This window comes from Neopsephotus bourkii, unplaced genomic scaffold (assembly GCF_033783945.1).
Source record: "Neopsephotus bourkii isolate Nb327-2 ecotype Australia unplaced genomic scaffold, CSIRO-AGI_Nbou_v1 NB_414, whole genome shotgun sequence".
Classification (NCBI taxonomy): Eukaryota; Metazoa; Chordata; class Aves; order Psittaciformes; family Psittacidae; genus Neopsephotus; species Neopsephotus bourkii.
This window is the reverse complement of record NW_026900918.1, coordinates 2,318,131-2,462,309: the sequence shown is the minus strand read 5'-3', so window position 1 is coordinate 2,462,309 and position 144,179 is coordinate 2,318,131. Positions and strand designations below refer to the sequence as shown.

The window sequence follows — 144,179 nt, the reverse complement described above, 5'->3', positions numbered from 1 at the left end:
TGAGTTGATGCACTTTGTATCAGTCACCACAGGCTGTTCAAGCAAAATTTATGTAACAGACACAAAAAATGAAACATGAGCATATGGGTTTTTTTTAACCCACCCTATGTGGGCATCCCACATAGAAACATGGAAATCTTTGCTTATTTATTAGCTATGTGGTGAGAAATGCTCTTTTCATTTTTCTGTTTGGCTGGAATTTTTTGCTTCCAGACTCTTCCTGTCGTCCTTCAGCTGCTTAAGTATAGTCAAAAGAGTTAATATCTTTGCATCCTTTTAATATAGTGAAGTAATCTGGATCCTTGGGTAGAGCTAAAACTAGGTTTCTTTCTTTGGATTCTGATTGAAATTCTCTTCCATCTGAGACCATCAATAACAGCGAGTTCCTGCTGGGAATCCCAGCTCAAACGCACACCAGACATGCTGAGCTTTATGCTTACACAGAGGTGTGCTCAAAGCAAACATTATGCTATATTTAAGAAAAGCGTGTGTGTGTGTGCCTGTATATATGAATAAATATAGAGATATCCTGAGCTTGTCAGCATCGTTATTAAATGTTCGCTTAGCGTCTTACTCTAATTGTCATTTGGATGCTGGAAATAAAAGCACGGCAAAAAAAAAAGTAAAAAAAGGATCCTCTGCCAAGAATGATAACAAACAAATCATAATGGTTTCTCCATTAATGGGGGGAAAAAAAAAAAAAAGAAAAGAGAAAATGTTAAATTTTGGGCAGAAAAATTATGTTTCATTTAGCTGTCAGTCTTCTGTTGGAGAAGCACAGCACTTTATGTTACAGACAGGTAAACAAACTTGCCTTAATTGCTAAAACAAAGGTGGGGAGGGGCATACTGTCAATGTTTTTCTGGGGATTTCATTTACGAGGCCACAAAACTGTAAGTCCTGATGGGGATGCGCTCCCTGATTGTATTGTCTGGGAGATCTAAGTGGAAAAGAACAAGCCAGAAAGGACTATGCAGCACAACTCAACCATTCAGGAACCCAGTTTTGGCACCCGTATAAAGCTAAAACTCTTTGATTTCAACCAGAAATGAGCTTGCAAGTTTAGGTCAAATACGTTGTTCTGAACTGATTCGTTTGGGAGTTTTCTACACATGTAGTATGAGGAATCTTTCATGGGAAATTAGGTGACTAATCAGCCCATCAGAGGAAAAAATACCTGTCTACAATACTGATCGTCATAAGCGTATATTTACTCAAACTGTCATGTCATTCTCCTCCAAAACACCTTTTTCTCTCTCCACTCATTTTTCTCCTCACTATGTTCATTGTGTATGCATCAACTAGTGCTGTTTTCTGACGTTTCCACATCTTACTTGGTCGTTTCTTTTCAGTCATACTTGAAAAATTGAGACTGTGCTGCACAACATGTGCAGTGTCTCATCTGGTGTAAGCCTACCGGGCTCCATTTTTCAGTTTACACAGGTTGAGATGACTTTATTTGGTACTGATCCTACCTGCAGCAATTTGGACCAAACAGTAGGTGGTCCTGGAGTCTGATTTCTGCCTTGTGTGGAGAGGGATAAAATCAGAATCAGACCAAGAGAGCCTAGTATTAAAATATATATAACAGTGGGTTAGTTGTATTCCTTTGCTGTTGGTTACATTATTGGTTCTGTTGGTCTTGCCACTTCAAGCCATTCTTTCAAACATACATATATGAGTATATATATATGTGCATACATGCGTGAGATAGAATGTATGATCCTATATGCTGGGCTAAGTATTTCTGTCATAATGATGCAAATCTAGACCATTTCTACTAATCTAAAAGTAGTTACTTTTACCCTGGGATGAGAGAAAAGCAGATAATCAGTGTGTGGTAGCTATATGCTGTGCTGCAATGTAAAACTGTGGAGCTTAACTATACAATATCAAAGTGAAGAGCCCTGAAATCACTGCTGCAGTGCTGTTTATCTTGAATATCTTGTATATGGAGCACTAGGTATTATCAGCTCAGTATACTGTTTGGTGATTTTAAGAGTTCAGGTAACACCATTCTAAACATCTGAACTTCTTTTCAGTGAAGTTAAAGCTAACAGTGTATATGATGTATTTGCCATATGTCAGTGGCAGCTTCTGTGTTACACGCAGTCACCATTGTTCTGAATTGTGTATGTTTAACCAATGATGGTGTTAAAATGCTCTATAGTATGTGAAATATATTGATTACAAGTATGTAGGAGTTCAGTGATCTATTTAGTTTTTACTGTGCTGCTGTTTTGTAGGTATGTGTGTGTATGGGGGTATGGTTGTCTACAATGTACAATGAAACAATAATTAATCCTAAAGGAAATGGGCAGTTATGTAACCTGCCTTAATGCATTGGCATAATATTGTTTAAATCAAATAATCATCACGTCTGATCGCAAGCATTACCAAGGATTGCCCATAGGTCTGACTTTCTCACTTTTTGGCACTAAGGAGTTAAACTTGAAGTTACTTGGAGCTCACATGTTGATAAATAAAGAATAGAATGTTTGCCTGATCAACTGTCTTGAACATACAAGTTTGCAAAGACTTGGTTTCCAGAGTGATACAGATCAAATCACTTCTGTACACACACAGCTCCACCTGATGCCAGGAGCAGTTGTGATCATGCAGGCAAATGTGCTAAACTTCATATTCTGTGATACAATCAAGATAGATGAGTGCTGGTACGCTGGCTGTGGGGATGTACCTGGATGCTATGCAATACTTCATTTGTCCTGTGCTGGAACATAGCTGTAAAATCACAGGAAGAGTTTTGATCTCTGTTCCAGTCTATGTCGGACTGTAAAAATCCTTAATTATAAATTTCAGAGGCTAATCAGCCTAGGCTGGCTCGCACACATACAGCATTCTGCTTTCAGGAACCATGGCAGCTTTGATTAATAAAAAAGATACCACAATTTCCCACTGACTGGCAAGACCTAGTGCTCTGCTTAGGAAACTCTATATTCCCCACATGTAAGACCCCTCCACCATTTCCACAGCCAGGTCTAGATCTCCCTTCATGGTTTCTGTCTGAGATTATTTCAGATAATATCTTTCAAATGTGTCTTTCAGATAACACAGATGATTAAAAGGGTCCATCTTGTGTCTGGCTGTTTAGACAGAGTAGGCAGAGCATACCTGGCCTACCTGGCTTCACATCCTCTTCTGTTATCTTTGTGTAGTTAAAATACAACACCTTCCCACTCTTCTCCTTTGCCTCCAGTCAGTGCTCCTTATCTCAACCACTGTGTACACATTCCTTTAACTGCCAGCTGTGAGCAACACTGCTCAAAGTATTATAGGTCTGCTGTCCTCAGTAAATGTAGGTCCTTAAACCACAGGTCCTTAAAAGGTGTTAAGTACAGGGCTAAAAGATGGAGTCCCCCATACCTGGTGTCCCAGGATGGTTTATACCCACAATCTGAAGTTATGTACCCATTGTCCTCTTAGATAGGCTGATGATAGTTCAGATACAAACTTTCTCCCTCCAAATTAAAAACAGATTGGATGAGATGCCAGTGAGTATGTCCTAAAATGGAGATACGCTTAAGCTATTTTTCTGGCTGACATGACATGTACTAGTCTCTCCTTTCAGCGCTGGGTCCTACAAAAGCCAATTTCATCACGAGAGACTCCTTGAGTAGTTGAAGTCAGTTTTGTTGTGAAGCTGGGATCTTTAAAGCAGAATCTTGGCTTGTTAAATATATGTTAAATCTAAAAATACATGATTAAAAATATAACTTGAAAAAGAAAATGAAGAAATCCCCGGGCTTTCCAGGACAGTTGTTAACTTTTTGAGTGCCTCAGTCATGAGTAGCTTCAGGGTCATGCAGGTGATTAGGTGATCAGGTGATGTAGGTGATGCAGATGATAAGGGTGTTACTGCCACTGCCTCCTGACACAATTCAGTGGCTATGTACAGAAGCCTTCTTATTTCCTGTGAGCATTAATGCGTTTGAATGACTTTTCTCTGTTGTGGTGGGAAGAATGATTATATAACACCGATTATGGAGTTCCTTGTGTGTTGTGCCCACAAAGGTTCAGAAAGCTGCACCTTCTCTTTTCAGGATTCAGTGGTACTTTAATAAATGTTGCATAAAAAATGGCCACAGTTCTGTATAGCAAATGTGATTTTTTATGGCAAGAATGTGTATTTGGTGTAGAAAAAGACTAATACAAAATCCAGTTTCTTTGTGAAGTTTCTCCAGTGAAATATCTAATAAAGGTCTGGTATCTGTGTTTTTGGTTTATGGTTTCATTGCTACCTTCAAGACTTCACACGTAGAAGGGTTCTTAAACATAGTTGTGCAATATGGGTTGAAGTTGGATGTTAGACCCAGACTGTGGTATTGTGTTAGGAGTGTGCGTGAACTGCCCTGTGAGGGCATTGAAGTGAGGGTACTGTTTCCACCTCTTTACTGGGGTCCCCTTGAATGCCATAGGACATTGTGATACGTTTGTGTTGTCAGGGACACCACAGGTCTTGGCTGCCTGTTTTCCCAGCAGGGCTTTCCAGCCCCAGTTTTCCTCAAACACCAAAGTGTATGACCCAACCCTGCAGTCTGGGTGAGACCATGCTGCTCACAGTTGCTGTTGGTGGTGTCTTGCAAGAAGGAGGGGATTGGAAAGCAGGAACTATACCTCTGAAATGTTAGTCTGCTCCATTGCTCCCCTGGGTGTTCTCAGCATTGCTGCTTGTAGTTCACATCAGCGTGGTGAGGAGTGCCCACTGCTGCCAGTGCTGCTGGAGTGGAAGAGCCACTGCACCAAGCCTGGACCCAGGACATGCTATCTAGCAGGTGAGTTCCCTCCATCGTCTCCTGGTGCATCATGGGGACCCTGGGGACCTGTTCCTCAGAGGCAAACCTCCCCCAAGATCTCTGCACCCAGGAGCACAGTCAGCAAGACTGGGGTTCACAGCATGCTACAAAGGTGAAGTGTGGCACAGAATCAGAGTCACAAAATCACCTAGGTTGGAAAAGACCTTTAAGATCATCAAGTCCAATTGTTACCCGGGATTGCCAAGACCACCACTAAACCATGTCACTAAAGACCTCATCTGCGTGGGTTTTGAACACTTCCAGGGATGGTGACCACCACTTCCCTGGCAGCCTGTTCCAATGCCTGAGCAGTTTTGATAAAGGATTTTTTCTTAATATCCAGTCAGTCAGACACTAAAGCCTTTCAGCATGTTAACAGCTTGACATTTAAAGTTTGTGTTACTTTTTCTTCCTAGCAATAGCAGTGGTGTTGTTTTCCAGGACAGACCTCTTTTGCTCACCTCTCCTGCCAAGTGACAGGCAAACCCAGCCCCAGTGCTCTGCTCCTATGCTCTTCATGCTCTCTCCCTTAGCCCTGTTTGAAACCGAGGAGCCAGGCACAGGCTGACAGGGTTTGCAGAAGGTGCCATGAATGATGAGTAATTCCAAGGAGGCCTCTCTGTCGGTGACTTCCTATGGAAATCCACGAAGTGCACTTGTCTGCTCTTTAAAATGTCTCTCCTCTTCTTCCTGTGCCACATGGATAGGGTTGCTCAGCACACAGAATGCATTTTGCTCATTGCAAAAGGTGCTCTCTTTCTCCACTTTGTAAGTTGGTTTTTGTTGTTTTTTATTCTGAACTACTCCAATAAAAAGATAAGCAGACCAATTTATCCTGCTGTTGCAATAGCTGTTATATTCCAAATATTGCCTCTGTCTTAACTGTTAAAATAGTGGTCTGATGTTAACGTGAGAATGCAGCCAGCTGAGGTGTGGATAGCTCTAAGAAAGCACGTGTAACTCTAGATGAGAGAGGTATTTAATAAATGGTTCTGGTTCCAGGAAGTAATTATATATTAAACTACTGGATTTGAGAGGAGAAGATTAAAAAAAATAATGTTTTAAATATTTTCAGTTTGGTAAGATGGTTCAATTAAAATACAACTATTCTCTCAGAAGGTCAATTTTAAACAGATTTTAAGGCAAATAAGCAGTTTATGGGCATAGGCACAGTGTAAATGACAAATGGAACTTTCATATATTTGGACTAGTCTCTTTCTCCTTAGTGTCCTAGCTATGGTTTCTGTCATTATTAACTTATTTTTGGTTTTTTCACTCAGCAACTGTGGAATTTCTGAGAAAATAATAATTTCATTGTAAGTGTCTTGACTGAAATCAAGCAACTTAAATAGCTATTCTTAATCAGGTTTATATCTTCACACACAAAACAGTGATTTATATAATGAATTTTAATTTTACTTTCATTTTTTTCATTGTAACTTTTTTTGCTGTGTAAAGACAGGTTAATCCTTACAGATAACCGTTAAGACCTGATTTAGCAGCTAAGTGGAATGTCACATTAGACTTGTTATGTCTTTGCTGAACAGGAGGGTAAGGTATACAAGTGGGTCAACAAATATCTATTTTAACACCTATTCATGTAGATTGTTATTTAATCTTTTATTTTGTGAGGAAACAGCAAAAGCAATTTTTTATATGTGATTTTTTTTTTTCTTATTTAGGGTTTTTTCCATTTGTCTCCTGAAGATGATTAGAGTGAATTAACACACAGAAAATCAGCACTATGGCTAATAAAAAAAAGGTTGAAAAAAAATGGAGCTACATACGCTAGGTCCCAAAGAAAATCTGTATCAACAGCTTTGTTAATATCTTTGGAAAGTCATTTACAAAATGAAAAGTATTTTGATCTAGACTTCAGGATTTGAGTAGGTTTTTTTTTTTTTTTCTTTTGATTTTCAATTTCCCTTATACGTTTAGGACCAAAAAGCCCCCAAACCATTTATATATTTTTGCTCATATATAGAATCATATAATAGAGTTGGAAAGGACTTTAAAATCATTTAGTTCCAACCCCCCTGCCATGGGCAGGGACACCTCACACTCAACCATCTCACCCAAGGCTCTCTCCAGCCTGGCCTTGAACACTGCCAGGGATGGAGAATTCACAACTTCCCTGGGCAACCTATTCCAGTGCCACACCACCCTCACAGTAAAGAACTTCCTCCTTATATCTAATCTAAACTTCCCCATTATTCCTTGTTCTATCACTACAGTCGCTAATGAAGAGTCCTTCCCCAGCATCCTTATAGGCCCCGTTCAGATACTGGAAGGCTGCTATGAGGTTTCCATGCAGCCTTCTCTTCTCCAGGCTGAACAGCCCCAACTTTCTCAGCCTACCTTCATATGGAAGGTGCCCCAGTCCCCTGATCATCCTCGTGGCCCTCCTCCAGACTTGTTCCAACAGTTCCATGTCCTTTTTATGTTGAGGACACCAGAACTGTACACAATACTCCAAGTGAGGTCTCACGAGAGCAGAGGAGCAGGATCTCCTCCTTTGACTTGCTGGTCACATTCCTTTTGACGCAGCCCAAGATGCCTGACCACCACATGGCTTCCTGGGCTGTGAGTGCATGCTGAAGCTGGCTCATGATAAGTTTCTCATCTACCAACATCCTCCAGTTCTTCTCCGCAGGGCTGCTCTGAATTGACCAGTACCCCAAGTCCTTCTCTGCCCAGCCTGTAGCTGTGCCTGGGATTGCTCCGACCCAGGTGTAGGATCTTGCACTTGGCACGGTTAAACTTCATGAGGTTGGCATCAGCCCACCTCAAAAGCATGTCAAGGTCCCTCTGGATGGCATTCCTTCCCTCCAGCGTATCAACCGAACCACACAGCTTGGTGTCATTGGCAAACTTGCTGAGGGTGCACTCAATCCCACTGTCCATGTCACTGACAAAGATGCTGAACAAGACCGGTCCCAACACCGATCCCTGAGGGACACCACTCATAACTGGTCTCCAGCCAGGCATTGAGCCATTGATGCCAACTCTTTGAGTGTGGCCATCCAGCCAGTTCTTTATCCACTGAGTGGTCCATCTATCAAATTGATGTCTCTGCAATTTAGAGACAAGGATATCTTGTGGGACAGTGTCGAACACTTTGCACAAGTTCAGGTAGATGACGTCAACTGCTCTACCCATGTCTGTCAGTTCTGTAGCCTCATCTTAGAAGGCCACCAAATTGGTCAGGCAGGATTTCCACTTAGTGAAGCCATGCTGGCTGTCACCAAGCACCTTGTTGTTTTTCACGTGCCTTAGCATGCCTTCCAGGAGAATCTGCTCCAAGATTTTGCCAGGCACAGAGGTGAGACTGACTGGTCTGTAGTTCCCTGGGTCATCCATTTTCCCCTTCTTGAAAATGGGGTTATATTTCCCTTTTTCCAGTTGTCGGGAACTTCACGTGACTTCCATGATTTTTCAAATATGATGGCCAGTGGCTTAGCAACTTCATTCGCCAGCTCCTTCAGGACCCGGAGATGAATTTCATCAGGTCCCATGGACTTGTGCATGTTCAGGTTCTTAAGATGGTCTCGAACCAGTTCCTCTCCTACAGTGGGCCCAAGGTCTTCATTCTCACAGTCCCTGCATCTACATTCCATGACTTGGGTGTTGTGCTCAGAGCATTTGCCGGTGAACCCTGAGGCAAGGAAGTCATTCAGAACCTCAGCCTTCTCCAAATCCAGGGTAGCCAGTTCTCCTGATAACTTCTGGAGAGGGCCCATGTTGTCCCTAGTCTTATGAGTAGAAAAGGGAAGTCTTACTGCTTTACAAGTTTGGGGTTTTTTCAGTTTTGAAAAAGCTAATCATTGAACTGAACTGAATAAAAGAAAGTTTATTGATTTCTGCCAAGGAGATCCCACACATGAAAAAGTGAGTCATTTCAGTAATCTTCATTTACTTTACGCTTAGAGCTGGGAGCCTCTCCCATTTCAGCTTTTTATATTGTGTTTCAGTATGAAAGTGGAGATTGCTTTACATTACTAAATAGTAAATACAAGCTTTTATTTGGATCATTATCAGTCAACAAAGCCTCCATCTCTAAAATGGTGGAAGTGATACTCAGTTTTCATATAGTCATTAATAGCTAGCAGACCTGAAACTGGGGACAGCTGGAATAAAATCTCTTGTGAGAGAGGGAGAATTTGACTCTTGTGCTGGTGGAGAGGAATGCAGTTGTGGAGGCACAAACTGCAGGTGCTGATCAGCTGGAAAAGACCCAAACTTGGGGTTGAATTTCACAGGTCAGCTCTGAACAGGATGTCCTGGGTAGATGTGCTGTGGAAAAAGACATGTATTTTGGGGAGAGTCAATGGGAAAACGCAAAAATCTAAGAGGAGGACAACTGCATTTACCTGATAGGGGAGTTATTGCCTTAGGAGGCATCACATGGGAGGGACTGGCTTTGCTGCTTTGTAAAACGTACCAGTAAATGTTCCAGGTGTTTTGTTTCTCTGGGAAACACTAATGTAAATAGCCTGCCTGCTTGATCTTACAAATTCATCCCAGCCAATATGGCCTGAAAGACATACCTGAGCACCTTCACCTTCAAATAAGCATATTTGAGTCAGACCAAGCAATGGAAATAGAAAAATTTCTATTGAGTTAGACAGATAGGAGCTCCCAGGGCTTTGAGAGAGCCACAGCTCCACAACAGCATTTATAGACTAAAAGGAAAAGAGCATTAAAAAACTCTTGTGCTAGACTTAAGTAGTGCATGTGGTCCTTGCTCATTAACACCATGCAATGTATGCAGACATATTCTATTTCCTTCTTCTTGTGCTGTTTGCACAAGAAGCATCATCCTCATTAGCAAAACTATTGTTTGACCAAACAGTTTCCATTTCCTAAGTAGCCATCACATTTCTGAAACTCATAAACATCTTAAAAGAAAGCTTGTACGACTCGTAAAAGGAAGAATTGAAGAGCATGAGTTGGTATGTGTTTTAGATAGGTCAGGTGCTACATAGCCAGAATATATCCTACCTTGAAGTCTAAAAGCCTACTATTAGCAAGTTGTCTACATCATCTGGCTTTGCTTTTCTAGTAACAAAAGAAACCCTGAAACCCATTTCTCAGCTTGCATTCAGATCCAGGAGGAGTGTGCATTTTGCTACTGGGTGATACCTGAAACAATTGCTTATCCCCAAGTTTCCAAGCCCTTCCTGTACTGGTGCAGGTCTATCCTGCAGACAAGGCACTTGCTGCTGATAAGGGCACTGGCACCAACCAGGGTTTAGCACTTTTTCTAGTGCTGTACTCATCAACCTGGCAGTCATATGACCAGAGCCGTCAAAGATCTTGCAAAAGGTTTTTGAGGGTTAGTTTCTTGATAGCAAATCACCATTTATTTTCCTGCAGTAATGGGAAGATTTGCCCACTTTCATTAAAACACTTCACAGAAAATATGGGCAAACACTTTTTCTACTGTATCTTGTATCTGCTACCCCATAAAATTCACTTCTGCTCTTCCTCTAATTACAGCATTAAAATATAGAATGCATAGGAAGTTGTCAGAAACAAAGCACACCAGATGTACACCTATATGTCTTGTAGGTCATACAGAGTCACTGCAAGCTCACAGTGGCCAGTATATTTTAATAATTCCATTAGCATTGGATTTCTTCAATAACAGGTGTCTGGTTTTATATTTAATGGAAATTAATATGCTATTAGCATTGAATACAGCTACTGAAAGTTTGTAACCTATTCTCTGGCCTATTGAGAAATGTATATTTATCATCTGCCTATGTTTATCCTCTAATGACTGTTAGCACCAGCACTGAAACAAAGTGTAAATAGTGGAGCAATAAAATTAATTTGCTTTGGTGATCAAAAAAGCAAATCACAGTAGGGATCATGAAGAAAGCAATAACAACAATTATGTGTTCATGTAAGCAGCATCCGCTTCCTGAGTACTGAGTGCGTTTTGGTTAGCCAGATTGTGATAGACATAAAGAACACTCAGAGAAGCACAACAAGGGTGAGGAAAGTTATGGCTAACTTCCACCTCAGGAAAGACTAGGTCAGGACTCTTCAGTCTGGAGAAGAGGCTGATTGGAAGAGTTAGATAGAAAGCTATGAGACCATGGGTGGCATGGAAAAGGTGGACTGCAACTGGTGTCCCACAAGCAGAATGAAGCATCAGTTGAATCTTGTTGGGGGCGTGTTTGGAGCAAACAAAAGGAGGGGTTTTGCCTGCTGTGTACTTATATTGGGAAAGTTCTTGCTGCAAGATGCTGGTGTGGGTGTTGAATACTTTCATCAGCCCAAAGGGAGGCCAGGCAAGTCCATAAAAATTTGTTAAAGGTTGCTAAATGCATAGACAGTGGATTCATCTGAGGAAGTTTCTAAGCTGCGAATAGTTGGAGGCTCGTGAGTGCTTAGGAGGTGTTGTTTCATAACAGACAGGAAAACTTCTGAAGGTAAATAAAACATAACCTCTCACACAAATCAAAATTGGATAGCACCTGACTAGTGATGAATAGGAAAAAATTCAATTTATATTACACAGGTGTGAAGGTAAACTCTGTATAGCTCACTGTTGAGCACCCCACTGATTTGTTATCAGTCACAGAATAATTCAAGTTAATCTATTTCCATATTTAATCCTCCCTAATATCCTTTGCTAGACAGGATTATCAGATGCTGAAAACATTATCTTGAAGGAAAAGATCCTGCTATGCCTTCATTCATCTATTTATCAAATAGATGAATTTATCTGTTTATCAAATAGATTATTTATCAAATAGATGAATGAAGGCATAGCAGGATAGTACTGATTTTCAAAAGGCTGCCTGGTTATTCACCCAACCCACGTTTATGTAACAGGATTTTTGTGGACCAAAGATTTGCTCATTTAATTTACAGCAGAGTGGAAAACCAGGACTACTTTATTAGCTGAAGTCTCAGCTTGTCACACTGCCTAGTATCAAACCAATTTGCATGCCTTGTTTCCATAGTCTAATCTCAAACTGTCGTGTCTTCATGCTCCGTGTTCAGTGAAATAAGGACTGCAATAGCCTTTTCCAGACAAAACCCAAGCTTTCATATTGAATGCTTTGGGATGATTAACTATATAGGTACACAAAAAGGTAATCGCACCCATGACTCATGGAATTGCACAAAATAGCAGTGCTCCAATTGATCAAACCTTTTAGAGATGAATTTGTTGTCTGCTTGAATTACTGCATTACTAAAGCTTTAATATGATCTGATCAGGTGTTTTTTTCTTTAAAATATGAGGATTATTACTCTGTACGTCTGTTTGTGCAGACAACATACTCTGCAAGAAAATCAGGTAATCTGTACTCTCCTTACTGGAACAGTTAAATGTGCAAGCTAAACTTGGCTGAACCTTTTTTGTACATGTGCATAATTGGTTTGCATGTAACAAGGACGGGAGGGAGAACTTCTTTCAAAAAGCTGCTTGCAACATCTGACAGCACCACCATAAGCACAGGCTACATAATCTGAACAGTGGGATTTTAATATGTAGCAAAATCAAACCTGAAAGTGGGGGAATGGTATGGACAATTAGCTACCCCCTTTTTGAAATGCACTGAGGGAAACCTCGTGTATCTCATGGCTAGTGAAAATTGAGGAACTGTCACATCATTCATTGCCAGCTAGTGCTGTAAGTAAACTTGTTTGGTTTAGTGAGGATGAAGGTTCCTTGAAGAAGAGGAAGTATAGACCATCCAGTCAGGTGTTATGGAGTACTTAAGATACAGAAAATTTAGACTGGGGTTTGTTGGCAATAAATTAAGACCTGGTGTCCTAGGCTACTGCACCACTCTGTCCAGAGTAAAGCACATCAGGTAGTAAGTATCTCAGCTTTCTAAGGGTTATGGATTTATAAAATTTGACTGCAATTTAGCACGATGATGACAAGTTTGTGATTTAAAACCATAAATAGGAGCATATAAAAGCAAATGCAACCCCACCCTTCCTGGAGCCGCATTAAGAGGAGGCTGTTTTCTGGTAAAGGGAGTAAACAAAGCTGCTGCTGCTCTCAAATGTTTGTCATCTTCCCCCTCCTTTCACTTTAATAAAGCCTGAGTTCTAAATTAGAGCTTTCTAAAGGAATTGACAAAGAGAAATTTAAATCAACAATTTACATTAAGCTGCTTTTCAACTTTCAGGGCTGCTTTTTCTGTACATTGAAAGTACCAGTTGTGCAAAGGCTGCAGTTAACAAGGGTAGAGTGTGTTAATTTGCCTGTAATCATAATGTTTAACACAGTAGAGCTCTGAGAAGCATTTCCCCTGATGTTCTATTTGTGCAGCTAAGATTAGATTTTGGATCAAATAAATAAAACTTTTAGAGTAAAAAAAGAGTTTAATTTAAAGGACCAAATCTCATTTGTAAGAACTTGTATATGTTAGTAAATTATTCAGTAACCCTCCTGATACTTTTTTTTTCTTAATTTGTCCTTTTTCCAGTCTTTCAGAAAGAAGCTCTTGACCTTCTCAAAGAATTAAATAAACATTCTGGAGAATTACACTGACAATTTTGTAGTAACTTTCAGTCCTATAGCATTGTGCAGAGCAATAGCTAATTTGACTGTAATGTTTCTCTTTTCATATCAGACCAAATGCTTGGCCTGCTACTGATGTAAGGAGCTCTTTTTTTAACTCTTTCTTAGGCACTGTGACCAAAATCAAGACAAAAAACCTGATACCAGTGGTGTTTATTACCAACATCCTGCAGCTTCTATTGCAGCTGCATTGAATGAATTAGGCGAGTCAAAGGAAGTGGTTTAGTGGAACTTTCATGGGAGTGAAACATCAGTGGTAACTTCAGGTCTTGTGGGTCTTGAGGGACACAGTGCATGCTCAGAAACAGTTTATTAATAAATAGAAATGGGATTTATTTACAAGTATGGACATGTTTTCTCTTACTTCATAGAAAGTGGTAAATATTGTAATTTTAAAGATGCTGGGCTGCATCAAAAGAAGAGTGGCCAACGGGTGAGGGAGGTAATCCTGCTCCTCTGCTCCACTTTAGTGAGACCCCATATTCAGTACTATGTTCAGCTCTGGGACCATAGAGCAGCTTCCAGTACCTAAAGGGGGCCTACAGGAAAGCTGGTGTAGGACAAAGTAGTTGTAAGACAAAAGGGAATGGCTTTAAACCGAAAGAGGAGAGATTTAGATTACAGATTAGGGAAAACTTCTTTACAAAAAGAGCTGTAAATCACTGGGACAGGCTTCTCAGAGAAGCTGTGGCTGCCCCATCCCTGGCAGTGTTCAAGGCCAGCCTAGACAGGACTTAAAGCAACCTGGTCTAGTGGAAGGTGTCCCTTTCTCACTATTTGCTCCACTCCCTCAGTGCTTTCTTGACATTTATACCTCTACAAAGTGGGGGTAAGATACTGGTGCTTTAATTTGCTAGCACTTCACTTGTCAAAAGCATGAAGCCATGTGAATGGGAGTGTCTCTGTAGTTTGCAGGCAGGCAGGGATGACAGTGGTGGGAGGCTTGGGGTCCAGCAGGTGCCCAGCTGCCCATGAGCAAGCTGAAACAGTTTCTCCATCCACTGGGGAAGGCAACCTCTGTTGTATCATGTTGCAAAGGATTCCTTTTTAAACTACAATATGTGTAACAGTTTCTATACCTTTAACCTGTTCTTAAACAACAGCATTTTCCTTCTCTGACTGCTGTATCTAAGATGTGCTGAGATCCCTTTAATTGCATTTTTATGATAGATGGAGATGGCTCTTCTATTTCTTTGCTGCATGTCAAAGTTTGCCTTGAAAGCTGCAGATGGCTCTCCTGTAAGAGTAACGCCCCCTGATAGTTCCTAGGCATTTCAGGGTACAAGCATCTCTCCATAACACGTCTAGGTGCTTCTCTGTTGCATCTGTGTGTCCAGATGGCAGATAGAATACTTTAAAATACTGTCTTCAAGTTACATTAATTCTGTTGCTTTGAAGGTGATGACGTATGCAATTCTCAGTTTATCTGTATATGGATGAAAGAAGAATTTTCAGGAAATTCAGGAGAGACATCTGATTCTGAAATGAGCTCCTTCTTCAGACCAGACCTAGAACTTGGATAAATCTCAGCCTTTAAGGACCCTGTTCTTGGTTACTATATATCCATTTGGTCCCAATGCAGTTACTAAAGCAGCGTATGTGCTGTCTTTCCCCTGTGTTTAAGCCCTATTTGTGTTTAATCACACTGAATTCAGTCTCTGGGCAATCATCAAGAGCTCAAAATACTGCCACCTGGGCTGACGTCCAGGTCCCGTGCAAAGAATGTTGCACTGGTATTGAGGGTTTTCAGGAATTTTGCAATGGCTAATTGTGAACTAAGCTATCCAAAGGCACCTCCACTGGTCCTTCTGTTTTCGAACCTGAAGGATTTTTGACATTTTTTGGCAGGGAAGAAGACAAGAAAATATCCGCTTCCCCCATCCCCTCATTGACCAAAAATGTTCTTGGGATGCCTAAATAAACTGAAGTTTGGTAGGACTTAATGGATCTGGGTTGCATCAGTCTGTCATAATTCCTTTCACAGTGTTGCTCAAGGACCAAATCAGGTGAAAAGTGGCTGCTGGAAAACAAGCAATGAATGTGCAACATGGGCAGCTGTAAGGCTGGGGGGGGGACAATTTACCTTAGCCACTAGCCAAACATTCAAACGTGTTTATGTGGTACTTTGAACAATTCAAGACTTAAATCAAGAAGAGTGCTTTACAGTGACTTAGCAACCTATAAAATCCCACATTAAGAAGACAAACGCATGTAATGTGAGATGTGCTTGTTTTGTCCCAAAGTCCATAACTGTTGCTCTGCTAGTGCTCAGTGTATTGCTTCCAGTATCAGACACCATTAAGGATTGCATGACTTAATTTCTGAGTCTCTGCTGATTGATTCAGCTATGTTTTGGTCTAAAAGTTTTATTGCCATGAATTATAAAACACAGTAATTCTTACTGCAAAGGTGATCCATACAGTCTTGGAGCTGAATACTAAGGCATTAAATGGTGGGGTTTGCTTCCCCTTACAAGGGGTGATAGTGCAACCACAAATCACTCACCCCAGTGCAGATAACAAGGTCCTGTTGTGACTTGATTAATATAGATCCAGTTTGCATAGTTTTTCCTGAGGACTTGAAAAAGATCAGGTTTTGCTTATGTTTGTAAATTCTTGAGTGAATAGTGCAATTAAGCTTCAAGTGATATTTAAAAAATTAAATCAATATTTTAGTAGTACCTCTTCAGGATTCTTGACTTGTGTTAGGCAGAAAACAGTAAGCCTGGCTATAATAAGCACACATGCATACACATATACACGAGGCAATTTTTGTATTAAATAAGTTGCGATTTCTCTTGGGAGAGCATTCAGCACAAGCTTCCTGCTGTACAGCACTGTTCTCTCACTTGACCTGTAGCTGAATGTGTTCTACAAATCTACTGTATATAGCTTGAATATATTTTGCTTTATTTAATTCAGTAACCCGAAAACTGCCTTTGGATCATATGATCTTTCATTTTAGTCAGACTGTGAGGATCCTAGAAACAGGAAGTCTCTATGCAGAGCTGATATCAGCTAGATCATGTCTAATTAGCTCACACTCCTGGTAGTTAATACTTTCTTTAGCCAATGGATCCTTCTTTCCCTCAACTGTTCCAATTCTTCTACAAGACCTTTATGATTATCAAAACTAGTTAAATTCCTGTGAATGAAACTGAATCCTACCTCACTCATTCATAAGAAAAATGAAGCTGGGTTAATATGGTATCACCAAAATCACCTTTTTTTTTTTTTTAATTAGGTATCTTGTTCAAAAAACAATTAAAATTTCTTCATGGGTTTGGTCATACAGAATATGGTCCTTTTTGCTATTATCTCCTTGTCCAAACTTCCAGTTCTAGTCACTGTACTAATCTCTCTTCTGCATACTCTCCTGACACGCACTGAGTTTCTCTCTGACATTTCACTTAAGAGAAGCTTCTCACCTGACTTGATCTTATTTTTTTTTATTATTCAAAGAAAGCTTTAACCACTATGATCAGAAAATATCAAAATAATTTCAAAATGAAGACTCCTTTATTGTGCTTCTCAATGCTCTACTTACAACCTTGCTTTTAAGTTTGACCTTTTCTAATTTTGGTCTGAAGGAATAGTCTATTTGTACCCACAGATGGAGCTAACTATGGCTGTAGCACTGTTATTGCACCGTGCCATTTCTGTGTAGCTTAAAAAATTCAGGTAACTGGACATTTTCTTACCTCTGCAGAGCATAATTAACACTAAAGTATCAGCTGGACATTAATGACTTAAATTGTCGTTAATGAAATGAAAGATATTTTGCATAACCTTGGCTGGGGTGAACAGCATTAAAAAAGAAGGCAAACTCTGATATATGTTGCTTAATTTGTTTTTACAGGTTTGCTTGGGCTAAATTACTGCAATGGTGTGGTCAGCTTTCTTCACAAGGCCCACCATCACCAGCAGTGCCGAAAAGCCTTTCATGATGTGTATCTTTACAAGGCAAAGTTGGCGTTAAGCGAGTGTTCATGCAATGTACCATGAGTCTGGTGACTGTAATATGCTGATCGTGCTCATGGTTCAGCTTGTTGCAGGTTCTATCACCAAGACTGACTTTAAACATCAAAATGGGAAAAGTTATAGACAAAAATGTGATCTTGGAATATCCTTCTCATAGTTACTAGAAGGCCTACCTGGTGACTATGTTTCACAGCCAGCCAGCTTGTGGTGTCTCAGCATGGAGGTATGCAATGGAGCAGCCTGTGGAGGAGAGACCATAACCAGGGCAGCCTAGAGTGCTCCTAAGCCTCTGTGAAGACATGGTGGTTGAGTGGATGGATGGATGGATGGATGGATGGATGGATGGGTGGAAAGAACGGAACAAGGTTATTACTGCACTATAAACTGTACAAGCAAACACGAGTGTCATAGCTCGGGTGTTTATGTACCAGGAATTTATACAGAAGCTGGACTCCAGGGTTTTCCATGTCCAAATGCTTGGAATAGGAAGATTTGTTGGAAAAAGTGTGGGTGGGAAAGCAAGCCTCAAAGTGCCTTGCCATTAGTAATATTGACACTTCAGAGCCCCAAGTGTGTTGAGTTAGTCATGAGACCTACTTGCTGTGGAGTTAAATCTTGGAGGGAAGTGTGGGCTTGTATCTTCACCAGTTTCCTCCACCAGCAGCCTTCTTGCATCCTGCACCCTCAGGGCTCATAAGCACAGAACAAAAACCCTTCTGGTATGTTCCCCCTTCTGCACAGCGCTGTATTCTCTTCCCAGCATAAGTTCATGCAGACGGCAAGGACCAGAGACAGGAGTCCAGGCTGGGCTCAGCTGTGCTGGAGCATGTGTTGAAAAGCAGAACTAGTTGTCAGTGATGTGTTTATCCAAGAAAATTAACAACTTGAAGATCATGTAGTGGAGTTAGAGGGGAGATTTTTATTTTTTTTAAAACAGGTGAATTTAGCCCCGAGTCTAAAAATTGATGAGGAAAAGGGCAGGAAAAGTAAGTGACTCAGTATAATACATAGAAAAGAAGGCATGGGACTGGGTGTTGTAATTTCTAGTTCCTAACCTTGTGTTTGGTTGTCTGGTCAATTCTTCCCTCTGCTTCCATGTCTTGAATTTCATTAATCTGATTACTTCAGTGGGAACAAGGAGTAAGACCTTAAGGCTGGGATTTTTGAGGACAGTTAGGGAGTCGGCTGCTGATTTCCAGAACGATCTTATTGTTATTAATATCTATTGGAAAGTCAAGGTCTCAGTTACTTCTAAATAGTGGTTTATGGAATTTGAAGATCTTTTTTTCACCTCCCACTTGCACAGCAAGATTTCAGAAAATTATGTGGAGCCTGGTAGAGCAGTCAGTTGATTGCTGTTTGTGGGCCACTGCATGTAGCCATCGGGTTCCTTGACAGGTAAGTATGTATGTTTTTAGACAAAAAAAATTGAAAACTGAGTGACAGGTGGACCACAAAATCACAGTGTGACCTACGGGATCCACCTCTTGAATGCCTCAACATGTGTTATAAACTGAAAAATGACTCACTTAGGACCTACTGCCCCCTTGGATAGGGTAAGGGACAGCTTACGACTACATGGCAGCAAGGAAGGAATCATTTGTCCATCTTCATCAGTCTAACTGTCTGAGTTTCTACCTATGTCTGTTACAGAGGACTTACCAGTGTGAGTAGATCATGCAGGCATAATAGAGATTCCCCATTATTTTCCTGGTTATTCAAGTATTTATAGTGCAGCTCAGGAGATTAAGGCTGCCTGATGCAGCTGAGCTGGGAGTTGGATCAGCCTGAGGGTCTCACCATGGACTCTGAAGGAGCTCAGCAGGGAGAGTGAGCAAGAGGGTGTCTTGCAGAATGGCTAAGATATATGATGCAGCATATAATTTTTCTCACATCTTCATCCAGATGTTCAAGGATTCATGCATGCAGTTATCTTTGGGTACAGAGGAAAGCTCATGAACTTTCCACAGCCAGCTGCACTCTGCATGCAGGTCACATGCAAGTAAATGCACATGCTGCAAGTTTGGTATGCCGCTGTCTTTCAGACACATGAATGTCAGCATAAGGGGTGAGTATCAGAGACCCACAGCTGAAAACCTGATCATTAGCATGCAAAGGAGTTTCAGTATCATCAGTTCCCTGTGTTTCATCTTACCATAAATGGATCACTGATAAAACATTCCAAGTTACAGAGAAGAGCACAGCTCCTGTAATTGTAGGTGAAAAGATGTAAAGATGACATGGCAACACCACCAGCTACCATCCCACTGTAAGACACGGGAAGTGACAGGGAAACATTCATGTTGGCTCCACCAGAAGAGCCATCTCAGGATCTGGTTTGCCTCCAATGGATGCACGTGTGCACAGGCAAAATCTAAAACCACAGCTCCTGGTTCTGCTGGCAGGATGCTGGACCAGCAGCTGAGTTCCATCCCACAGTTTGGGTGGAGAGCTGAGAGCATGCCTTTCTAATGCAACTCTTTCATTGACTTTTGGATTTCACCAGTAAATTCTGTCCAGCATTGGGCAGAATGGCCTCACTACAAAAACACATACACGTGAAAGGTATTCATGTTTGCAGAACTGTAACTAAAAAGGTGACAGAGCTGACAGAGACACTACGCTTTTCAGAATTTGTGGAAAGCTCTTGTAACTTACAACTCTCATTGTGCCTACGGAAAATATGTTAACATCTAGCAGGAATATCTCTAAAGCCTTTCTATAGGGTAGGGATGCTAGTGGCAGAAGATAATGTTTAGTCCCAGGGAAAAAAAAAGAAAATCACCATTTCCAGATTTGCCCGTTTATTGTGAGCACTTTTTATAGGCTTTCCTGTGCAAAGAAGGACCTTGCTCCTCTAATTCTGTTTGGTTGACCAGTAAAACAAGCACACAAATACACATGCAGCCATCTGTCATTCCACCTGCATCTCTGATTAGAAAGATCTAACCATACACTTGCTCAAGTTACTTTCTGAATCCATCATGATTTGTAGTGTATCATGTTTCCTGTTAACAGCCTGTTTCAGGTCAGAGTGTAATCAAAAGCAGTTAATGCAATTACTCACAAATATGCTACAGATAATGCTCCAGATGCCTATACAGCACTGTTCTTCCTCACAGGTTCACAGGCCGTGTGTTTGTTTTCCTAATGTTGCCATTCATTGTGGTTAAACCAGGGGGGTCTATATAGGAGAAAAGTACAATTTCTTGTTCCTAACTCCCCACACTGAAAATTTCAAGTGTGACAGGCGGACCTCAAACCCATTTGCCTATTCTCTTTTCTATTCACTGATTGATAAAGAGTAAGAAGACAACAAGGGTGGAGGCTGCCATGGAAAATCATCATATTTGAAATATTATAAAACACTATAAGAGAAAAATAAAATTACAGAACTCATATATAGAATTAAACATGTGCTAAACATATTGATTTCTAAAATGAGTTTTATAATTATGGAGTAACTATTCAAAGGGACTGCAACTTTAGGCAGTGAAATCTGAAAGACTTTAAATACCTGTGAAATTCAAATTTCATTTGGAATCCAGACCTGTCTTTCTATTTTGTCTCAGCCACTGCCAAGTACTTTACAGTTCAAGAAAGGCTAGTGGAGCTGTAAACAAAGCCCAGATGCCTCTCACATTTCCTTTATTAGGCTGTAGTATGAAAATAACCACTGTTTCCACAGGACAGTATATGCATAATTGCAGTAGTGCCTCAAATCTCCTGCTTGTCTGCAGAACAGTTACACCATAAATTATCTTTCACCTGCAGTTGGGCTGGTTTAAGGGGCTGAAACCTACCTGAATTCACTCTGTGTCCTCTCAGATTATTTTTGTAAAGTGAGCATTGGCCTAGTGGGATGATCATTAAACTCATTAAATCTCTAAAGAAGGATTGACTACTGTAAGCTCAGTTTTAAAAGCTGCCTCAGATAGGTAGTGGGATATCTTTAGATCACCTTGTGAGCCTGTCAATCCTGCACACACATTAAAGTTCAACATTTCCCACTTGTACCAGCATGAAACAAAAATATCTCAGCTGAGCTGAGCAGTGTTGAAACTGTTTTACAGCCATGCAGCTGTGACTGAGTTCATTAGCAGTAGGTCAGGGCTGTCTCGTGTTCTCCTAAGCCTTTCCTGAAATGCAGGTTCAGCAGTGCTGGACCCTAGGCAAACAGCACTGACCTGCTCCAATTGATGTCTCTGACCACATTCTGCTTCCAGGGTCAGCTGCTGCTGTTGGGAGAGGGATATGGCATGATCTAGGCTCTCCTGAAGTTTGAGCAGGGCTTCAGCTGACCCATCTCCCTGCTTCCTGTGGAGATGGTTGCAGGAAAGGGGAGTCCATGTCCTTGGAAAGATGCAGTAGGGTTCATCCAGCATTTCTTTAGGAGTAGGCTGTTAGCAGATACAGGTAGCTGATGGTCAACTTCACTGCAAGCAGATGTATTTGTGCATATATGCGTATTTCAGGACATGAGTCCAAATCAAAAGGAGCGTGGTCAAGGGAGGTGATTCTCCCCCTCTGCTCCACTCTTGGAGATCCCACCTGCAGCACTGCATCCAGCTCTGGGGCCCCCAGCACAAGAGAGATGTGAAGCTGTTGGGGTGAGTCCAGAGGAGGCTACAAAGATAATCAGAGGTCTGGAGCATCTCTGCTACAGAGACAGGCTGAGAGAGTTGGTGTTGTTCAGCCTGGAGGAGAGAAGGCTCCAGGGAGACCTCAGAGCAGCTTTCAGTGCCTAAAGGTGCTGACAAGAAACCTGGAGAGGGACTTTTTACACGGGTATGTAAGCATAAGGTAAGGAAGAATGGCTTTAAACTGAAAGAGGGAAGATTTAGATTAGGTATTAGGAAGAAGTTCTTCCCTATGGGGATGGTGAGACAATGGCACAGGTTGCCCAGAGAAGTTGTGACTCCCCCATCCCTAGCACTGTCAAAGGCCAGGCTGGAGAGGGTTTTGTGCAACCTGATCTAGTGGAAGGTGTCCCTGCCTGTGGCAGGGGGTGGAACTGGTTGAGCTTTAAGGTCCCTTCAAACTGAAACCTTTCTGTAATTCTGTGAAATGAGCAGAAAGACAAGCTAGCCTGCATGTGCACCTTGCTGTTCATCCCCCATTTTTCTGAAGCTGAGTTTGCTGGCTCTTGCAGGGCAGTCATTTCTGTCATACAGATAGGTTCCGTGCAAAGCTAAGGCTGATCTTTGACTTGAGTCAGCATTGCTGTCCAATGAAAACGCAAAGAGGCTCGGTCATGTATGTATCAGCAGCCAGAGGAAAAGCTTTCTATACATCAGTTTTCATGAGCCCTGATGTTAAGCATTTGCATCTCAGCTGACAAGAGCCATGGTTTGATTTTTAGGTCTGCTCAGAAATATCACTGGTCAAATCATGGCAGAGTTGCAGGAGAGGATTTGGGACCCCTTACAGCTTGGAACCCTTTTCACACAACCCTGCTGTCCACCAAACCTTGGCTGTTCCACTGAGTGTGTGGCTTGCAGGGAATTTTGGAGACCCAGCCTTTAGATGAGTGGTATATCTATGAGGGAGGTCAGGAGCCAGGTCTTGAAGATATGATATGTAGGATAGTTGTCTGATACTGCAGGGGAAGCAGCTTCTGCGTAGGAGATTATTTCTCTACTGCACTGTACAGCCCATACAATGACCAGCAACCCTCAGGTCTTTCACCCTCAGTATGGTTTCTCCTGTCCAGCTTTGCCAAACATAGCATAACTCAGGTATGTACGTACTGTTCTCAGTTCAATTTCCTTGCGAGGTATGTGAGAGCTGATTTGCAAACGGATGGCACTATCATGAATGCACATCCTCATTGTTGGGGAAAGTGAAGACTAGGAAGAGCTGCAGCTTGGGTCCTCCTGAGTTACTGAATAATCAAGGCAAATCCCAACTTCTAGTCTTGGAAGCAGAAGATGTGAAATCTTTCATTCCTGGTACAGTTGGTCTCTATTCACAAAGCCATTTTAATAGTCATGGGTGTGTTGACCTGAGCCTTACTTTCATTTCAATGGCCTGAGGCTCCTGAATGTCCCCATGGGACCTGGCTGATGGGGTTTATGGATAAAGCCAGAATGGCCAGAGAAATTTCACAGCACAGCCTGACACTATCTTTAATGTCACACCAGTCTGCACAGATGTGCTGGTGCTTTGTGTCCAGCTCAGAGAGGATAAGGAGGACATATAGTAGTGCTTCTGGTCAGAGGAAGAGGAACTGAAGATACACAAGGTGAGCTGTTTGCAGTGATCTCTTATCAGTCTGTTCTGCTGTGCAGACTGCTCCATTTGCCCCTGAGTCACTGCCAAACACTGTCAGAAACCTCTGATCCTGATTTGCCACAGAAAAAAACCCAAGCTATTTGTTCTCTTGGCTCTGTAATGTACTTTGTGTTTGACCTAGAAAGTTCATATCTGGTGAAGAAAGACTCCTTCAGAGCCTCATATTTGGGGTTGTTTGCTGTGATAAAGTTACCAATCATACAGAAACTTGGAAAAAAACACCCACAAGTTGCAGAGATGAATCAGCAGAGCTCTTAATTGGTATCAGTTTACAGACCTTGCCTAGTGATCAAATAAATTCAAATCTCTTTCCCTGTATACTCGTGATTCATCTAGTTTCTCAGTAGGCAGTTTTGAAAAATTCGAAATTTAAAGTATTTATTGTGCCAGTTTTAAATGCATTCTCTATTTTATATTTGTAGTTTGATTTCAACAGCGCAAAGCTCTAAAAAAGCTTTGGATGTGGGTGCTCCCTAGTGGTGAAGTTTGCCTGCTGTAAAGCTGCAGGAATTTTGCTAACGGTTGTGCGATTTCATACCTTAATTGCTTTGAATTTAAGCCCCTCAGAAAGCCTGTTCGGGAGTATAAAGTCATTCACACATATCCCTGCTTGCAGGACTGCTCTTTCATGTAGCAGAGGGCCTTTATGATGTGAAAAATGTGCACAGAAGTAAAGAAAATCCTTTTTCTTTCCTAAGCTTTGTTTATTTCTGTCCTTAGCATTAACGTGCTGCATAACCTCTCCTAAATATGACGAGATAAGCAACCCTTGTTTCTTTTCTCATTCTGTATCAGGCACCAATGCAGTCAGACACATACACAGAAGCATGGAGAATAATCCTGCTTTCAAGTCCATCCCACGGGTCTATTTCCAGCAGAAAGTCTTGCAGTTCCCAGCTGGGTGGTTGCTCCCATGATGGACTTCATGTGTTTCTCCCCATAAAAATGCCAGACTGTGGTCAAATCACTGTCAAAAAGGACTTCAATGAATGCCAAACTAGCATTAGCCCGTGCCTCTCTCTTGGGCTGGACTTTACCAACTTGAGAAATATCTGAGAGAGGAGGAAACCACCCAGCTCTGAGTCCACTCTTGACTGCAGAATGGTTGTACACAGCCAAGTGCCACAGTTCCCTGGTGCAGCAGGAGCCAAGCACAGCCATGTTGCCCCTGAGCAACAGCAGTTATGCCCAAAAAAAGTCTTTCCTGCCCTCATCTGCTGCCAGCCATGGAATTACTCTGAGCCTGAGCTGGTGAACACAGCCTTGCAGACTGTATTTGCACTGGTAATCCTCACTGTGTCAATTTCCTCCAGCACAAACTCCCTAAAGCCTTTGGGCTTCCTGAGCATACTCTGGGATTTATGTCTACACAGGCAAGTGAAGGAGCAAAAGTAGCGGTTAGTGCCATCTATATACCTAGATCTGGTATCTTATAAGTACATGTATATAATATATATAAGCATATAAATCATGAATATACCTTTTAAATCACATCACTCTCAATCACTCAAGCCCAACACAATAGTGCTGGCTCAGGTTACTTATGTGAATGTTGCTGGGGCTATATTACAGTAAAGGGAGTACCACAGCACCACATACACAGAGGCAGTGGGATTCCTGTGCTTCAGGGATCCTGCCACTAATCCCAGTCCACTAAAGGACCATGCTGACTGTGATTGTTTAGAGAAAGAGGAATTGTTCCAGGACTTCAGAAGGATCCAGAGGATCATCCATTTTTGCAGAAGCAGAGCTGAGAATGGTAATGCTAGGACAGGAACAGTGATTAGGAATGCACTCAGTTCCTTTCACCTTTTCCCTGTGGGGTGACTTTCAGGTTCTGATTTAATCAAACAAAGTGATTACCAGATGCTTCTTTGATTGATGTTTATCAAACTTTTTGGCAGTAAATACCATTGCTTATCAGGGATTCTTATGGCTTCACATTTCTCCTTTTGAATCTTTTCCTGTCCTTTTTTCAATCAGGCAGGATATTATCTTCCTACCTTCAGTACCATGTTATCTCTTTCAGGAAGTTGAGACCTACCAGTAAACTGGCTGGAAGCAAATTGTAATCAATCTATGGAACCTGTAAAGGAAAATTTAATTTTCTAGTGCTTGCCCAATGTAAGCACATTACTAGACCTTACTTCCTGATGCAAGAAAGCCCAGTACAGAAGACGGCTCTGCCTTTTCTCCAAGTAATTCCCATGAGTTGGGTCAGCTTTCAAGAGCTGGTTCCCTGGAAGTTTCCAAAGCCCATAGGCAGGCAATGTGCATCCCAGATCCTTTGCTGCAGATAGGGAGTAGTTGCCCCAGTAAAAGTCAGGTAAATCGGCTGTGGCTGAAACTGCTGTCTCCTGAACTCTAGGTGTGCTAAGAGGTACTCAAGGTATCACTATCTTCATCAAGCACTGATACTGCTGCAGAGTTATTTGTTATGTGAAATGACAAGTATTTTCTCCTTTCTTTGGTCTAGAATACACACTCAACTAAGGGGTACAAGAGCCTCACAGCTCAGTTGTCCCTCCTGTTTGCTAGCTCTCTAGAAGTGCTATCATTTCTTATAGAAGAACTAAACAGGTGCAGCTTCCAGCATGACTTGCTGGGTAATGTTTCAGGGATCCTGAATCTCCAACACTATTTGCTGCCTCAGATCTCACTCCAGTGCTTCGGTCCTATGGGTACTAGGTGTGAGTCAGTTTGCTCAGTGACTTAAAGAGTGACTGGGAGTAATTTTGGAGGTGACTGCAAATGGGGAGTCTCTCGTTGCCATGTGATAGATGACTGGTGTAGGACCAAGTGGAGATGCCAGCCTCCATGCAATGATACTCATGGTCCAGCCCTCAGTGCAGGTTGATGAAGCAGAATGAGAATGTGGAGCCAAAATCCTGTCATCTCTTTCCTACGTTCATCTGTCTTCGGGCTGCGGGGTCCTGTGATAATCTGGGCAATCTTTAAAAGTCTCACTGAAGCAAAACCCACTGACTTCTATGAACGAAGTCACATATCTCCTTTGGATTGCATGGGGGAAACTTCTCTTTACAGATCCTGTTAAGTGAAAAAGGGCACACAACCATGCTTTGTAGCTTGTCCTTTACAGAGGGAGGGAAGAAGGGAGAGAGCGAGTGAGCAGCTGTGTGGTTCTGAGTTACCGTCTGGGCTTAAACCACGACATTCAGTAAATTGTGTGCTTATAGAAATCAGAAATTGCATAAATATGTATTATGAGTTATACCTTCAAAAATATAATTATAAATTAAATTATAAGATGTATAAAATATAATTTTATTCAGGCAGTCTGTGCAGGGGTAGTGGAAAACGTCTTCCCCAAAATGTTGTTTGAGCCTATGTGACCAAGGGTGCCTACTCTGCATATAGCATAGGGATACCATGAACAGAAAATGCTGTTCTCCCCATGGGCAGGCCTCAGGGAATGTGTACAGGTTTCTGACTGCAGGAGGCAAAAGCAGCATTGCAGACTGCCTGACCCAGGAGCAGAGAGTCCCTGCACTGGCAATTGACTATTACAACCGTTAGGGGGAAAGGGCACATTTTTGACATCGTAAAAGGCTTAAGGGTTTCAGTTTTGGCAGTTCCAGCTGATTTCTGACCCCTTCAAAACATGAAGAGACATCTGCTAGTGCATCTTTTAGGAGACAATTTTTTAACGTGTTCTTGCAGATTTGTTTTAAGTCTTATTTTATTTTGATGCATGAAAAAGAGAGATAATGGTACTGAGGAAATCCTCCTCTGTGATTTCTTCTTGTCAACCTTAATCACCTTACTTTAAGCACTCACAGGGTTGTAGGAAGGAGGCTGTGTATATGTGTGATTCAGGTTTTTCTGGGCACATCACAGATTAAGCAGAGAGAACTGTGGGAGAAAAACTGCAAGACAGTAGAAAAACATGTTCATATTAATTAATTCAGATTAATTTCAAGCATTTTTTAAATGAAAATTTCTACTTTTTCTTGGAGAGAGGAAAAAAAGTTAAGGAAAAAACCCTTCTCTTTTAAAAATATTATTCATCCTAGATGCAAGTTTTTACATTAAAAAAACAGGGAGAAGTAGGTATTTTCTATGAAGAATTTTAAAAAAGCAATTTCCATTAAAGTTTTGACAAACATTTCCACCAGTCCCTCATAAAAATAATGATCAGAGTATGTTTTACTGGTCACTAATGATGGCATCTCATAAGTACTTGTGAAGTGTTTACCAAGAAACAAAATAATTAAATTAATCACATTTTTCATATAGTTGGCATGCTTTAGGTACAAATTCTTCAACATAAAAGTAGATTGAATAGTAGCTATTTAATTATAGCTTTTTCTATTCTGAAAAATGTTATCAGGTAAGGTGGTGTTCATATGCCACCTATAATATCACCATATACCACTGGGCTAATATCAGGCAGCCCGGCCCATGCATCCTCATTCCAGCTGGGTACTCAAACCACTAGCTAGTACCAGGTGCTTTCTGACCTCCTTTCCTTCCCCATGAACCTTGCAGTGTTGACTTGCTGTGGGGTAGATGGGACCCTGGTGCTTTGTGTTGTGACTCATGCAGTGGAGGATGTGTGACCCTTCTGGAATAGACCAGCCCAGACTCTCTTCATTCAGATGCTGCTTCCTCCTTCCTTGGTGCTTGTTTCAGCAATCAGGATGCTGTGAAAAGTGTGGCTGATCTTCCAACCACCCTGCACATGGAGGTGAGGTAGCTGAATGTTGAGCGAATGCCTATTTGTAACACTTCTGTTCTATTCCCTGCCCTCTCTGCTGGTAAGGTGCCCCACAAGCATGGAAACTGGGGTTTAGTTTCCCAGAATTTGTTTTTTTTCCACTGTGTGGTAGATAAAACTCACTTTACAGCATTTCAGTCCCTGGCAGAAAGGGATGCTTTTGCTGCTTTGGGGGGATGCATCTGTGCTGTAGTTATGCTTGGGTAATCTGTGGTTGTGCTTCAGTCCATCAGAGCTGGCTGTTAATGGGGATGAAAGCCAATGTGACCTCTAAAGGTGAAAAGTCTTAATTTCCCAGTGATCTATGGGATGAAGAAATGACAAAACAGTAGCCTGAAAGCATGTAAAAGAAGGAAGGTGCTGAGCCGGCATTTCTATCCTTGGCTCCAACCCACCTGTTACCACGTCATAAAAAGAACAGGGCTGAGGCTCAGCAAAGCAGGCTCATGCTGGGTCTTTCTGGTGATGCAAGCAGTGAATGTGCTTTTCTGAGCTAAACACCCCAAACTGTGCCTGATCTGGAGCAAAGCCACCTGAACATGTTTCCAGAAGCAGAGGCTGGATTTACTTGCTACTGTTCTGGGGTGGCTGTGGTGTTGAGCCCCGCCATGATGAAGTCCTGGGTGCTGGCCTGCTACTGATGCAGCAAATACTTCCAGTTTGTTAACTGAAGTAGAGAACCAGCAAATTCTGTACAGAAGAGGGAATGCCTGACCGTTCATTCAGCAAAGCAGCTGGAGACGGCAGCTGCAACTAAACAATCTAAAACCCTGCAGTACCAAGTCTTAACCTGCTAACAAAGTCCTTGGACAGAAATTGGTTTTCTCCACAGATGCAGCTGTTTCACAGCACTCTCTGTGATGCTACAGCCCCTCTTCTCAAAGCCTCTGCCTACAGCTCCTTCAGACCCGTGGTGGCAGCCCAGGAGGAGGCAGCGGAGTGGGCTTCCCAGTGAAGCCGAATATAGGCGATGGGCACCTGGCTGCAGCAAAGATGCCTGCCACCGCTGTACCATGCCAGGGGCAGTGACAGCCCCATCATCAGACAGCATGGTGATGGACAGAGTAAATAAGATATTTTATGGTTGACTTTTCTTATTGCCACAGGATACGTCAGAACAGCTCAGTATCGAAGTCATTCAGGTGGCCTTTCATGCTTAAAGGAGCCTTCCTTTTCTTGTTTCAATATCTCTTCTCATGGAGTGCATACAGGGTGGTAGAATTGTAAAGAGGAAGAAAGATACCTCATTGAACTACTGAATTATGTGCAAAGTGTATTTTCCTCCTAGTCCAGCCTTATATCAATCTGCCATGTAGGTAGCAGAGATTCCTCCTGTACTTTGTTTTCAGGAAGATTTTGAGGGGAAAAGAAACTGTCTAGTGAATATTATTAGTTTATGCTCTTAAAACTCCAGATGTTGTCAAAGAGCAGAGAGCTGAAGCCATGTTTGCAAGATCAACATGGGATGAGTGGTGCAGCTCAATAAATTCTTATATTTATCATCCAAAGAACTAAAGACAGGTTGTAACAGTTCGCAGTCGGGAATTTCATGGGATAGGATGAATGACTTTTCCTGCCTCTGCAGCTTGGGGATCTGGAAAGCACCAGGGGATGTCACTTAACTGAAGAGCTCTTTGACTTCCGTTTTGCTTATCTCCCAGAAAATGTTGTGGTGTTTGCCCCCTTCCTTCTATTCTTTCCTCTTCACAGTTCTAGAGTTTCTTCCTTGAACAGAGCTTTGGAATGAAAGCAGAGGCTGCTCTCAGAGGGAGGTTAGAGGTTGACTTGGGAGGATGACATGGTTTTTCTGAGTAGGAGGAATTAGATATCAGATGAAATAGATGAGGTGTGACCTTGTGAAACCCAGCTACAAATGCCACAAACTCAGGCAGAATGCTACTATACTTACTGAATTTCTCCCCTCCCTTTGAGATAACATTGCTCCATTCTTTGAAAAATGATCTTTTATAAACACATTGCAGCAGAGATGAAGGGATGTTATGTTTGTTTTGCTAGAGAAATATTTGTTCTAGAAATAATGAAATTGAGGACACAAATATGTGCACAGACACTCTCAAAGTCTGAGTGTTGTAAAATGGAATGCAGTTCTACACTGACCTCTCTGGGTTGTTCTCAGTTTGATTTCACTGACAATGCTTTTGTCTTTGGGGAATACTGCACCAGAGCTTGTGACCAGAGGCTTGATAGGGCACCCCATCATATGTGTATGAATGCCTGCAGGACCACAGTCTATAGGAAGAGCATCTTTTGGTGATGATGTTTTTCACTGTGAAAATCAGTTCTTACAGCCTGACACATCTGCATGAGACATCATTGACATATTGCTGACTAAATTTCTAAGTGCTTGTATCTCTAAGTGGACTTTGATTTCTTATACTTATAAAGGTCATGAGGAAAGGTATAAGGGAAGGATGCACATGTGGAAGTGCTGGAGTGCTTGTTTCCAGTCAGGGCAGAAGAAAGTGAGATTTCTCTGATGGTATCCTACAGACAAAGCATGCAAGGAACTGAAGTATATATATGGAAAGCAGTGTCACAAGGTGAGATGCCATGCTTGGGAAAAGCTTTCTTTAGTCACTTTGATTTGAAGAGTGCCGGCTTTGTTATCCTGATCCAGGCACTGCATGCTTTTAATCAGCTCACATGTTTGCAGACGAGCTGACTATCTCCAGCTTCAGGCAAATGAGTTAAGTTCACATAAACCCCCAACTAAGGATTCAATATGGATGTACTCATGCTGTCCTCAAGCCTTGACTTTGGTGCATAGTCCACCAATGCCAGTCTACACCTAGCATTTCTCTGACAATGCTAACTGTGGTGCTTCTCTGCTAGCTTGTTCTCTAATTAAGAATGACAGAGACTTTCACAGACTGGATGAAGCACCTTTCCCTTGTAATAAATTTAAAATTCATAAACCTTTTTAGTAATTCCTTGTATTCCTGTTAAGAAAAAGTGTAAAAGTAGCTCCTCTGCTAGAATCTTTTACCCGTCTTCATTATATTACTATGAACACTGACCTGCAACTCACAGCTATGGTTTGTTGCTACAAGCCTGGGAGAAGCCAGGCATCTCCTGTTTGGGGTCCCACTGTGGCTAGAGGACAGCCCTTGGTAACCTGGGAGTGCTAAGGTTTAGAAGCTCACTGCAACATAGATGCCAGTATTTTTCTCTTAAGTTTACAAATCACTCTCAGAGGTAACCATGGTGCCAGAGTGATGACTATTTTGACTTCTTATGACAAGTTTACAAAATGTAATAAGGATCTGGCAGAACATCAGGTTGCTAATTGTGTCCTCAAGTTGTGTAACAACACTTCCTTGGCCAAACCCAGAATTTAAAAAAAAAACAACAAACTAAAACCAACAAACTGCAAAGGCAACTGGAAAATGAAGCTATGCAGAAAACTCTGAGGTTTTTTTTTTTCAAGGATATATATATAACCGTGGGTCCCAGCAAACTGGGAAAATTGTTTTGAAAACTTTGACATCTTGACATGTTTCTGCCAGTCTGATGGAGTGAAGGGGGATTCAATGCAGCATTGCCCTCTGGTTAGGAAGCACACTGAGTATTTGAGAGGTCTGGGGTCGTGCTCCAAACACTTATTATTATTTTAGGGCAATCTACTTTCTTGGTTTGTGCTTCTCACTGCTGCTTCTGTTCTGCATGGGTGTGCTCTCTCAGTTTTAATTCCTGCCCTATTCTCTCAGTCTTGGGATAGTGCCTGTGTTGCAGGAAAGTGGCTCTCAGCAGCTCTTGTCTGCTGTCTGCATTTGCCAAGGGTCACTTGTTCCCAGAGCTCACCACAGAGGGCAGAAGCCAAAGAGCTGTATATAGCCTCACAGTTTGGATTTTATTTTCTCTGGGTGGCCCACATTTGCAGAGAGGGTGCAGCAGCAGATACAGATTTTTTCCCTGGTCTGGACTCTGTTTTCTAGAGAAAGCAATAATGAATTATAGACATGTGCCACCTTACCAGATTTCTCTCTTGCCTTCAGACTGGAAGAGAGAGCAGAGAGGTTGTGCAGCTCTATCTGGCAGCACAAGGAGACTTGCAGTATACATCGAGGCATTAAGGACTAATACAGAGGTATTTTTATTTTTCTCAGCTCCTGATGGACAGCTATATTTATATAAATTTATATAAATTACTGTTTCTCCACAATTTTCTAGAATATGTCTCTCTTGGTGTACTGGTGAAGAGGCAGTTTTATTCTGACCATTTCTGCCACTAGACTACATCTGCCTTCATTAATGGATAACCAAATCAAACAAACCTCCAAACTTTAGTATAAGAGACTGCAGCAAACCATGTCAAAATCACACCAGTCTGCAAAGTTGACTGACTTTGCAGCTAACAGTCTTATAATGAATTAATAAGGAAGGTTTTTTGTTACCTTCAATGCACACAGGTTACAAGACATATAAGGAAGGGTTTTGTGTTTGTTTCTTTTTTCCTTGACAATGTTGAATTGATCTCTCATATGTGTACATTTTAATGGCTGTTGATTTGCTTCTGATGTACTGATTGCTTGCACTTTTGCTCACAGACGAGAATAAACGGTGCTTTTCTATATCGAGTACAGCAAAGGAATAAACAAATTAATCGTTCTGTAGGGCTTCATCTCTTTTCTAAGCCAGCAACTCAGGTAAGCAAAAAGATGTAATACCTCTTCTCTTCCTATTTCATTAGCTAGACTGCTGATTACTCTGTTTCCAGTTTTACCATATTTTGGGTTTGCTTATACTTGGATCTCTCTGAAAGGCATGTTCATTGATGAATTATTGTGTAAAAAGTGCTCTGAGTCCTCACTACAGCTGCTGTGTGAAGACTTACTGGCTTTCATTACTAAAGGAAGAAGCAACGTTTTGACTTGACATAATTTCATTTTTTTCAGCAAGATATAAAAATCATGATAGCATATACAGCTAAAAACTTAAAATAGGAAACAATTGCACATTTCATTTCAAACTTTCAAAAAAGAAATCTTTTGGAGTACTGTTTTAAAATAAATATATTGCTTTTAAAACTTCCTATTGGCTTTTCATTTTTTGAAGCAAAACAATACAATAATGATAATATTCTACTGTAATGATGTATCAAATTTAGTGTTGATTCAATCAATGAATAAACAGTTTGTCTGGAAAAAGTTTTTCAAGTTTCCTAAGCATTATTGCTTCCTAAAGACTGCCTATAACCTTCTGCCTCATCAAATAAAGTTTAATTGACCACTGCAGTAAGAAACTGGTTATTTTTTCTGTCTTCTCCTGCTGGTAGAAAATTCGGATATGCTTTGAATAGTGATGGTTTGCAGCTTGGACAAGCTAGTCAAAACTAAGAACAACAAAAAAGCTAAAGGAATAATTCACTCCAGCAAAACAGTTATGCAAAGGGGATTTATAAGCATGTGAAAATGGTTACAGGGAAATAGATGGGCTCATTGCTCTTAATTTCCTGTTTGATTTTTTGCATGTTTTATGAGCTGTCTCATGCTTTTATTCTTATTCCTAGATAATATTTTTGAGAATACCTCTAAGCAATGAGAAGCAATAGTAGGTCTTTATTTGTCACATTCAAAATTATTTGTAAGCGATTTCTTCAATAGAAATTATGTGCAGGCATGATTAGTACTCCTGATAAATAAGTGTCCAAAAAGGCCATTGAGAATCTTGGTCCTTAAAGTATTAATTAAATTACTGATAAATGTGTGTTTTGCATTATTGCCCCTTTCTAGGTACATTGCCTAGCAACTTTGTGTCATGAAGCAGATTTATAGACTTTTCAAGTTAGAAGAAATGTCTCTCTAAGGAGACAGGCATAACTGTAAATGAGTTTCCTGAGCTTTCATTATCTGCCCATGTGCTGTAGATGGACACCTTCACTACGGACAAGACTATGTTAAAGCACCTGATCCTGTTGAGTCTCATGATTGAGAGCAGCCAGGGGTGCTACTGTGAACATTACCCATGGGGGACGTGGTCTGCCTGTTCACAAACCTGCAATTATGGCACACAGACCAGGCACAGGTAGGGCCAACCTATCTCATTACTTCTGTGCCTCCACTTATTCCCTGAGAAAAAGAACCCGACACTTCTGAGGAGGGGGACCTGTGCCTGAAGCTCCAGCTTCCATAATATACTGATAAAATGCATCATATCAAACAGTTTACCAGATGAATATATTTTAATTGCAAAACTAAAAAATTACAATATTATATATATATACAGCATTACAGTGACTCCAACAAACCTGTATCTGCCAACAGATGTAGTAAGGGTGAGCCCCCTATAAGGGGGGACCAGTGCCCAGTGCCCTGTTCTGGGAGCTCTGCCCAACTCAGAGCATTATCATGGGAGATACCAGCTCCAGGTGGCAAGTGTACAGAAAGTTTCTCCCTGTATGGTTAACTTTATTAATCTTATTAAAGTCAAGTAAAGATTCAGCAGCTCCAAATTAGATGCAATGCAGTGGTATACTCTTAGTTTATGAGAAAACCCCTCTTTTCCTCACGGCTTTTTCTGTACTATTCTCTGGGAAGTGGAAAAAGTTGCTCTGAAAACATAAGGCATACTTGTATTTTTCTTTTACTCAACATTCTGCAACTACCTATTATCTCTCAAGTTGTTTTCATTGGGCTCAAATAATTTTCTGTATCAGCCTTCACACACAGTTAGAAAATATCTATGATTCCTTCCTAGCATAACTTGTAAATTTTTTTTAGGCAAATAAGAACAGATGAATATTATAGTCAAAACTTCTGTGACCAGCTGTGCAAAAAGCAGGAATCTCGTACATGTAACCAGCAAATATGTCCTATCAACTGTCAGCTTGGAGACTTTGGCCCTTGGTCAGAATGTGACCCGTGCATTAAAAAACAAGTAGGTAAAAAAAAAAAAAAAAGAGTAAATCCGTTTACAAGAACTTGCTTCGAAAGTTCCATTGTCACAATTAAAGTTGATTTTTTCGTATAAAGGATAAATCAAGCTGTAGAGTTTGCATTTTTATTTAAGCAGGAGAAAGTCACAGTATCTTTGGCTTATCCATAGCATTCTATATGTTCTAAAGGTAAGAAAAATAGGATGTAATCATCTACTAAAAAGAGTTAATCCATGAATCCTAACCAGCAGTGGCTAGAAATGCTCAGGCTGTGTGTCAGAATAGTAGTCAGGATCAATTTGAGGTTGCTTTTAAGAAATCCAGAGCATCATTCTTCCAGCCTTTTAAGCCTGCACAAAGCTGAAGGGGATGTGCTTAATATCTGTGGAATAAAACCCCAGGATGTTGTTGTTTGGGTTTTTTTCGTCTCGGGCTTGTGTCTGTTGACTGTTGGTATACTTAGAGGTGAGATGGCAGAGAGGGAGGAGGTGAAAAGTCAAGTTCAAATGGATTTGACCTAAAGAAACCATGTTCTGGCAAATGTAAGGTTCTAGAAAGTGGAGGGGAGTGCAGGTTGCATGGGGTGGTTATGTGGCTGGCTCTGAGCTTTGAGATCAACTGTGACAGCAGCTCTGTTTCTTGGTCAGATGCAGTATACGACACTCTGATTGTCCTGCTCAGCTTCCAAAATCCATTCTGTGCCTGAAAAACAGTCTTGAAAAACCTGTCTGATACCCTAAGTGTATCTTTACATACATATATAACTTTCTGATGCCCATGCAGGATAAGGAAAACGTGAATAATCTGTTCTAGGTGTGAGCATGAACCACCCTACGGGGTTCCTATCCTGAAACAGGGATTGAGAGTATGAGGGCAGAGCAGGGAGAAACAGTGAAAGTGGGAGACAGTGAGCTGCTAAAAGGGGAATTTTTTTTTTTTAATCAGTATCTTCCTAAATGGCTGAGTTTCTTACACACACATATGTAGAAGCATTGTTCATATTTGTTAACTTCAAATATTGGTGCAACAGATTTGCTGCTTCAAGAAAGAAAGGTGCTTTTGTGGACTGTGATCCATTTTTCCCTCTAACATATAAAGATAACTGCTTGTGATAAATATAAGCAACTGTCAAAATGACATGACTTCCAAGGTTAAGTGTGAAGATTAGTGTAAACAAGGTCCAATTGAGGGGGAGAGATGAAGAAGTGGAAGCTCACACAAATAATATAGTGTGTTATGGACCCCAAATGGAGTAAAAGTAATTGTTATCGTGAGCTCAAAAGCTTTCTCAGACGATCTGGTGTTGCTCCTTGCATTCTCTCTTCATAGTCACTTGGTTACTGATTTTTACTAAACATCTTCCTGCACTGTTTGAGTTCAGTAGTTCTCTACAGGAAGAGAAGTAACAGAAGTCTGCAAGGAACTGTGCCTTTCCAGTGGGAAAAAAATCTTAGAGGAGCAACTGTTCAGTCCCATGAAGAGAAGTCTCACACCAGTCCCTTAGAGTGAAAAATATATCTAAAGTGATTTGTCATTTATTCAGCATTTATTCAGCATTGTTATTCTGCATGGATGTTAGTGACTTTGGGAAAGAAAACCCAGTAAGCTTTAGATTTTGCTCCCATATCATGTTTGGTAACAGAAACTGTCAAGAAAACCATTTTTTTCTCCCAGTTCATCCAGTGCTCTTCAGACAAGAGGCCTCATGTGTGGGAGCCAAGCCAGATGGCTTGGAGATGGCACTACATGTCCCTGTCAGAGTATTTCTATTTCAACAGAGATGATAAAGAACATGAAAAATCTCCGTTAAGATCATTGCACACCATTTCCTGCTGTACCATTAAAACTGAGCACATAGGGACTGAACTTTAGATTCTTCCAGTGATATAGCCCAGGTTGTCAAGTGCTTCATCATGTGTGCTCTGTCAGGGGTAGTGGGGCTCTTGGATTCCAGATCACTGCCCCCCTTACCTGGGATGATGGCATGGTAGGATGTAACCCTAACCCTAACCCTTACCTGGGATGATGGCATGGTAGGATGTAAGGAAAAAAATAATTATTTCCTTTGGGACCCTGGTTTTGATAAAAGCTTCAGCAGCACTGAGGCATGTGACTGTGCCTGAGGGGGCACTCAGCTACAAAAACAGATCACACAAAGCACCCTGGTTTTATTTCTTCTGCCTTACAGTTTCGTGTCCGGACATTCCTGCAACCATCACAGTTTGGGGGTCAGGCCTGTACAGAGTCACTGGTGGATTCCCGCCCATGCTTCCCAGCTAAGCTCTGCAATGTAGTGGAAATTGATTGCAAGAACAAATTTCAGTGTGAAAATGGTAATGATAATCTTCATTGCATAATTGTTGCAGTATTAGGTAGTCAAATGATTAGACTTTGAGGCAAGAAAGGTCCAGATAATCTAGGTCTTGTATATTCCATACACAAATTCCAGGGGAAAGAAGCAGGGACAGAAGTCTGCTTAAGAATTTCATATGAATTAGTAGCAGCTTATGTTTACAGTTTCTTCTGTAACTAGAAATAATTCAAGTGCAGTCTCTAGCCTGGTATGTCAGTATGACCATGATAGATAGACAGAAGCATGTTCCAATAATATTTCTTTGCACAAATTCTTCATGTACAAACATATCCATAGAGTTTGTCTGAACATAAACTCGCACTGGTTTTGTTGAATTTCTGGTATTTCTTGTTTACTTCAATTTAAATATACCTCATTAGCCTTAAAATAGCTTTATCCTCATACTCTTTTGCTAATCCTAAAATTAAGCCTTCACATCTTCAAAGCAAGGCAAAACTGGCAGAACTGAAACATCCATTTCTCAAAGGAATAATCTATGCATAATACTGCCTCACTATTAATTCCTAAGACAAGTTCACACCTTTACTATGGAAAAAAAACAGACTATCCTTTTCTGTATTCAGACATGCTGAATCTTTGCACGGCTGATGCTGTTTCTCTGGTGCAGGTCGTTGTATTGCAAAAAAAATGGAATGTAATGGAGAAAATGACTGTGGGGACAACTCTGATGAAAGAAACTGTGGGAGGATAAAGACTGTATGTAACAGAAAGTATGAGAGCATCCCAGGTGTGCAGTTAATAGGCAGTGGGTAAGCCATCTTTTCTTATTTTTCATAAACCTGAAATTCTTACCTCACTAATTTACATAAAAACATAATCCCCAATTAGCATCTGAAACTATCACTTTAAAATACATAATCTCTCAAAAATAAGCAGAAATTGTATAAATGAAGCCAAACCTTCAGGCTAATACTTGCCCACTGCATCTGTCAGTCTTACTCTGCAGAGCTGGTAGACTAGACAAAGACTAGACTAGACAAACTTCCATCTCAGTTATGCTTAATGCCTCAGAAATTTTCAGGGCTTTGAGGGTGTTGCTTTTTTTGTCTATAATATATTTCACATGAAACCAACCACTACTTCTTCCAGACTACTAATTTAAGCAGTATAAAACCTAAACAAGGGATGCTTATCCCAGGTAGTCATGCATTTAACTGAATTTTGAACTCAGTGCACTCTGCTTAACATCAGTTATGGCAGAAATGGAGAGCTGCTTGCTCATTTTACTAGGCCATTCTCTGTTTAAGAGTGACTGTCTCATAATGATATTGGAATTACCTAGACGGCTAAGCACAGATGAAAAGTAGGAAAAATGGCTGCTACTGCAGCATTTTTCAGGTGAATTAGATGTCCTTGTAGAGGAACTTCTTTCAAAGCTATTACATAACACAGGCGTTAATGCCATTTCATTCAAACCTACAAAATCTTCAGTGCAGCTATATATCACAAAAAATTTCAAGTCTGTAAGTCTTCCTGCAATTGTTTTATCTGTGGTTATGTTTTTTGGTTAGATTTCACATTCTGGCAGGAGAGAGCCGAGGGGAAGTGCTTGGCAACTCGTTCAATGGAGGACAATGCACCACAGTTAAGCACAAAGAGACAAGGAAATCGTATCGTGTTCCTGCAAACCTGGAGGCTGTCAGCTTTCAGGTATTCTCAAGTAGCAACTCCTGGCTGAAAAACTATTTCCATAATTACAGTCCAAGTTGTGTGCTCAAGTCTGAGGCAGTAATTTGTGGTTTAGGACAAGATTTCTCAACTTTGTGAGGCCAGGACATTCTTCAAGTGATGTGTGGAAATGGGAAAAATTGAGCAGTCGCGTGGCTCTACTTACACCTTTAAGACTGTGTTTACTCACTGCACAGTCAACATGATTGATTTGGGCTTCTCTCTTGCTTCCTTATGGCTGTGGCTGTGTCTTTGTTTTGATTTGAGCCTTGCTCCTTCAGAATGCAGGATGTGAAAAAAAGCTCAACTAATGTGTGAAAACTGAACTGCTGATTTTTGCCGGGAGTGCTGTGCGTTTTTAGTATTACTGGAAGGGGAAAAACTGAAGAAAGGACACCCTAATCTGTTCCATGGAAACTGCAATTGGATTGGCCATGACACAGAATAGCAGGTTGGAAGGGATCTCAAGGATCATTTGGTCACTCTTCCTGGCAAAGGCATGGTCTAGACAAAAGGTCCCAGCGTCATGTCCAGCCAAACCTTTAAAGTGTCCAGTGTTAGGGAATTCGCCACTTCCTTGGGGAGATTACTCAAAGCCACTTTGTTTTTATTGTGAAACATGTAGGTTTTATAAGTAATGGTGAAAAATTACTGTGTGCATAAATATCCAATATGGAAAAACAAGCCTTGGTTTGCCCAGGTCACTTTAAAGCTGTGTGGTTTATTAAGTTACGGATGTCCATTTGCAGAAGTGTTAAGGGTTTGTGAATCTGACCTTTGAGAGCGTATCTATATCTTTTTATTTAGACCAGCCTTTGGTATAGAAGGGTCACTGGATCAGGCTTTCTTTCTGGAACTGCAGTATGTTTTCATGCAAAAGCATATGACTTCTTGCAGAACAGAAATGGGGAAATGGATCACCTCACCTACGAGGTTCCTTAGCAACCTTATTAATTAAACAAGTCTAGAGAAGGAAAGCAAAATGCATCTTTCAGATATGTGGGTTTTGGGAAATTAGTAACTTCTGAACTGATTCTAAAGTTTTCCTTGTGCTTTGTGTAACAGCACCATTGAGGCTTATCAACTTGATCAGGTAGGTTTGCTCACAGTTCCTCTCCACCTACTGGGAATTAAACTGGGAATTATGAAGAAAGGACAGAAAACATGAAGCTCTTTGCCTTGTACAATATAGAAGCTGTGGGACTGGAACTTAGTCATAGTGTGGACATAGCATGAAGGTCTGACAGTCTTTGAAATGTCTGATGAAATACTTTGTTGAAAATTATTTCTAAGGTTTGGGGCATGAGGGTGGGAAATCTTAAAAATAAAAAAAGTATTACATGCCTTTTTTTCTCTCTTGTATAAATGCCTGTTAGTAATGCTACTTCTTATCTAGTATTCACTTCACCTATTAACGTTTCTCAGCCTCATCTTTAGTGTTAAGAACAATTTTCAGCTTACTGCCAAGTCTCAATTAATCAAGCATGTTTCTTCCTTAAAAATCAAAACTTCATTGCTTACTAGGCTTCTGTTTCAGATTATTATTGGGAAAAATGAGTTTTGCTTTGCTAAATCTACAGGTGAAAGATGAAGAGGATGATGTAACATCTGATTTCTACAATGATTTAACTCCCCTAAGTGATAGTGCTCATGGACATAGTTCATCCACTCACGGTGCTCAAAGATCTTCTGGTGTCCCATTTTTATTCTCAAGAAAGAAACGGGTTAAAGTCACATCATCTTCCTCCTTCAGGAAAGCTGTTGAAGCCTCATATGAAAAGGTAACTGAATGTTGCCTCAAATTTCTTCATTTGATTTGATTTCTGTCTGTTCTAAGAACAGTTTAGTAACTAAGATATAACACAAACCACTGCTGCTACCACCAATAATAATAATGATAAAGGAAATAAGGGAAGAGAATACAACCACTCACCACCCGCTGACCAATATCCAGCTCGACCCAAGCAGTGATCTAACCCTTCTGGATCACCACCCCCAGCTTATGTAGTGGGCATGACATGCTGTGGTATGGAATACCCCTTTAGTTAGTTTGGGTCAGGTGTCCTGTCTCTGCTTCCTCCCAGCTTCTCCTCCTCCCTGGCAGAGCATGAGACTCAGAAAGTCCTTGGTAAGAGTAAACATTACTGGGCAGCAACTAAAAACATCGGTGTTATCAGTGCTGTTCCCAGGCTGAAAGTCAAAAAAACACAGTACTGAAGGAGAAAAATGACTGCTACTGCTGAACCCAGGACATGATTTCAGGCAGGAACAAACATGATTCTGTGGCAAATCCACTTATGATATTTGGGATAAAAGATTACTTAATCAGCATTTTCACGTGAAACCCTGCTTTGTAGAAAATTTCCAGTTAAAACTACTCACCTCAACATCAGTCCAGCCCAGGTTGCATTTGGTTCCCTTTTGTCAATGAAGTTGTTTGTGTACCAAAACTGAACTTGAGTACTGTCCTGAGTTCAGCTGTAGCAGCCATTTTCCTTCCTAGTAGATGGTGAAGTGCTGTGTTTTAAATGTGTTGATCTGAACCCAGCACAACTACTCATATTTGCTTCAGAGCAGGCATTCTCTGGGAATAATAATTTCCGATCTACTAATATTTTATATTAATACCAGTTACTCATGGGTTAAGCTTCCTACAGGTACCAGGTTTTACCGCTATGATTAAACATGTACCCAGAAATAACTAGAGACTTTGGAATCCAATTTCTTGGGATTGTTCTAGAAGTGAGGGTTTCCAATACTGTGTGAGCCTCAGGGATTTAACAGAGAAATCAGTAGGTTTGACAACTGTAAGGTAAATTGCTAGGAATAAAAACACTTAATTGCTAGTAATAAAAGCACTTAAGATATTTACAGTAGCAGCAAATGCAAATGCAAGATGCATGTCAAGCAGAAATTCATATTCAGCATGCAAGAGTTGAAAAGCATGCCCAAACCAGCTAAGGTTTTAGAATCAACATTTGCCAAAGAGGCTTGTAATTTTGTATGTCATAATTGAAATTTAGCTGGCACAGCTGAAAATTGAGAATAAGAACCTAAATCACCTGAAAATCCTAAAAATGGATTAACCACAGGGTATTTTAGGAGCTGAGTACAACTCTGGGAAGTGTTACATAACTATTTCTTCCATACTAATTCTTACTGCAGCAGAAAGCTGCATATCCTTAGCTTATTTTCCAATGTGCAAATGAGGGCAATGAAATAAGCAGCACTGCTGTGCACGACTAAGAGCCAAACTACAGTTCATGTGTTACAATGTTCTGTCCTGGCTTGGAGACCTCCCTCTCTAAGTGCATTCTTGAATCTTCCAAGCCAAGTGACCTTGGAGACAGAAATATTGTACAGCCAAACTACCAGCAGCAAAATTCAGCAGAAGCATCCATGTATATTTCAGTAACATTTTTTTTCATAATGATTTTTTTCTATCTGCTGGGTGGTCATTTGCTCCAGTTTTATGCCCCTCCTGTTGCTCTTGATCTTTCTGCATTTGGCCTTGTGCTGTCTGTTCCTTTTGACACTTTATAAATCCCTTCTTTCAGTATTTTCTGTTCCTCTCCTTTCTATTTAGTTGAAAGCCTCTAGCACTAGAAAAATAAATGAATTAGCTGTCTCAAAAACATTAGTTTTTTGCAAGAGTAGTAGAGGTTTCCAATTTCTGAACTTTCTTTTCTTTTCCCTCTAATATTAACAGCCTGACACTTGAACTCAATGACGTCTTTAACACTGTGGTTTAGTTTTAGTTTCAGCAGACTGACATATTCTGAAACTTCATGACATTGACTTAGTATCCAAAATAGCCACTAACCAGATTGCTTGCAAATCAAGCCAAGTCTTTCCTCTGAAATTTTTGTTTGTTTTATTAGTTCCTGGTATATTTGTTTTGGCAGGAATCCTTTTGCTTTCTGTTTGGTAGGTGCTCAGGGAGTCCTAGTTTTCTTTAGAATGCTATATACACCCACAATGTAAAGGAATAATGAGCATTGTCCTCAAGGACCTCACAGGCATCTTGGAATCTCCAGGTATAGCTTGTTCATGGTTAAAGCAGCATGATACACATGATTAATCAGTTCTAGCAACATATCTCAGGACATAATTTTGGCTTCTTTACTTTCTGCAGAATGTAGATGCTATGACTACCCTTTTCTTCTAGAATTCCAACTTTATTAGAGTCCACAAAATAACTTCTGTTGCAAACTTCACAATGAAACAGTCAGATCTGCAGCTCTCAGATGTCTTTCTAAAAGCACTTAACCACCTGCCCCTGGAGTACAATTATGCTTTATACAGCAGAATATTTGATAACTTTGGCACTCACTACTACACCTCTGGGAAGATGGGTGGTTCCTATGACATTCTTTACCAGTACAGCTCTGAGGAACTGAAGAACTCAGGTATGTAATCTTTCAGAAGAAATTATCACAATATGCTTACCAGCTTTTCCTATCACAGTTTTTAGGTCTTACACCGCATAGTATGTCCTCCAACAGCAAAAAAATCCTTTAGACTTGCATAGATCCAGGAATTGCTTATACTGCCTGGATAAAGAACAAGAATAAATTTTGGTTACATTATATTAACTTGAAGAGTTCAAAAGGTTCCTTACTTGATAAAAGTAGTTGTTTTTAAGGAAAACTAAGACCTTTAGGCCAAGACCAGGTGCCACCAGGAAAAGGTGCTCCAGCATACTCCAGTGTGGGACTCAAGTCTGAGAGGTGTAAGTGGTATTTTTAGGGATGCAGTCATTGAAGTTGTTGGTATTTATTAGAAATAGCTAAAAATATTTCCATGACTGCCAGACTATCAAAATAAAAACACAATACAACAAAATTGGAATTTTTAAGTTAAAAGCTGTGATCCTTAATGCTATTGCTGTAACTTGCATGGATATGGGAGGGTACCTAAATGGTATAGCAGGCATGATGCAGTCCAATGATGGTTGTACCTGGGGAAGTAAGCGCCTGCAGTAACAAAATCTCCAGTGGTGGGTGAGGAGCAGGGAGAGCTAGGATGGCTCACCTCAATGTGGGAGCCTGGGGGCATGGTGTCGTCATGTAATGTGGTTATGGGGATGAAGCTGCTGCTCTGTGATATTTCCAGGCCTGGCAGTGGATGAATCAACAGAGTGTGTCCGAACAGAAACAATAAGGCGTGTGCTCTTCCGGAAGAAAAAGAAAGTCAGTACCAGATGCACCACAAACAGGATGACTGTGAAACATGAAGGTGATTATAATGAAAGCAGGGCCCATGTCCTGTTACTTACCCTGAGAGATGCCATTTCCCTTAGCTCCACGTGGTCTTCCAGCTTTGCTAAACTGCAGATGCTCTCCCAGAGAAGCCAGTGTTTCACTGTCTCTGAAGAGAGCACTGGAAACATATAAAAGAAATTATGACATAGAACCACTACTGTTCTGCTCTGAAGCATCATCACTGGAGATCCAGTGGCACTGGCTCTTCCAGTCAGTAACAGATCTGACCAGCTTTCCCCATAGCCCTGGGTCCAGGGCCAAGCATACTGAAATGGGAAATGTACACATGATCATGACTGAGTCTATGATCTTTAAGGGTTGCTCAGGGCTCATTGAGAGAGTTGGGCAACAATAATATACTCCCTGATCTTCCTCTTCCATTTTCTCATGTCAGCAGACATCTAGGAGTTCCCTGTCAATGTCAGAAATGTGTTTCAGGAACTGCAGAAAGATGGTGCATTCTGCAAGAATAGCAAGTCATATTCTGCATCAATGAAAACAGGGATTTCATCACCACCTACATGTTTTTGTCCTCCTTTTATAATCATTTCCCATTACTCAGGTGTTAACAGCTAGGAAAAAAGATCCTGTCTCGCAGTGTGTATTCTAGTGAAGCCTGCTGTACCTCCTGCAATTTTTTCAGTGTCTTGTGTAGTTCTGAATATCTCTATCACTGAAGTCTCAGACATTTTCTTTGGGAAGACTGACAGGCTGCTGTCACAGCAGGGATTGTTTTTCTGAGCTTAGACTTTATTATTCCAAGCTTCAAAAAATCTTAGTATATTGTTTTCTATCCTCTTACACTTTCAGACTGTTGTTGTTACATCCACCATCTTTGGAGCCTTTGTCTGACAATACTGTGGTAAAATCGCCTTTCAGGTTCCATTCTGGAGTCGGCTGAACGGTCTGTTTCTCTGGTAAAGGGTGGCAGATCAGAGTATGCTGCAGCTCTGGCCTGGGAGAAAAAGGAGGTTTTTCCAGACCACAGAGTCTTCACAGGCTGGCTGGAGTCAGTAAAGGACAATCCCGTTGTGATTGAATTTGAGGTAAGAGAAGAATAAGAAAAATGTTGAGGTAGTAAAGCACTCACCCGTTAACAGCTTTTCAGAGAGCTCTGCAAGTGTTTTCTCTTTTAATGTGGTGCTGTGTGTGATATGAATGTATATGGGCTTAACATAAATATACAAAGCATTTATTTGAACTGCTTCTTGTGCATGTAGGTTTCTAAGCTACACCAGGTTTGCATTGTCCATGGACAATTAGAGTAAGGAGGAATGCAAATGAATTGCTCTATCACCAGCAGGAGCTCAGGCATGGACAGGGGTTAGTTACTGTGCAGGAAAGCAGTCCAAGGTGCTGGGAACACTTTTTGTCCCTGTGCTCTTTCACTTGTTTCAAGATATGGCACATAGCCAAACAAAGCAAGCAACAGTCCCCTGTTATCTCTGTCCTGCTCATATAATGCAGCATGCTGGCACTGTTGAGTGCAGTAAGCTGCCTCCTTCCACAGCTGGCACAGCACCCACTCTGTAGCAGTGTCAAAGCACTCAAGGCAAGCAGCAAAACCAGTCTGAATGCAGTGATCTTTAACTGCAGATGCTGAGCTTCTGAAGGCAGTGTAGGTTTGCCTCAAATGACAGGAAGCACATGTAAACAAACCTCGTCATCTATAGTGTTCTGACTTATTAGACATAGTATTCCACTTGTTTCATTTTCCACCGGCTCACAGAGCCCTAAACTGAGGAAAAGAAGTATAAACAGGATAAGCATAGAATCACAGAATGGTTTGAGCTGGAAGAGACCTTAAAGTTTATCTAGTCCTAATCCCCTGCCATTGGCAGGGACACCTTCTACTAGACCAGGTTGCTCAAAGCCCCATCCAACCTGGCCTTAAATACTTCCATATGGATGTATGGCACTGTCAGGCTCCTTTAAAGCACCTACAACTTTCAGCATTCCTGACTCCTGGTGTCCCTGTCCATGGCAGGGAGGTTGGAACTAGATGATCTTAAGGTCCTTTCCAACCCTAACTATTCTATGATTCTATATGGCTTCATACGCAGGCTCTAGTGCCTTTAGAAATGCTGCAGCTCTCCCAGCAGGACCCTGCTGTGTCTATGTAACTGCTTACTGAACAGCTGTCTTCCAGGTGTCACCCATCATGGATTTGGTGAAGAATGTGCCGTGTGCTGTGACCAAACGTCGCAACCTGCAGAGAGCCCTGAGAGAGTATATGGGAAGGTTTGACCCTTGCCAGTGTGCCCCATGCCTCAACAATGGCAGGCCTGTGCTTTTCGGGACAGAGTGCCTGTGCCTGTGCAAGGCTGGCACCTATGGCAAAAGCTGTGAGACACAAGCTCCAGGATACAAATCAGGTATTTGGGGTGATACTGTCATAGTGTAAATATGGTCCTTCTGGTATCTACTAATCAAGGATTAATCTGAAATAACCTTCCGTTACTAAATCCATAGCACTTACCACATGATGACGGTCAGAAAGAGTAAGAATAAAGGTAGGATTGAAAATAAAGAATCAAATTGAATAGGCGCAGCTAAAAAGAAATTGTGAGACATGGTAGAAGATTCCTTAGCTACATAATTAAGATAATAGCAAATGAGCTTTTCAGCAATGTGTATGAAGTTGAGATCAAAGATAATCGATGTAAAAATTATGAAACCAGTTCCTTAAATTTCCCTATAGCCTATTATACTTCAAACTAAATGGCTAATGGAGATAAGAATTGATTACATGTTGAAGGAAAACTCAGTTGTCTTGAGGAGATGGGACATAATCGTCATTCTGACGAATTTAAAGAACTACTTCCTGCAAACAGCATTTTTAATTAAATTGACACTAGTGACATGCCTATGGGAAGCGGAGGAGACTTCCAGCATTATACTTATGATTATGTATATTTATATTCAAGGACCAAAAGGGGACAAAGGGAAAATCACTAAGGCAGTTACAGGTCTCATTTTGCGACCCTGATAAAGAAATACTTCGAAAAAAATGAACAATCGAAGATATGCAGATAGAGATGAATGTAGAAAGTATATTTTACGCAGAAAAGAAAGGATGTGTAAGTAATTTTTATATATATATGCTTTATGGTAGCACAGACAAAAAAACACAAGGGCTAAAAGAAGATAGTAGTGTTTTAGTTTTGCTTGCATATGGTGTGTATTAGGGATTAAGACATGGTGTTAGAGTTCAGGTTTATTTAATAACTCATTAAATACTGCCCTATGTAAAAAGGTTGACAGCATTACAAAAACTCAAACATCTGTAGGTGCAATTGAAATACAAATTAGCTGCTTCTGGGTTTGAATGTTACCTGTGATCAAAACTAGAAAGAAAGGTATATTTTAGGTTTTCATAAAGCAGCTGGAATTTGGCTGACCTCTTTTGAAAAAAACACTTTTCTACATACAATCTAATCCCTTAAGAGTAACAATTTTAAATCCTCTGAAAAATGCCATAATGAATTTACCGTCATTTCTTTTGTATGCGGCCCTAAGAGAAATACTATGTATGGTGCAGATCTACCAAAAGATGGGATTTCTTTTATTTCCTGAAGTTGCTGTAGATGGCCACTGGGGTTGCTGGTCTGAATGGAGTTCATGCAATGCTTCCTTTAAAAGAAGAAGGACCCGGGAGTGTAATAACCCCACCCCTGTGAACGGTGGCAAGCCTTGTGGAGGTGAACAGGAAGAAGAGGAGGACTGTTATGTCTCTGTGTTCACAGACAGGTAAGAAGATGGTAATTCAAAAGATCTCCTTGGTCATGAGGCAGATATAAAGAGCCTTCCAGAATGGCTTTGTGACTACCAAGGAGAAATAGCAGACATCTGTCCTCTCTGAACTTCTGTGCTGTGGTTGAGAGAAGGAAATACCTGAAAACCTTTGAACTTGCTGCAAGTTTGGTTGTATTTGTTGTTCATTCCTAGAAACGACTGGAATTACATATAAAGTGTGCCTGTAGACCTCTTAACACTGCTTTACATGGCTTTTTGTCCAAAACCATGGAGAACTCATCTGTTTCCTTTCATGGGAGTTTGTAGGTTCTGGTTTTTTGGATATCACATCTTATTCTCTTGGACGTTTAGGTCTGAACTTAGTCTCAGAGAGAATTCCACTGAAACCACCAACCTTTTCATATTTCCACTCTGGGTATGTCTGATGTACCTGTTTTGCATGGTTTGAATTTAAACCCTAACTCCAACCCCAGACTGGCACAGTTTCTTACATCTTCAAGAGCAAGGCTTTGTGCAGATTCAGTCTTTCTACTAGAACCAAGAGCTGAAGCAGGATTTTCATCATCCTTCCTGTAATGACTACAGAGGAGATTTTGGAGCAAATAGCAGAGGATTAAAAGCAATGGGCTCCAGAGTTCTTTGCTACTCATCTCAGTTAGACACCATGGCTGTACAGCTCCATGCTCACAGAAATTAACCTCCTTTAGCCATTGCCTGATGGCAGCAGGTGGGTTTTGACTAAACCCAGCCAAATCACATGGGCTTCTTAGAGACTTCTGCCATCTGTTGTTCTTCACCTCTTTTTCTTAGTCCATAAAAATATTTCATGACTTATGTCAGTAGAAATTGTAGCCCTGTATCTATCACATTTTAACGCTCTTGCAATCTCACTCCTATCAACACCTTGAAATTTTGATGTCCATCAGCTTTTATTTAACAGAATAATATTGGCTTTTACCATGGAGAGGGGGACAGGATGGACACACAGCATTCCTTCCCAAAGCTCCTGACATTCTGCCATTGTCATTTGGTGACACCAATGCTTAAGATACATCATTACCAGCAAATTTTTACTTTTCAGAGCTGCTCCTTGTATAAATGATGATGAAGCCAGGAGAGAAGAGGATGTCTTGATTGATGAACCTGAGTCTGGATGCTCCAGGCCGGACCCACCAGAATACGGCTTTATTAGGGTGAGCATGAAAAATGAGTGTTATAGAAGGCAAGTATACCAATTGCAGAGCTGGGAAATTTTACAGCTTCTTTGCTACATGTGCCTTACAACCAAGTTAGCTACTGTGCCAGTGAGCATGTTGCTGTGTATGTGGCATGCTGTAGGACTCTACTCCATCAAAGTCCACCAGCAGGTGAAGCAAAGGCAAGGTAGAACTCATTTCAAACAGTAGCCCTTGAATTCTTGTTTTGTAACCATGACATCTGGTAGTTCAGCTGAACAAGCACACCATTATACAGGTTGAGTGGATGATTCATTATTTCAGAGTAGGAAAAACACGCGTTCATTACATTGTATCATCAAGCTTTTACGGTTGTTTCTTTCAACAATGTCCAGTCTCATTGCCATAGATTTCTGAGGGTTTTTTGGTTTCTTTTTTTTTGTAGAATGAAAAGAACCAGTACGCTGTGGGGGAAGAAGCCGAAATTGCTTGTGTGAGTGGTCATGTTCTCAGTGGCTATCAATTCTTTCGGTGTCTGCCAGATCACACCTGGATGCAGCAACCTGTTGAATGTCAACGTAAGAAAGAGAAAACTAATTTAGCCTAGCAACAAAACAGGAATGGAAGAAAAAGGCAAAAAAATACATTTTAATGCAGGTTTTAACAAAAGAATCTGTAATGATATTTGAGAAAATGGCATTTTAAAAAGGTATTTCATGTAGATATAGCAAAAGCCTACTGAGTCACTGCATCATTCCTCTTTCAATTCAGAAGTACAACTATTATGTTCTTTGTAAGGACATTGTAATATTCAGTGCTTTAAAAAGCCCTCAGATGGATGCTGTGAGGTCCTTCTCTTGTCTGCTTTTAAATATCTTCACCAGAAGGACTCACCTTTTGTTTCCAGACTTACAAAGGTATCTTTAAGTTGATAGAGTTGTGGTGAAGAAAATGTTTTTAGAGGAATTAGTCTACTTTTTGTACTTAATGGTACACCACCCACGCGGGTTGCCTTCAAAATTTCCACAATAAATCAAAGCTTTCAAGTATTTACATTCCAGTTAAGAAGTAAAGACCAGTACTGACCTGGGTTTGCTAGCACAAGAGATTCTGATAGTTTTCTAGAACTGGTGTGATTTCACTGACTTAGTGTTCATTTTATTAAAAAAAAAAATAATAATAAAAATTAACATCAAGTTATGATTTTTTTATGGCCACTAATTTTAATTGTTCTGGTACTGGCTTCATGTGAAAAAAAAAAAAAAAAGAAAAGCTGTTAATGCCATCCTTATTTTTAAACTGTAAAATTAAATTACTCACACTAGCAAACAGTAGAAACACATTGTAATTATTTAGTTATTGATTGAAAAATATTTAAAAAGTCTATGACAGTTCACTGAAAATTTCTAGGCTTAATTATGTTAAATATTTATTAGTTTTTAATGTCAGTCAAATGTTCAGTGTTACTAAGCACCTTTATGGCTCTTTAGATGAAGCATTAGGACTTGCTGTAAATATCTACCATAAAAACACCATAAAACCATCAAGGATTATACTTATTTCTTGTTTATTACAGCCTTGGTATGTCTCAGGCCACCAACGTCTGACAGTGTCACAATTTCCCCATTTAAGCAACAGTATAGTGTTGATGAAACCGTGAAGCTGAGCTGCCACGCTGGGTTTATACTCACAGGTCAACCACAGTACACTTGTGGGAAAGACCTGTCCTGGGTACCACCTGTTTTGAGACCTATTACATGTGAAAAAGGTCAGTATGCCTGCAGATGCCTTACTGTTTCTGTAGTGCTGGTATTAACAGCACAGTTTTAGCTAGTTGCCTGGTTTAAAGATTTATAACAACTGTTGATTAATTTTGGTTTTACTTTGTGCTGCCACAGTGCCATATAGTTTCATCCCCAAACTTCTGCATTAATTTCAGAATTTTTGGGTGCAATGTACCATTTAATTATGAAATTGAGATACTGAAACTGTTTTCTTAAAAAACCAAAACAACAGCCAGCTGTATTAACAAGGCTTTACGAAGCAGAGTAAGAGAATGCATTCTACTAAAACTTCAGCTTCTCTCATTGTACAGGATTTTCAAGTGATTTTTGCAAAGACTGATGTCTACTTGTAGAATCTCAACCACAACAGCTTTTGAAGAGAGAAATAAGGGATAGGTAGAAATAAATCCATTTTAAGTTTCATAGCAGGAATCCAAGATATTTTTGTTCACTCTGTTGCTAGTTACAATAACTCTCACTCTTTTGTTTCAGATGTGCAAACTAAAATTAGAGGAGTTTGCAATCCAGGACAAAAGCAGGTTGGATCTCAGTGTGTTTGTATGTCTCCAGAAGAAGATTGTGGGTAAGTTAAGTACTTTAATTAGAAAAAGAAAAGCCAAAGTTTCTCCATTTATAGGCCAAAAGTCCACTGTGACACAAAACAGAAAGACTAACAAAAGACAACAACAATTCAGCACTACTTTCTGTTCAGATATTAGGCACCTATGCCTCTGTATCCGAAATACAGCCCCATTTATAGCCTGTGAAATAGATGAATGATGACATTAACCAAATGGCACACCATGGCACATCCTTCTAATATACATTATCATCTGCTACTGGAGATTCCAAGTCTTCCTTTTCTTCTATATATTCCTCCGATTTCTATATTTTCACTGTCACCACCTTGCTATAACAGGTCATGCTCCTTATGCCTGAGATTTACTTTTCAGATTAACATTCTGCAAAATACTATATGCTTCATAATCCAGAGCATATGAAAATGTGTGGAACTTGGATTTATTGTCTCCACACAACAAGGTCTGCAGAGACCATTAAGCAATCAAGTGAACTGAGGGTTATCCTAGAGGATTCTTAGTAAATGACTGGCCAAGGTTCAGATGTGGGTCTGGAAATAGGAAAAATGATCACAAACTGTATACGAGCTGGGCAGTTGTAGTGCTGAGATCAAAACAAATTCCACCACAGGGCTCCTGTGTGACTGCAGGCAAGTCCCTTGGCATGGGATTCATTCATGTCAATGCCCAAATAACCGGGTATCTTCTCTGTCAAGAGCCCTTGGGAAGGGAGAGAGCATGTTAAGGGAGTGATAGATGTTGTCAAACATACATGGGCCCAATCCTCTGAGAAGTAGAAATGCTTTGTTGACTAACACTATACACTTAATTCAGAAACATAAACAAGGTGAGCTGTATTGCTCCCTCTCCTTGGGAGATGACTAGGCTCCACAAAATAGTGCTGCTTGGAAATGCCTGTACTTGCTGAGAACAAATCCACTCAGGAATCAAGAGCAACAGAAAGAAACTACAAGCAGCATGGCTGTGTTTGCCTGCCATTAGTCCCAGACTAACTGTGCTTCAGAGGCAGACTGTCACACACAGCTGCAGGGCTGCATTAACTCAGACAAGCCATATTGCAGAGGCAACAGCACTTCCTGATTTCCTGTGTAGGCACATGTCCTCCATTCGTTATCTGTTTGACAGGACCAAAGCTTCCTCAGGTCACAGCATGATGTTGTATCAGGTCCAGGTCTTGCAGTAGCTAGTACAGCCTAGACAGATATCCAGCCTGGCCATGGCTTTGCTGTGTTTGCTGGTGGAGTGTTTAGAAACATGGACTTGTTCCACAGCCTGCTAAAATAATTTTTCTTTTTCCCTTGGGCCAGCCACTACTCAGAAGACATCTGTGTGCTACATGCTGCTTCTGAACAGAACATTACCAAGCCCAGCTGTCAGTATTCAGCTGAACTGTGCCTTGGACAGCAGTCATTTCATTTCTTGCATGCTGGCCCTTGTCATGATAATTCCAACCTGGACTGGGCTATTGAAAGGGCAAAGCTCTCCACAAAGAGCTTGAAGAAAGTTCCCTGTGGCTATGACACCTGCTATGACTGGGAGGAGTGTCCAGGTATGACTTTCGAATGGTGGGATTTATCCAGTCCTTTGGATCTAAAAATGAAATGTGATGATGTGATGACTTCTTCACTGCTCCAGGAATGAGATTTAGAAGCACTGAGCAATTTACACCAGGAGGAGGGTGGAACTGTGGCCAGTCCTGTGTCTCTGACAGCAAGTGTTATACCTAGATACACGCCTTTTCCCTTTACCCACAAGTGGTGTAGCATTGCCATTTCTCATTAGTAAGGCACAAAATGAACTTGGAAATGACGGGAACTTTTTCAGTAAAATTAACTTTTGAATCTCTAATCACAAAAATGTAGTTGGCAACGTTATTGTCCATTCCCTTTCAGACTACTATAAACAGTAGTTTATAATTCAGGAGTTAATTTGGGCCACACCTTCTATATCTTATAATTAAATTATGAAATTAAATCATGATGCTACTTGAAAAGCAAGACTGGGGCCAGCAGGCTTAATAGGATCTTAATGGTAAAATTTGAAAACAACCATATGTGAAAACTGTGTTTACTAGAAGTTTTAATGAACTCGCTAAGCTGATGAAATCCCTAAGAGGATTATTTTATAAACACTGTTGTGCAACTTGGCTATTTACTGTGTAAATTGGTGATAAGAGCAGTAGGTTTTCCTGTAAATATCTGAGATGCTGGCTGGCTCTGCACATATTGAGTATTTGCCAGGAAAAGGCTGAGTGGCAGCCACACTTATTCCTTCACTTGCTTCCAGAGACAAATGTGATCCTTATCACACCTTGTCTTGTTATGATAAGTTAAGCAACAGCAGTGTGCAGCAATCTTGAGACCCTGTTTTGAAGATGCAAGATTTCGGTAGCACAGGGTTTGTAGTACGTGGCTATAAAATTACTGCATTAAATGTTCCTTGTGGGGCTGTAGCAGAGGGCATCACCATTTTGTGGCCCTGAAGGGACACACCCTGCTCTGGTGCAGCCTGTAGGCACCTTGGGCTCCTGGGAAGGTGGCTATAATTTTAAAAAAATATATTGGGCTTATTTATTCCAGAGCCCCTAAGAAGCCCAGATCTGCTCCCACTGTGGAAGTGGCTTAAAGCTGGATTCTGTGCCAGCGCCTCAGTGTTCTTCTCTCAAAGGCCTACAGAGGAGCTTTGTTCAGTGAGGAAAAATGAGAGAGAGAGAAAAAAAAATGCATTAAATAAAATAAGTGTTCGTTGTGGTGCTCAAGAGGTTTGAATTGGACTTTCCCCCTCACCATGTTCATAAAAGCCCTCTTTCTTATGAGAATGCACAAACATTCAGAAATTTGAAGTTTTTATATTAGAATGTGTAGTTGGTATCAACACATGCAGAAGACACTGCAGTACTGCTAAATGGAGGACAACATATTTTTCGTATGTTTTAAGAAAGGGAAAGCAGAAACTTATTTTCCTGCTTAGGGAATTTCTGGGAAAGAATGTGAAGAGTCAGAATCTGATTAGGTCAGAAATGGGTAATGAAATAACCCACAGGACTGAGCTTTACCACAGGCCAGCAGCAGGTAGCTTAGCATTCATAAAAGGAGCCTTAATGAAATAGGAGGTGACACAATGTGGACCTTAAGACTCCATTTCACAGCAACATTCTGTGATAGGATAATTTGGAACAGAAAGTCAACTTAATATCTTTTTGTTTAAAAGAAAGGTCAGGCAAAGTCAGTGGATAAAAATAGATACCTAATTTCTGCTTCTGTATCTAAACCACTGCTGCAAAACCTGGCATTTAAAGCTGCTTTTGTATCTAGTTAATACCCTACCACCTATTGTATGACTATAGGCTTTTTCTAACTAATGTATCATGAGCCTCCTATGTTTTTTCCCACTGGACTTTGACATGTTGTCAAGCTATAAAATATGGGCTTAGTCACAACATTTCCAGCTAAAATTCCAACATGTTCATTTCCAGAGACACAGACCCAGTGCTCCTGTCTGATGCCTTACCAGTGCCCCAAAGAAGAGAGACACATTCACTGCATCCAAATGGAGTCATCAGGGAGGAGGAGGACAGTCAGTCATTGCATGCTGGCAGCCATGAAGTGTGCTGGCATCAAACTGGAAGTGCTGGAGCAGGGGAGCTGCCTAGTGTAACCCATTAGTTCTCCTGGCAGCCGCCATGACCATCCCACCATGGGCAGGCTGAGACATCCTGGGAGCAACTTGGCTGGTTACAAAAGGACAAGTAGATTAAAAATTAGATTAAAAAAAATACATAAATAAAGTTCATAAATAAAGAGATTTTTGGGATATGAGTGGCAATGGCCTTTTTTTAGTCTGAAAATTGTGGCATTTCACAACACAGACTCAAGTTGATGCAGAGACTCAAATCCTCGTTTATTACCACCAAGCCCTCTTTATCCCCTTGTTTGGTACTTTCACATACATACAATGTTCAATCTCATTGGCCACTGTGAAACTCTCCAGGTAAATAGTCCAATCACAATGTTGCAGACACTCTCACAACCCCCACATTCTCTGGCCTCCAAATGAGATTCCCACCACAACTACACCCTGGCCCATCCTCCCAAGGCTTGCTCTTTGACCTTCCCTGTCCTTCAACGTTCCAGCTCATCGCCCCAGGGATTGTCAAACACCAAGGCCTCAGAGCTCATTCCCAAACTGTTCTTCATGCAGATCTTACCACCTTCACTCCCCACAGAAAATGACTTGGGTTGTGGGGTACAGGGACTACTCCCAGTGCTGGTAACTGGATGCACAGAGGAGGGGAGAAGAGGAAAATGGGAAGGAAGAAAGAGAAGCCTTACCTCTGGCATTCCATGGTCCTGGATGAGACTTTTCCTTTTCTCAGCCATTTGTTGCTTTGTTCTTGTCCTTGTGACTGCTGAGTAGTTACAATTAGAATTTTCCCTTCAACACCCAGGATTTTACAAAACTGAGGTTTAGAAGCCTGACTTCGAAGGAGAAAGCTGAAAGTTAACTCTTTTTTCACCAGCAGTCAGCATAACAATGAAAATCATGAGAAGTGTCCATCTTGACTGACCAATTTCGTGGCCTTCTATGATGGGGCTGCAGAACTGATGGACAGGGGTAGAGCAGTTGATGTCATCTACCTGGACTTGTGTAAAGCGTTTAACACTGTCCCACACAACATCCTTGTTACTAAATTGTAGAGACATCAATTTGATGAATGGACCACTCGGTGGATAAAGAACTGGCTGGATGGCCACACACAAAGAGTTGTGGTCAGTGGCTCAATGTCCAGCTGGAGACCAGTAACAAGTGGTGTCCCCCAGGGATCGGTGATGTTGAGACCGGTCTTGTTTAACATCTCGTCGCTGACATGGACAGTGCGATTGAGTGCGCCCTCAGCAAGTCTGACGATGACACCAAGCTGTGTGGTTCGGTTGATATGCGGGAGGGAAGCAATGCCATCCAGAGAGACCCTGACACGCTTGTGAGGTGGGCTGATGCCAACCTCATGAAGTTTAACCATGCCAAGTGCAAGGTCCTACACCTGGGTTGAGGCAATCCCAAGCACAGCTACAGGCTGGGCAGAGAAGAGATTCAGAGCAGCCCTGCAGAGAAGGACTTGGGGGTGCTGGTCGATGAGGAAATGAACATGAGCCAGCAGTGTGCCTGTAGTCTAGAAAGCCAACCGTATCCTGGGGTGCATCAAAAGGAGTGTGACCAGCAGGTCGAAGGAGATGATCCTGCCCCTTTATTCTGCTCTCGTGAGACCTCATTTGGAGTATTGTGTACAGTTCTGGTGTCCTCAACATAAAAAGGACATGGAACTGTTGGAACAAGTCCAGAGGAGGGCCACGAGGATGATCAGGGGACTGGAGCACCTCCCATATGAAGATCGGCTGAGAAAGTTGGGGCTGTTCAGCCTGGAGAAGAGAAGGCTGCCTGGAGACCTCATAGCAGCCTTCCAGTATCTGAAGGGGGCATATAGGGATGCTGGGGAGGGCCTTTTCATTAATGACTGTAGTGATAGGACAAGGGGTAATGGGTTAAAACTTAATCAGGGGAAGTTTAGACTGGATATAAGGAGGAAATTCTTTCTTGTTAGGGTGGTGAGGCACTGGAATGGGTTTCCCAGGGAGGTTGTGAATGCTCCATCCCTGGCAGTGTTCAAGGCCAGGTTGGAAGAGGCCTTGGGTGATATGGTTTAGAGCGAGGTGTCCCTGCCCGTGGCAGGGGGGTTGGAACTTGATGATCTTAAGGTCCTTTCCAACCCTAACTATTCTATGATTCCATGATTAAGGTATTTCTTGGTCAACTGAAGGCAGCAGAGAGCTCCCTGGCTGCCCCCACTTCTCCAGCACCTCTGTTCTCAGGGTGGCTGTGTGCCGTGCAAGCACTTGTGTTAAGACTTGTCTTGTTCTCTCTTGCTGATGAGGATAACTCCCAGTTTTTTCTATTTTACAGTTGAGCATTATGGCATAGAATTAAGACATCATCTGTCACTCTCTAATAAGGTGAGATTCAGCCATAAACTGAACCCAGAGGAAATATTCAGCTTGCTGAAATTAGTGGGAGTTTTGCTGCTGCTTTCAGTTAAGGTCAGGACTGAGCTTGCAAGAACGTTGGGTTTGCTGCTGTGCTGTCTCAGAGGGGGCCCCAACCCCAACATTGAAGACTGCAGCTCTTCAATGCTTCCTGCAACATCTCTCTTTTTCTTGGACAAGGTCTCTTCTACTGTGATAGCTCATATCAGGTAATGATAGTTTTCTTGTTTACTGGTGTCAGGAAATGTCATCCCTGATCTTCCGTTGTAAGCTCCAGCTACTGTTATATGGCTTAATGGATCATTGCCTTGCATCATAAATTGTAATTGGGGAAGATGAAGCAAACATGAGCAGAATTTGTCAGAGTAACCAGGGTCACAGAGAAATTACAGATTCTCAAAGGACAGCTTTTTTTGGTAATGCAGCTTCTCAAATCCCATCTGTTTGTTCTTAATGTCAGAAAATAGGCATTATCCAAAATGAATATAATAAGCCTTTCCACTGAGGCAAAGTTCCATACAACATCACAGCATATGTAATTTTTCACTAGCACAAGACTATGTGAAATGTATGTGGAATACACTTACCACAGTGAGACAGCTGAGGCACAATTCAATGGCTGAACAATTATCAGCTGCTGTTGTGGGCTTCTGTATAGTTATTGCAATTGTAACACAGAATATGGAATTTGACCAAATATAGGAAAGAACTGAATATAAATATAATGTTTATTATAATGTTTATCCTTATGCAACCTCAGAAAGGGTTAATCCAGAATTTGCCTCAATGGTTTGAAGATAAGGCAGATATATAGGTTTAAATATCAACCACCACATTTTTGCCAATAGCCACTGCTTAAGCATAGCAATTAATATTTCCTGTTACAGCTATGAGAGAAATCATCTTGTATTAATTTTTTGAGTACTGATGTCTTTATTTCAGCTCCTATGTGAGAGGATACACCTCTTAATTTAAGAATTAGGTAAAAATACGACTGTGACTATTAAAGGCAAAGATTCTAGATGCAGGGAGCACAGTAGAAGATGTGAGAAAACCAGAGTTTTTGCTAGTGCTACTTTTCCAGAGACTGAAACCAGAGACAATCTTGGCCAGTCTTTTCCCACTGGGTTCCTGCAGAACTCACTGCTGTCCAATGCACTCCTGGGCTTGTATTCCAGGGATACAGCTCCAGCAGCAGCATAATTTGTGGCATTCGTGGTAGCTCCAGCTCAATGTATTCAGTTTATGTGTGTAGTGGAAGAGGTACTTGACCTTTCTCCTCATCCAGAGGTCCCTCAACAGTAGGCTTCGGCTAGTTGTTTCAGAAAATGGAGGGCTCAGCTACATCAGTCATAGAACTGACCCAGCCCTGCTGGTGGAACATTATGAGATAAGCATGCTGTAAATAACATTATCTGTAAGTTAAAACTTAACTAGATTTAATACACCCTTGACTAAGAGATGTCGATTTTACTATAAGGGGTCTTTCAACCTGCTCCTGAGGCTATGTGTGGTCATGTGTGGGTGAGTGTGAAGTATTCTGACATGGAGGATTTTGAGTAAGATGATTTTCCTTCTGTGGTTACTGGGAGTGAGATGCCACTAAAAGGTGGCTAATGATCTCTGGATCTTTGGTTGTCCTTTTAGCTAGCTGAGGAAAGAAACAGTCCTTTCTATGAAAGAAACAGGCTTTCTGTCTTCTTAGGTGTACATCTAATAACAGGCTTGGTGTGTCATGCACTTAAGGTGCCTGTCTTCCTCTGTTGACTGTGAAAATGTGATTATGCCATATGCAAATATGCTAGGCAGTGATTATGCCATATGCAAATATTTACGCTACAGGTGTCTAAAATTGGATTAAATTAATCTTACCTCTTCTATTTTTAAAAATTAATATATATTTAAAATATTTAAATGTATATACTGCAATTTGTCTTCCAGATCAGTGCCATTTATGTCACTGCTTTTCAGGAACAACTGGCTTCATCCACAAAGGGTGAAAGCTGTTGTGGGGTTTGGCACCTAGGTAACTCAGGGTTAAAGACTGTCTCCCAAAATTGTGCTGAACACCAAATAAGGTGTCTGTGCTCCTTCCGACTGCATACTCTGTGAACCAGAAACCATTGAGCGTTATTCACATGTGAGTGGAAGAGATGAGCCTGTCCATATGAGACACAGCTAGCCACTGGCAAAATCCTCTATTTTAAGTTGGGGTTTTCAGCTCAACACTTATGAGCTTAAAGGAAGACAAGACACTACTGTAGAGAGGTATGCTAACGTTCCCATTTTGTTTCAGAAAGCTGTTACTTTCCTAATTTGCAGGGTAGCAGAACCTTTCACCCAGCATCATCCTTATGTCATGAACTCATTCACCTAGAGCACACAAGATAATTGAAGCATCAGGACCTGAGGGCATAAGGCACAGACTGGCTTCCCATGGGGCTCCCCCACCCTGCCCATGTACCAGGACACCATTTCAGCCCACTGAGGCCATCAGAACCTTCCCTGCCTGGCCATGGACCTCATTGATTGGGATCATTGCCCCTGGGGCAGTGTCCCAGCCTGGCCTTGGCTTGTCTCCATCCACAGGCCCTGGGGCTGCCCAACTCCCTGGATGTATGGGGGGACACATTTGGACTGCCCATTGCTGCTTTCAACCCTGGGAGTCGCCAGGGAGCCCTGGCCTTTGTGTCACCGTGCCAGGAAGGCAAAGAAGTGCACATTTAGCTGGAAATCATAAACGTGTCAGCAAGTACAAACTTCTGATGATATTGTCTTTACTGGGTGTAAACCTCTGTCTCAGGGGACTTTCTGTCTGCTGCTTTCTGCTGCTGAGATCTTGCTGAAATAAAGACAGTCTTCTTCTTTTATTAGATCCTTGTGCAGGCATAGTGTAAATACAGCAGATGATAGCAGAGCCTTAGTTTTTCTGTGGTGATATCTTACTTTTTAGACAACTCAACAAAAGTTATCACACACAAGTGATCGCACATAACTGGGCACCAAATGGGAATTTCAAGTCTCTAATGAAGAAGAAAGTCTTGTGAAATGCTGTCTCAGAGACTTCATGTCCCACTCAATGTGACCTGTGTGTTAAAACCCCCTCAGGGGGAAAATAAAGCTGATTATCTGATGTTTTGTCAGCACAATGGCTGTTTACTTGCCTCTCGTTATGGCTTTCTGACACAGCACTGCAAAGCACCCAATCCATAGCTTCAGATTACCAGTTTGGAGAGAGCTGCAATTAACAGCAGAGCAGAAATTAGATCTGTTCCTGAAAATTAGCTTGGCTAGAAACAATATAAATTTACAGCAGAATAAAACATAAATGGTTGAAAACATTTGGGGATTTTTTCCCTCTGGTTTCCACAATTAATGTTTATGATTCACATGCAATCAGGGTAATACAGGCTATATACACAGGTGGTATAGGTACCATTGCCACAGTGTCTCTCCAGAAATGAGTCACTGAATGCTCTGCCAGTCGTTCTTCAGGGGGTTTGCAAGACTGTGGAAGACCCTGACTGCCTTTGAACCCATTGATGCTCCCCCTAGGAGTGTGATGATTGCTGCCTGTCGCCTCCTGCTGCCTTTCAGGAGGGCTCAAGGAATAATTGTAACTTTGGACAAGGCAGATTGGATCCCAATGCATCTGTACAACTGCAGCTGTCAGTGACTGCAGGTAACAACATGTGGGGAAGTTTGGTGTTTACATTCGCTGAGATTATTGCTCAAAATAGTCTGAAGCCCTGAAACAACTGTCCTAGATAACCCATTGAAAGTGAACCATGCTTACAGCCAGTGTGATACGATTTCAAAAATGAATGCTAGATTGCATTACAGAAAAATGGTGGATTTGGTTCACCAGGGCCATGCACCAGGGAAAAACATCCATCCAGGAAAAGATGTATTCAAGTGCTGCAACAGGAGCAGGGACAAAGAACTATGACACATACCAGTCAGGCTGCCAGATTCAAAAAGCATGCTTTAGGTTTCAGGAGGCAGAGGTGAACTAGCATTTTATGAAGTCTGGGGACTAAGGATTTTTTCTGCTTAAGTTTAAATTTTTCTCTTTTGATAATGACAGTTCTGAAGACATTTGTGTCCTTGTCAAAGTTGCAGAATGGAAGAGGATGAAATCACATTGCCAGTATTTGGTTGAAAATGTCTAGACTTCTGTGTCCTGGTCTCTGTAATCATGACATCGACATGAATTGGGCTATTGAAAAGATTCAGTCTTCAGTGAGGAATGAAAGGAAACAGCCCTGCAGGTATGACACCTGCTAATGCTTGAAAATGCATTAGGTATAATTTTCAAATGCCTTGATTTAGGTCTCACATTTTGAAAGCTAAATTTGGTGGTCAGTCCTTGGACTCACAAAAGTTTCATGACTGCTCGTTACAAAGCTTTGTACTGCATATAATGACTTGCTGATTTCATTTGCAGAGGTTTGAAAGGTAGCGATGAGTCTGGCAAGTAAGTACTTACCTTATGAAACCATTCTGGGAGCTGCTGTTATTAACAGTGGTCACCCAAGAAATAAAACTAATCTAACAAATTAACAGCACTTTAGATTTCAGCCTTAGCAATGGGCTAATTTCCTGGAATTGTATCAGAACTGTTGCTTTATAAAGAAATTGTGCTTAAGATTTTATTGTTCCTGTAAATTCAGGATATATTGTGAGTGCAGTGTTTTTAATCCTGACTCCCTAGAAGTATCAGAGTGGGGTCACTGTAACACTGCTGGCATTTCTGTCCCCCATTGAGCAGTCTGTTTGTGTCTGTGTTGCTTAAATTGAAGAGGCCCAGGACATAGTCTTCAGGAAAGGGCACATGATTATCCGCTGCTGAATTATTGAACATGGTTTCAGTCAGTGCTAGCTAGTCCTCCCCCAGGAGAGCATTTGGGCCCAATTCCACCACTCACATAGGGCAAGGACTGTCTCCAGGAAGACAATCATTTTTGGTCACAGGGGTTTAGCTGGCTGCATGTGAATTGATCCATACCCCTTTGCCTCTGGGACTGTAAAATGCAGACTGTCCAATTTTATTTACTGTTATAAGCACTGATTATTTTCTCTTTTCCAGGAATTCATAGACTTGATTTACTTTACTCTCATTCCTGTATCTGTTTTGAAACTCTCTAGCATGCACAAGGGACACAACATTCCAAAGGGTCAATGTTCAGGGCCAGAAAAATGTTCCTCTTTTGAAGTGTAAATGAAACTTGGCAGTAGGGTTTCAATCATTTGGGATGTCTAAATGGGGATGGGAAATTTAAGAAAGAGATATTTTTTTTGGTATTGGCTGAAACCTCTATCAAAACTCTGTATGTTCCTTCAAGATCTCTTAAGTTAAACCTGAATAGTACAACACCTGGTGGTACCAAATGATTCATGATAATCATCTTATATCCTTGGTTTAATTTGCAAGGCAATAATTTCTTACTAAGTGCATCTGAAATCCCAGGTTACTTTGTTACCATCTGTGCATACATGGTTGTTTTGTCTGTGAAATTCCTCTGTGAGTTACCGTGTCAACATTCGCTGTACAACACTTCTATTTACTGTGTAGCAGGGTGAGAACAGCAGTGGGTTTTCCTGTAAATGCGAAATTTTTCTTGGCTGACACAATGTGCAGAGCCCTGCCAAGAAAAAGCTGGGTACTGGCTGCGTTCCTTACTGGTTCGATGGACGTGCTTGGGGGTGTGTGCAGGTATGTGTCTGTGAACATGTGCAAAACCACACATTTACTGGAGGGGCTGAAAATGCTTTAGCACTGGCCAACACCACCACATGCTCCCATCACTGATACTGCCATGTATGTTGCAGTCCCCATTTAGGCTGCAGCTAGCTCACATATATGACCATGCACAACAGAGATTTCACCAAAGGCTTAATCATTTGTGCCCCCAGAGGTACAAGCTCAGTGTCAGGACTTCTGCTTACATTTTAACCTTATGATACATGTCTTCTCTTTTTAAAATCAACAAGACTTGCAAATACTGAGAAGCCTCTTGAGTGCAGCAGCAAAACAACACAAGCAGTCAGTCCTTGCTGGATGCATTTGTGGCTGGCACTGCTGGACCTGGCTCTGTATTTGTACCACTTCTCAGACTGAAAGCTGGCTGGAGTTTCAAAGCACAGCCCTGTGCTCAAGTTAATCCATTCTGATCTCCCCACAGGCTTATTAGCTTAGCCACTGTATTATCCTAGTGCAGCTACATGGCCCCCAGATCAGGATATCAGTGTCCAGACAGTTTAAAGAGTAGATAAGCATAGCCTAAAGGCCATCTTTGGGACTTATGGGGATTTGGCCTTCTTGGAAAGGCATCTTATTGGTGAACTTCCATAAAATCAGATAAAGGAAAAGCAGAGAGGAGAAAAAAGAATAAAACTCCAATTATTCTGTAGTTGCCCCCCAGATTTTCCCACTGACTGTCACAACACCTATTCCTCTTACTTCAGCCAGTGTTCCAAGGATTAGAAGCAATCTAATTGCATCTTGGTGTCAGCTTACTGAAGAAAGACAATATTGAGTAATTGTGTACTGAGAACAGTGGTATGCACTGAAACAAAGATGGCAATCCTGTTTTCAGGGAGATAGCAGCATGTACATGTCCCAGGAGATGATCCAAATAAATCCATTCTCACTCAAGAAATGCCAGCCTTGGTGAGGTTTTTTCTATTTGGAGAAGATTTGCAGTAGCCTTTGCTGTTACATGTGCCTGGACTAATTGCACAAGTAGAATACTATAACCTGCTTTATGGATGTGACAGTATTTACACAGCTCTCTTCGTCATAAGATTTGATCGCCTGAGCAACAGTTCTCAAAATACAAGAACATTGCTTGAGTTTGTCAATTGCCTTTAGATCAATAAGGTCTGGTAGTACAAGCAAGTTCAGTTAGCATTATACATTGTGTAATTATTCTGGAAGTGAATACTACAATCACTGTAGAAGTCTCAGCATAATTGCTGTCAGCAGTAAAATATAAAATCATGACTTTGCTTTACCAGAAGCTAATGATCTAGTCTGGCTAAAAACACTCAAAAGCACCTGTTTGTCACTGCTTCTCTCTTGCTTAATTTTATTTTGTATATTCACATTCAGTACAGTTCTTAGAGGCTTGACTATATTAAAAATACATTTGGAGAAGTTCTAAGGTGAGTTGATGGTTTTCCATTGCCTGCTGTGGGGCAGGACTCTGACCCCTGACTAAGAAATGAAAACAGCTGCCTAAGGAATGTGTGCAAGAGAGCTGAGCCCTGAGCAGTTAACACGTCTCCTGAATTTGGCCAGAAGATCCAGGGCGCCAGCACCATCCTTCCTGCTGGTCAGGGACAACTCTTTGGTGTTTTGCAAGAGAGAGAGAAATAAATTAATAGCAGTTTATATTCCTGTGTCTCCTGTCATATGCAGTAATGACTCTGCTGTTATTTACAGTGGTGGCTCATCACAGTGAGCAATATGGCAGAGCCACAGTGTGGTGGAGCTGGTCTGTAGTAATGTTATGAATATGGTGATGCAAAAGCTTTGGTATGATGACAAGACCAGGGCAGGAGGTTACTGATTAAGCTTCTACTGGGGCTGCAGACAGAATGCACAAAGCAGCAATGGTACAGCTCCCAGCTTGAGAGGAACTGGCAAAACCATCAGGTATAAAGATCTGTTCCCAGAGAAACTGCAAACGTGTTTTGTCAGGTTATGAACTAGCAAGTGAGGGAAAACAGCAAATTAAGCACAACAAGAACAGGTATGGGATAGAAGTGCACTTGGCCAAAGCTGCCTAAAGAAGACAGTAACAGAACAAGAAATAAAAATGACTTCTCAGCAGCAGGGAATAATATACCTTGGAAATATTATTTACATCAGCTTTTAAATGTTTTCACATTACATTTTTCTTGAGAACATTTTTGGTTTAGTTAGTGATGTTTTGCTTTAGGCAGGGCATTAAACTGCTGATCCATTTACATCTGGGAGGCTCCTGCCCAGGCTGCAGATCAGGAAGTGCTTCAGGAACCACAGCTTCCTACTCCGTGTGTCTCTACCCTAGAAAGGTGGAGGATACCTATGGGTGCCAGGGTGTGAGCTCAAAGAGCCAAGAGAAGCACACCAGGGGTAATCTCCAGTAAAAGAGATTTGCAAATGGTAGCTCATATGATTAGTCCTACTGTTGTTATTTTAACAACAGCAGCTCGGTGGACATTACTTGTCCTCCTTCAGTTAGTCTGCAGATACATATTTTCCAAGCAAGCTCCCACCTGGGAGCAAATTCGGAAGTTTCTCCCATGTATAGAATCACAGAATCCCAGAATCCCAAGGGTTGGAAGGGACCTCAAGAGATCATCTGGTCCAACCCCCCTGCAAGAGCAGGGTAACCTAGAGTACATCACACAGGAACTTGTCCAGGCGGGCCTTGAATATCTCCAATGTGGGAGACTCCACAACCCCCCTGGGCAACCTGTTCCAGTGCTCTGTCACTCTCACAGTAAAGAAGTTCTTCCTGATGTTAACGTGGAACCTTCTATGCTCCAGTTTACACCCACTGCCCCTTGTCCTATCCCTGGATATCACTGAAAAAAGCCTAGCTCCACCCTCCTGACTCCCACCCATTACATATTTGTAAACACTGATGAGGTCACCCCTCAGTCTCCTCCAAGATAAAGAGACCCAGCTCCCTCAGCCTCTCCTTATAAGGGAGGTGTTCCACTCCCTTAATCATCTTTGTGGCTCTGCGCTGGACTCTTTCAAGCAATTCCCTGTCCTTCTTGAACTGAGGGGCCCAGAAGTGGATGCAATATTCCAGATGTGGCCTAACCAAGGCAGAATAGAGGGGGAGGAGAACCTCTCTTGACCTACTAACCACACCCTTTCTAATGCACCCCAGGATGCCATTTGCCCTCTTGGCCACAAGGGCACATTGCTGGCTCGTGGTCATCCTCCTATCCACCAGGACCCCCAGGTCCCTTTCCCCTTCGCTACTTTCCAGCAGGTCAGTCCCCAGCCTGTACTGGTACATGGGGTTGTTCTTCCCCAGATGCAAGACTCTACACTTGCGCTTGTTGAATTTCATCAAATTTCTCCACGCCCAACTCTCCAGCCTGTCCAGGTCTCGCTGAATGGCAGCACAGGCTTCTGGTGTGTCAGCCATTCCTCCCAGTTTAGTGTCATCAGCAAACTTGCTGAGAGTACACTCGGTTCCCTCGTCCAGGTTGTTGATGAAAATATTAAACAGCACTGGTCCCAGCACCGACCCCTGAGGAACTCCACTAGTCACAGACAAAGTGTCTATCACTCTTAAGGGTTAATTTGGTGCTCTCAGATTATTCCATGTTTTACAATTAACCTGGGGCTGCTACTGCTTTGTGCCAGTCCCACTCTATCCTTCCCACTTTTTCTTCTGTATTATCTCCTTTTTCCTTTTCCAGCTTGGCATTTTTCAGAAGGGAGCCTGCTACAGTCCCATTTAAGAAGAAGTCTATCTACCTATGTTGTTCCTTTAATAGTATTTGAACCTGTTGTCTACCTTTTAACATGTAAGTGAAGGTTTGACATCCCAAAGGTATTATTTATTATCTTTCATGAATATAGGAAGCTGAGTAGAGGAAAATCTATCCTGTGTCTTCCCCAAGGGAAAGGATGCAATGAAGACTTGTTCTTATTAATTAGAGACTCTATAAAAGAAAGAAATTCGTAGAAAAATGGGTCTTGATAGTGCTGCTGCTCAGGCGACCACATTTTTGCAAGGGAGAAACAAAGGCTGAATGTCACTCCATATGCTGGTTCTTTTTACCAAATAGTGTTAACTAGGAGGAATCTCTTCAGCATTACTGTCCTTGTACCTGCTTCTCTACATCAGATAAGCTTTTTCACTGAGCAGTTTATGATGGTATCTTCCAAGTCACTAGCCAAAGATGATCCCATGGGTCTGGATAACAAGTGTACCTTACCTAGATCTGAGTGAAATTTAATCTGCCACAGCATCACAGCAGCACTTAATTTCCCAGTTGGTTTCTGTCTCTCAACAGGTACTTACAGGGTAATGTTTTTTCTAGTTGAATGTAATTTGCAAAAACTTATCAGCTTGCTGTGAGTTTTCTCCATTCTTTTTCCTTCTCTCTTCACACAATATATGAAACTGTTGGTCCCTCCACACATCCCTGGGAGTACCTCTTCTCACTGATAACAGTGGCAGATACTGACTGAACATTAAGATGCTCCCTCCTTGGACATATACGCATTGCAGGTCTCATTGGATCTGGTATCACTGACTGAGAAATGTGAAAGCATGGCTCTCAGGAGCTCAAAAAAGCCCAGTTCCCATAAAAGCCTGTTGTCTGCCACAGAAGTATTCTGCAGCATTCTGTTTCTGCTCTTCACAGTTGAGCTGCCCAAATCTCAGGTCATCTAATATCTAATTCCTCCCAGGTATCCTGACACATGGTGATGTGGCTCAACCAAAAGAAGCATGTGGTCACTTCGTTCAGGTAAAACTAAGGGGTTCACCAGTCCCTGCCATGTAATTTTTGCTAAGCTGATTGACTCTATGGAACCACCCCACTTTGTTCTGTTCTTCTTAGTGATAATTCACCTGACTTTGTTTTATCACTAAGAAAAAATGTCCTGCAGTTCTTTTTTGGTTTAATAACAGTATGGTGATGAGGTGGACAACAGTGACAGGGGATGCTTCTATAATGAAAGGGCCAAATTACAGCCAGCAAATGTACACACTATAGAGACGAACAAATGATTGCACAGACTGTCATCCCAGCCACTGGTCCTATATGAACCTGGTTTTCCTTTGTTAAACAGTCATACTGCTTTGAAGAAAACTTCTACCTACTCACCTTACTTCTTCCTACTGCCCAAGCAGCATTAGACAATCAGACAGTTGTTTAAAAAAAGAGAAAAAAAAAAAAAAAGAATCATGTCTGTTCTAAAATGCTGTCAGATATCCTCAGATTTCCAGGAAAGATGGTGGAACTGAAGTGCTTTCTGACCTGGGAAAATATATACTGAAACAGTATATGGCAGAAGTCAGGCAGAGAAAGGACTGCCGTTCCACAGCAGGAAGGGAAGCAGATCCTTGCTGAACACCTGCAGGCAGGCAGTGAGAGGAAAAGGGCCTGTGACCTACAGGGAAGGAGCTGACTGGGCTGAGAAGCAGGAGCGGGAAAAGATCGAGTGAGTTGTGGGGAGTGAAGGTGGTAAGATTTGCATGAAGAACAGTTTGGGAATGAGCTCTGAGGCCTTGGTGCTTGACAAGCCCTGGGGCGATGAGCTGGAACGTTGAAGGACAGGGAAGGTCAAAGAGCAAGCCTTGGGAGGATGGGCCAGGATGTAGTGGCAGGAATCTCAGTTGGAGGCCAGAGAATGTGACGGTTGTGATAGGGTCTGCCGCATTGTGTTTGGACTACAGGAGCCAATGAGATTGAACGTTGTATGTATGTGCAGGTTGGGAAAGTACTGAACAAGGGGATAAAAAGGGCTTGGTGGTAATAAATAAGGATTTGAGTCTCTGCATCAACTTGAGTGCGTGTCATGAAATGTCACAGTAAGTAATTATAAAGGATAAAATATGGATCCCTGTGAAGATTCTGATGGGTCAGATGAACAGAGAATTCAGGGACTGAAGTATTTGAAATGCAGTCTTCGTTAGTATTTTGTCTGTCTTATCTCTGGCTAATTTATTTTATGGATGCAGAGATCTGTTCCTGCTGATGTATCAAGATGATTATCAGGCAACCTTACTGGGTTTTGAACTGTTTCTTAAGCAGGAATTCTCAACATTTCTTAATGGCTTTTGCTGGATTTTTGCATTTCCCTTTGTTTGAAGACATGAGTCACCAAGTCACTATTTTTATGTGTTATCTATCAGGAAATTTCCAGGTGATTCTCTCTTGCCTCTAGCAGATATAGAAGGTATTGATACCCAGTGGGATCATAGTCAAATGACATGTTGTGCCAGTTGCCCCAAGAAAAAGGCTAGAAATTGTGGAAAAAAAGTTCATAGCAACCAAGGTGCAAACATCTGTCTGCTCTCCAAACATGATACTCCTGAGCAAATAACACAGAGAAAAATTGATCAAATTAATTTGGTTTTTATTCTACTTGTTTTCATCTATAAGATATTCACAAATATTCATGATTTTGCTTAAAAACCAAAAAACTGGTGTTAAGTTCCAGGTGGCATAAAGTTTATGAGGTCTTTTCTATTAGTATGGTGTCAACCATCTCCAATATAGCTTGCCTCAAGGCAAAGCATGCAGCTCCTGCTCTGTCTTAATCCTCATTGCCAACAGCATGTAAAGCAAAGCTGTTCCAGCTCAGCACAGAGATTATGTGGGGAAGCTACAGGTACAAACATGATAACCAAGAGAGATTATTTATCTGGTAGGTATTTATTGATAGTGAGAAATAAAATCTGTCACTTAAAAAGCACACAGGCTTCCTGCTGATAGTACTGCACTTCCTTGATTACCTATTTGCTATCCAGCCCTTTGCCCTTGTTTGCATCTGAAAATAGTCAGAAGAGATTGGACTGGCATCTGAACAGACTTGCAGGGTACGCCATATGTGAGCAAAGATGTCACTGTCTGACTACACTAGGCAGTTTGCCTAGCTGTCTAGTGTCTAAGGAAGAGATTGTAGGAACAGTTGTAGGAGATTTTCCAAACGTACCTCCAGGAGGACTGCATGTGTAGTGTCTCTGTTTCTGTGAAGATACACTTTCCCTGATAGCTGCCTTTGAGAAAGTTTTGTGTGGTAGAAGGCTTCTGTGTGCAACTGTCTGTAAGCAAACTGGTTTTGGCACAAGCATAAATGCATCTGAGCTACCTGCACTTACAGATGTAGCTCAAAATGATATAGATGACAACGTAAAATGGTAATATTCATTAAATGGTTCAATAGTTCAGTGTACAAGAAACTGCAAGCAAAGAAGTTTTCTCATTACTTCAAGCTGGCTTTACTATTAATGCACACTGTTCACCTTTAAGAGCTTCATACTGTTCATACTATTTGCTCCTCTGAAGAAGACACAGTAGGAAGAAGATACTCTATTAAAAGAGAAGAATAATGCATCTTATTCTGTATAGTTTATTCCTTTTTTTTTTAATCTACTCCATGCATACATACGTTTGTATCACTTTAAGAAAAATGTATTTACAATGTTAGACACTGTAATCCATCACTATAAATGCCACTTTAGCAGCTGTACTTCAGCAATATTTTTTAGTTATGATGGAAACATGAACTAAGCTTGCAGTACTCAGTCTGGAGCCTAAGGAAGAGTCCTGTCATGAGCAGTAGTGGAGAGTGCAGCTCTGCCTAATGAAAAGCCTTGGGCCCTGATTCAGAGCCCACCAGAAGCAATGCACACTCTCATCAGCTGCAGAGGACTGCACAGTAAAGCTTACATTTGGTAGAGCAAAGTTTAAAGTATGTCCTGCCCATGAGTTGACACATTTTGACATATCCCGCGGCAACAAGCAAAATGAACCATAACATATCTTATTTGCTTTGTACCTCGCAGGGCCTTATGCTGACAAGGGTGACAGTCTCCCCCTGGCATCTGAGCTTCCCAGCCTCACACTCGGTCATGGTCCGATGGGCAGCAGAGCCACTCACTTCAGCACAGATCTGGATGCCTCTCTCCTCGCATGGTCCATCTTTGTCACAAACACAGCTGTTGGATTGTGCTAAGTAAAAGCACATAGGAAAATATTCAGGATGGCAGCTGACTCAATAAAAAGCAGACTAAAATATTCACAGCAAAACTGCAGGATTAACAGCAATTTTCTGGAGGATACAAAAAAGTACAAGACATGGCCCTGTTGGAGTGGGTCCGGAGGAGGGCCACAGAACTAATCAGAGAGCTTGAGTACCTCCCTTCTGAGATCCTGCTGAGAGAGTTAGGGCTGTTCAGTTTGGAGAAGAAAAAGCTCAGGGGAGACCTTATTGTGCCCTTTTAATACTTAAATAAATACTTATAAGAAAGATACAAGAAAGACCAGACCTTTTAGTATGGCTTGTAGCGATAGAACAAGGGGTAATAGTTTTAAACTAAAATCAGTGTGGTTCAGACTAGATATGCTTCTTATGAGTGTGAAGAAACACTAGAACAGGTTTCCCAGGAAGGTGGCAGATTCCCTATCTATGGAAACATTCACGGTCAGGCTGGGCAAGGCTCTGAGAAATGTGATCTAATTGAAGATGGGAATGCCATCCAGAAGTACCTTGACACACTGGTGAGGTGGGCTGATGCCAACCTTATGAAGTTTAACCGTGCCAAGTGCAAGGTCCTACACCTGAGTCGGAGGGATCAGTCTCTTTGTTAGGGACTGCAGTGATAGGACAAGAGGTAACGGGTTAAAACAAAATAGGGGAAGTTTAGACTGGATATAAGAAGGAAGTTCTTTACTGTAAGGGTGGTGAGGCACTGGAATGTGTTGCCCAAGGAAATTTTGAATGCTCCATCCCTGGCGGTGTTCAAGGCCAGGCTGGAGAGAGCCTTGGCTGATATGGTTTAGTGTGAGGTGTCCCTGTCCATGGCAGGGGGGTTGGAACCAAATGATCCTAAGGTTCTTTCCAACCCTAACTATCCTATGATTCTATGATTCTATGTCCCTGCTCATTGCACAGAGGTAGTGGACCAGATGGCTTTTAAAGGTCAGTCGCAACCCAAACTATTATATGGTTTTAAGATTCTATAAGTCTATGATTAAAGGAATAAAAACCAAGAAGCCATACTAGAGGACCAGTAAGCTGAGAAAGTTGGGGTTCAGCCTGAAGAAGAGAAACTCCAGAAATAATGTGTTGTGGCCTTTCAGTACTTAAAGGGGGCTTTTAAGCAATCACAATTCTGTGATTCCATATTTCTTTTCCTAACCAGAAGTAATATTAGCTGATATTCAGGTTCAGTGGAAAAACTAGAAGTGGAAACAAGTGGTGCACTGCCGGGGCTTCCTCTGCTTCAAGAGGCTGATTGTTCTTATGGGAAAAGCTTGCTCAAGGTTCCTGAGACATTGCTCTCAAAGTATTCTCTGATGCTACTGCTTGAACCAGTTCATGTAGCTACTGTTCCAGAATCCAGAGAACATGTAAGATGAATGATCTGTCTTTGGATGGAGACAAACTGATCATTCCAACACTTACAAGTAGTATCTTTATTTACATACAGGCAGTTTCACTATGATCGAAAGATCTAGTACTACAAATAACTGTGTGTAATTGTACCAGTGACAACAGATGAATAATCAGATAAGAAGGTCCCATCTGAGATTTGTTTTTCATAACTATGTCCTTGTTCTGGTATTGTACTTTTTTGTTTTGTTTTTTTTTTTTTTTTTGCCTGTATTTGTCTCTGCTGAAGCTCCAGTCAGTTTTTATAATCTTTTTTTAATTATTTTTCTCTGTTCAACCCTGTTACACAAAATAGGTGAACTCCCTATCAAGTAATCATTTTTATTTTCAAAATATGACAATAGCTACCTTTATCTGGGCACTTCTAAAAACCTAATTTACTTCTTTATCTTCCCATTTCGGGCAACCCTCCATTAAATGCAGTGTAGTGTAGCACACTCAGGGAAATTAGATCAGGGAATCTGAAAACTTCCACAGCAGACAGACTGCAAAACACTAGGACTGTTTCCTCTGAGGGAAGAGATATTCACCTTTGATCATAATATGAGAAACTGGAGACAGGCAGTGAAGTACAAACAAAAGTAAGTGGCTGTCCTAGCTAGTGTAGAATAAGAATTCAATTCCTTGTCACAAGATACTGCTGGGGAGACTACTAAGCTTCAGGAGAGGATTCCTGTGGGCAGTCAGGACTCCCACAATTGCTGTGTTAAGGAATTTAAAACAAGTGGATAAGAAGAAATCTGTGAAGAAAGAGGTGGGTAAGGGTTTCACCTCAGACTTCCAGAGTATCGTCAAGGTAACTTGCTTACAGGGACTAAGAATAAGCTTTTTGTGTAGATGGTGAATTTTGTTACAATATCCTGCAGGGTTTTCTTTTCCATGGTTGGAGCTTCCTGCCATGACTGGGCACCAAACATTGAGCTGATGGTTGGAGCCAGCTTAGCCATGCTGATGCTTCTGGGGAGAACTGGAGATATCTAGCTTGGATAGACCTATGGCTAATGTGTAATTGGGGAAAAAGATTTTGTTTTGATCATATAAACAATTTTTGCTTATAATTGCAAAGAATCTCTTACCATCACATTTTTCCCATGGACGGCACAATCCACACGATATCTCAGCTGCCTGAGGTACTTTGCAGTTTTCTTCATCAGTAAGAAAATATTTTCTGCCCAGGCACTCCAAGGCATGCATCTTGCAAACAGTTAAATGTGTGCTTCTCTTGGTTCTTTGATCTGTAGCACAGGTGTCCAGGGAAGGACTGGAAACAGAAGCAGGGATTGAGCTATTTGCATGTGCTTTATCTTGGTATCTCTTGAAAAGACCTGAGGGAGTGGAAAGTATTTAGGATCCACTTCCAATTTCCCTGTTCACTGAAGTATATCCTAAGAGTGCAGCAAGGGAACTTGAGACATAGAAATGTGAGTAATTCATACTCATTTCTTTTCCACAGGACTCTACATGCCAGGAGAGTCAGGATCTGTCCCTCAAAAGGACAGGAATGCTACTTGGTATTTGCCATTGACCTCAGTAGCAATGAGAGCAGGACTTCAGTTAAAAAGAGTTCAGATCTCCGTTATCCTCTAAGATACTATATATGCACACACCTAAGCAGATACAGAAAACATTTCATATACATATGATACATACACACAGACACATATATTAAAATATTTTGTAACTGTTTCTTAATTGCAAGACATTAGAATATACTTAAAGACTTTTTCTCTACTGTTCTTTAAAAGCCTCAGCTTTTACTGAATAAAATGTTATGATCCAACACCAGAGACCAAAGATACTTCTGGAAATCCTTATACATCTCCAGAAAAATTTTATGAAAAATCTGCTCAAGTTATCCAGGGAATTTGTTTGTATATTTTTTAACATTCAGATATTGTCCTAACACCTGCAGAAGCTAAACCTTAAACAACGTTTGCTTTGGGGACAGTTCCGGGAAGTCGTCATCATTTGTGTTTCATGCTTCAGTGTAGGAGGGGAGGAAACAGCCATTCCGTTATTTCTGGACTTTAATGCCAAATCCAAAGCTTCTCCACTTGCCCTCAATGCAGTCAGTGGCATCTGTGTGATGTGAACAAAAAAAGTGCCTCTCTGGAGCAGAGCATGCCTGGCATCTCCTGGACATTACAGCCACAGGTAAGGTGCTGTGTAGGAGAAATGAGAGGCTCCAAGGGGATGGAGGGCATTGAAATATAGTCCCAAAGGCTTATTTTCACCACAGCTCCTCCTTTTGAGCTCACAAACACTCCCAGAGAAACTTTAAGTGTCTAATGGGTCAGTTCTGAGGGTGAACCTCAGCTAAATAGGTGTTTGGTGCTGAGGAAAGGCTGATGAGGAGCATGCAAATGGCCTTAATGAGCTTCAGAAGGCTGCCTGAAGGGAAGAATAACTCCCTGTGAAAATGGCTTGTCAAAGTATAGAAGTCAGATTTGGAAGAAGGAAGTCTAATAAGAAAGTCCTGACTCAAACCATGCTCATTTGTTGGCCAAGTGTTTAGGGGTTTTGTTTATTTGTTGGTTGGTTTGTTTTCCTGGGACTTAGGAAGGTGGTTTTGATCTATAAATATGCCACTGAGGAAAAGCACCTGCTCCAAGCTTTGGGAATGGTCCTCTGAGAGATGGTTCTGAAGACTCTCAAAAGAGCTAACTTCAGAGAAAAGCAAATCAAGGAATTAATTCACCATATCCCATAGCCAAGCAGGTGTTCAGTCATCCCTAGGCCAGCAGGGCTCCATCACATAATGGTTACTTGAGAAGAAAAAACACCATCATTCTGAATGCTCCCCACTTTCTTCTCCTTTATATGCTGAGCATGACATTGTACAGTGTGGGATATCCCTTGGGTCAGTTGGGGTTTGTGTCCCCTTCCAATTCCTTGTGTACCCCCAGCCTCCTCTCTGGTGAGGTGGGGTGAGGAGCAGAAAATGCCTTGACTCTGTGTAAGGACTGCTCAGCAGTAACTAAAACATACATGCCTGTATTACCAACGCTGTTTCCAGCACATATCCAAAACATAGCCCCATACTAGGTACTGTGAAGAAAATTAACTCTACCCCAGCCAATACGCAGCACCTAGCATCTGATAAAGGCCTGTGCATTTTTCTGCATTATACTGCTTACTCATTTGGTTGCACGGACCATGACTGCACCGATTTGTAATGTGGAAGTTATCCTTACAGACAGGTATAAGAAAAACTACATCTTTAAATATCACCTTCAGTTTGGAAAAACAAGTGTGATCCAGTGAAAACATCTAATCTGCAATTAAGCTGTTTACTGTAAGTTGTTCAGAGGCCTTCTTTATTTGCCTGAGTAATAAATCTCAGCATCTGAGTCTTAAGGTCAAAATCTTGTACACAAGGCTGCGTAATTTAGCTGAAAAGAATAAGGCCAGACACAAATGCACTAATCTCTCTGCTTCGCCCCTTAGCAACACCCAAAAGAGGGGAAGGAGGCTGATTCAACCAGCTTCCAAAGGTTAAACCCAGGAGCTCATGGTCCATGTTGCCAATTTCTTGCTACAGTATAAACTCTCAAACTGTCTTGAAAGTGCTTCCCCCTTTGCTACAGCTGAGGCAGCTGGCAGAAAGCCAGCGGAAATTAACATGTTTAGATGCATAAGAAAAAGGAGGGAGAATCCGTACCCACGAGAGAAATTTGCACCTATTACAGGGCTGGGAGAATCTCAATAGTGCCAGAAAAATTATTAGAGGTAAGAAAGACTCTTTGTGTAAAGTGAACATGAGACATTCAATACCTTTTACATCAAAAAGAAGGCTTGGATAAGAACAAGCTTTTACTAAAGCACATATCATGAGAAATGGAATAGCACATATAATACAGCAAATACTTTTTCTCCCTTTCACCTACAATGAGAGGCAGGGAACTCTTGGTGAAACTAAACAGTGAAAACTTTAGCATCCTGGAAATAATTTTAACTTCTGAAGTTGTATTCAAGACCCTAAGTTTTAATATAAAACAGGCCAAGAACTCTTAGGAAGACATGGGTGCTACACAAAGTAAAAAAGAAGGGCTAACACTTAAAAATTATCAAAACTTATGTTTCACTGTGGAGATAGTCTTTAGCTACCAGAGATCTGTATTAACACACTAACTGTGCTCTGACCTCTTCCTTTCACAAGGGTAAACTTACACAGAATAGTTGGTGTCTGAACTGCTAAATTCTCCTTGTGCCTAAAAGATGAGGAATACATCAGAGTGGAATGGTCCTGACCTTAGTAACTCCTGTGCTGTGCCTGGGAATTATCCAGGAGTTGGCCCAAAATCTTTACCAGGGGCTGCTTTAGCAGTTTAGAAGCTCTGGTACCCAGAATCATTCTCTTTCTCTAACTGATGAGGACAGGTGTAGCCTAAGGCACTACATCATCAGCAACAAATTTCTCCTCACCAGCCTGTTGGGGTTCTTGTGCTGTCCCTGGAAGTCCCAGTTGCTAGTGTCTTGGAAACCGAAAGGATCTATGATGGCTCTGATTCCCAAATTCCCTCATGAAATCCTGTTTCCAGCAGTCTTCTGAGCAGAGGCTGCTGCAGAAAGTCACTGCCACAGCAAAGCAAGCCAAGTTACTTCTGGTCTCCGAGGAAGGATCAAGATCTGCATCCATGCCTTATTCCTACAGTCTTACAGTCTGGCAGACTGGTCTGCTTTGACAGCTGATGTTTTATCCTTCTATTATTAGATGTGTTATTTCAAGACAGTTAAATAGACAGCATCAGCTAACAGAAATGACTATTATCTATCTTCCTGCCATTCTGAACATAATTATTAAAAAATAGAATCAGGCAAGAGTAGATTAATTATAACTGAAGCCTGAATGCATAACTGAATGTAATTCATTCACCTTCCAAGGTTACTGTGACCCTGCCCAAGGCTTTCCCTAGCACTGTGAACTCCTCTCATCATCTATGTAACTAATCTCATCACACCCATGAATTAGAGGAGGGGTTGTTTCCTCACTTTAATGAGTTTTGAAACAAAAATATTAGGACCAGATTATTTAAAATATTTAGCTGTTTGTTTAAGGATAGGAATAGTCTTAGAGTTCTTACAAACTTATCTGAGTTTGTATTGGAAACTCCAGTATTATCGCTGAGGTGAGTAGCTCGAGAGCGGACGCCTTCACCACCTGAGCAGGGGGAAGCTCAGCGTCCAGGAGCCCCAACTCAGAGCGACAAGAGCCACCGAGGGAGCCTCAAGTCCTCGACAGGACCTGCCCAGGAGCCGGCAGCTCAGCTGGGGGCGGAGGCAGGGGGAGCGGCGCTAGCCCTGACTGGGTAAAAACCTGCCCCAGGGAGCGCGAGCGAACAGGGTGGGCAAACGGCGGGCAAACAGGTCGAGGCAGTTTACGTGGCAGTTTGAGCGGGACGGTGAGCACTCGCCCTATGACCAGGGTCCGGTCTGGGAGCTCTGCTCTGGCTGCCCCGGCGGTGGCCTGCGTAGGCACCCAGACAGAGCCGATGCCACGGTAGGCTGCAGCGCAGAGCTCGGAGTGTAGAGAGTGCCTGCACTGGTCTGGGGAGGGGAGGGTGCACAGTGGGCAGGGCTGCACCCGGTGCTCCCTGGTGGAGGTCCTCCTGCAGCAGGGGCTGAACTGCGGGACGCTGTCAATAGGCTGAAAGATGTCAGGGAAGCTGAAAGGAAGCAGGACTGCTTGCTCCAGGCCCAAACTGGGCAGGGGCCTCAAGCATCCACTGTAGCTCATGGAGGAAAGAAGGAGGCCGTTAACCCAGGAAGATGGGAAACAGTAACAAAACAAACAAACAAACAAACAAAAAAAAAAAAAAAAAGAAAGGAAAAAAACAACAACAACAACAAAAAAAAGGTGGAAGAGGACAATTAAAAGCAAGGAGCTTCCTCCTAAATTTGATGTCCCCCCCCCCCAGAACCGCTTTGCTGTCCTGCAGGAGGTTAACGAGGAAACACACTTGCACCATGAACACCGGCTAATGCACTGGTAAAGAAGATCACTGCTGGTGCTGGCAGGAAAAAGTGGTGGGTCATAGTAGTAGAGGACTCCACTTTGCCAGGCATAGAGGCACCCATCTGTCGGCCTGACCCGGTCTCAAGGGAGGTGTGTTGCCTACCAGGGATACGGATCAAGGATGTTGCAGAAAGGCTGCCTGGTCTTGTGAGTCCTGCTATTACCCACTTCTAGTGATCCATGTGGGTGCTAGTGATATAGACAGCAGTAGCCTGGAAAACATTAAGATGGACTACAGAGCCCTGGGAGAAGTGGTTAGGGGCTCTGGATAAGATAGTCTTTTCATCACTTCTCCAGGATAAAGGGGAGGACCTTAAAAAGGCTAGGAAGATTGGCCAGGTTAATAAATGGTTAGAATGGTGGTGGCATAGTCAGGGGTTTGGGCATTTAGAACATGAGACTCAGTTTAGTAGGCCACATCTACTGGGGGCTGGTGGAGCTGGTCTGACGAAGGGGAAGAGTTGTTCTGGTAGGAGGCTTGCCAGGCTGGTCAAGAAAGCTTTAAACTAGATGTGTTGGGGGGGGAGGGGCTTCATTCCATCCCAACACTCCCACTCAGTTGCCAGCACCTTTAATAAATGCTTGGAATGATGCAGAGATATTTCAGCTGCTCTAACCAGTAAGTCGGCTTCATTTGGAGTTTTGGCTCAGATGCCTTTCTACAAACGCCCATAGTATGAGGAATAAACAAGAGGAATTAGATTTGTGCATGTCTACGGGGGTGTGATATAAAAGGTACCACAGAAACATGGTGGGATGGCTCCTATGACTGGAGTGCTGGAATGGAAGGTTACAGGCTCTTTAGAAAACACAGGCCCAGCAGACGGGGAGGGCGAGTTGCTATTTATGTCACTGATAGGCTGGGGACAGGTTAGCAGTCCACAGAGAGTTTGTGGATCAGGGTCAAAAGGAGAACAGCGACTGGGAACATTACAGTGGTGACCTGTTACAAACAGCCTGATCAAGAGGACTCTGTGGATGAAGTGCTCTATAGAAAGATAGGAACAACCTCATTCTCACAGGCCCTTGCTCTCATGGGGGACTTCAACCACCCTGATATCTGTTGGATGGATAGTACAGCCCGGCACAAGCAATCCAGGAGGTTCCTCGATTGTGTGGAAGACAACTTCCTTCTGCAAGTAATAGAGGAGCTGACAAGGAGAGGTGCCATGCTTGACCTCGTGCTCACCAACAGCGAAGGGGTGGTTGGAAATGTGATGCTCCAGGGCAGCCTTGGTTGCAGCGATTATGAGATGGTTGTGTTTGAGATCCTCAGGACAGTGAGAAGAGGGTGCAGCAAAATCATTGCCCTGAACTTCAAGAGAGCAGGCTTTGGCCTCTTCAGGAACCTGCTTAGTAAGGTTCCATGGGATATAGCCCTAGGGGGCAGGGGGGCCCAAGACTGTTGATTGATATTCAAGGATCACCTGCTACAAGCTCAGAAGTGTTGCATCCCAACTAGAAGGAAGTGCGGCAGGAGGGCCAGGAGACCTCCTTGGATAAATAAGGAGCTGCTGAGGAAACTTTGAAGGAAAAAAGAGGCTTATAAAAGGTGGAAGCAAGGACAGGCCGCCTGGGGACAATACAGGGATGTTGTCCGGGAAGCTAGGGACCAGGTAGGAAAGCTAAGGCCCAGTTAGAATTAAACTTGGCTAGGGATGTGAAAGATAACAGGAAGGGATTCTGTAGTTACATTGCAAATAAAAGACAAAGTAGGGACAATGTGGGCTCTCTCTGGAAGCTATCAGGAGAACTGCCTCCCCTGCATTTGGAGAAGGCTGAGGTTCTTAATGACTTCTTTGCCTCAGTATTCACTGGCAAGTGCTCTGACCACACCACCCAGGTCTTGTAAGGCAGACGCAGGGACTGTGAGAATGAAGACCTTGGGCCCACTGTAGGAGAGGATCTGGTTCAAGACCATCTTAAGAACCTGAATGTGCACAAGTCCATGGGACCTGATGAAATCCATCCGCAGGTCCTGAAGGAGCTGGCGAATGAAGTTCCTAAGCCACTGGCCATCATATTTGAAAAATCATGGTAGTCAGGTGTAGTTCCCAATGACCGGATAAAGGGAAATATAACCTCCATTTTCAAGAAAGGTGAAATGGATGACCCAGGGAGCTACAGACCAGTCAGTTTCACCTCTGAGCCTGGGAGAATCTTGGAGCAGATTCTCCTGGAAGGCATGATAAGGGACATGGAAAACAACAAGGTGCTTGGTTACAGCCAGCATGGCTTCGCTAAGGGGAAATCCTGCCTGACCAATTTGGTGGCCTTCTATGATGGGGCTATGGAACTGATGGACAGGGGTAGAGCAGTTGATGTCATCTACCTGGACTTGTGCAAAGCGTTCGACACTGTCCCACACGACATCCGTGTCTCTAAATTGGCAAGACATCAATTTGATAGGTGAACCACTCAGTGTATAAAGAACTAGCTGGGTGGCTGCACGCAAAGAGCTACAGGCTGGGCAGAGAAGAGATTCAGAGGAGCCCCGCAGAGAAGGACTTGGCATTGTTGTTTGATGGGAAACTTAACATGATCTGGCTTCAGTGTGCGCTTGCAGCCCAGAGAGCCAAGTGTATCCTGGGCTGCATCAAAAGAAGCGTGACCAGTAGGTTGAAGGAGGTGATCCTGCCCCTCTACTCTGCTCTCGTGAGAAATCACTTGGAGTACTGTGTGCAGTTCTGGTGTCCTCAACATAAAAAAGACATGGAACTGTTGGAACAAGTCCAGAGGAGGGCCACGGGGATGATCAGGGGACTGAAGCACCTCCTGTATGAAGACAGGCTGAGAAAGTTGGGGCTGCTCAGCCTGGAGAAGAGAAGGCTGTGTGGAGACCTCATAGCAGCCTTCCAGTATCTGAAGGGGGCCTATAAGAGTGCTGGGGAGGGACTCTTCATTAGGGACTGTAATGATAGGACAAGGTGTAATGGGTTAAAACTTAAACAGGGGAAGTTTACATTGGATATAAGGAGGAAGTTCTTTACTGTAAGGGTGGTGAGCACTGGAATGGGCTGCCCAGGGAAGTTGTGAATGCTCCATCCCTGGCGGTGTTCAAGGCCAGGTTGGACAGAGCCTTGGGTGACATGGTTTAGTGTGAAGTATCTCTGCCCATGGCAGGGGGGTTGGAACTTGATGATCTTAAGGTCATTTCCAACCCTAACTATTCTATGATCTTTGCATGCAGGACAACGGCCTCAGAACCTGGGCAAGTGCCCCATGGATCTACAAACCTGAATTAAGCCCACCAACTTTAACTTTGAAATGTTCAAATTGTGATAATTTGGTCTTAGAACCAGTCACCATGCAGGGCACTCTTGAGCTATGTGGCTGATGGAAAGTACACATCCTCTACTAAGAAGTTCTGCTACCTAGAGTCACTTGAGGAAGCTGCAAAATTTCTTACGGGTACCATGGAATGATAAGAAAATTTGGTCTCTTATCCTTGGATATCAATAATCACTTCTTTGGAGTTTCCAAACTCCTCAGCTCCTGCTGTGACATAAACCTGGCCAGATTTCATATCTAGAACTCACACCCACTGTGATGACTTTATAGGAGACTTCATCCAGTCTATGCAAGCCAGACCAAATGTGCTGAGCTCTTTGAAACATCTGGCCATCAGCACCAGGTGATATCAGGAGTCTTGTTACCTCTATGTTTAGCAAAGAACTGAGAGCTACTCATTTCCTTACATTTCTCCTTCATTGCTTATTGCAGAATACAGGCTTAAATCAAACAGGATTGCAGACTCTGGTCTGCAAGTTATGAGGTCAGGAAAGGTGATGTGACTGGCCTGTGCATGCTGCTGTATAAATGGAAGATTAGATTATTATACCTTTTATAACTCTCCATTCTCTCAGAAGAGGAAAGAAATCTGTTTTATTTCACTACGTTACTGCTTTGATGGTTTATGTCCCAAGGGACTCTCTTTTAACGTTTCCTCAATCTTCTAAATCTTAAAAATATCATTTTATCTTTTCCCATCTGTTTTATAGATCAAGTGGAGCTGAAATTATGCCTTCTTCTCTCATTCAACCAAATTCTATCACTGCTAAGACCCACTGACAGCTCTGACAAGGCAGGTAAGTGATGAACAGGATGTTGAGTTGTAAAGCAAACAAAATACAATGCCTCCTCATATGAGTAAAACTTTCTCATCTGTCAAGAACTGAAGACTGGAGGAATTTAATTGGTCTTGAATAAAGTGAGAAAGTGATTGCCAAAATCATTTTGTACTTACCCACACTCATAGGGCATTTTGCACACACACTGCGACTGATGTATTTTCTCCCACGGTTGACATTTAGGCTCTGTCACTTCTGGTTTCATGCTAGGCGCTGAGGTAAAACACAGACAGTGCTATTAAGGGTCAGAAAACACAGGCTGTTAAAGGTCTTCTCTGAAATTATTCTATTAGTTGAGCTTAAAAGGCACTGAATTATACAACCATAACATAAAGTCACCCTCCATGTTCATTGGAAGTATCTACTGTGTGGGAAGAATCAACACTATTAAAAAGGTACAATTTACTTTGCAAAGTTATGGTTCGGTAATTTGTCTACAGGTCATGAGTCAGATGGAAGGAAACAGGTACTGTGTTCAAGGTTAAACATCCACCTAATTTCTGCAGCAGCTGGTTGAACTGTTGAATTTAGCAGTGCTGAATCACAGCTGGTAACAGCTTAACCATTAGGTTTCAGAGTTACTGGCTTCACTTAACAAAAACTACAAGTTCCATCATTCATCCTCAATCTGCACTAACTGTACAAACAAAAGCAACAGTGATTCTTGGGGAACTTTAATCACAGCACATGTATGATTCTTTGAGTGCTGAGTTATATTTCAAGCTTGAAAATTAAATCAGCCTTTCCTAAACATTCTTCTGGAGATTTCTGTAGGAAATAATTGCAAGACCTTGCTAAATCTGTAGAGATACACTTTCTGAGAAAGTTTTATCCTGATTTGTGTTTTAGATTACGTGTCGGTAGCTTTCTACTTCAACATGAAAATTTAATACTCGTTAATATTGTGTTCTATAAAACAAACCAAACAAATAAACATCTCCCTTATGGATAAAGACGTGGTAAGCAAAATTGACAGGACCGCAATACGGAGAGCAGGCATAACCCTGTGTTTATGCAGAAAGGAAATTTCCACCAAAAGTCACTGCATTATCTCCATCACTGGGGCTGTTGGTTGTGTAGCTGACTGTTACTGACGCTACCGCTGACTAAATAGTCTTATCCAAATATATGTGTGCCACTGTGTCTATGTATACACATCTTCTTAATTTTTACCCTTCTTAGCTCATATTTCTTGGGGGTTTTAACTGTTGTTCTAATCTAATGGTTGTCCTTTTTCTAAAAAAAAACCCACCAACAACAAAATGTTTTGTGCTAATGTAATGCTCCCATACAGACAGGCATAAGCTGTTTCTAAAGATGGAAGCGTTGGAAAATGTTTTTAATTAACAACTGGAATTTGAATACAGGATGTAACAAAATAATTACGAAAAATCACTCACTAAGGCTAAGCCTAAGGAGTAATTGCCAACAGTACTTCCCTGCTGGTACTTTAACACTTCAGCAGCAGTGAGCTGTTTAAGTACAGATATGTTCTTCCTTATGAAATCCTTTACACTTCATGTGGATATGACACAGCAGCAGATGACTTACACTGGAAATCTCACAGGGTCGCTGCCTTTTGAGGTCTAAGCCTGACTGTCACCTGCCTCTTACCTTAGGTGAGGTAACCTCAGGCAGCAGTTGCCTGTTAAGAAGATGGACATGAAATGTAGGACACATGCCTAGTCTTCTACAGCAGTGTGTGTTTTCCACAAGCAAGGGTCTCCCCAGAGGTATGAGAAAATCTGGGACCTTGGGTAAATATGTGATTAGTTTGAAACAGCAAGCTGTTTGGATGCCTGTACATTACTGATTAGCATCATAGGAGTACTCTAGAGAAAGCCTTGTCTGCCTTCAACAGCTGGAAAAGATGACTTTGAGCTGCTGTATAGTATCTAGTCCACTTATCTCCCTGCCAGTGCTTGCCGGTATCAACCCAGATCAGAGCTTGCTGAGGGTGCACTCAAGCTTGCTGTCCATGCCACTGACAAAGATGTTGAACAAGACCAATCCCAACACTGATCCCTGAGGGACGTCACTCGTTACTGGTCTCCAGCTGGACATTGAGCCATTGACCACAACTCTTTGTGTGCGGCCATCCAGCCAGTTCTTTATCCACCGAGTGGTCCACTCATCAAATTGATGTCTCTCCAATTTAGAGACAAGGATGTCATGTGGGACAGTGTCGAACGCTTTACACAAATCCAGGTAGATGACATCAACTGCTCTACCACTGTCCATCAGTTCTGTAGCCCCATCATAAAAGGCCATCCACCCAGTTCTTTACACACCAAGTGGTCCATTTATCAAATTGATGTCTGTACAATTTAGAGACAAGGATGTTCCTGGAGATTTACTCCATATCAGCTGTGTGAATGTCATATAAGCAAAAGGAATCATCCAGCCCTGTCCTTATCTGCCATGAAATCCTGTGATGCACAGATCAGCTTCCAGATAGAAAAGCCGTATCTCTAAGGTGCAGTTTGCATGATAGTGGTGTTAAACAACATAGGTGAAGGGTAAAATATACTTGGAAAGCAGAATAGGCAGCATACATCCCAGGCAATCTCTCAAAATGCTGTCAGAGACAATACTTAATAGCAACAGGGGAGTGGGAAGCAAAATGCTATAAAGAAACCTCACAAGAAACGCCTTAGGGCATCTTTTTTGAACAGCACACAGAAAACACACACCCACATTTTCTGTGCTTCCAGCTGGTGATAGAAGTATGGCTTCTCTATCACTATATCAGCTATAGCTCTGTCTGTATCTTACCTACATAAGACACAGTCTGTCCAGGAGAGAAACTCCTGCATTGCACTTGAAGGACTACAATGTCTTACCTGGTCTCTTGCACTGGATAGTCTTCAAGGCAGGAGACCACTTGAGACTGGGCTCGCACAAAATAGAGTGTGCCCCTTCTAAGTGCATTCCATGTGGACAAGACAGAGTTATTCTCTCACCAATCTCATATGCAGGTTTCCATAGCTCTCCTTGCAAGCCCCCCTCAAGGATGGGAGGAAGACAAGCAGTTTCTAAGGATTGAAGGATTTGAGATAGCCTCAGTGAATCAGTGGATTGCAGAAAGCAGTCACATAACTTATCTTCTCCTAAATTTCTTAACAAATTGAATTGTAAGATTAGCTGATTTTCCTGTAGAAATACATCAATCATGTTAGCACAGGATACTAATTCATCATATCAGGCAAAGGTGCAACACAAGGGACAGAGTGACAATATCTCCTGGCTGCAGGTTCAGCCATGGCTTGAGGAGGGTTTCTCTGTCCTTAGGACCCATTCTTCTGTTGAGTGTTCATACTAGAAAGTAACACCCTAGTAGACAGAGGTCATACATACAGGTCTCTGGGAAACTGTGTACTGATATGCAAAGAGGTGGCATTTAAACAGTGTGGACTAGCATTTATAGGCAGTCAGTCCTGACTGCAAGGAGGAAAGAATGGTGTTGAGCTGCAGGTCTGAAAATTCCCAGGTCTATATGATCACACTCTAAGTTGACTCACAGATAAAATGTGCAGGGAAAAAAGAAACCCTAATGGTTACTGACCAGGTTAGAGGAAAAGAGTGAAGTTGGGAGATCATCCAAGATATTAAGTGATCCTTGGAGTTGTGTTCTTATGACAAGGTGGTTATTTGAGAACTTTGTGGTTGCCCAGTGCTGCTTCCTGAACCTTTTCCTCAGGTGGCTTTAGATATAGACTCATTTCCATGGATCTTGGATATAGCCACAGGACTGAATTAAGTAACAAGTTTGTTTCCACAGGAAGTAATTCCTGTACTGAAATTTAGTCTCCCTCACTTCCAGCCTTCCTTAAAACCAGACTTTCTGGCATGTTTCTATTTCAGTATTACAACATCTGAATTTAAAATAAGTCAATTGAGACCTGATTATATCTAGAGAGCTGGGAAATGCAGATATGTATTTTTCCCCCATTATTGTTTGAAAGCAAATGTTCAGAGATGTTTCACTGGAATTCAGGAATGGAGTTGTATTTCAAATCAAAAAATAGTTAAACATACCCTGGCAATATCTGTCTCCAACTTGCCAGTGTAAATTACTGCCACACTTAGCAACAGGGTCACCAACAAGAGAATATCCATGTCTGCAAGCATAAACAATGCTTTTCCCAACAGGGTATATGTTTTCAGCATTCTGAAAGAAAAGGAACAAGTGAAATTTTGGATACACTATCTAAAAAACACCAGCAGTGTTGAACTTCTTTGATTCTGGAATGCAGTGGCTGAGGACAGCAAGAAGTATTAATGCCATTCTGCAATGTAGTGATAAGACTGTCTGGAATAATGTGGGCAATTCTGGTTATCAATACCCAATAAATGTGGTAAAAATGGAGATGATGATGCTGGTTGGTAGAATACAGTGTATTTGGGCTATCTCCCTTAGCAAAGGGAGGGTTAGAGTTGAAGGTACCCTGTGACAGGGGTCTGGCAGTGGTACATCAGTGATGGAACAGTGCTATCCTGCCATTTTATGAATTGACTGCAAATATGGCTGTTGTCAAGCAGTAGAGGGGGAACATAAGCCCTCGAACAGTCTTCCGGGGAAGAGTATATGGCTTTGATAATTCTTAGGATGGCACACTATCAGTTTCCTAAAGGGTAATGTGATATGGTCACTCAAAAGAGCTGGACTTGAAGATGTGAGTCTTTTCTTACTTTAAATCTCACTTTCTTGTTTTTCTTTTATTTTTAGTGGGAAGTCTTGGCCAATATTGTTCAGCCAGGGAGAAATGCTGAGGGAGCTGCTATACAATAGCTCTGATACTAAACTTACCAAGATAAATACAAATTTACAAGTGAAAATCTATATGAACTTTAACAGAGACACTGCAAGTAGGGATAGAACAGATAACAGAGTAATAGAAATAACTTACTTGAACAAATCCATTTTCCAAGAGAGGAGGAGGTGAACAGAACTCTGTAGGAGTTATGGATAAATCGAAACAGTGTGGTTCAATCAAGCTATGAATCAAGCAAAAGTACAATTTAGTTTGAATTCAATCTCCCTTCCTTGCAAAATTCTACAATTTTCATTGAAGCCCAAGACTACAAGACTATTATGCATTGCATTTACATCACAATTAAACTGGGAACTGCCAGGTTATCTGAGAGAACGCTAAATAGAATGGAGTCAAGTTTACCAGCTTTTACTCAGTTTTCTTCTCTTACCTTGTATCAGATTCACAGCTGCTGAATTTCATTTTATTTCAACTTAAATACAAAAGCTCAGTAAGTGATCTCCATCCTGATTTGCTTATGCACCCTCCTGAAATAGATTTTTAAACCTTCCTGCAGCTGTGTTCCAAATGGTTTTGTTTTTCTGCTTACCGAAAATGCTGCAACTCCTCATTTTCACATGATCTGCTTTCATGCTGCTCTCCTATGCAGGCCTTCCCATTGCCATGGGGGGATGGATTGTTGCAGCTCCGACTCCTTGATCTCCTTCCCCCTGAACAAGAACTCCAGGAAGACCAGCAACTCCAGCGTCCATCAACAACATCTATGCAACATTTGGGAATATTTCACATTAATCCTCTCCGTAGGTGGTTTAAAGGCACAGGCTGTTCAAAGCTAGTGATGGTCCAAACTGGGCCCTTACAAAGAATTCCAAGTTGCAATGATGTAATCTCGCACCTTTCTCCAGCTTGCATTTTATGTAAGTATAATTCTACAGAGGCTATTATATAATATTATATATATAGAATTATAATTTTATATATAAAATATATATATAAAATTATAATTCGTTATCAGAGTCTTGGAGAAAATAAAAATAGCTATTATCTGCAATTAATTACAAATTTTAAAAACAAAAACTTTTGAAGTTACTGATACTCATTTAGTATACATACTCAGTATACATACTTATTTCTAGAAGGTTACATTTTCAGCAGTTAGTATTGTCCACTGCATTTAACAATAATAAAACCAGTTCTTTGTTAAGTACTGTTTGGACAGGCTAAGACTCAGGCTTAGCATGACACTCTCTACCCATGCTGTATGTCTGTAGTGATATCTGGCCCAAGCAGACACTGCACAGCAGCCAGTCATTCAGTTTGTGCAGTGAGACAAGCAGGAGAGCATACTTTGCCACTTCTAAACTCTCACAGGTTTAAAGACTGCTAACCTGGCTGATCTTGCATGAGAATTCCCAGCTCACAAGCTGCTCCAAAGGTGTAAGGCTTGCAGTAACACACGCACTGAGTTCCTTCCACAGCTGCCTCACCACCATTCTGGCAAGGCTGACATTTGCAGGGATCATTTTCAGCCATATATTCTTCAATGGCTTGTTTTAAGTAATGTTTTTTGACTGAGGAGCAGGGCACTTCCTTTACCAGCTCATATAATGGTGTTAGCTACACACAGTAGAGAAATATTTATATTAAATAGTGATAATCTGAATAATAAGAGTTTATAAGCACATTTCATCATGCAAAATAATTTGTGATGTATGCTGCTGCACATACGGGTTGACAGATGCTCTAATTTGCTATCTAGTTAGCTAAAATCTTCTGTTAGTATTTCATACTAGCCTTTTTCTGAAAAGTCAGACCTGCATAACAGCATCCCTTAAAGCTAGCGCTGGATTAATCATGTTTAAACACATTTGAGCTATGATATTATGGTTGACTTAAAAGTGTAACACAGACCACCAATGCACAGTAACCTGAATTCTTACCCAGCTGTTCCTAGCCCAAGAAGCTGGATGTTTAAGCAATCCATTATGGTAATTCACTGAGCAGTGACTGAAGGTAACAATAAGTGAAAACATTTTGCATTTCTCTTGCCTATTTTATGGTATTCTGTGCTTTTACATTTAATTGAAAACTTTCTGTCAGAAATCTTTTGGTTTTATACTATTCTTCAGTACATAGTCAGTTCTCAAATGGGACAGAAGTGATTATGGCCATGCCCAACTTTGAAGTGTCTGGCTTTCAGAACCTCATTCTGCTGAACGTCTGGATGAAAAGAGAAGGAGGAGGGATAAAAGTGGTACAAAGAAGTTAGCAAGCTGAGTGGAAGCCACACTGAAGTGCCCAGATGTATTTCAGGAAATGGGCTATCTCAGATCTGGGCTTTCTCCAATGCTATCATGACCCTCAGTTCTTAAGCAGAACTCCCCTGTAGTCACAGAAGGCTGGTAAGATTGATCTGTTAAATGACTTAAATTTGTGATGCAGCTGATTATGTTAACCTCATGGAATGTTCCTCCCCTGAGCTTTTCTTTCTTATGAAGTGATCTGAAAACAACATGATTGCAGACTACAGCTTGATTAATCATAGCTTAATCATTTCTCCCCTTGAGGTGATCCCAACTGCTCATCTTTCCTTCAGGAAAATAGCCTTACCTTTTGTTTAATTACTCTGGGATAGTCTGTCACTGATCCAGCCCAAAAGGAATATCTCTGACTATTGCCAGCAGGATCATTAAGCTCTAGATAATTAAGGCCAGCAACAGCACCTGGGCTTCCTCCTTCTATGTAGGGGTCTCCTTTAATCTTACTACCACTGCTTCCTGTAGATTCAGGATGAAAAATACAGAAAAATACAGGCATTGCTATATTCACAAATGGAAATAGAAACAATGCATGCAAAAAACTGCTAGCAAGTAGGGAAAGTACTTATTAGTGCATATCAACCACCTGTGCCTGGATCAAGAGCTCCTACATTGATAATATGTAAGAAGTATGTGGTTTTGTAGCTATCTTGGCAGCTGTGACTTAGGGTGTCCTGGAAAGTGCCAATTACTGGGAAAGCATTAGCAATGATTGACGAGAACTGAAGAGCCATGCACTTGATGTCTGGGTTCATTGTTTTAAGGCAAACAGTTCAACAAAGGTATCAACACCTGCTCCAGATTTTGACAGCTACTTAGGAGGAGATGGAAGATGGAGACATAACTACACAAGTCACTGTTGAACACTTACCTGAAGAAGTCTGTAGCAGTTCATCCAGTTTGGAGCACTTTACTTTCTTCTTTTTCACAATGAATGCATTCCAGCCTGATGTGGTGCAGTCATACATGTCTGTTATGGTCATACCTGCAAATAATTGATGCTTTAAACAATACTGTACATAGAAAGTGTGTTGGATTAATTTCTAAGTTTCCCATTGACTTGAGAGGTCATGAAAAATTATGCCTAAATTAGAAGGCAACCAACTAGCACATCCTGCTAGAGAAATAGGAGGTGTATCTGGAAAATGCTTATTTTTTATTCTATGTCATTTCTCAGCAGTCCCTACTTCTACAGCACCGCTCCACACTGAGTACCATTATACCCATCACTCTGGTGTTTGCTCTGTTTGCAATTTATTCTGCTTTACACGGTTTCATCCAACTTTCATTTCCAAGTAGCTCTTAAGATGTAACATTATTTGAGATTTAGACTGGCACTAGAATTCAGATTTAGCCTGAGGAAGTCCTGAATCAATTATCAAATCTTTGCTATTCTGATCACAGCAGTTCACAGATGCGGACCTAGAACTCAATGCTGTGGTTTGAGCACATTTTCTAATCTCCTTTCTTTTGCCTGTGAAGATAATGTGGTGACTAACATATGCCTCTTACCTGATTTTAGACACTATCTGGCAGAGCATGCAAATAAATTTTTATTCGTGTATATTCACTTAGGTTCTTGTAATCAATAGTCTAGTACTCTACCTTCTGCTTTCATTTTGTCAGTATCCATATAAAAAATAACTTTGTAATGTCCTCCTAGAGATCCAGAGTGTAAGAAATGAGTTCCAAAAAGTTCAATAAGTCTTCGGTAGGCATTGTACTCATAGACGACTGGAAGGTTGGCCAGCTCCCTCCAGAAGGACTCCGCAAGAGGAAGAAATTCTGGGTGGTTGTTAATAAACTGGGCAACTTCCACACTGTTCTCAACAACCATCAGCTGTTTACTCTGGGGAAAGGAAAAGATGTCAGTCATGCCGCATGCTACTGTCAGGGTGGTTCCTACTATCCAGATGACATGCACGTTATATTGGCCACTAAACAACAGCTTATACAGAGCTGTTAGATATATCTAAGCAACTTGGTGAATACCAAAAAAAAAAAAAAAAAAAACAACCACACTGAAAATAGGAAATATCTTTTGAACCATTGTTTATAATTGCTGCAACATCTTCATTTTTCTCCTGTGTGCTGGAAAGCTAGCATAGGGACAGACAAGAAAGCAAAGTATCATTCTTCAAAGCTAATGATGGTTTCCAACACCAGCAGCCTGGCAGTAGCAGGTCGACAAGCCTTGTCTGAAAGCAAATTATAGTCAGTAGAGAGGTATTCTTTGTACCCTGTTTTGTCTGAAGAAGCCTTTCTTTGAAAGCAGCTCTAGCTGAATTATAAACTCCTATCTGCCTATCCCATATTCCTTACCTAAGCTTGTCAAAGTTGCTTTTGAACTTTGTTAGAGTAAGTCTCAAAATATATTATTGTTAGTGCAGTAAAATGAGCTTTTCTTCTGTCAGCTTGGGGACATAAAACATATGAATTTATTACTTGATTTTATTTGCTATAAAATAGAGATTATACTTCACAATTGAGAATTACTCTCAAATTATTTATTTAATGCTCCTTTTTAGATAAGTCAAAAGCATAAACACTGTAACCTTCTGGATGTTTAAAACAGAAATCTTAATGAGCTTCTGGTAGTAGAAAATGAATTACAAAACAAATTCACTTTAATCACAGATGCTGATAGAGGTAATAGGGGAAAAAATAGGAGTAACCCATTAAACAAAAATGTAAAAGATTAATTAAAGAAGTTGTCAATATTTTTCTTCCTCAGATAGGGTTGAAAACAGATAGTAAGTAAACAGATTACTACTAGAGAGGTAAAACGGAAAAAAATAAAAACAGCAGCCAACACTTCTCAATTGATAACCAAACCAGTGATCTCTTTGTAAAAATTTTTATGAGATTTTTATTGTAATGCACTTTATGTCAGAAATATCTGGATAAAATTAATACTTGCATCTCACTATAAAATTACAGGAAAGAATATGAAAATATTTATGAAAATCACTAAGCCATGGTGATAACGTATACATGCTATATATATACCTTTTGACTGTGTTGCAGAATTTTATTCTGTGAATAACTGTGCCCGTGGTTTGAGTTTTCATACCTCTCCGTGTGTTTCATGTACGACCAGCTGCTGTTGAAAAACTCATAACTGAAATCATTCTGAATTTTAACCTAGAATATGAAAGACAGAATTCTGTATAAAGGGCTTCATGAAGGATGTTAAAAATGATAATTTATAGGGTAAAGCAAGTCCTTCCTGATGCAAAAAATCTGTCGTGTTTTCCAGGCTGAATCCATTTCAGATTTCATGAAAAGTAGTGAACACTATTGGAAAAGCATTACATGTATATATTCATACACTAAGTATTTATGTTATAAAGTAAAGTACATTAAGGATTGCTTAGCATGCTTTTGATGAATGTGAAGTGACCCATGTCTCTGAGACTTCAAAGTATCTCTCTGGAAGATTTCCACAAAGCCTTGTGCACATATGGAAATCCCATCCAACAATATATACCATCCAATAACATTTTCTTTCCCTTTCATGTTAGCAAAATATACACCAGTTTGTATTTCAAAATATTAAGTGACTGCAGAGAAGAAACAGGTGTCATTCAGCTGAATTTAGGAAACATGCCTACCGAGAGATCCTACAAGCTTTGAATCACTCTCCTCGTTTTAAGCATGACTCTGAATACAAAGCTGTGTTTAATGGAAACATACCTGAAAAGTATAAGCAAGAACACTTTCACTAAGCCTGTAGTATTCTCTCCTATCGCCACTGAAGACCTTTCTGCACTGTCCTGCAAAGCTTTTTGTATGAATGACTCTTCCCCTTGTATCACCAGTAATAGCATCAAAACTATGAGAAGAAAAATATGTAAAGTCAGTAAGACAGAGAGGTAGCAAATTATTTTACAGGAAGCAAAAATTACAAAACCATTATAACTGAATGCTGTGTCTTCAGATAAAGATCACAAGCTGATTTACCCAAAAAAAAGGGGATATCAACTGATTAACTTCTATACCTGCAGAACTGCAATGCGCAGAGCATGCTACAGTACAGAAAGCAAAATTTTGCTCTTTTTTTGTCAACAAAAATGAACACATATCTCTTAACTTTAAGACATTCATATGTATCACAAATGATTTTACGTTTAATTAAGCAACACCATACATAAACAACAAGGCTTCCATTCCAAAATGAGGCTTTTTATTATACCTGAATTACCTTGCATAACAAGTGACACAACTACCCTAAAAAAACTTAAGGTAATTATTTTGCTAGGTTGTAAGTGGGATGTATAAACAGAAATCCATATGGATCCACAGTACTAAATGCAACAGCAAGGAAGAAGAATAATGAGCATTGCTAGTTCATTTTTTCTCTGCTCATGATCATGTGGTATTGGTTGACATTTCATTTCATATCTTAAAAGATATTTTTCAATAGCAGGAGTGAAAAATAAAAAGCTTTATTCTGTGCTTCAGATCAAAGGGTCTGCACATTCTGGCTGCACTGAGCCGTTAGCATGATGGAAACCATTGTACTGAACACTTTTGCATATGGAATATTTTACCGTAAGCCCAGGAAGCCTATTTGTACAGCCAGAGCCTGTAAATACTACAAAAATGTCAATGCATTTGGCGCCAGCACTACTGATCCTAGCACAGAACATTACCCTGTTCCTGTAAGTTCTGAATTCGGAGGGGTTTTATCAATATCACATACAGCCTTCTTCTCTTCACATTGATCTTCATCTCCACCATCCTCCTCACAATCCTGATCTCCATTGCATACAAGAGATCGGCTAATGCACTGACCTAAATCAGAACAAAAATGCAGAGGTAAAGAAGTGTTTTGTTCATCTAAAAATAAATCACCTAAATCAAAGCAAAAATCCCCGTTATCTACTACACTAATTAGCTTGTTCACACTCATGCTGAACACTCTGTGCTCAGGAGGGCTTGTGAAACAACAGTAAATGTAGACATAGAATCATAGAATAGTTAGGGTTGGAAAGGAGCTTAAGATCATCAAGTTCCAACCCCCTTGCCATGGGCAGGGACACCTCGCCCTAACCCATATCACCCAAGGCCTTGTCCAACCTGGCCTTGAACACTGCCAGGAATGGAGCATTCACAACCTCCCTGGGCAACCTATTCCAGTGCCTCACCACCCTAACAGGAAAGAATTTCCTCCTTATATCCAATCCAAACTTCCCCTGTTTAAGTTTGAACCCATTACACCTTGTCCTATCACTACAGTCCCTAATGAAGAGTCCATCCCCAGCATCCCTATATGCCCCCTTCAGATACTAGAAGGCTGCTATCAGGTCTCCACGCAGCCTTCTCCAGGCTGAGCAGCCCCAACTTTCTCAGCCGATCTTCATATGGGAGGTGCTCCAGTCCCCTGATCATACTCGTGGCCCTCCTCTGGACTTGTTCCAACAGATTCATGTCCTTTTTATGTTGAGGACACCAGAACTGTACACAGTACTCCAAGTGAGGTCTCACGAGAGCAGTGCAGAGGGGCAGGATCACCTCCTTCGACCTGCTGGTCACACTCCTTTTGATGCAGCCCAGGATATGGTTGGCTTTCTGGGCTGCAAGCGCACACTGCAGCTGGCTCATGTTCATTTCCTCATTGACCAGCACCCCCAAGTCCTTCTCCGCAGGGCTGCTCTGAATCTCTTCTCTGCCCAGACTGTAGCTGTGTCTGGGATTGCCCCGACCCAAGTGTAGGACCTTGCACTTGGCATGGTTAAACTTCATGAGGTTGGCATCAGCCCACCTCACAAGCATGTCAAGGTCCCTCTGGGTGGCATTCCTTCCCTCCAGCGTATCAACCGAACCATACAGCTTGTTGTCGTCATCAAACTTGCTGAGGGCGCACTGAATCCCACTGTCCATGTCAGCGACAAAGATGTTGAACAAGACCGGTCCCAACACCGATCCCTGAGGGACACCACTCGTTACTGGTCTCCAGCTGGACATTGACTGCTACTATTTGTGTGTGGCCATCCATCCAGTTCTTTATCCACCGAGTGGTCCATTCATCACATAAAGAAATGGTGTAGAATGGTCCATTCATCACATAAATAAATGGTGTAGAGTACACTTGAGGGAATCACAGCAATCTGGGGCTTATGATATATTAATAAAACAGATGAATTCTAGATTTATTTCCTCAGCTTTCATCCTTTGATCTCATCACTTGTGATTAACTATGATTATCTCCCTGGTAGCACTTAAACACGTTTACCATGCTCCTCTTTGATAAACGTCTACCAAGTGAGACAATGCACTTTTCTGTGAAGGGAATGAAACCTGCTATTCTAGGAGTATTCTAGGAAGCACCAGTTTCCATGATCCAGGTGATTTCCAAGATGTTTGTATATGCCTAGCTTTAAAAAATAAATCTAAGGTTGCATTCCTTAATTACCATCTTGGAAGGTCTCTGGGTCAAACAAGTAAGGCAGAATGACTACAGAGGCTACCAGAGCTACAGCATATTACCTGCAAAGGTCTGCAACACTCCAGATGATTTAAAAACATACATAGTGGAGGATGGAATTAAGGAAACATCCTCCTAAATCAAATTTATATATAGGTCAAGGGTTCTGCAAAGCCATTTCCCATTTACTAAAGTTCAAAGATAACAAGGTTATCTTCTTAACTTTATGCCCAGAAAATTGTGAAAAAGATCTTGGATGGTACCTGAGTAACACCTGAAGCGATCACCACAGCCATCCTCTGTTGGGCATCCCCTTGTGGTGGTGCATGGTCTTGTTTCAAATGCATCCCCAGAGCATGGGTTTCCCCCATACTGGCCATAAACTGCTACTGTCCGTCTCCGAATCTGAATGCAAATCAAGGGAGAACTCAGAAACCTAAATGCAAAGCAGGAACAGTCTACTCATGTCAAGACAATGCTACCACTCTACTGCTATAAGGAAACTAGACATTCACTGTTTTTTCTAATACCCACACTTGCTATTACCACAATATTGTAACAAGTTAATCGAAAGACATCTATTTTATCTACAAGGTCTTTAGACTGATGCACAAGCTTGGCTTTTTTGTTCAAAACATCTGATAAGTAACTGAAACCAAAAGAAAGCTGCTGACAAATCTCAGTTTTGTTTTACATTTTTAATAGGACCAATCATGCCTGATATGAATTTACCAAAGTTCTTCAAAGTAAACAGTGTCATTAGGGATGATGCTAAACAAGTGGGCTATTTGTTGCTTCTAAAAAGAGGATGTACTGTCTGATGGCACAGCTCTAATTTTGATTAATTCCTCCCTAACTGATGCAACATCAAAGTAAATGAGAAAGAAAATCAAAAGCAAGTATCTTGCACATCAAGACAGTTGCACTGTAAAAAGAATAATTTTGTTTTCATTGAATATAATACTCTGCAACCAACTATTCTTTCCTTGATATGTGACACCACTAATGAAAAATCAGCAGAATTGGTATAAACCAGCATCAGTGGAGGAATATCTCTGTTAACTGAACAATTGAGTCAAGCTTTCTGGAACTATAACCAAAATAAAAAGTGCACAAATTATTTTACAACATGAATATCGTAGCTTTGAAAGGGAATAGATTTGGGACAGGCTGGAGGATTTCCCTTCTGAGATTTTTGTTCTTCAGCCTTCTTGTTCTGCTGGGGCTTTTGCTTGACACCAGATTTTGAGTTTTAAAGATACAAGGCTCCTTAATTATTAGCAAAAAGCACATGCTTACGAAGTCATGAATACAGAAGTGTCCATCTATACCTGTTTTTGAGTACAGCCATTGCATTCAGACCAAGGGCCAAAAGAATTCCAGCTGCAGTGGACTGGAGAGGAAGGGCTACGCCAGGAGTATTTTTTGAATTATAAAAAACCAAACCAAAACAAAACAAAAAACAGAGAGAGAAATATTATCAGGGATTTCCATCCCTAAGCATTAGTGCAAAGCATCCCTAAACAGCAACACAGGCCTACAGTAACAATTAGCAGTATGTTCAGGCTCCCTCTAAAACCACTTGGATTTGCTTTTCACATGTATGAATGCAATCAGACCCAGCCTGGGCTTTCCAGTCACTGAAAAGAAGAAAGTAGGCACATTTATCTTGCCTGAAGGTCAGTAAGGACTTTCTTCAACCATAATACAAGCTTCAAAGACCAGCTTCATGCTGCAAAGCAGGGAGCAGACAGACCACATCTGGGAATGGGAGGGAGCTGCCAGGGGCTGTGTGTGCCGTGGCATGCAGCAGACCTTCCCACAGCAGCTCTCGAAAGTTTGCCAACAGGAGGCACTGAGGGTCCAACCTGCCCCTGGGATCCGGGCTGCTTGGGGCAAGCTGTGTTGTGTTTCACACATGTATGTTGCTGTGGCTCATACCACTGCTGTGTGCTCTTTTCCTGGTAGGTGGCTGACTCCTCTGGGGAGAGCTGAGGGACACCATAACATCTCACTCTTGTCACCACTGATGGCAGTGGCAGTCCTGACGCCAAGCACTGTCTTTTCTCCCAGGAGATATATTTGAAGACCCATGTCATGCACCAGAAGTTGTCTGTTAAATTCCACATATATACACAATATATACACATATATACACAATAACCCTTAGTCTTCAGCATGTAATTTACTAAAGAAATATTCACCTGGAAAAAGTGGAAAAGAAGCCTGAAACTTCCAGCAACAGAAAAATTCCCAGCACCTGAAAAAAAGAGGAGTAAAAGCAAACCAAACTTACTTTCTGCTTTTTCCATTAGCTCATGCAGCTGTTCTAACTTTCTGCAATCTTTACACTCACCAGCTTAAGAAATAACGGAGAGTGTAATGCTTATTTTCTTCAGCTTTGTTGTGCAAGCTGTTGTTTTTTTGTTTCTCTTCTTTCTCAGAATGCTACCCAATTGCATTTTCAGCTAAGTATTTCTCCATATAAATTAATATTTCATTGCACTTATCATATTCACTTCATCAGTATGAATTAAGTAAGCAATTGTCTTACCTTCATGTTAGATGAAATACTTGGACATCCAGCAATTACCATGGAAAATGCACTTCCACTCAATTCAGCAGCCAAAGGAGTCAGTCAGTCTGTCTGCTACTGTATGTCTCTTCTCACTCAGCCTTGCTTTTCTGCTCTTCTTTCCCTAAAAAGGCTGAATATTGCCAAGGACTTTTAATCTTAACTCATCTAGTCGTCTCCAGGGACACAGCCTGCTTTGGGAGTTGCTTAGGGTTTTTAAGACACAAATCAAGGCCTGGTGTACTGACTGGGGCTGGCACAAAGTTCTGAAAAGTGCTTACTGGAAGACCAATAATCTTTCCTTTATCTCGCCTCTCACAGTTTCTTTCCTATGAACAAGCCTTTTCAGAGATCCCAGGCCAGTCCTGATCACATATTCTGCACTACAGCTGAGCCCTCAGCTTCAGTAGGAAGTAGGAATGAGGCTAATGTTACATTTTAATCTTCTGTCTCCACTTCTGCAGTTTCTGATTTTTGCGTATCAGTGAAATCAGCTTATGGGTCCGAATGCAAGTTTAGGCAAATTCGGCCTGATGGTACTGACTGTGAAAGACTTCTTAAGATCCCACACAACCCCTAGTTCTAGTGACACATCAACAGCTGGCTTTATGAGGGGATGCCCGTGAAGTGTAACAGCACTCCATTTTCTCTTTCCTCACCATGATATGCGCTCTTATTTTTAATTTAGACTTTTTTTTTTTTCCACTTTCCAGAGTTGGTCCATTACAGTAACAGCAAGAAAATGCCACTGTTGAGAAAATTTACATTAATTTATCCTAATGGAGCCTGGATGAAGCCCTTGACTATGAAAACTCTTCATATACTACATCTCAGATACTACATCTATTTTGTACAGTTTAACAGTCCTCAGGAAACTAAATGCTTCATGTCACAGCATTACTACATGGTAACTGTTTAACCCTGCTCTCTTTTGGCATGGTCTGCTTTCCTTAAGAAGATGCCCAGATCTTGGATCACATTACCCCATCCATGTGATCACATTACCCCATCACATGCCTATGCCTATGTCCATTCCTCAGAAGCTGGCAACCCCAGAGACAACTTAGCTAAGCCAGAGCCTGTTTTGGGGACTTTTCAGCTGAAGTAACTATGAATCTCTTTGGTAATGTAATTCATACACTTGTCATCATTTCTGTACATTTATTGCCTTTGATCAAAATCCTCATGTGCCTTTTAACTTTTATGGGACCAGTTTGTGTAAGATTGTCAGTGGTCATTTGCTATGAAGGAAATTATTAAAATTGAGTTAAGACCCTTAATACCTGTCCCAGAATACAGGAACTCTAAAAATATTTTATCTGTCCAGACATTTGTCTTGATCCTGCAGTTAGCTGTTTTAATGGCTTAGATAGCAATTTCATTTTCTGTAAGTACATCATTAGCTATAATAACTCTCAAGATAAATATATACTGTAATTTGCTTACAAACAAAACATACAAATAAACATAAGAGGACAAATACAGCTAGTGAAGAAATTATGGGGGGGATCTGCCCTTCACTAATAGGTAGTAAAATCATTGGTAATACTGGGTATCATATTCCAATGAGTTTATGTAGATGGAATGTCTTCTTGCAAGAAGCATTTCAGCAAGACAAATATGTTGCTTTAGGAGATGCTGCACAACAGTTCTTTTAGTGCACATTTTCAGGCACCTCAGCTCAAACACTTTCTCCATTTGAATCAGGATCTTGATCTTGCTTTTTTATTGAACCTGGCTTCAGCAGTAACAAAATCAAAGAGACTGAACTGACAAGATGCAAAACAGAGGGAGATTAGAGCTGGAGTTGTGTCAGACCTAGGAGCAACTCCACAGGTCACAAGACCCTTTACTGGTTTGCACTGTATGGATGTTCGTTCAGTCTCCTCTACAACAGTGGCAATGTGAATGGTTCATTCTTCTTTCATTTCATAGGATGCTTATAGTAACTTTTTTGTACCTAGCATTTAGACTCTGGACCATTAGATAGCTTCACTCTTTCATGTGATTTTGACACTTATGACTATGTGCAGTTGCATGATAATCTACTTACACTGCAATTTCGTGATGAGAGACTGCAGCACCTAGCACAAACCTAGTCTGACTGATATGCACTTCTAAAATAACATAAATTACAAGAAAAGGCCTGATAGAAGGAGCTGACTGCATGGTACTGAGGTACAGAGTGTAGCTTATAGGAAAGACAGGGCTGATTTTCCCTTACTGTTAGTGAAAATAGCAACAATCTACTACCCATTTTGCCATTAAAAATGTGTTTTATCATAGCAACTTTTAAGCTCTTGCTAAACATTTCTATGCTTTATTTAGAAATAAACTGCCTTCAGGCTTAAAACCAATGGTTTAGGGGGATAAAAGAGGAGTAGTTTAACAGACACAAAGGGTTAGCCATAAGGCAAGGCATTTCTGGTCTTGCACCAAATGATAATTCTAGCACAAGAATGATTAATGCAATGCTTCACTTGCTGGGCTAATGATATCCTGCCTGGTCTGGAGACAGGATGAAATGGTATTGTCCAAATTCTACTTCACACTAAGGTCAGCCAGAATATAATTATATCAGCAATATTTCCGTGCAGACTTTCAGCCTTTTATAGGATTGATGCTAAGGTTACTCTATAGTTTACGTAGCTTTAAATAGTCTTGTGTCTTTATTGCCCAAGTTCATTATGTATTAAGGCACTAAAGACAGCCTGTGCTCTGTGACTGCTGCAAATGCCAAGGATCCAGTGACAACTGAGTAGAGAAAGAACATCTTGCTATTATGCTTTTAAATTATGAAACTGATTTGGAGAGTTTCTGGATTTGTTTCTGTTTACTAATGACATCTCACATTTTTTTTTTTTAAGCATTTTAATTGCCTATTTTGCTTTTAATGTATTTGTCACATTTCAAGGATTAATGACAATGCCTTGGGATGTGTCTCTATGAAATATGTCAGATAGGATTACTGCTGTGCTAACTGTAATGCAAATGATTCTCTCTCAGGGGACCTTGTAGAAGGATTCTGTCTTAGATACTAGAATCCATATGCTGCAGAAACTACACAAAAAGGGCTGTGAGAGTTCAGTTTTGAATAAACTGGGTTGGAAGAAAAGAGCTCATGATATTTTAATTCAAAATTCAGAGAGCACAGACATTTCGGCCTGTGTGCACGCAACTGTGGTCAAACAAATAATTACTGTTCTTTAGGATTAGGTTCTGATCTTAGGACACAAGACAAGGTGAAAAAATTCAGCAGCTTGAAACTGCCCAGAATGGTGAGTTACTATTCTGCTTTTTCCACATTTTCTCCTGCTTTAATTTCCAGTCCCCACCATGTGTTCCTTCTGCACATCTGGGTGCTGTCTTTGGCACAATTTGGCCCTCTCTGTGAGCCAGTTTAATTTATTACCATGACAGAAAATAACTTAGCAAAAAATCCTGTGGTTTTGTGCTGGTTTAATGACTTAGATCATCTCTCAGGAAGGTCTAGTGGGCAACAGACCCAGGAAAAGGTTAAAAACATACAACCATGGAGGAGAGACAGGAGAGAAAAGAAGTGGGAAGCGTGAGAGGAGGGAGGGCAGCAGGAAACACCTCTGCTTGCAGATGCAGCCAGCCACTGCATCTCCTCAAGTGCCAATGAATCACCACCTTGCACAAACTCTTCCAGTTGCTGCTCATCCCACAGCAGCAGATTTAGAGCACCCCTGCTTACTGTTCTGGACAGAATGGTGGCATCAAAATTCACAATTCACTATCCTAGCTACTGATCAGTTGCCCGACAGAGCTGCTTAGGTTGTGATAGAAGCTGAATACATATTTTTAATTTCTACCATTACTTATACTTGCCTCCCTGACACATCCCACTTTCAGCACGAAAAAACTGCTAAGACCATCTGTCTTTGAAGGTATCTGCAAAGGAAGTATGGATAGTAAATATGAGTGAGATTTCCAATGACCTTCATCAGTCAGGTACTCCTTGAAAATCGTGCCCAGAGAGCTCACAGGGGTCAGGGCTTCTGCACAAGCTCTTCTGAGAGAACACCTGCCAGCTATGTGTAAGAGCAGAGTATCTACAATAGATCCATATGCTCTCACATTGCTGCCCAGCAACAGACAGGCTCACACATACATAAAACAGGTGACTTAACTTTAAACACTGAAAAGTCACATGAAAGAGACTGAAGTGGAAGTATTACTGCATTTGTGTTAATAGTGACACAAAACCCCACATAGTGTTTAAAGGGATGCATCAGAAATTAAATCATTTGGAAGACCGCAGGCCCCTTTGAAAGCACTTAACCCTCAAGGTCAGACGTCAATTTTTCATGTGTATCCAATGAATTAATTTTTTGTTGATTTTATCTTGTATTTTTCTATATCAACTACTAATCTACTTTCTAGTTTAATAAACTCATAAGCAGCTTTATATGACTGCCAGAGACAGCAGTATCTTGAGTTACTGATCCAGAACTTCTCTTTCAGCTTGATGTCTTGGTGCTCCTCAAAATACCATCTCTTTATGATTGTTCTTTTAGAGTGAATAGAATGTCAAACATCACCCATTAGCAACCTTGCCCATGCTTTTATATTTCTCATTCTTTCTGAATCAGTAATATATGTGTATTATATATTTTAGAATTATTATTGTAACAACTTGAAAACCTAAAATGCTCCAAGCAGCAAACTTTGAACAAAAATTGGTCATTAAAGTCCATCAATCTCCCTCTGAAAATGTCCAAGTATCTTGAAATTAAAACCTAAACAAAAAAAAACAAAACAAAAACAAAAACAGATTCATTAGGCAGAACAAAGATTCCTATCCTTAAAGGAAAGTTAGGGAAGAAAATTAAGGTAGGACTTCAAAGAAACAGATCTTATTAGGATGTCTTTTTGAACTACAACATTTTTAGGACAATCTGAAGTCCATTAAAAATTTTGTCAGATTACTCGCAAATTCAGTAACTAACCCTAACTGCTACTGTGAAACTTTCTGGAATGAGCTTTTGTAGATACCTTCCAGCTGGAACCAAAGTTCAACAAATAAAGTAAGCTTTTGCACACTTGCACGGAGACAACGGAGATGCCGAGCATTGTGTAGGAACGGAAATGACATAGCATTGACTTTTGTCCTCCCTAAATCTTGTCTGGCTACGAATACAACCATCACACTGCAATAAATGAAAACACATACCAGTAATAACGTTGTAATCACAGAGATTCACCTGAGCTCCAGAGAAACTTAGGTGTGCTCAACGTTTGTTATTTATTCTAAAATTTATCAGCCATTGTCCTGGGTTCAGCAGTAGCAGTCATTTTTCTCCTTCTTAGTAGCTGGTGCAGTGCTGTGTTTTTGACTTTCAGCCTGGGAACAGCGCTGATAGCACCGATGTTTTCAGTTCTTGCTAAGTCATGTTTACTCTGACCAAGGACTTTCTGAGTCTCATGCTCTACCAGGGAGGAGGGGAAGCCGTGAGGAAGCAGAGGCAGGACACCTGACCCAAAATGACCAAAGGGATATTCCATACCACAGCACATCATGCCCAGTATATAAACTGGGGGCAGTTACCCAGAAGAGTTAGATCACTGCTCGGTCAGGCTGGGTATCGGTCCGTGAGTGGTGAGCGGTTGTATTCTCTTCCCTTGTTATTTCCCTTATCATTATTATTATTGGTGGTAGCAGTAGTGGTTTGTGTTATACCTTAGTTACTGGACTGTTCTTATCTCAGCCCATGGGAGTTACATTCTTTTGGTTCTCCTCCCCATCCCTCTGGGAGCGGGAGTGAAAAAGGGGGGGGGAGTGAGAAAGAGACTGCGTAGCTGACTGAGTTTAAACCACGACAGTTCTTTTTGGCATCCAACGTGGGTCACAAAGGGTTGAGATAATGAAAGATCTGATCAGAGTGCATCTAATCGTATTTGTGATAATCATTTACTGTTTTGGATAAATAGTCACTTATCTCAATGTTGATCTATTTGCTCTCAAAGTTGTTGCTCTTGATCTCACAATTTCACCATGTCGTACCTTAGTTACGGCCAGTATTTGCTGTGTTAGTGTTTATTGGCTGGGGGCCTCCGGCAAAGGTTCTTGTTTCATCGTACTTTATGGTAATGACTTGTAATACAATAGAATCATTGATCATGAAACTGATCTGGCTTGTGTTCCCAGTGTGGTCACCACCTCTATACTTTGGGAGGTATATAATAGAAGTGTTTAACAATTACACATCTTTTTTTCTCCTCCTTGGGTGGTCAACCCGTGAAGGAGACATTCCCTCAGAGAAGGAAAGGGTGTGTTATTCTGGCTTTCCTCTGTACTTGTGGTTCAGTTCAAAGAAGCAGCACCAAAGCACAGGGTCATGGCAACAGTGGTGCACATTTCTGCCTGTTTATTGGTGACTATACATTATGTCTTCTGAGGCAGTAATGAAGTTAGTCCAGGGAAATACTGCCACATAAAAAAATGTATCAGCCATGAGAAAGGCACCTTGAGAAAAGCCGGTGATCAGTTTTGACTGAAGTCAATAACAAACTTGTAAAATGTTTGACAGACTCAGCAGAAAAAGTCAATTACCAATATAGTTGCTTTGAAGGTTACAACATTTGATTCTGCTGTTAAAGCACAGTAAGACAGAATAAGTAGGCTTGGACTTGTCAGAGTTTTGTGACCTTTTTACAGTACAATGTACCCTCAGGTATTTTTTCCTTCTCAAGCAGCCATTTTTTAGGCTACATCTCTCCCTACCACATGTTCAAGCACAAATGAAAAACACCTATAATTTACTCTAATTAATTAACAAGTACTGACTAACATGATAAACTAAATTTAAAACTGTAAATACTGGCAAGATCTCCACTACCTGCATAAGTGCTGACAAAGAGCTGCTTGCCCTGCTCCATCCAAAGTCAGCCTTTCAGAGACAGAAAGGTGCTAATGTGTAGCTCCAATCATAATAATGGGAGCTACTTAACCAGGCATTTTTGAAAACTTTTCTGTGTACCGACTGCCTTGACATGCAGACCAATAACAGCACCTCACTGTGTCCTGACGGTTGGTGCACAGCCTTCCCCTCCAGAAGACTGGCTGCGATGCATGTGGCAGTATAACCTAAGTCTTGTGGCCACACAATTGTGAGCTCCATGTTGTGGTAAGACAAAAAATCAAAAGGCTCCATTTCTTTTCTGTGTTCTCTTGGCATGCACTATCAAGGCCAAGCACTGTTTGTTCTCTATTTTCCTTAAAGTGAAATAGTGTAAGAGGGAAATTGTACATGGGTGTTAGGGGAATTCCCTGATGGAGCCAGTATGCCTCAGTTCCAGTAAATGCAAAGCTGAAAACGCCTGATACAGGGAGAACATATTCCAGAATAAACAGAAGATAACATTTGTAACGGCAGAGTTGAGCTGACCTTTGTTAGCAAAGCATTTGTACTTAGGGAAGGTTCTCAGCTGGTGAAAATAATGAAATGCATCAGTGATTTTGATGAAGGAAGGTGAATTTATTTTTCTTGGGGAAGCAGGCTTTATCTTTAATATATATGGAACTTGTATTTGTCCACTTCAGTCCACTGTAAAGCCTTCTTTTTCTTACAGTTAGTGTCTCACATCCAAAAACTAAATGTAAACCCCACATTTTCATACAGGATAGACTGCTGTGCAAGTGACAGGTTTTTCTTCTTTAAAGTGGGCTTTTGTTTTTATTTCTAGAGAAGGGAGAGAGTGACCAGGGAAAGCAGCCATTTGTGAAGTCCCAAAATAAACTCTTTGAGATGTCTGAAGTGAGATGTGACATGAAGTAAATAAATAACAAATAACATATTGGGCTTATTTTATCCAGATTAATCCTGAATGCCCCAGTTTTCTCCAATGTTTTCTCTTCTTACCTCTCACTTTACCACAGGCATCTGTATTTTTTCCCCTGAATGTTAGGCCAAAGGAAAACTTGAAATGTATGAACAACAAATATTTGTGAGAATACGTATTCTGAAAGAAAATCATACATATTTAGCTAATGCATGTTTTGTACATAGCTTTGTAATTATTTACGTAATTGGATACTTCGAATTGCAACATATTTGTACATGGCACATGGTATGTAATAACATACCATGTACCACATACCATGTACATTCTGTACCAGTGCTTTTAACACTAACAGGTGCCAAATCTGGAGGTGTTTTGTAAAACTGAACTACCTGCTTACCTTTGGAGACAGAAAGCACTATAAACCAGCTACCCAGAAGTATTTTAGGAGGAGAACATCAAATCATGTTTTAAGGAATGGCTGGTGAGAAGTAAAATCATCCACATACTTTTACTAAAGATAAAATCATTCACATATGCAGTTAAAGCACAGCTGAGTAACACATGGAGGGAACACGATGACAGAGATATATCTAGGCAACTGATTAATTCCACATAAAAAGTGAGAAAACTGCGAGGGTAAGATAGCCAACTGTTTGAATCTAACTTTAAATTTAAGATGGCTTCCTCTCCTGAGTTTCTGGCAGACTTCAACGTTTCTACAAGAAAGGTTGTTAGGCGTTTTTTTTTCCTGACAGTTGAAATTCTGTTTCTTTTAGAAAATGTATGCCCATGTATCATTCATACCAATTCTGAATTATAAAAAAGTTGACATTGTAAGTTCTGTTTAGACACTTGGCTTTCAAGTTAGCAAATTCCAGCAATAATGGCTGGGCTTAGTCAAAAGCTTTGTATAGCTGTGAATTAGACAAGCTTTTAATAAATCTTCTAGTTAAACAAAAAAAAAAATGAAAGAAAATACTGCTAATACTGCTAAGTGTGCTTAGAAGCTGGGTCATTCCATGATACAGGCTACAATTCCCAGCTGCTGTGGCTGAAATGTGGTGGCCCAACACAGGAAGGATATCTCAATGTAAGAAGGATGTGGGTGTGTTGGACTGAGTCCGGAGGAGGCCACAGAGAAGATCAGGGGGCTGGAGCACCTCTTCTATGGAGACAGGCTGAGAGAGCCAGGCTTGTTCAGCCTGAAGAACGGAAGGCTCAGGGAAGATCTGAGAGCAGCTTCCAGAACTTAAAGGGGCTGACAAGAAATCTTGAGCAACCTGGTCTAGTGGAAGGTGTCTCTGCCCATGGCAGGGGATTGGAACTAGATTAGCTTTAAGGTCCCTTCTAACCCAAAACAGTCCATAATTCTGTGATCCTATTAAATGCTTTGTGTGCATGTCCAGTGAAAATTTTGTTCTAGGCTTGTATGTGCATATATTTGTGTATGAATAATACAACAAATATTTAAGACAACAGTATAAAACAAAACAAGATGAATATAGGTTATCAAAATAATACTAGCAGCACAAGAATATCTTGTTACACAACTGAGAAGAAAATGGCTGCCACTTTGTAAAGGAACTTGTAGCTTTCTCCTATGCACCCCTCTGGTGCTCAGCTTAAACTGCCATACAACTACCTCTGCAAGCCTGAGGCTAGTCAGTGAAATACCCTCTGAGACTTCCTGCTTTGATGCAACAATGAACAAGAACTTCGTGATGTACCTGTGTTTAAGCATTTAAAAAGCAAATAAAAAACCTAGGAAAATTTTTAAATTCTCATTTATGCTGTTGCACTGTGTAACAAGCATACCTCTTCTGCAGAGGTATGCTGCCCCTGGTCCCCTAGCTAGATGGAGAAACAGAGATTTTTGTGGGGTTTCTGGTGGGGAAGGACACAGGATCCCCACCTCTCCAGCTATTCTAAGGTAAAGAAATGAGTGGGGAATGCTTGCTTGTGCTGGTAGTCATTCATTTAACTGTTATCTGCCATGTATTAATACCACCCTCTGAGCATTTGCCCATGTTATGAAGACTACTATCTGGTCTCTCTGCTCTTTGAAGGAGAAATAGTTTCTCTGCGCTGTGCAGGAGTAGTGAAAAATTGCTCTTTGAATGTAACTTACCTATAGGAGCACTGCTCATGAGCACTGTAGAAGAGCTATTTATATGATCATCAGTATAAACATGCTCATGCTGTCATAAATTGAAATGGTAACTATGGAAATTTCTAATTCAGTACTGAGAAAAACACTTGGAGACTTTCTTTAGTATTAATTTGAATAATCGATTATCAAACTCTGGCACTGAATTCTGCGCGCTGCGTGAAGGGTCATATTTTGTGCTGGTTTTATGGAAGAGTCTGAAAGCCTTGAAAGCGTACACAGTTGTAATAAAGGGGCTCTTCCCTTTGAGGACTAGAGACAGGAGGCAACGGTATCAAATGCATTTTATACACACTGTATAAGCTTTATTATACAAAGAGTTTTGGGTGTTTTTTTAAAATCATTTCCACTACATTTTAACAATCAGTGTCATAATTTAGTGACAGCTGTTTTAACTTTCTTCTATCCATTTTCTTCTTAAACAAATGAAAGCTTTTTGTATTACATTTACTTGCTTCTTAGCAGGATGGAACAGCCTTTTCCATAAGCATTGCTGTTTGCTCATATCATCTATTACTGTCATAGAGATGTAAGAACTATACAGATAATGTTGTTTTCAACATATTTACCTAATTTACAGCTACTGTTTAGAGAGTTTGTACTGTTGTTTAGGAGAAAAATATTTAGTTGAGCTATACTGTCACCTGGTGGTGATCAAAGTTTCCAGTTCAAATTCACACACGATCAAACTGAAGAATCTGGATACTGTACAAATGAAGTTACGTTTCTTGTGGCTGCTTGGCAACAGATATTCAGTGTAGTTTCTTTCCCACCAATTCCAGCCAAGGTGTCTACCTCTGCAATCAAGATGATATCCAGAAAAAAAAAGGCATCCAAACTGAACCTCATGAAAATGTTGCCCCTGAATTCCTCAGTTCTCCTGCAGCCATCATGAGACAGTGTCACCTAGGTCAAAGTGATCAACATCAAGAGGACATCTCTGATCTAAGATGACATTTAGAAATAAAGACTTCAGCTTGTTTGCACCTCTGAAGATAATTGGTATCAAACACTCACTGGCTTCTACTGTATATGAAGCTTGAATCTTCACTATTCCTGTCCTCTGAAGTCATCCCTGCTAGTGCAAAGGGCGCTACATATGAGCACAAATAATGTGATATCATATGACATCAGACAGAACTTGCTTGGATGTCAGGCTTCCATTTGCCACACACAAGTCCTTTCAACAGTGTTCAGGTTTTGCAGAACCAGTACAACTTCTCTCTTTTGGAGCAAATCCCACAAGGTCACATAAGGCACTGCATGGCTGTACTGCACCCTTGTGACCTGTGAAGACAAGCTGAGTGTCCTGGTTTAAGCCATCCAGCAAGTAACTACCACACAGCCAGTTGCTCTCCCCAGTCCCCAGTGGGATGGGGAGGAGAATCAGAACAAGGTAAAACCTGCAGGCTGAGAGATGAACAGTTTCATAATTTAAACAAAGTAAAATATAATAATAATATTAGAAATAATAGGGAAAAGAGAGAAAAAGGAATAAAATTCAGGAAACCCAATGCAATTGCTCACCACACACTGACCAATTCCCACCCCACCCCGAGCTGTGATCATCCCCTCCCACCCAGTTCCTCCCAGTCTATATACTGAGCATGACGTGCTGTGGTATGGAATACCCCTCTGGCTAGTTTGGGTCAGCTGGTCTCTGCTTCCTCCCAGCTTCTCGTGCCCCTCCTCACTGGCAGAGCATGAGACTGTAAAGTCCTTGATCAGAGGACGCACTACTTAGCAACAGGTAAAAAATCAGTGGGTAATCAGCAGTGTTCTCAGACTAAAGCCAAAAAACAGCACTGCACCAGCTATGAGGAAGAAAATTAGATCTATTCCAGCCAAAACTGGCACACCAAAAGAGAGATTTGGGGTTGTTCAGCATGGAAAAGAGAAGGCTCCAGGGAGACCTTCAAATACCTAAAGGGGCCTACAAGAAGGCTGGAGAGGGACTTTTTACAAGGACATATAGTGATAGTGTTATCCCAAAAGTGGGATTGCTACCTGGTGTGCAAAATGTCCGTATACAGAATATACATAAGGTATTTTATTGTCAACTGTTTTGCAAAATAGGGTGTGAGGTGAAAGCACCACAAAGCTAGCACACCTTAGTTTTGTGTACATCAGATATATTTCAGCGTACAAAGAAATTGTCATTTCAGAGTACAAAGAAATCACTTGTCATTGGTCAAAAGCTACCAAATGCACGATTAATTAGGATTCTTAACTTCTATTTGGTAAATTGTCCTTGCTTGCCATGTAAATTAGCACACTTGCTCCATGAAGGGAGGATGGGGACAAGCTTTTTTGGTCCTAAATTGAGTCAGTGGTTACAATCTCCCCCTGCCACCTTTGCTTTTCACGCACCTACTGCCATTTATTGTTGTCTACTTATTTTCTTCTACTTGTTTTGGGCACCTTCTAGTGCAGATGTCCTCCTTTTATCAGTCCTTTAGCTCTGCTTCCAAGGTTAAGGTAGCTAGTAAGGAAGGTATTGCTTATACAAACTCTGGTTTTTCGAACTGATGTTGCTCATCAGGCCGGACACTGTTATCACCGTGGCAAATTCTATTCTCACTGTACATCAACAGGAAAAGGGGGAATCGCTTTAAACTGAAATAGAGAGTTAGATTAGTTATTTGGAAGAAGTTCTTCCCTGTGAGGGTGGTGAGACATAAACAGGTTGCCCAGAGAATCTGTGGCTGCCCCAACCCTGAAGTGTTTAAGGCCAGGCTGAATGGCACTTTGAGCAACCTCGTCAAGTGGAAGGTGTTCCTGCCCATGGCAAGGGGATTGGAACTGGATGATCTTTAAGTACCATTCCATGATTTTATTTAGGCTGGTGCATTCAGCGGTGCCAGGAAATGAGTCTGTGGGTTTTGAGCATGCTGGATTTCACTATGGGCAATGAACTCTGTCCTCACCCATGAACTGCATGAGGACTAAGAGCTTCTGTGATGATACTGGGTCAGCCACAGCTCTGCCCATCTTCTACACTAAAAGTATGCAGTGTTCCTTAACACTGAAGACAACTGCATGAAAACACAAAATACTTTTCTTTCCTAAGTGGTTTGAAGACATGTAAATGAACAGGATTATTTTTATCCCACAGAGGACAAGAATAATTCCTCTGGCAGCGTATCCTTTCAGGCAGCCAAACCAACACACTTCCTTTGGAAGCTGTTGCCATGGCATCTGTCCAGTGTCTTCACAGGATCTTCCAGATTTCTGAGATCTAATAAGAAAGAAAGCACTAGTTAAATGACACACAGCAAAGTTGCTGGGAGATACATGACCCCAGTCCAGCCTGTAGGTTGCATTCATACTGTCGGAGTTAATAGGGATTTTTATTTTTTTTTTTCTGTATGGCATTTCATTCATAGGCATTGAGTTTTCTCTTCTGATTTTTGGCAAGAAAGACCAAATTGCTATAATAATATTTTCATTCAGTCAATCAGGGCAAAACTCATTTTAACTAACTTCAGCCATTTATGCGCCTAGCTTAAGGGCTCTGTCTAGGCTCCTGCTAGAATTAGTAGAAGGAGAAGGGTTCCTCCCAGATGTGATTTTTCCAGCCTACTTTAGACACCTAATTTAGAGGTGATTTACCCTTTGGAAATATTTATCTCTCTCCTTTAACTACAGCAGGACCATGGATGGACTAAATTGATAGATTGGTAAATTGTTAAAATGAATATGAGCAAAGGCCTCTGCCTTCAGTGTTATTTCTGGGATAGAAATCACCAACCAAAATAAAACCACTGAGTGAACAGCCTGGGCCACACTTTCATGTGTCTGGAAACAATGGTGCTAAAGTCAAAATGGCTTTTTGTCTCATCCTTCAACCCTAGCAGAGCTCAAAAGCCTCCCAGCATATAAAGGCAGTGGGATTCCACGCTCAGGAAGTAAGTGAGGATAATTTAACACTGAGACAACTGTATAAGGCTGCTTTGCCCAGGAGTGGAAATGCAGCAGCTGGACAGTTTCACTGCTCTGGGGCTTGTGCCATGGGAGGATCCTTTATTCTGGACAATAAGCACCATGTTACAGGGGTTGAACTGCCCACTGTTCATTGTGGCAGGGTTCCCCACACTTTTATGGCCTGAGGCAGGCCCGGACAGCTGCATTTTGGAATAACTGCATTTTTGGTCAGTAAACTGGAAGCAGGAGGGAGGAGTGAGATCTAGCATGTCAGACAAATATATATGTTTACCAAGAGCTGTTAGACAAGATTAATTCTATAATCAAGGATTAAATAAATTTGCTTTATCACCAATTCCTGAACATTGTGATACCTTGAGACAACAAGGTGTTGATTCGGAGAAAACTCCAGGAACAAACTTGCCAACAAAGTTTTCAAGCTGACAAGCAGGTATTCTTTACTGCGGCGACGGGAGAGACGGGGGATAGCTCCTCCTAACGTGTGTCCCCCAGTTGCCACACAAGCTGTCCTTTTATAGTCCCTGGGCATACATACATATTCATGAGGATATATATGGATTACGTCACTTTCCAGAGAGTTCCCTGCATGCGTACAGAATTGTGGTGGTGGTCTCTGAGGGTCATTTACTTCTTCCAACAATCTTCATCACTTCTGGCAGCCTTTGAAGCACGCACAGTAGATGCTCATACCAGCTTAATTGGTTCGTTAGCACCAGAGACATAATAATTCTCCTATCCTCCTACTTATCAGCTAATTTAACTGTAGCCCATCCTGGACACCTGCCATTCTCAGATACTCCTTATCCCTGTGTCCTGTTCTTCTAGACTGTTTTTCTTAAAACTATGTCAACTATAACGATTTATCTTGTGAGAATTCTCAGTATGTTCTCTAGCTGTACTCTATCTTTTCTTCTCTATGTATCATGCACCTCAATAATTTTCCATTGCTACTGTTACAAAGCCATCAAACTTAACACTACTTAAAACTAATTCTAAAGGTTCCTGTATTCCATTTTGTGATTTTGTGCCCCTTGAACTCATGATTAAAAGAAAATATTTCTTCAATTTTCTTCAAAAAACCCAGATTTCTTCAATTTCTCTCTGTATGTGTTATTTTCCCCAAAACTAACTCTTCTAAGATAAAATTGCATCTAGATTGTCTGTCTGCTGATGATGCACGATAGACTCGCATGTGACAGGAGACATGTGAATCTGAGTAGACCCAGACTTTGCATGACTGTGATGCTTTCGACTGCAGGCAGTCTGCAATGCACATGGGGAGCCTGGGAGGACATGGACAAGCAGAGAGTGCAGGAAGACTGCCCTATGTTTTGCAGAATCACAGAATAGTTCGGGTTGAAAGGATCTTCAAAGACTACCTAGTCCAAGCCCCCTGCAATGAGCAGGAACATCTTCAGCTACATCTGGTTGCCCAGAAACACATCCAGCCTGGTCTGGAGTGTCTCCAGGGATGGTGCATTCACCACCTCCCTGGGCAACCTGTGCCAGTATTGTGCCACCCTCAGTATAAGGAATTTTTTCTTCATGTCATGCTTGAATCTCTCCCTTTTTTTTAGTTTAAAACCATTATCCCTCATCCTAATGTAACAGGCCCTGCTAAAAAGCCTCTCATCTTTCTCACAGGCCTCTTCTAAGAACTGAAATGCCACAAAAAGAGGTGTCTCCTGAGCCTTTTCTTCTCCAGGCTGAACAGACCCAGCTCTATCAGCTTTCCCTCACTGGAGAGGTACTGCAGCCCTCTTATCCGTGATTTGAGACACTTACTTTGAAATCGCGTTATTAGAGCTAAAAACACTCTGCCCCTGAATTTCATTTACTAAAATTATTTTCTCAGAATGTGTAAGCAGGGCCGGCACTCTGCATAATGAAGCAGAGCACCAGGCACGTCTTAAAGGCACCAGGGGCAGACCAGCAGCTTTACTTAAAAAACGATGTGCCCGTATGGCAGCTTGGGTGCATGTGACCTTCTCTTTACCAGGCAGATATATATTTACAGAAACGACACCTCCCGGCTACTACTACGAGGCCCACGGCCTCGGCACACAACAACCGAGCTTTCGCGCACGGGCCACGCAGGTCTCACCGCGACACTAGGGCCTTCAGGGACGGCGATGGGAACCAGTCCCCGCCGTCAGGCCAAACCAGGCCGGAGCGCGCAGCCGCGAGCGGGAGCAGAAGCCCGCCCACACCCAAGCCGCACCAGCACTAACACAGCCACGCACAACTGTCCCGCCTCCGGAAGCAGTAATCGGGCTTTAGCGGAAGTGAGGCGGGGCGTGGTCTCTTTGGTGCTGGTGGCCAGGGAAGATGGTGAGTATTGCGGCGCGGGCGCTGAGTATCCGCCGCCATCGCCTTCGTGTGGGGCCTCGCGGGGCTGCGCGAGTTCTCTGTTGTTCGGGGCGCCCTTGCGCTTTGCTGCGGCCGCGTCTGGCGGCGGGGCGCTGAGGCGGAGCAGGTTTGGCGGAGCCGGGGCCTGAAAGCCCCGCAGCGGGCCGCGCTACTACTGCTTCTGGGGCGCGGGGCGGCTCATTCGTGCGGGAAGGCAGTGTCCGGGCCCTGCAGCCTCCCGAGCGTCGCTGTGGTCTCCTGCGGAGCCTGTGGGTGCCTTTTGCGCGGTACCATACCAAGAGGAGGTTCTGTGGGCAGAGCTTCTTGTGAGTGTGTGGCGGGTCTGTGAGAGGCAGATCGCTGTCCTTCAAGCAAAAAGCAGCTTACGGTTCATTAGTGATGGGCTTGGGGGTGCCAGGAAGGCAGCTGAGGATAACAACTCAGTGTTACTTCAGAATATGGGCGGCGGAGGGGAGGCCATAATGAATGGCGGCGGGAGGCATAAGGAAGTGATCTCTAGAAATGGAGGCTACCTATAGGCGAAACTGAGTTGGTGCTTCAGAGTTAAGTGTGCTGCTGATGTGACTATTGGGCTCTGGTTTTTAGAAGAGCTTGCTTGTCTAGATGCATGATCTGTAACTGCTGGTGGGATTTCCAACATGCCGTGTCTTGAAATGCTTTTCAGACGAAGGGTACATCGTCATTCGGTAAGCGGCGAAATAAGACTCACACCTTGTGTCGCCGATGTGGGTCCAAGGCATACCATCTGCAGAAATCTACCTGTGGAAAATGTGGTTACCCTGCTAAGCGTAAGAGAAAGTGTAAGTAGCACACTTTTGACTGACTTGACTTTATAAATTTGCAGGCACTTGGCTTCTTCAGTAGTCTCTGATCAAGGAGGAATACTGTGTCATACTGCAATGTTTGGAGTTTATTAAACTAACTCTGATGGCCTATATTTTAGCTAATGTGCAGTACTAATGCACAGAAATTGACTTTATAATTACTCTTCTGACAGATAAGGATAATTGTGTTATACAAATGTAATGTGCAACTTAATGAATTGGTGCAAAAGAGTGACAGTAGCTTCTATGTTTTAGATAACTGGAGTGCAAAGGCTAAAAGACGCAACACCACTGGTACTGGTCGCATGAGGCACTTGAAGAAAGTCTACCGTCGGTTTAGGTATAATGTTTTATTACAACATGGCATGGTGCAAAATCCTGAATAAATACCACTTAATGATAAAACTTATCAATGAAAGTTAACATTTTTTATTTACTTAGCACATTTGATATCATATTTTCTTTAATATATCATGAAATAAGTGATGCTTTGTATAATTGACTCCATATTCCTTTGAGGATAAAATACTCATTCCCTGTTAAGGCATACAGTGTATAATAAGCGCTTATGTTTTTATTAAGTGTACATACTACAGAACACAGATTATTGTATTTAAATGACCACATTTTAAAATACATATTTGTTGTAGTATTAACTCTGTGAGACACTATGCCAGTTGCACTGAAGTGTGGAGTTTTCATAAGACACAAGTCAGAAATGCATTCTGGTTCTCTTTTGACCACAAAAAAAGTTCAGGACTGAAATAACTTCAGTAGTTACTCTCTTATTTCAAGTTAGCAAGGAAGTAGCTAAAGTAGCAGGTTCTGATTTACAGGTTTCTGAAACTTGTTACAAGGCTCTGAGTTGTACTTTTGAGGTAATGGTAGAGGTAGATACTGTACTGTTAAACTTGCTGAGAAATGCTTTTCTATGACCTCCATGTTCGAAAACTGAGGCCTGTAACTTCTGGCCTAATACTTTAGAAAGCTGGGTGAAAAATACCAGTTGAAGAGTTGTGAAAATGTAGATTGGTTTTAGTAGTGAAAAGTAGGAGTCCTCTAAGTCGGAGACACGGTTGTAGTTGAGAGATCAATTCATCTGTGCTGGTGAGCCTAGATTTGCCCAGCAGCAGCTGGAAAGCACCTTACAGTGTGCAGCTGTAGCCTGCATTCCACTGAGCATTGGTGACATAGAAATGTCATATCCAAAACAGAGCTTAGGGCTGAGGCTTCTTTTTGTCATGCCTGTCCTAATGTCTAGTTGCAGAAATAGAGTATTACAGTAAGAAGTTGGCTTGCACTTCACAAACATGAAATCTTTTGCTGAATTGCTTAGTAGGAGCATGAAGTAAGGTGTGCTTTCAGCAGGTGTGCTGTATCTGATGCAGTCTTCCAGTATCCACTCAGTTACTGAAATCTTGCTATTTGAAAGAATCAGGTTTACCTCAGCAGGAGGGAAAAATGTATTGCTTATTCCAAACACTTATTAATAAGGTGTTTCTTACAAAAAATGAACATAGGAATTCCACAGTGATTTCAGTGCATCCCTGAAAAAAGCTGGTGAACTCGATACAAAACACTGCTTGAAAGAAAATAACTTGGCATGGGAATTATCCTTTCAAAATGTGGTAACCATATTTCTGCTTATAGGAATGGATTCCGTGAGGGAACCACCCCGAAGCCCAAGAGAGCAGCTGTTGCAGCCTCCAGTTCATCATAAAGACTCATCTGTTTGTTAAAATAAAAGGTCTTATACAGAAAATCTGTCACCTTTTATGTTTTACTTAGTGAAATGTAGGATTCCTGAAAATGCATTTATTTACGCACAGTGTTTCTTGATGGTATGCATTGAAGCGATTTACTAAAAACAGTCTTTTCACTTCTCATTCGATAGTACCTCTGTCTTGAAAAGGACTGTTAATCTCTGTGCTGAAATTAAAAAGAGGCTTGTATGTGTTACTCAGAACAACTCAGCTGGTTGAGAAATGGAGTTGCCCTGTTTACCTCCCAAGTTTTACTGTGCTCTGGTATGGAGAGGCAGAACTTCATCTTGAAGAGACTAACTTGCATAATGACTGCCTGCTGTTGTAGGAGGCAGTAGTTAACGAGGCACTTCCAGTCTTGGCCTTTTTTTCACAGCATGGGGGCTGGAAGGCTTGCAAAAGTATTGTTCAGTGGGTCATTGAGTCTTGGGCAAAAAGAAACTCCCAGGTCTGGAGCAGGCATACTGCCCAACACAAAGGGATTGAAGATCTGCTGTAGTTTGGATAGAAGGTGTGAAGATGGTCTGGGGAGGTCAGTGAGATAAACTGATGTAATCTGTGTTAACTGTGCTGGGTGTAGACAGTAAAAGGCAGGTAGCATCCAGAAGCAAGTCCCTTGAGGGATTTCCAGACTGATGGACTGGTGCTTCATGTAATTTTCAGCCAGGTGTGAAATTGGAGTGCACCTGGCAACACTTTATTGCATTTTTAAATCAAGTACAGTTAATGCTTTTGGATGCTTTATCTACTTGGGCTGTTTCTAAACAAAGATCTTTTCCCTGCTGCTCTGGTTAAATGTAGCAAACACTATGCACTCTGCTTTCAACTGGTCCTGCTGAGTCTGCAAGTGGTGGTGAAGCTGTTAAAATAACACTTCATGTACTCCACATCCATGGCTCAGAAGTGCATCTGAATTGTGGGTTTTGGTGGTACACAGGAACACGTATGTGTAGGAGGTAGTAATGGTAAATGTGTCTTTGTTAATCTCTGTAACAAAAAACTGCATCAAAGCATCTTAGGTCGGCAAGGCTCTAAAGGCTTGTTGGGCAGTGCTACAGCAGATATTCTGACTGTGGGTGGGAATGAAAGCCTTTGTTTTGCAAAGTCTTGCATAATCTTTCTGTAATGGGTTTTGTTCTGGACAATGACTCAGATGGTACAATACTGCAAGAGCCAATGCTTAACTGTTCACTGCTGCTGCTTACTAGCTCTTCAGCATAAGTCAGGCTGAAAACCAGCTGTAAGACACATGAAATAATGGTTCATGGTGGCTCCTCCCTGAAAATCCCCTAAAAGTCCCTCAGTCCACTTTGAAAATCCCCAGCCAGAGACCCTTTTGTACTAACTGTGCAGTGGTAGCAAATAGCCACAACTGGCCACTCCTGATGTAGGCTGGCTCCCTGTGTTGGAATGAGTGTGCCCTTTTAGCATAAAAACCCGAGCCTTCATGCAGTGCAGGGAGGCAGACCCTCATACCACCCAGGTCAACAGTTGAGCCTGCCACCTCAAGATGTCTCTCAGAGCTGGTTTCCTAAGCATCACCACGTGGTCTCTGGGGTTGGCAAGATAAACACTGCTAACAAGATCCATCAGTTTCTTTAACCCTTTCCTACCTTTTCCTCCCTAGCTCTTCCCCTGCCCTCTTTCCCTCTGATAATAAACTAGTTTTTTTATCCATTGTGTCTCACCTGTCTCTCAACCTGGAATCCTCAAACTCTGGAACACCCCAGTACATTGCACTAAAGCACACTAGTGCAGATCGTGCCAATCCTGGAGCAGATTGTCTCAACAAGAGAGTGCTAGTTTTGGTTATATCATGTTTAAATCTCCCACCACTGCTACTGGCCCTGCCCAGTGTGTTGACATTTTTGATATGCAGGATATCAAGAACTGAGGAAGTTTTTTGGAGAAATCCAACATTAGGGAAATGTTAATGTATTGGTACTAGACGAGGTTTTTTGGCAAGGCACTCGTTTTTGCTCCAGTGTTCAGACAACACAATACCACTGGATAGAAGTGTCTCAGTGGGGACAGAAAGAATGGGCAAGACAGGCAGAAGAAAGAGGGGGCAAGACAAATAGCAAAAGTGAGAGAGGAAGAAAGGGAAGGAGGAAAGGACTGAAGGAGAGAAGGCAGGAAAGAAGGAAGGGAGGACAGAGCAGAAAGAGGAGGCTGTATGCTGGTTTTGGGAGGCTTGGAGAGTGCCAAGCTTGCTCCGCATGGACGAGGGGTGCTCCCTCTCCTGGGGTATGGGTGGCCTTTGGTGGCTGCTGCTTCCAAACATGGTCTGTAGCTCAATCTGGAAGTGGCAGCTGTAATTCACACATGAACCCACTCCTTCTAATACATATTAGTATATCTGTAATTAGAAATTCAATGGAAATTGCCTCACAGGAAATTAGAAGAAACATCTAAGGCCGGGTGGAGGTTGAAAGAACTATAGGCTGTTACAGAAAAGGGAATATGAAGTATACAGTATATTAATAACCAGGAGGTGCTATGACCTGTGAAATACTCTGCCTCATATAAAACTGGCCTTTAATCCTACTGATACAAACCCAGAATGACTGCAGCTCTCAGTGTCACTGCTTGCCTTAAACTGATGTAAGATGGTCAGCTGTTCATTGATTCTGCATGTCCTTTTCACTTAATCAGAGATACACAAGACATTAAAGGACTGGCTTAGTACCAGACCACTTTTGCTTTTCTGTAGAACATAACCCCTCAAATCTGAAAATTCACAAGGCAGAAAATAAGGGTTATTTCCTCACTTTTGCAAATCCCTGGGCCAAGCCCTTGGTGAGTTTCACCTCAAGTGGAATTATACAGCAAAGAGAACTTCCACCCTCTTGCAAATTCCACCTTAAAAAGAAATCTGCTGCATTTCAAAATACAATCCTTACATTTGAAAAGAACTGGAAAATAATGTTTTCAGTAAAAGCATGTATGTGTCAGTCAATACTGCAATTTAGTGTCTGTTATAAACTGTTATTACTTTGCAATACACTGTAACAGAATACATGACAAGATGTCTGACACAACATACTGAAATGAAGTTTTATTTTGCTAGAATTTCCTTTGTTAAAACATATTCTACAGAATACTATACTTACACATAAGAATAATCAGAATAGAATCAAAACAACTCCCCTTAGTTGCACCCTAAAACCCCAATAGCTGAAAGTGAATCTATGCAGCCAGAAGTCCTACATCCACTGCAGTCAACAGGAAATTAAAACACTTATTCATTTCCTGGAAGTCTAGCACACTGCGGGGTTGGGCCTGGGAGACCTGTTTCTTTTCTGTTTCTTTTGCTTGAAAGAGTCCAGCACAGAGCCACAAAGATGATTAAGGGAGTGGAACATCTCCCTTATGAGGAGGGGCAGAGGGAGCTGGGTCTCTTTAGCTTGGAGGAGACTGCGGGGTGACCTCATCAATGTTTACAAATATGTAAAGGGTGAGTGTCAGGATGATGAAGCTAGGTTTTTTTCAGTGATGTCCAGTGATAGGGCAAGGGATAATGGGCAATGGGTGTAAACTGGAGCATAGGAGGTTCCACATTAACATCAGGAAAAACTTCTTTACTGTGAGAGTGACAGAGACTGGCACAGGTTGCCCAGGGGGTTGTGGAGTCTCCTATGTTGGAGATACTCAAGGTCCGCCTGGACAAGTTCCTGTGTGATGTACTCTAGGTTACCCTGCTCTTGCAGGGGGGTTGGACTAGATGATCTTTTGAGGTCCCTTCCAACCCTTGGGATTCTGTGATTCTGTAACATTTTCTCATGACCTTATGAGCATACAGGACAGCTATGAAATAGGATTGCTTCTGAGCACTTGGCTATAAGCATTGCTCTTACTGATAAACTTGCTTGGACAAGAGTGTGAAAGAAGTATATTGACTGCAGAGAGCTAAAGAAATATGATGAATGGCACAAGTCTGCAAGTGTAAATCAATACAGCTGAAGAATGCCGAGACAGACACAGTACCACATACCTTCGGTTCATCTTTGTAGGACTAAACTTTCTTGCTATAAATCCTGACAGTAGTGCAAATTAATTAAAAAAAATTAGATAGAGCTATCCAGGTTGTGAAAGTCATACCAGCAATGTTTCATATAGGTGAAGGAGGACTGATTCAGAGCAGTGAGTGTTAATAAACACATTGGTAACAAAACTTGTTAACTACTCCACAACGAAGAACAATGCCCACATGTGGCCAGTGCCAGCTTCTGCCCTAGGAGGTATTCAGAAATGCTGAAAACAGGATTCTTCCTATAATGTGAAAATTTCTACAGCCTGAAACCACAGCAAGAACCATTATTTCTTCCTGTAATTTCCATTTACTGAAAACATAAAAACACTGAATTGTAGTAGTGAAGAGATTCTTCCTTGGTGAATACAAACTATTCCTTGATACTCTCACGCACTGGGGAAGTTTATATAGAGAATGCCAGAAAAGTTTTGCCGTACTAGAATAGCCATGATGATAAAACCTTTCATCCTTGGGACACCTACGGTGCATACAGCTATAGCCCAAATTCCCAATAAGCTTAGACTAAAATTACTTCTAAAGTTATAATGAAAACCTCAGGAGTGTGGAGCAAGCATGCTACTTGGGCCCTGTGGAAAAGTGCCTCCTCGTCGGGCCTTGATCCTTCAAGGGGATCTATGCTTTTCATGGCACACAAAACCATCCACTTCCACAGAACTCCTAGGGACATCAGAAGACAAAACCAAGGATTCTCTGGATCACTAAATCTCATCTCCTCCACAATTATGAAATGAGCAACTATTTCAGAAGGACTCAAATAACATCTTCCAGCCCCTACAACTGGTACTTGTAGAACTCAATAGGACATTAATGGCCTGTCATGAAATACAAGTTCCCAAGCCTCTATTATCTTCCCACAGACAGTGGCCAACAACAAAACCCTAGAGACCTGAAACAAAGGTCAGTGATAAAAGATGAAAGTGGAAACAAGGGAATTCTGAAAGACTTGGAGCCATCACGCCTCCAAAACTCAACCACACACACAATTGCTTGCCATTGTGCTGAAAATACCAGACCCTACACAGCTCTTCACACTTACTTGCTTCCCCATTCTTTCTTTGAAGGAATTTTTGGAGCTGTCCTTACAATTCTTGTATAAGGAAACCAAGGAAACTCTGTAGAAGGAGCTGTTCCTTGTCTCAAACTCCCCCAGTAGTAGGGGCAATGCACAGACAAGCCCTCGTCCTCAAGGTGCACCAGAAAAATCTTGTAGGCTTAAAATCAATTTATGTCAATGTGAAGGTTTGTTTACATTTGATATAGCAAGTATGCACATTGATGCTGCTTCTAAGGATGCCACATCCTATTTTGGCGTTCCCTTTGCTCCCCCCTGAAAGTCTGTTTGGGACAGCTCCAGGCCTGTATCTCTGCTGCTGTTTCCAGCTTTGGCAAAACCTGTAGGACTATAGAATGGATTACATGGGAAGGGACCTGTAAATGTCATCGAGTGGACCTTGAAACCGAACCCGTTGTGGGAAAGGGACCACGTCCTATGGTGTCTCCATTGGGTGTCTGTGGTGCAGCCACCTTTGGCAGGCAGACGGATACCCAGTGCTTGTGGCTGGAGGCAGCCATACATTGGGATTCTCCTCTGGGTAGAACAAGATTCCCAAGAGCAGACTGCTGCCTGTGACCTGCTGTGGCAGGAAGCCAGGGAGCCCAGAGGCCTTCCAGCAGGGCTGGGGTTTGGAGAGAGCTTGTGGGACTTTGTCCTGATGCCTCCAAGGGAGGCACGAGGTGTTATGTAAAGGACCCTCTTGTCGCAGGTGCCTGGGGAAGTCAGCCACAGACAGAGCAACCTCACGCTGAAGCAGGATGAGGTGGCTGAGGCCTCGGTGACGGGCGTGAAGCACTGATACTGGGCACAAACAAGAGATGGGAGGTTAGCGCAGAGTGGCGTTGCAGTGATGCCAGGCACATGTGTGAATGCTCAACCAAGCGATGGATGGTGGTGTTACCGAGCGACGCTTTCTGATGTCACCGAGGGATGAAGCGTGACACTGCAAGTGATGGAAAACAACTTTCCCGAGCAACGGATTGTGGTGTCATGTCCCTCGAGGTTTATAGGCAGGCGCTGCATCTCATCTTCTGGCTGTGCCCGCACTCCAGCTGAGCGAGTCCGTGACGTTGGAGTGTTGAGCGAGGCTATTGCTGGAGCTGAGGTCGTGCTCAGAGGGTTCTTCACTGCAACTCTCAGTGCCTGACCCCAGAGCCACTGGAGGATTTTAACCACCCTGCCTGGATCAGACAACCGGGACACCGCGCGGGAGCACTCGCAGCAGCAGAGGTGAGATGTGCTCGGAAACCTCAACCAGGGCAGCCAAGAGGATTTCCCTCTTGAGGAGCCTGGACGTTTGTTCCAGCCCTCCCTGGAGCAGCGAATGACTGCTTGTGGCCTCTCTTCCAGCGTGACACCCGCTGCTGCAGCATCAGGGAGAGGAAGCGCCTCCGCACTGCCTGCTCCCCCCAGCCCACTGCAGCCCATGAAGAGCATGGCCACGGAGCTGGAGGACCGCTGTCCAATATGCCTGGACAGCTGGGAGGAGGCCAGCTACGTACTGCCATGCCTCCACCAGTTCTGCTACCCCTGCATCACGCGGTGGGCTGACAGCAAGCCCGAGTGCCCCCTCTGCAAGAGGAGGGTGACGTCCATCGTGCACTCGGTGCGGGCGGACGACGACTTTGAGGAACGTGCCCTGCCACCACCTGCAGCGGCATCGCCCATCGTCCGCCTGACGGCAGGGGGGCCGGCACACGCAGCTGCCCAAGGCCTCCATGGCCCTGCAGCACCCCAGCCACCAGCTGCGGGAAACCTGCGCATGGCTGCATTGGGCGGCTTCCATGTACGTTTGGGCTTTCATCTTCCGCGTCCACCCCGTGTCCTCGATCCCCTGCTGCCCTGGCTGCAGCGGGAGCTGGGGCAGCTGGTGGAGGATGCCCAGGCAGTGCCGGCAGCGCAGAGCCTCGTCATCTCCAGCCTGCGCTTCTTTGGGCTGGATGAGGAGGCTCTGATGCAGGTGCTGCAGGAGTCGCTGGGCCAGCGCATGAGGAGCTTCGTCCACCAGCTCATCGACACCGTTGTGCGCCGGTGCAGTGAGGAGGCCCGACACCGCATGGACCTTGGGAACGCCCGTGCTGCCGGGGGCCAGGAGGGGAGCCCCGAGGCCTCTCCCAGCTCCTCTGCCTCTTCAGGGCATTCTCCTACCCCCAGACCAGAACTTCATAGGGGTCCCGGCAGCTTCCCCAGTACCTCCGTTGGCACCCATGGGGAGCAAGCAGGGCCCCGGGATGCGCTGCAGGAGCCTGTGCCTGCGTCCTCCACTCCCAGCTGCAGCAGCCAGAGCTACCCTGGGAGGCCCCGGCGAGCCCTGAAGAGGAGAGCTGGCAGCCCCAAGGACCCCTCCAAGCCCCCCAAGAAGCCATCCCGCCATCAGTGACACTGGGAGGGAGCCTCAGTGCCTGGCCAACACACAGCCAGGCTGCCAGCAGGGGCTCGAGCCAATCTTCAAAAGATCCAGCATCCGGCCCTGTTATTATGATTATTATCATTATTTTTAATTATTACTTATTATTATTCAGTAAATACAGAACATCATTAAAACTGCAGAAGTGTCAGTGGTACTGGTAATGCCGCTGGCGTTGCTATCCCCACCTGTGCTGCTTTCTCCTGCACTTCCCGGTGCTACGCACTCCGTTTCCTCACATGCCCGCTGGGTCTTCCACCTCCTCCACCCAGAACCCTCTCAAACTCGCACAGAGCCTGCAGCGCAGGATGAGACTCAGTGGTGCCATGTTCCTAAGCTATGGGACTCAAGGGATGGGGTGCACCCACCGTGGGTCCTGTTACTCCGTGGGGCTTAGGAACATGGGCACAAGATGTGGCGAGGCTCAGTCCCACAGAGGAGCCGAATCACAAGCCTCTTGCCTTCGGTTCCCTGGCAAACGGTGGGAATGCCTTGCACCAGCATTTTCCTCAGGGCTGCTGTGCTTGAAACAGAGCTGCTGTTCCCTGGAAACAGCGCACCCTGGCGTGATCCTGGGGCTTACAGCTGCCCCGGGGAGCTCTGTGTGGCGCTAAGGTGTGGATGCTCTTTGCAATGCACAGGGAGCCAGCACTGTGGGTAAGAGACAGAGCAGGGCAAGAAATCTGGAGTCTGTTCTTGTCCTTGGTTTCCAAAAGCAATGTCTGTGGGGATAAACGAAATGCTGAGGGGGCTTCCTGTGTCTGGCCATGGAAAAGCTGCCCAGTTTAGAGCTAGCAAGGAGACCCATTGGCAACCAGGAGGCGTCTAGGTCTAATGATGAGACAGTACGAGAAGATAAGGATGGAAGACCACAGGAAAAAACCGTCCTCAGCTTTATTAACAATATTAGGGGGCTGATGGATGTTGATGCTCCCACTATTATCTCCCTCCCATCACTGCTACGATTTGCCGCCATGCACTCGGCTCTTGCCCCGTCCTTTGTTACTCCTTGTTACCACAGATTATACTGCCTTCTGCTTCTAAGGATGTGTTGCCTTTGTTGGCGTGGCGTCCTGGTTCAGGAACGGCATGGTGACCAATCCCTGGCCGCTTGGGCCATCAGCTCACGGAATCAATGTGGTGGATGGCAAATGGCGTTTATTGGCGAGTAACACGGCGTTATATAGCCTGGGTTTACATCACGTCTGTCTGCTTACGACCTAGGCTATGCCCTATTGGCTACTCGGAGGGGCGTCTTATCTTTCCGTACAGCGTGACATCTTCTGATCGCCAGACCCTAACTACCTACATTTCCCCCCTCCCTATTTTTAATTAAATAGGCTAATATAAAAAGTAAAAAAGTAGAAAAGTAGAAAAGGGTACACATATACATATAAAATGTTACAGCATGAGGCACTTCAGGTTGGTGGTTAATGGCTTCGGGTAAGTGGTTAGTGAGGGGTAATTAAGGTGACGGGTTGTAAGTTGGAGCAAGTTGGGGTAAGTTTGGGTAATACTGAGTAGATACATTCTTAAAGTAGTTGGTGGCTTTCTACAAACATGTTAACCTGTTCTAACCGGCTCTTGACAAATGACACAAGGCGATTCAATATACAGGGTGTGAAGAGTAATACCAGCACGATCATTCTACTTGCCCTACAGTAACAAACCCCCAAATCAAAATCAGACAAAGGCATCGTGGCCCCCTCCCTTGGGGGCTATTTCACTGTTGCTCGGGTTGCTCGCTGGTGTGGAGCTCCCGGGTGCGGACGGGATGGTTGGTGACTTGGCATCCTCTCTTGTCACCGGGGCGTACGAGTTACGAGGGCGTTCGATGATCTAACCCTGTGAACAGAAACTCACAATTTTCATTAGTTTTATTCTGGAGGTCTAGTTTAATGGATTTAAGTAGGCACCACCTAACTCTGCCATTTTTTCTAACAGCGGCATACCCTGGCCCTGTAAGGGCTAGCCTCCATCATTGTTCCCATCCCTATCTCCATTCCCGTTTTATATTGAACGGGAGCATATCGTCTCTTCTGAAAACACCATCTGTGAGGGTGGAGACCATGGCAGAATTAAGCCCTTTATCCGCAATTGCCTTAACAATTGCTTGTACATCCTTAGGGTTTACTGGCGAGCGCACCCTCTGTCCCCCGTCTGTCACCCGACCGGGAATGCTAGTTGGACTGATGGGGCCCAGTCGGCACACGCAATCTTTATTTCCTTCCAGTCCGTGAGAGGGACTTCTTCCCCTCGCCGTTCCTCTTTAGTCCGGATGGGAATCCTTCGGCTCTTAGCTTTGTTTACCTCCGTTTCCTCCTCCTCGGAGTTTGAATCGGTTGCAAGCCACTCCTCCCAGCTACCGTCTGAGTCCGAGTCGGAAGTCGACTGACTAGTTACTTCAGGTTTCCCGCGCCTTTTCGCTGGGCTCCGGCCCCGCCCGCTTTTCTTGTGGGCGGGCCGTTCCCTCCCTCTTGGCTCTCCCCGCCCTCCTGGTTCGCCCCGCCCCCTGCTCGGCGGGGTGTTTGCCCTACAACGGCATTTTTCCAGACGGCCGCTCTGATTGGCTTTCTGCCCCTCGCTCTAACGCCCCTCCCCCTTTCGGTTCTCCTTCTCATTCTCCTCCCCCCCCCCTTTTATGCGCACTTGTTAGTTCTACCATTTCCCCCCTGTTCCCGCCAGGAGCATCTTCGCCCCGCCCTCCTTCTCTCCGCTCGGCGCCATTTTGGGGCACATAGGGCGGTGGTCTAACCCCAATTGCCTCGGACTCCCTCTCCGCGGAGCCCCTGGCCTCCTCGACCAACCCACCCCAAAAGGATTTTGCTCGTTCCTGTCCCTCCGTAGGCGGGTCGGGATTCAGGGATTGGGGAGGCGTGTCGCCTTTCTGCATATCTTTAGGCTCGGTAGAGCCGTCACCGTCTGGGGGGTGCAGAGTTTGTGTAGCTGCCCCGACTCCCAATTTCGGGGTAGCCCTCAGACAGTTCTTTGCTGCCTTCCAGGTCTCCTGCTCTTGCATGGCCTTGCACAGGGCCTGTACGACTTTCCCCCATGACTTAAGGTATTTCCCACAACCCGAGGACATCGTCTCCTCGGCTAACACTTTAGCGCATTTATCCCACACCTCAGGGTGGAGAATATCCACTGGCTGGTCAATGACCCCAGTTTGTAAAAGACTCGCAACTGCAAGAGTAATATCTTTCGGCTTACAATCAATACCCCACTGCTTATGTAACTGAGATACGAGCTTCACAAGGGCTTCCATCCTCCTTGTTGGTCCGGAAGCGTCCTCCCTGCCGGGCTCGCTCGTCCAGCCGCTCCGGCCGCCGTTCACCTGTGCAGACGATTCCCGGGTTTCGGCATCACTTGTTGATTTCGTTGGCGTGGCGACATGGTTCAGGAACGGTACGGCGACCAATCCCAGGCCGCTTGGGCCATCAGCTCACGGACACCAATGTGGTGGATGGCAAATGGCGTTTATTGGCGAGTAACACACCGTTATGTAGCCTGGGTTTACAACGTCACGTCCGTCTGCTTACGACCTAGGCTAGGCCCTATTGGCTACTCGGAGGGAGGTCTTATCTTTCCGTACAGCGCGACATCTTCCGATCGCCAGACCCTAACTACCTAGAAGGATGCCACATCCTATTTTGGCGTTCCCTTTGCTCCCCCCTGAAAGTCTGTTTGGGACAGCTCCAGGCCTGTATCTCTGCTGCTGTTTCCAGCTTTGGCAAAACCTGTAGGACTATAGAATGGATTACATGGGAAGGGACCTGTAAATGTCATCGAGTGGACCTTGAAACAGAACCCGTTGTGGGAAAGGGACCACGTCCTATGGTGTCTCCATTGGGTGTCTGTGGTGCAGCCACCTTTGGCAGGCAGACGGATACCCAGTGCTTGTGGCTGGAGGCAGCCATACATTGGGATTCTCCTCTGGGTAGAACAAGATTCCCAAGAGCAGACTGCTGCCTGTGACCTGCTGTGGCAGGAAGCCAGGGAGCCCAGAGGCCTTCCAGCAGGGCTGGGGTTTGGAGAGAGCTTGTGGGACTTTGTCCTGATGCCTCCAAGGGAGGCATGAGGTGTTATGTAAAGGACTCTCTTGTCGCAGGTGCCTGGGGAAGTCAGCCACAGACAGAGCAACCTCACGCTGAAGCAGGATGAGGTGGCTGAGGCCTCGGTGACGGGCGTGAAGCACTGATACTGGGCACAAACAAGAGATGGGAGGTTAGCGCAGAGTGGCGTTGCAGTGATGCCAGGCACATGCGTGAATGCCCAACCAAGCGATGGATGGTGGTGTTACCGAGCGACGCTTTCTGATGTCACCGAGGGATGAAGCGTGACACTGCAAGTGATGGAAAACGACTTTCCCGAGCAACGGATTGTGGTGTCATGTCCCTCGAGGTTTATAGGCGGGCGCTGCATCTCATCTTCCGGCTGTGCCCGCACTCCAGCTGAGCGAGTCCGTGACGTTGGAGTGTTGAGCGAGGCTATTGCTGGAGCTGAGGTCGTGCTCAGAGGGTTCTTCACTGCAACTCTCAGTGCCTGACCCCAGAGCCACTGGAGGATTTTACCCGCCCTGCCTGGATCAGACGACCGGGACACCGCGCGGGAGCACTCGCAGCAGCAGAGGTGAGATGTGCTCGGAAACCTCAACCAGGGCAGCCAAAAGGATTTCCTTCTTGAGGAGCCTGGACGTTTGTTCCAGCCCTCCCTGGAGCAGCGAATGACTGCTTGTGGCCTCTCTTCCAGCGTGACACCCGCTGCTGCAGCATCAGGGAGAGGGAGCGCCTCCACACCGCCTGCTCCCCCCAGCCCACCGCAGCCCATGAAGAGCATGGCCACGGAGCTGGAGGACCGCTGTCCAATATACCTGGACAGCTGGGAGGAGGCCAGCTACGTACTGCCATGCCTCCACCAGTTCTGCTACCCCTGCATCACGCGGTGGGCTGACAGCAAGCCCGAGTGCCCCCTCTGCAAGAGGAGGGTGACGTCCATCGTGAACTCAGTGCGGGCGGACGACGACTTTGAGGAATGTGCCCTCCCACCACCTGCGGCGGCATCGCCCATCGTCCGCGTGACTATAGGGGACCGGCACACGCAGCCGCCCAAGGCCTCCATGGCCCTGCAGCACCCCAGCCACCAGCTGCGGGAAACCTGCGCATGGCTGCATTGGGCGGCTTCCATGTACGTTTGTGTTTTCATCTTCCGCGTCCACCCCGTGTCCTCGATCCCCTGCTGCCCTGGCTGCAGCGGGAGCTGGGGCAGCTGGTGGAGGATGCCCAGGCAGTGCCGGCAGCGCAGAGCCTCGTCATCTCCAGCCTGTGCTTCTTTGGGTTGGATGAGGAGGCTCTGATCCAGGTGCTGCAGGAGTCGCTGGGCCAGCGCACGAGGAGCTTCGTCCACCAGCTCATCGACACCGTTGTGCGCCGGTGCGTCAAGGAGGCCCGACACCGCATGGGCCTTGGGAACGCCCGTGCTGCCGGGGGCCAGGAGGGGAGCCCCGAGGCCTCTCCCAGCTCCTCTGCCTCTTCAGGGCATTCTCCTACCCCCAGACCAGAACTTCATAGGGGTCCCGGCAGCTTCCCCAGTACCTCCGTTGGCACCCATGGGGAGCAAGCAGGGCCCCGGGATGCGCTGCAGGAGCCTGTGCCTGCGTCCTCCACTCCCAACTGCAGCAGCCAGAGCTACCCTGGGAGGCCCCGGCGAGCCCTGAAGAGGAGAGCTGGCAGCCCCAAGGACCCCTCCCAGCCCCCCAAGAAGCCATCCCGCCATCAGTGACACTGGGAGGGAGCCTCAGTGCCTGGCCAACACACAGCCAGGCTGCCAGCAGGGGCTCGAGCCAATCTTCAAAAGATCCAGCATCCGGCCCTGTTATTATGATTATTATCATTATTTTTAATTATTACTTATTATTATTCAGTAAATACAGAACATCATTAAAACTGCAGAAGTGTCAGTGGTACTGGTAATGCTGCTGGCGTTGCTATCCCCACCTGTGCTGCTTTCTCCTGCACTTCCCGGTGCTACGCACTCCATTTCCTCACATGCCCGCTGGGTCTTCCACCTCCTCCACCCAGAACCCTCTCAAACTCGCACAGAGCCTGCAGCGCAGGATGAGACTCAGTGGTGCCATGTTCCTAAGCTATGGGACTCAAGGGATGGGGTGCACCCACCGTGGGTCCTGTTACTCCGTGGGGCTTAGGAACATGGGCACAAGATGTGGCGAGGCTCAGTCCCACAGAGGAGCCGAATCACAAGCCTCTTGGCTTCGGTTCCCTGGCAAACGGTGGGAATGCCTTGCACCAGCATTTTCCTCAGGGCTGCTGTGCTTGAAACAGAGCTGCTGTTCCCTGGAAACAGCGCACCCTGGCGTGATCCTGGAGCTTACAGCTGCCCCGGGGAGCTCTGTGTGGCGCTAAGGTGTGGATGCTCTTTGCAATGCACAGGGAACCAGTACTGTGGGTTAGAGACAGAGCAGGGCAAGAAATCTGGAGTCTGTTCTTGTCCTTGGTTTCCAAAAGCAATGTCTGTGGGGATAAACGAAATGCTGAGGGGGCTTCCTGTGTCTGGCCATGGAAAAGCTGCCCAGTTTAGAGCTAGCAAGGAGACCCATTGGCAACCAGGAGGCGTCTAGGTCTAATGATGAGACAGTACGAGAAGATAAGGATGGAAGACCACAGGAAAAAACCGTCCTCAGCTTTATTAACAATATTAGGGGGCTGATGGATGTTGATGCTCCCACTATTATCTCCTTCCCATCACTGCTACGATTTGCCGCCATGCACTCGGCTCTTGCCCCTTCCTTTGTTACTCCTTGTTACCACAGATTATACCGCCTGCTGCTTCTGAGGATGCCACATCCTATTTCGGCGTTCTGTTTGCTCCCCCCTGAAAGTCTGTGTGGGAGAGCTCCAGGCCTGTATCTCTGCTGCTGTTTCCAGCTTTGGCAAAACCTGTAGGACTATAGAATGGGTTACATGGGAAGGGACCTGTAAATGTCATCGAGTGGACCTTGAAACCGAACCCGTTGTGGGAAACGGACCACGTCCTATGGTGTCTCCATTGGGTGTCTGTGGTGCAGCCACCTTTGGCAGGCAGACGGATACCCAGTGCTTGTGGCTGGAGGCAGCCATACATTGGGATTCTCCTCTGGGTAGAACAAGATTCCCAAGAGCAGACTGCTGCCTGTGACCTGCTGTGGCAGGAAGCCAGGGAGCCCAGAGGCCTTCCAGCAGGGCTGGGGTTTGGAGAGAGCTTGTGGGACTTTGTCCTGATGCCTCCAAGGGAGGCACGAGGTGTTATGTAAAGGACTCTCTTGTCGCAGGTGCCTGGGGAAGTCAGCCACAGACAGAGCAACCTCACGCTGAAGCAGGATGAGGTGGCTGAGGCCTCGGTGACGGGCGTGAAGCACTGATACTGGGCACAAACAAGAGATGGGAGGTTAGCGCAGAGTGGCGTTGCAGTGATGCCAGGCATATGTGTGAATGCCCAACCAAGCGATGGATGGTGGTGTTGCGGGTGAAAAGCTGAGCAGGGTCTTTGGTCCGGAATTAGTGCTACCTTTTCTCGGCGGAGGAAGAATGCAAGCAGACTCAATATGAGGCATAAGCAGACTTCGTTTATTTGCTCGGTACACTCCCTTTTATATATAACTATATCCACTAGTCAGTTACTGATTGGCTATTAGCTTCTACTTGGCGATAGCTGATAGGTTATAAGCCTAAAGGTATTAACAAAGTTACAAGTTTTGCTCTCGGTACTTTCCACTCCGGGGCTTTCCACTGTTGCTCAACCTTCAGTACTTTTCCACTGTTACAATAGTCAAGGACTCAGGCCTATCCTAGGCCATAACTATCACAATTGACTTTCTGGACACAGGGGATTTACTGGATCCACTGTGACCTTTCTCCTCGAGCCATTCTCCAACAATTCCCCCTTTTTCTTTTTGGGCTACAATAAAGTTTCCGATTTGTTACTTTGGCTAACCCTTTTCTTATACAAGTAAAGGCTATACAAAAACAAATTCCTAATAAACAAAGCATAAATAAAAAGCGCAATCCTTCAGTTATCAAACTTTTCAACCATCCGGTTAAGCCCCATCCTTCAAGATTGATTCCAAAAAATCCATTATCCTGTTTTAATAGTTGTATATGTTGTTGCAACTTTTGAATCTTTTTATGAATAGATTCGGAATTATTTGTCAGATCCATACAACACATTCCCTCAAAATCTTCACATCCATGTCCATGTGCTAAGAGTAAAAAATCAATAGCAGCTCTATTTTCTAATGTGGCATGCCTTACAGAATCAACATCGGCTGCCAAGAGTGACAATATATCTGAGGTGGCATTTGTTTGCTTGGCTAGCCAACATTGCAATTTTTCTAATTGAAATAAAGCGTGGCCAGCGGCAAGGCCTGGCAAAAACAAAGAAGACACTACCTGTTCAGCTCTATTAAAAAGTTTAACCTCGTCATTGCAATCAGCGGCTGGCACACTACGGCGGCTACGGCCACTGTGACTCCGATTAGTTGCAAAGCTTTTGAGGCCAGCGAGTGTTGGTAATGTAATAGTAAGTCGTCCAAAGGTACATGGTCCTCCGACTGGTCTTTGGGGGATTCCTGAAAATGCCTTATCGGCATGACAAAAATCTCCCCGGGGGTAATTTTCGGGGAATGGTGGTACCTGGAGCTGGTTTGCTTTTATTACGCCACATGGTTGCACCAGTAAGTATCGTTAATCCATGGCGGCATAGTGGGGGAGATGTTCGTAATGTCGGTGATATTACACCATTGACCATTAGCCTCATTACAATTAGATGAATTAATATATAGACAAGATTGAGCATGAAGAGTTCCTAGGAGGCCTATTTCTTGTGGAATCGGCCCATAGGGCAGTTTGTTGTCCCAGATATCATACTGATCTGTACAGTTAATCATAGTGGTATTACATTTGCTTTTTGCAATTTTACTGGAGATATCAGCCATTAGGTGTCGCGCTTCAGAGTTATTTAAGGGAATTCCAATGAGACATGTATGAAATGGGGATTCAGGTTGTGCCAATGAAACACAAAAGTTAGTTCGATTTATTGCCTTCGCTAAGGTTATCCAAACATTTTTTCTGGGAGAAAAATCTCTTAGCCTGATATCAGTTTTTACTGTTTCTGCGCTGGGAAAAACGACGACAAGTACGGCCCCAATCAGCAGGCCTAACTTGCCACATGGTTGGAACCCCAACATCCTGACCGCACTGTATTCTGGTGGCGGCCACAGCTCGAAGGCAGTTAATTACCTGCTGTGTTTGCCACCGTAAGTGTCGTAGGCGCAAGTCTTCCCTATTTTCTACCACTGGGTAAGTTTGCAAAAGGGACACTCCCGTTTCTGTTTGAAATGCTCTAATGGGATTATTATTGTTACCTCGTTGCAAGTTCCAATTACAATTTATGCAGCAGTTAAGCGATCCTAATTGGTACTGAGATATCCACCACTTTTGATTACAATGCCCACAATTAATTTTTATCCATGCACGATGTTTTTCCGATAAACAGGCATGACAATGATTTGTATTTGGTAGGGTAAACCTATTACACAGAGAATAAAGTTCCCCAGGTAAATAAAATATCGCAAAGTTCTTCCTCTGTCTGGTATGATCACCAAAGAAACTTCAGGAATTGTCTCTCAATCGGTTCCAGAAGTGGTCGTAATGTCTTCTGTCAACGACGTTCTGCCGCTTCATTTCCGGAGCTGTTCATTTGATTGGACCGCACGAGTCCACTTGGCTGGTATCCACTTGGGTCCTGTCGGCGTAAGCACGCACATATAACCTCTGCCTATGTATTGTACCTCAGCAGGCCCTCGCCATTGCCCTGTCTCTGGTTCTTTATAAAACACTTTCATTTGCACTTGTTTGTCTGCTTTCCGGATCCCAGAATGTATCCTGACTGGCGGCTCTTCTTCAGGGCCAAATATGCACAAAGTAATTTAATACAAATAAAGTTTTCGAAATCCGTTCATAGACATCTCTTATATCTGCAAATTTATCAAAATAACGCTTTCAGAGTCTGGTTTGTCCTTTCCACTATAGCCTGCCCTGTGGGAGAATGCGGGATTCGTGACGTGCTTAACTCCCCACTGTTGGCAAAATTTTTCTCATTTTTTCACTGATATAAGCCGGACCGTTATCTGTTTCAATTTCCTTTGGCACCCCCATAACTGCAAAACAGCTGGTTAGGTGTCGTATGACGTGAATGGCTTTCTCTCCCGCCTGAGCGGTGGCCCAAACAAAATGACTATAAGTATCAATAGTAACGTGCACACACTTTAATCTCCCAAACTCTGGCACATGCGTAACATCCATCTGCCATATTTCACAAGACTTTACTCCTCGGGGTTGACCCCAATTCCCAGACCAGGCCCATGATGACTACATTGTGGACAAGTCCTCACAATTCCCTTTGCCTCTTCTATGGTGATATTAAACTGAGACTTTAGACCTCGTGCATTCTGATGAAAAATATTGTGTGCTTCTCTAGCTTTTATAAAGTCACTTAGAGGTACTGTGTGCATAACTAACTGATCTGCCTTATCGTTTCCTTCCCCTAGTCCCACTGTCCACATATGGCTTCTTATGTGGATGACCGAATAGGGAACTGTCCGTAAATTTAGTGCGGTCTGCAATTGTCTAAAAAGTTCATTGAGCCTAGGATTGGTAACTTCTTTTACACGAGCATCCTCTATCCGTTCCATCACCCCAGCGACATAGAGTGAATCTGTAACGACATTGAGTGGTACGGTAATCCAATGCTTCACTGCCCACGTTACTGCGGCAAGTTCCAGCGTTTGCAGCGAGTCCCCAGGGATAGCGTCCAGCAAATGGTGGTGCCATTCACCATCAGCCATCCAGGTAACTGCCGCCCGCCTGGATCTTTTGCCTGCATCAGTAAAAACCGTGAGAGCATTCTGTATTGGAGTCTCACTCCTCAGTGGTCGCTGTATCCACTCATTATGATTGATCCACTGCACAACAGGTGATTTTAGAGGCTCTATGGTAATTGAGGAGTGCTCTGATAATAAACTGTCCTGTAACTTTGAACTATGCCTTAAGTACCAGTCAAGGTCTTCCTTAGGTATTGGTAGCTGTATAAGCTGCGGTTCTTTTCCTGTTATTTGTAAAATTCTAGTACGGCCCTTTTTAATTAATTCTGCTAAGTTCTCTGCCTTAGGCTGGATCGATTTTTTAGGCTGCAAACTTGTAAATATCCATTCTAAGATCTTAAGCTCTGCCTTTCTCCCCCTTTTTCTTTTTAAGCTGAGTTAAAGCACCCAATAATTGGTTATGGCTGTGCCAGATGGTAAGATTTATGGGGGAGGTCGAGACTCCGCCTGGACACAAAGTGTTCTGTGATTTGCTCAGAAAGTGTTCGGATGAGGGCAGCTTGTTCTGCCGTCACGTCCACCTTGATAGTAGGATTCGTGCCCTTGAGTAATGGGCGAAGAATGTCGAGTTGATGATTGGGAATACCAACCACCGGACGAATCCATTGTATATCTCCTAATAGTTTCTGTGCATCGTTAAGGGTATTTATTTCTGTTTTAAGTTGCAATTTTTGAGGACGTATCTGAGAATCTGTAATTTTCCAGCCCAAATAAAGCCATGGCGCCTTTCGCTGGATCTTTTCTTCCGACACGACCAGGCCTTTTGACGTTAACCGCTGTCGCAGGACCTGTAGCTGGTGATGGTCGAATGGGTGTTCTTGTGCAAACAAAATATCGTCCATATAGTGATAAATGAAAACATCTCTCCATAGTTGTCTGATAGGTTGTAAGGCATTGTCGACAAACAACTGACATAAGGTAGGGCTGTTTTTCATCCCTTGAGGTAACACAGTCCATTCAAAACGTTGAGTAGGCGCCTCCCTATTAATAGCTGGTAAGGTAAATGCAAAACGCTGAGTATCTTGTGGGTGTAGGCTGATAGTAAAAAAAGCAGTCCTTAAGATCAATCACTAAAAGATGCCAAAATTCCGGCAACATTGCTGGGTTAGGTAATCCAGGCTGCAAAGCCCCCATAGACTGCATTTGATTATTAACAGCCCGGAGATCATGTAACAAACGATACTTTCCTGATTTTTTCTTGATTACAAAAATTGGCGTGTTCCAAGGACTTATTGACAATTTTAAATGTCCCTGATTAAACTGTTCCTGGACTAATTGGTGCGCGGCTTGCAGGCTTTCCAACTTTAACGGCCACTGCTCGATCCAAAGTGGGGTATCGGTAGTCCATTTTAACGGGATCGGGAAAGCCCATTGTGCAGTGACCGTCAGGCTAAATTTGGACCCTGATCAATGGTCAAAATTGCCCCAATTTGGTCGAGCACATCTCTTCCGATAAGTCCCTGGACTCCTTCAGGTAAATTCATCACAGTAACAAAGGTGTTAGCTCGGCTTTCGTCAATACATATAGTTATCCGATCAACACTTTGTTGAACCATCGACTGGCCTCCCACACCCTCCACTCCTCTGATGGAAGGTTTGAGGGGCCAGTGTCGAGGCCAACATTTATAGTCTACGATGGTTAGGTTGGCACCCGTGTCGAGAAGTGAAGCAATAGTCACAATTTCTTTCTTAACGCACAACTGCACGGTAACAATTGGTCGTTTTTTCATCGAAAGGGTAAGCATGGCCGCTTCCCCGGTCGAGCCGAATCCTTTATTATTTCTTTCTTTGTCGGTAAGGGACGCCATATCCTTTGTGAGTTGCGGTAGCGGTACCAGTTGTGCAATTCGACTCCCTGCTGGGACATGAATAGGCGGAAATAAAGTGTAGATTACGATATCAATTCGGCCTTGATAATCGGCATCGATAACTCCCGGTAAAACTATTAAACCTTTAATCCCGGTCGAGGATCGTCCCAACAGTAGTGCGCCGCTGGGTTGTCCGTTAATAATCAAAGGACCATAAACTGGTGACGCAACACGGATCGGGTGGTGATCAATTAGGGTGATGTCTACTGCTGTTGCCAGGTCCAACCCGAGGCTTCCCTTGGTGGCTGGGCGTAACAGCTGGGGGGATTCGGGGGTGTCACTAGCCCTTGTGGCGCTACAGGAGCTTGAAATGCTGGAGCGGCTACTGTTGTCTGGGCGCGGCGGCTCGGCGCGCTCCGCTGGCCGTTTCCCGAACGATAACACGCAATGGTATTATGGTTGTTTGTCTTGCAATTTTCACACCATACTTGATCTGCCCGACAGTCCCTTCGGATGTGTCCATCATGGCCACAGCGGAAACATCCTCTACGCCGTCGATTAACAGGTCCCCTTCGTTGTTCTGGGGGTTTTAGCGGAGCTAATGCCGCAAAAACTTGTTGAGTAGTTTGTTGTTGTACCGCAAGGGCTTGTTGTTGGGCTTGCAGGAAATCTCTCCCTAATTCTTTTATCGCCTCCACTAGCATTGCTTGTGTACCAACTGGTACCCTGCTCATTCTTTCTAACATTAGTTCAATGGTGGCATCAGCCGGTAAAGTCACTAAAATGCTCTTTGTTGAGGCATTAGCATTCTGTAGAACGCATTGCCGAAGTATTGCCCCTTTCATCCAATCCTGTATATCTGACTGCTCTATGGCATTAGTTAATCTATCGACAAATGTAGCAAAAGGTTCTTCCCTTTCCTGTTTTATATTCATATATGAGGGTGAAGTCGTCTTTACTAGTTCTACGGCTGCTCGAGCTGTTCTCATAGCTTCCATACATCTCTCCGGACCCATCTCTACCTGTGCCCTAACTGTAACAAAGGGTCCTGATCCCATTAACTGTTCAACAGTAACCCCCCCCTCAATGGATCATTGTCCCCTCTTGGTTGCTGTGCTGAGGCTTCACAGAGCCGTTGCCAATGTGCTTGCCATAAAAGGATTTGTGACTGCGTCATTATCATTCTCATAATCACCTTAATGTCTTCAGGGCATAGCAAAACGCTTCCCCATATATAATTCAGAAATTGCTTAGTCGGTTCTCCATGCAGGCCGACATCATTCACTGTTTGCCTTAACTGCGATAACATTTTCCAACTTAGTGGATTATATTCCCCATGAACGTCACCCTGATCGTTAACATTAAATATCACTGGGAACGCCAGATTTGAGAGCACCCCCGTTCCTTCCTCAGCTACAGCCTCTTCCTGAAGTTTTTTCCAGTTAATTCCTGTTACCCGTCTCTTAACATGATTATTGGGTTCCTTTACAGAGTTGGGGACTTTCTCTCTCGCCTCACTATTTAATTCCTGTTTATGTTCTCCTACAGGTCTATTCACGGATACCTTTTGCCAACACGGCTCTGGGGGCATTCGCGTTCCGCCAAACATTACCCCTCCTCCTGATGGAGCCTGCGTGGCATTGCTAGAATATGGAGAGAGGCCACAATCGCCTAATGGCGGCGGCGGAGGGTTCCTTTTGTTCCAATTTTGAAGATGCTATTGCCGCAAGATTCTTTTCTATCTTATATCGTTTGATATTATTAATAATCTCGCGCCATGGTTTCATTAATTTCTTTGCGGATTTATCGTCATCTATTACCCTATCCCACAAATAATCTCCCAATTTGCGCCATTCCTCTTCCTCAAATATATTTTCAGACGTACTGAAATATCCCTGTGTTCGCCCAGTTGCCACTAGTTCCGCTAGTGCTTTAACGCAATTCTTATCCACTCCCCGCTTTTCTAAAAAAGCTTTCTAAAATTTCTAGGGCTACTTCCAAATCCATAATTCGTATTAGATCAATTTAAGCGCGCTGTCTTACCCTAATAGGTTAATCCTGCAGCCCCTCAGCCTGTAGCCCTGGCAGCGACGGTCTTTCCTCGGACCAGACGTCGGAGTCGACACACCGCAGCAGCTGGTTTTGGTCGCTCTTGTCAACGGCTTTCCTCGAACCGGATCCTCAGCAGCGACACACTGCCACAGTATTTGGTCGCTCTTGTCCCCCAGGGGCCGCTCCTGGTGTCCTGCTCCTGTCCGCTGAGCTTCGTGGCAGCACCAATTCGGTCCCTGTTCGGGCGCCAGATGCGGGTGAAAAGTTGAGCAGGGTCTTTGGTCCGGAATCAGTGCTACCTTTTCTCGGCGGAGGAAGAATGCAAGCAGACTCAATATGAGGCATAAGCAGACTTCGTTTATTTGCTCGGTACACTCCCTTTTATATACAACTATATCCACTAGTCAGTTACTGATTGGCTATTAGCTTCTACTTGGCGATAGCTGATAGGTTATAAGCCTAAAGGTATTAACAAAGTTACAAGTTTTGCTCTCGGTACTTTCCACTCCGGGGCTTTCCACTGTTGCTCAACCTTCAGTACTTTTCCCGACGTCAGAATAGTCAAGGACTCAGGCCTATCCTAGGCCATAACTATCACAATTGACTTTCTGGACACAGGGGATTTCTGGATCCACTGTGACCTTTCTCCTTGAGCCATTCTCCAACAGGTGTTACCGAGCGACGCTTTCTGATGTCACCGAGGGATGAAGCGTGACACTGCAAGTGATGGAAAACGACTTTCCCAAGCAACGGATTGTGATGTCATGTCCCTCGAGGTTTATAGGCGGGCGCTGCATCTCATCTTCCGGCTGTGCCCGCACTCCAGCTGAGCGAGTCCGTGACGTTGGAGTGTTGAGCAAGGCTATTGCTGGAGCTGAGGTCGTGCTCAGAGGGTTCTTCACTGCAGCTCTCAGTGCCTGACCCCAGAGCCACTGGAGGATTTTACCCGCCCTGCCTGGATCAGACAACCGGGACACCGCGCGGGAGCACTCGCAGCAGCAGAGGTGAGATGTGCTCGGAAACCTCAACCAGGGCAGCCAAGAGGATTTCCTTCTTGAGGAGCCTGGACGTTTGTTCCAGCCCTCCCTGGAGCAGCGAATGACTGCTTGTGGCCTCTCTTCCAGCGTGACACCCGCTGCTGCAGCATCAGGGAGAGGGAGCGCCTCCACACTGCCTGCTCCCCCCAGCCCACCGCGGCCCATGAAGAGCATGGCCACGGAGCTGGAGGACCGCTGTCCAATATGCCTGGACAGCTGGGAGGAGGCCAGCTACGTACTGCCATGCCTCCACCAGTTCTGCTACCCCTGCATCACGCGGTGGGCTGACAGCAAGCCCGAGTGCCCCCTCTGCAAGAGGAGGGTGACGTCCATCGTGCACTCGGTGCGGGCGGATGACGACTTTGAGGAACGTGCCCTGCCACCACCTGCAGCGGCATCGCCCATCATCCGCGTGACGGCAGGGGGGCCGGCACAGGCAGCCGCCCAAGGCCTCCATGGCCCTGCAGCACGCCAGCCACCAGCTGCAGGGCACGGGCGCATGGCTGCACTGGGCGGCTTCCATGTGTATGTTTGGGCTTTCATCTTCTGTGTCCACCCCGTGTCCTCGATCCCCTGCTGCCCTGGCTGCAGCGGGAGCTGGGGCAGCTGGTGGAGGATGCCCAGGCAGTGCCGGCAGCGCAGAGCCTCGTCATCTCCAGCCTGCGCTTCTTTGGGCTGGATGAGGAGGCTCTGATCCAGGTGCTGCAGGAGTCGCTGGGCCAGCGCACGAGGAGCTTCGTCCACCAGCTCATCGACACCATTGTGCACCGGTGCAGTGAGGAGGCCCGACACCGCATGGGCCTTGGGAACGCCCGTGCTGCCGGGGGCCAGGAGGGGAGCCCCGAGGCCTCTCCCAGCTCCTCTGCCTCTTCAGGGCATTCTCCTACCCCCAGACCAGAACTTCATAGGGGTCCCGGCAGCTTCCCCAGTACCTCCGTTGGCACCCATGGGGAGCAAGCAGGGCCCCGGGAGGCCCCTCAGGAGCCTGTGCCTGCATCCTCCACTCCCAGCTGCAGCAGCCAGAGCTACCCCGGGAGGCCCCGGCGAGCCCTGAAGAGGAGAGCTGGCAGCCCCAAGGACCCCTCCCAGCCCCCCAAGAAGCCATCCCGCCATCAGTGACACTGGGAGGGGGCCTCAGTGCCTGGCCAACACACAGCCAGGCTGCCAGCAGGGGCTCGAGCCAATCTTCAAAAGATCCAGCATCCGGCCCTGTTATTATGATTATTATCATTAATTTTTAATTATTACTTATTATTATTCAGTAAATACAGAACATCATTAAAACTGCAGAAGTGTCAGTGGTACTGGTAATGCCGCTGGCGTTACTATCCCCACCTGTGCTGCTTTCTCCTGCACTTCCCGGTGCTACGCACTCCGTTTCCTCACATGCCCGCTGGGTCTTCCACCTCCTCCACCCAGAACCCTCTCAAACTCGCACAGAGCCTGCAGCGCAGGATGAGACTCAGTGGTGCCATGTTCCTAAGCTATGGGACTCAAGGGATGGGGTGCACCCACCGTGGGTCCTGTTACTCCGTGGGGCTTAGGAACATGGGCACAAGATGTGGCGAGGCTCAGTCCCACAGAGGAGCCGAATCACAAGCCTCTTGGCTTCGGTTCCCTGGCAAACGGTGGGAATGCCTTGCACCAGCATTTTCCTCAGGGCTGCTGTGCTTGAAACAGAGCTGCTGTTCCCTGGAAACAGCGCACCCTGGCGTGATCCTGGGGCTTACAGCTGCCCCGGGGAGCTCTGTGTGGCGCTAAGGTGTGGATGCTCTTTGCAATGCACAGGGAGCCAGCACTGTGGGTAAGAGACAGAGCAGGGCAAGAAATCTGGAGTCTGTTCTTGTCCTTGGTTTCCAAAAGCAATGTCTGTGGGGATAAACGAAATGCTGAGGGGGGCTTCCTGTGTCTGGCCATGGAAAAGCTGCCCAGTTTAGAGCTAGCAAGGAGACCCATTGGCAACCAGGAGGCGTCTAGGTCTAATGATGAGACAGTACGAGAAGATAAGGATGGAAGACCACAGGAAAAAAACCGTCCTCAGCTTTATTAACAATATTAGGGGGCTGATGGATGTTGATGCTCCCACTATTATCTCCTTCCCATCACTGCTACGATTTGCCGCCATGCACTCGGCTCTTGCCCCTTCCTTTGTTACTCCTTGTTACCACAGATTATACCTCCTGCTGCTTCTAAGGATGCCACATCCTATTTCGGCGTTCCCTTTGCTCCCCCCTGAAAGTCTGTTTGGGACAGCTCCAGGCCTGTATCTCTGTTGCTGTTTTCAGCTTTGGCAAAACCTGTAGGACTATAGAATGGATTACATGGGAAGGGACCTGTAAATGTCATCGAGTGGACCTTGAAACAGAACCCGTTGTGGGAAAGGGACCACGTCCTATGGTGTCTCCATTGGGTGTCTGTGGTGCAGCCACCTTTGGCAGGCAGCGGATACCCAGTGCTTGTGGCTGGAGGCAGCCATACATTGGGATTCTCCTCTGGGTAGAACAAGATTCCCCAAGAGCAGACTGCTGCCTGTGACCTGCTGTGGCAGGAAGCCAGGGAGCCCAGAGGCCTTCCAGCAGGGCTGGGGTTTGGAGAGAGCTTGTGGGACTTTGTCCTGATGCCTCCAAGGGA

General features: G+C 43.0%; 3 protein-coding genes and 1 long non-coding RNA gene across 6 annotated transcripts; 3 read left to right on the top strand and 1 right to left on the bottom strand.

Annotated features, from left to right (window-relative positions):
* The first annotated feature begins 32,626 nt into the window (after positions 1 to 32,626).
* C6 (complement C6) lies at positions 32,627 to 55,675 on the top strand. 2 transcript variants are annotated; one of them, XM_061349554.1, is made up of 18 exons: positions 32,627 to 33,047; positions 34,268 to 34,425; positions 35,121 to 35,277; positions 37,464 to 37,608; positions 38,257 to 38,398; positions 39,161 to 39,299; positions 40,898 to 41,098; positions 43,486 to 43,726; positions 44,433 to 44,555; positions 45,461 to 45,627; positions 46,731 to 46,956; positions 48,160 to 48,331; positions 49,419 to 49,530; positions 49,958 to 50,090; positions 51,089 to 51,280; positions 51,789 to 51,879; positions 53,203 to 53,444; positions 55,371 to 55,675. In XM_061349554.1, the coding sequence occupies exons 2-18, from the start codon at positions 34,268 to 34,270 to the stop codon at positions 55,550 to 55,552; spliced, it is 2,823 nt and encodes a 940-aa protein (XP_061205538.1). In that variant the 5' UTR covers positions 32,627 to 33,047; the 3' UTR covers positions 55,553 to 55,675. The 2 variants fall into 2 exon arrangements, with proteins under 2 accessions (XP_061205538.1, XP_061205539.1); XM_061349555.1 differs by lacking the exons at positions 34,268 to 34,425; positions 35,121 to 35,277 and having other exon boundaries at positions 32,636 to 33,047.
* A 2,006-nt stretch (positions 55,676 to 57,681) lies between these two features.
* On the top strand, positions 57,682 to 64,595 carry LOC133210293 (uncharacterized). 2 transcript variants are annotated; one of them, XR_009724903.1, is made up of 3 exons: positions 57,682 to 57,903; positions 62,021 to 62,204; positions 62,816 to 64,595. It is a non-coding gene; the product is annotated as an uncharacterized LOC133210293 (long non-coding RNA). The 2 variants fall into 2 exon arrangements; XR_009724902.1 differs by lacking the exon at positions 57,682 to 57,903 and having other exon boundaries at positions 61,765 to 62,204.
* Positions 64,596 to 71,430: 6,835 nt separating this feature from the next.
* C7 (complement C7) lies at positions 71,431 to 99,621 on the bottom strand. The gene is made up of 19 exons (XM_061349557.1): positions 99,607 to 99,621; positions 99,305 to 99,449; positions 98,955 to 99,010; positions 98,082 to 98,157; positions 97,014 to 97,155; positions 94,976 to 95,117; positions 94,017 to 94,155; positions 93,330 to 93,464; positions 91,926 to 92,169; positions 91,192 to 91,305; positions 90,613 to 90,779; positions 89,391 to 89,619; positions 88,592 to 88,763; positions 88,138 to 88,225; positions 87,266 to 87,398; positions 86,071 to 86,262; positions 83,344 to 83,440; positions 74,158 to 74,342; positions 71,431 to 71,637 (listed from the first exon to the last, which is right to left on the bottom strand). The coding sequence occupies exons 2-19, from the start codon at positions 99,344 to 99,346 to the stop codon at positions 71,450 to 71,452; spliced, it is 2,541 nt and encodes an 846-aa protein (XP_061205541.1). The 5' UTR covers positions 99,347 to 99,449; positions 99,607 to 99,621; the 3' UTR covers positions 71,431 to 71,449.
* A 15,757-nt stretch (positions 99,622 to 115,378) lies between these two features.
* Positions 115,379 to 118,202, top strand: RPL37 (ribosomal protein L37). The gene is made up of 4 exons (XM_061349564.1): positions 115,379 to 115,577; positions 116,273 to 116,416; positions 116,696 to 116,780; positions 118,091 to 118,202. The coding sequence occupies exons 1-4, from the start codon at positions 115,379 to 115,381 to the stop codon at positions 118,158 to 118,160; spliced, it is 498 nt and encodes a 165-aa protein (XP_061205548.1). The 3' UTR covers positions 118,161 to 118,202.
* The last annotated feature ends 25,977 nt before the right edge of the window (positions 118,203 to 144,179 follow it).

Bases quoted from the DNA above. Each gene is read 5' to 3' on its own strand.
- RPL37 (XM_061349564.1), top strand. From the start codon at position 115,379: ATGGGAACCAGTCCCCGCCGTCAGGCCAAACCAGGCCGGAGCGCGCAG. The intron at 115,578-116,272 runs GTGAGTATTGCG...TGTCTTGAAATG, and splicing joins GCTGGTGGCCAGGGAAGATG to CTTTTCAGACGAAGGGTACA. The intron at 116,417-116,695 runs GTAAGTAGCACA...TCTATGTTTTAG, and splicing joins TGCTAAGCGTAAGAGAAAGT to ATAACTGGAGTGCAAAGGCT.
- C6 (XM_061349554.1), top strand. From the start codon at position 34,268: ATGGACACCTTCACTACGGACAAGACTATGTTAAAGCACCTGATCCTG. The intron at 43,727-44,432 runs GTATGTAATCTT...TGATATTTCCAG, and splicing joins TGAGGAACTGAAGAACTCAG to GCCTGGCAGTGGATGAATCA. The intron at 51,880-53,202 runs GTAAGTTAAGTA...CCCTTGGGCCAG, and splicing joins TCTCCAGAAGAAGATTGTGG to CCACTACTCAGAAGACATCT.
- C7 (XM_061349557.1), bottom strand. From the start codon at position 99,346: ATGGTAATTGCTGGATGTCCAAGTATTTCATCTAACATGAAG. The intron at 99,011-99,304 runs GTAAGACAATTG...TCTTTTTTTCAG, and splicing joins GTATTTCATCTAACATGAAG to GTGCTGGGAATTTTTCTGTT. The intron at 86,263-87,265 runs GTATGTTTAACT...TTCAATCCTTAG, and splicing joins TGGAGACAGATATTGCCAGG to AAACTGCTTGTCTTCCTCCC.